General features: G+C 40.3%; 4 protein-coding genes across 7 annotated transcripts; 2 read left to right on the forward strand and 2 right to left on the reverse strand.

The window, feature by feature from the left end:
- The first annotated feature begins 13,348 nt into the window (after positions 1–13,348).
- BET1 (Bet1 golgi vesicular membrane trafficking protein) lies at positions 13,349–28,435 on the forward strand. Its single transcript, XM_051802206.1, has 4 exons — positions 13,349–13,587; positions 17,060–17,175; positions 27,683–27,739; positions 28,271–28,435. The coding sequence occupies exons 1-4, from the start codon at positions 13,569–13,571 to the stop codon at positions 28,424–28,426; spliced, it is 348 nt and encodes a 115-aa protein (XP_051658166.1). The 5' UTR covers positions 13,349–13,568; the 3' UTR covers positions 28,427–28,435.
- A 1,238-nt stretch (positions 28,436–29,673) lies between these two features.
- On the reverse strand, positions 29,674–105,973 carry LOC127477632 (probable acyl-CoA dehydrogenase 6). 2 transcript variants are annotated; one of them, XR_007906993.1, is made up of 10 exons: positions 105,749–105,973; positions 94,205–94,325; positions 58,873–59,002; positions 54,548–54,654; positions 48,782–48,949; positions 43,164–43,337; positions 37,091–37,252; positions 36,800–36,950; positions 30,317–30,470; positions 29,674–29,919 (listed from the first exon to the last, which is right to left on the reverse strand). XR_007906993.1 is itself a non-coding variant. In XM_051802187.1 (9 exons), the coding sequence occupies exons 1-9, from the start codon at positions 105,869–105,871 to the stop codon at positions 30,380–30,382; spliced, it is 1,227 nt and encodes a 408-aa protein (XP_051658147.1). In that variant the 5' UTR covers positions 105,872–105,973; the 3' UTR covers positions 30,159–30,379. The 2 variants fall into 2 exon arrangements, 1 of the variants encoding a protein (XP_051658147.1); XM_051802187.1 differs by lacking the exon at positions 29,674–29,919 and having other exon boundaries at positions 30,159–30,470.
- A 103-nt stretch (positions 105,974–106,076) lies between these two features.
- LOC127477641 (guanine nucleotide-binding protein G(I)/G(S)/G(O) subunit gamma-11) lies at positions 106,077–109,847 on the reverse strand. Of its 2 annotated transcripts, XM_051802208.1 has the most exons (3): positions 109,706–109,847; positions 109,466–109,569; positions 106,077–106,516 (listed from the first exon to the last, which is right to left on the reverse strand). In XM_051802208.1, the coding sequence occupies exons 2-3, from the start codon at positions 109,559–109,561 to the stop codon at positions 106,391–106,393; spliced, it is 222 nt and encodes a 73-aa protein (XP_051658168.1). In that variant the 5' UTR covers positions 109,562–109,569; positions 109,706–109,847; the 3' UTR covers positions 106,077–106,390. The 2 variants fall into 2 exon arrangements, with proteins under 2 accessions (XP_051658168.1, XP_051658167.1); XM_051802207.1 differs by lacking the exon at positions 109,706–109,847 and having other exon boundaries at positions 109,466–109,675.
- Positions 109,848–113,229: 3,382 nt separating this feature from the next.
- TFPI2 (tissue factor pathway inhibitor 2) lies at positions 113,230–119,187 on the forward strand. Of its 2 annotated transcripts, none has more exons than XM_051802200.1 (5): positions 113,230–113,396; positions 113,503–113,682; positions 114,159–114,338; positions 115,573–115,746; positions 118,109–119,187. In XM_051802200.1, exons 1-5 carry the CDS (start codon positions 113,315–113,317, stop codon positions 118,210–118,212), a joined length of 720 nt encoding a protein of 239 aa, XP_051658160.1. In that variant the 5' UTR covers positions 113,230–113,314; the 3' UTR covers positions 118,213–119,187. The 2 variants fall into 2 exon arrangements, with proteins under 2 accessions (XP_051658160.1, XP_051658161.1); XM_051802201.1 differs by having other exon boundaries at positions 118,112–119,187.
- Positions 119,188–144,179: the final 24,992 nt, after the last annotated feature.

The raw sequence follows: 144,179 nt of genomic DNA on the forward strand, positions 1-144,179 counted from the left end.
TCTAAAATAGCTATGCTTTGCTGTTTTCATTTAGCTTGACAGAAACTATAATTCATCCAAGAAATGGTTATCAGCTTTTTTAAATCAATAATTTAAAAGAATCAGTAAATCTCTCAAAAAAGCATCTAGGACAGGATCACTATTCCTTACAGTAGAAAAATACGGCTGTTGAGGAAGTTGAGGAAGGTGTATCTTTTATCTGTACTATTGTATATGTACCAGCTAACACTTGGCACCTGAATCTGTTTCACATTAGACAGCTTTCTGGTTGTCATAGTTTGAAATTGGCCCCCCTTGAGAGTTCGAGGGGCTCAGAGGTGATTGGGTGCCAGGACAGTGTTCCCTGGAGAGCCGATCACCACCCATGTTGTTCACTTCTGCTCAAAGTCATATATCACAGCCCCGGAAGCGGTTGGCAGTGCAGTCTTGGTTGTTTTGCTGTCGGTGTCTGCTGCGTGTAGGTGGACAAGGCCAGGGGGTGGCTGGGCTCCCTCTCTTCCCCTCCGGAGGGGAGAGGGGAGCCCTGCGACCCCCCAACTCAGCCTTTGGCTAGAATTAGAGTCAGCATTTGGAGTGTGTGCTGTGAAGGAAGGGATTCACAGCACCTGAGGTAAGAGAAGAGAGGCAGGCTTTGCAGCCAAGCCTTCTTCCCCCTCCTTTTCTGCAGTGAAGCTGTAGAGGGGGCTTTTCTTTCCCTCCACTGTGAGTGGAGAAGGGGCTCAGAGTTGGAGCTGAGCCAGGAGACTGGGCCGTGGAGGTAGGCCCGGTGCTCAGGAGGAGTCCCAGGTGAAATTGGAGACGAGCCAAGAGCTCGAGAGTTGCCTGCCGAAGCTGACAGGAGGCAGCTGAGAACTGATGGGGAGGAATGAAGATTCCGGGATGTGGACGCTTGATAAGCTACACTCCAGCAGCCTACGAACCAAGGTGGGACACCGAGAGGGAGAGATCACACAGCAGCAGGAGAGCAAAGACTCAAAGCTATCTTCTCGGACTTCATGAGGAGGAGAGACTACAACAAACAACTGCTGGAACTTGGTGAGGAGGGAGTGTTCAGGAGCCTGAAACACTCCCACAGCAAAAGACTATGTTACACATCAGCCTTAAAGGCTGCTCCTGGACTAAAGTTAAAGGAGGGGCTTGAAAGGACTGACTGATAGTAATGTAATGTAATATATATATATAGTTGCCTTTAGTTTGTACATTATTTATTTCTGTAAAAAAATGTATATACTTCCCCCTTCCCCTACAGAAGCCTCTGACCTGAAAGTCTCTCTCCGGTGTTAGGATAAATTGCTGAGAAGGGGTGGGGGAAGCCTAAAAATTGGATTTTAGATTTCTAATGTGGCTCAAACTGCCACACTGGTCCTCTTTCAGATCCTCTTTGAGCTATTCATTCTCATTTCAGGATTTAAATTCTGCTTTCTTTAAGGTCCATAATAATACTTCCCTTAATATTGCTTTGGTCAGAAATTCCACTGGAGTTGTATAAACACAGGCAAAATAAAAACTGTCCAAGGAGCAGCAATTGCAGATTTCACTGAGTTAAACCTACTGAAGGCATTGAGTAATAATGTCTCACATGCCAGTTTGTGAAACATTAACAGTCAATGACTAAAGCAAATTTAGAGCAGGTGCTCATGATAAGTCTTTAATATAATGGATAAAATACCAAATACTAGCAAATATTCAGGACTTGTAAAGGAAATTAATAGATTTATATTTCGTGTTGCCAGACTATCAGCTCTGAAATAATTCAAAGTGAATGGTTTCCAAGATTCTTATATTTCTTTCCAAACCTTTTTAAGAGCCAGTAAGAGTATGAAATATTAATGTCTTAATTTTAAATATATTTCCACTTGTAGTAGGGTTTTTCCAGGTCATCAGCATATATTTAAAATCATGCTTCTTTTTACATGAGAGAAAACACTCTGAGAATGAAAAAAACCCTTTTACAAGGAAAAGGGATGAGTAGGAGAGATGTCCTTCTCCTACTCTGGTACTCCTGAAAATGTTAGCTAGTTCTCCTTTCCTCCCTCTGGTGGAACACAGCTGAGTCTCCAAGTGGTTTTTTTCCATTCCGGTGGAGGCCAATGATGCTTCCCAACACAACTGAGTTATTTCTTGTACTTCCTATCTTACACACTGTGGTTTGGTTTAATTTGCATAAACCATTTCCATTTTCCAGACACATTTATAAAGTCATTTACATAGCTGACAACTGCATTTCAGTGAAAGATTCAGAGCGTAGCTTCTGATCTCCTGCTAATTGAGGTTAGAAAGGTATTACTGATGTAAAAATAGTATTGATATCCGGCAACTCAATACAAACCTGCTAATAATTCAGCTGTGGAAAGAAAATAATCTTTTCATATTCATTAAACGTCATTTAAAAGCCTCATTAGTATTCCATGAAATAAGATCTTAACTGTTAGTGCAATACAGTCTACCAGTAAGAGGTTTAATTGTTTTGCTGATGGTTCACATTGTATGTAAACACTTTTATTTGACTTCAAGTTAATATTCTCCAGAATTTTAGGAAAAATAAGCTCCTAAAAGATTGAAGGCAAAGAGCTGGACTATTTTAAAAGCCTCAGCTAGAATTTATTTCTATCAAAGTTCACATAGGATATTCCTGAAAACCAGTTTTGCACAACACAGTTCAATGAAGGACCTCAAGATATAACAACTTCAATGAACCTCTTGGCAAAAGTGACTCACAAAGGAACATAATCTTGTTTTCAGCTGCCTACAATATTCACATCCCTTGTGCCATATGTGAGTGTACAGCAAGAATTTTATGAGAAGTCTGCCAGGCAGGGACTGGCAGAACATCTCATCTCCCTTAAAACATCTCATACACAGTATATGGTTTTGTACTGACCATGCAGAAGGCTTCAAGTAATTTCTGGCTCTCCACATATTTTCTTCCAGCCTAAGGAGGTCTCTCTCCCTTCTTCCCCCCTACTTCTCCAGGAGAGGGGTCTTGCCCAGCTACTGGGAGGATATCTGTTTTCAGTCCCTGAATACATTTGAACACAAGCACTAGCTAATTGCTATCAAATTTGAAAAGGTTATGGCCCTAATAAGGTTAAATTCCCACAAGTATCCTGAAAATATCTGACTAGTAAAAAAACCCCTTATAACTCACCAGTGGAGGAAGAGCTGTTTTGCAAGTTCTTAAGCTTTTTAGGCTACAGAGAAAAACCAGGAGAGAAAGATAACATTGCCTTCATTGCTCACAGGAAAGCTTGAAGCTGACTACACCTCAGGCATCTGTCAAGGCCCCTCCCTTGTTCCTTCCTTCCCTCTCTCTTCCTCCTTGTTTCTCTCGGGATGAGCACCAAGGCTGCTGTCTGACTGCCAAAAGCGGGGGCAGCGGGTACACTCATCCCAGCACCTGTACCAGTAGGTGTATCAGGGTGCAGGGATCCTTCTGAATACTACTGGCTGCTTTCCTCCCCCCAGCAGTGCCCTAAGGGAGAGATAAATTTCCCCTTTGTGACAATCACTGGTTGAAGGGTGCAATGAAGTTCAGGAGAAAGCTTTGACAAAATCGATCGACAGTATACAATAGTGTATTGTATCTGTGTAGTGTAAGAATCTGCCTATTCTTAACTGCCTAAATTTTTAGAAGTTCTTATTATGAATCTGTTAAAGGGTGATAGGTATCAAATATTTCTTTATAATTCCTAAAATGGACTTTTACTCCATGAATTACGTGATTCCTAGATTAGATTCTCATTACCAACACTGTAAGTGCACACAGAGATTTTGTATTTAGTCCACAATAAAACATAACCTTGGACAGCCTCGTTTAAAAGCTCTTTGTGTATAGCTGTTTGGTGGTATGGGTGAACATGATTTTGTAAACTTATCTGCATATTCCATATTGTTTTAATAAAACTGGAAATTCCAGCGCAGCAGTATCAAGACATATAAGCTTCTTTTATCAAGGTATACATTATTTATAATAAAAAAATTTCTACTTTATTCTAAATTATGTATTATATTATATTAATGTATTTTTATTAAGTTTGTGCTCCTGTTTATTTTTCCTTCTAATGTCTTCCTCGTTGCTAAAATGTGGCATAAATGTAATGCTCACAGTAACATAATAGATACTACAGGAATCAGAAGAGTTATAAGGCATCTGGGAGAGGTGTCGTGCCTTTGTGTACAACTTACAAGATGGACCATGTCATCTGACTCTATTGTAATGCAAAAAATGATCATTCCTCTCCCACTGATTCTGAGGGAGGAGTCATGTCTCCTTATATAATCTATATGATGGATCAGGTCATTTGATTCTACTGTAATGCAAATAGTGGTCATTCTTCTTCCACTGACTTTGAATAATACTTTTCTTTCCTAAGCCACATTTCAAGGCATTAGAGCATATTAGTAAAAATGATTAAATAAGCCTCTTAAAATCCTTGGCAAGAAATTAACATTTTAGTGACAGGGAAAAAGAGGAACAGAGATGTTACAGATTTGGCTCCATTCTAGAATTTATTTTGAAATTTTAGAATCCAATCATGCTCCCTCCCCATCCTGCATGTCACTTTCTTGGCACACTTTCTGAGCTGGCATCTGCACTGTGTGCTGCAGGGGTGATGAGGAAATGCTGCTCTTTCTCCAGGCAGCATATGAGCCCATACTGAACCTCACTTCTCATGTGCCATGATGTTAGGAGGCACAAACTTGCTCTCCTGGGAGGTCACCAAGATTTTCCTTGGAGACTTGGCCCAGAATATTTTATGTTTCCTATGATTCATAAACACCACGAGTCATACCCCAGAGTGACAGATACAGTGCCACGTGCACAAGCATGTTGAACTTGCACACACATGGCACATGCTGGATATGTTCGACTCACATCAAATCAACTGCACACCAGCAGTGGCTCCAGTACCTCTCCTGCCTGAAATTTGGCACAGGATATGCCAAGTAAATGCCAGGCATGAGAGCCAGGTGCCTGAGACCTGCCTTGTTTGCTGTCTGGTTTTGCTATCCTTTCCAGACTTCTTTCCATTACTAATTTCTTAAGAACTGTAGTCTCTGGAAAAAGCCTGAAGCAATTTGTACAACGCGTTTGGACAATGTTTTCAGGCACATGGTGTGATTCTTGGGTCTGCCCTGTGCAGGGTGAGGAGCTGGATTTGATGATCCTTGTGGGACCCTTCCAACTCAGGATATTCTATGATTAATCAGTCACACTGTAGCTGGTCATGATTTGCCAAGATACAGAAAACTGCACTTTGTAAAACAGGATCATGTGGCCAGAATCATCCCTGTGGTCAGTGGTGATCTATGAAGGAGGAATGTGGTCTAAAGCTTATAACGCTGACACTGTTCAGCAGGAAGACAACAGAGGAACTTTAGAAACCAGATCCATGATCATGTATCCTGTCAGGAAATAGGGATGCTGACTAGGGCACTGGGAGAATGTTTAATTTAGTAATTACTAAAGCATAACTTTTACATACATATGGAATATGTAACTTAAAAGACAGTCAGATTGAATAGCAGTTTTAATTTTTAATAAATTAGGTTATCCTAATAACCTTGTTTAAAGAAAAATTATCTTCATAAATGAAGATCCATGGATATGAAATTCAGATATCTTGTCTACGTCTTCTTTTACATCAGTGGAGTATATGGACACTGAGCATTGCTGTAGTAAGCTAACACTTGCATTTTAATTTCATGAGTTCCCAACTGAAGTATAAGTAGTTAGCACATGGATTCAAGTCAGAAGCATCACTTTAAGTAGAGTTTATTTGTGTGTACTGTCCTCTCCATCCTTCCCGAACCATTCTGGGAAAAGTTACTGTCTAGAAACCACCAACCTGACCCTTTCCCCTCGTTCAGGATTTCAGAGAAGAGATTTGGATAAGAGGGTTCAGCTAAATATGTGTGTTTCCTGTATTTCCTATTTAAAATACCAACCCATCTTTACTTGGCTATGTAGAACTACAGGTGGTAATTACTGAAGAAGATGGTGGTCATCGAGCAGCAGGGATATAAAATGGTGTTGTCTAGGATGGATAAACTGAATAAGGCCTCTTTAGCAAAACATAAAAGGGAAGCAAAAAGTGTCACAAGTCAAAGAGCAGGGTATGGAGTTTCACTAGGCCAAGGCCAGCACTCAGAGATAAAAGACATAAAAGCTGTCTGGTGAGCTTTGAGCTGTAGGCCAGGACCCAATACACAACAAAGCAATAGCTGGTGGACCTTGAACCAAGGAGCAATCCACCACTGGATATGGGCTAGTGGTTCTCAAGCCATCCACAACAAGATGTGGGTTTGGTGCACTTGAACTGGGGTTAAATGGGGTAAAAACCTTTTATCTGTAGGCAGTTCTCCAGACCTTTTACCAAACATGTTCCCTAAAGGGACAGAGGATTGTGGTTATTGTCGAATTATGGGTTTCCAAGTAGAGTTTGTATCCATACAATAGATGGATTGTTGTGGTAGCATAAATGTGTAGACTGTAATTTAATTCTAACTCATATATAATGTATATTTTTGACATACAAGTGACAATGACTTTTCATGGTACTTTCAAGCAAAAGTTACCTCTGTTGGTGAATGGGCTGTGGGAGATGGAATCTTTTTACATGGTGTAGCATAAAACATACCCTTAGCTTGCTTTTAGCTACATTTATAGCAAACCATGAAGAGAACATGCGACTTCTTATTCTGAAACATAATGATCCTTTCTACTCTGTAATTACTTCAGTTTTCAATCCCATGCCATAAAAATTGATGTAATTTTGTTACGGACTTTATTAAAAGCTAGATAATGTGCTCAGGTTTTTAGTAAGTTGAAAGAGCATTTTCTTAGAAATGCATTAATGCATCTTTGTGAAGAACAATGTTACACTTTCTTCCCAGTTGCTGCACTGCATCTGGTAAATAATTCAAACACAGAAATGAAGTGTATTCTTATGGCACAGTGTAGTGCTATGCAGAAACACACAAGTAAACTCCGAATGAGCCACCACAGAACAGGAAGTCACATTGTCCCGTTAGCACTGTGCTCCATCCAGTACAGGTGATCAGCCTGGCTGCTGCAGTCTGTGCAACAGCCTAAGAAAACAATCTTTATTAATATGCTTTGGATGGGTAATTTGTTTATAATGGTCTTTCTGGAAGACAAGGGGCTTGCAAAAGCTTTTGCAGATTTATGTTCAAGCATTAGCTTCTCTAATTAGTCATCAAATAAATTGTTTTGTGCATGATTTGTTGACTCATGAGAAAACTAAAGAGAATTAAAGAAGTACATGATGGTTTGTTTTTATTTTTTTAAGTAATTCTTCAGTGGACAAGCACAAAGCTAGAATAAAGCTAGCTCCAACATCCAGAGATCTTGATTCACATTTTCGGTTTTGCTGGACAAAGAAAAAAGGATGATGTCTGTTCCACTTGTCTTGAGAAATACACTGTAGGAAAACACTCCATCTAGATACAAGTCTGTAAAATAGTGCTCCTCTCCCTGAAAGTCATGGCACTCAAAGTCCCTGTTTTTATTGAAATCTCTGCTTTGATTGACGAAAGCCTTTCCCATGTATCTGGAAGGTCAACATAAACAGAACATAAATCATGAAATTAGTATTTAATTGCATCTTATGAACCACTGGGACTGTATGCTTCATTCATCCCCTACATTTGTTCTACTAAAATGAAAAATTACTTTGACTTCCACTTTTTATTTTAAACGTATTAGTCCTCCTCTTTAGACATTACTGTTATTAATGCTCAGGCTGCTGCAATGGCTCTGAATTCTTATCATTCATTCAGCTGATATTACTACCCAGTCAAAGCTCACATCAGAAACGGTACCTTAATATTAGAGAAAGAAATCGTGACTGGAATTATTCATAGATTGCACAGCATACACTACTTGGAAGACAAAGAATCAGCAGAGGCGTTTTTTTAATAAGAATTTATAGCCTGATCCAAAGTCAATACAAAAATTCTCCATGACTTCGGTAAATTTTGATTTTAGCCCTTTGTAATGAAATTTAGGAGGGAGACCAGCAGTTGCGTCCATACCCTTTCTCCTCTATTTTGATATAATTTAGCAGTACTGACAAGAAATTTATAAAAATACAGCAGAGGTTTCTGTGTGTGTTCCCTGCAGAATTAAACAGGATACGGAGCAGCTTATGATACTGAAAAGTAACTAAAGGAAAGAATAAGCAGAATCACAGCATTTTTTCAATAATAATAAAGTAAATAATAACTATACTTACATTGCCCATGAGCTAATATAAAGCTCAATACTTCCCAAACATAATTTATATAAAAGTGAGAAGAAAGATGTTTTCACTGTTAACAAAATTTAAAAGTGTTGTAAAGGTGAAAGGGACTGTACTTTCTTTCTAGATATTTTCTACTGATGCAACTACAGATATTGTTTCTCTTTCCCTCAGCTGGTCCTTCACTGTTGATGTGTGTCTGACAAATCAAGCTTCCTGAGGTCTCCCTCAGGATAACCTCTACTATAACTGTAAACCAGAGATGATTCTGAAATCAAGAACAAGAAAATACAGTGGAATATGTTAAAGTCACAACTTTATATAAATACACCCTTTATATAAATGTACACTGGAAATTTTGCTCTTAGCATATTTACTGACTTTTAAAATCTTATTATGAGTTTACTTGATTTTTCAACCTGTAATCATACACAGATCCAAAGCTATGAGATAGGAAGTCTTTGTATCTACAAAGTGTTAATAATCCTTTGAACTGTGTATGGAAAGGCCTAGGATGACTAGGCAGGGATGAATATGATTACATATGTTCGAGGAAGCTCTGATTCCCAGCAACATGGTTTTATCAAAGATAACAGGAGCCCAGGTAAATATCTCCCTGCTTATCTTCTAAAAACAATAAAAGGCTATTTTGGCAGATATTTGGTAACAGTTTTATTAAAAGAACATTATATTAAAAAAAAAAGAAAGTAGTTGGAAAACACAATGAGACGAGATGACTCTGAACCTTATCCCAGGAAGAAGTTGTCATCTAGGATGGAAGTGCATTAAGATCGGAAACAGCTATGGTTCTCTGACAGTATTTAATAAAGTTTTGAATCATTGTGATGGGTGAAACTGGCAGTTCTGTCGGTACTTGCAGTGATTTACATATGGTGTCATCATTAGAGAACTTGAAAGACAATTGCACACAGTATTCCTCTGGTGACTTGAATGATCAGTTCTTTTCTTGACAGTCTGGGTGGCAATGAGCAGTGGCTGGGATCAGCCTCCTTCAGTCATTTAAGGTCTTACAGAAGGTGTAGTTTTACACAGCATCTGGTTTTCTTGACGACACTATTTGGAGAATACAACCAGGAAGAGCAAGACTGATAACATCCTGAGCCCACTATCAGTTTTGTCAGCTTAAGAATATGGGAGCAAACTCCTGAGTGATCTGAGTTTGTTGGAATAGGAGCATTTTGAGTGCTCTTATTTGCTAAATAGCATTAGAACAAAACAGGATGTTAAGTGACAAGGATACTGATGAAAGATGCTGGCATCACTCCTTTTTGAAGATACTGAATTCTAATTAAAAATAATCTGTTACCTAGCTCTGCTTCTGTGTGGTTAATGTTTTAGTTTTATTTAAAATGTCTTGTCAGCTGTTACTTAATTGCACAATGGATCAAGATTTAATTAGCAAGTGGGTTTTTCTTAATAACTGAAGCTTACTGCTTAACAAAACAGCAATTGAAACATTTGATACTAACATAATATCATGCAATATCAGCTTTTCAACTTGCTAATGATGCCTGTGACTAGATAGGCTGTTTTCATAATCTATAATTGTTGAAAGTAGCAAGTTAATAATGAAGACTGAAAACCTGTTTAGCAAACATGTAAGAATATTGACATTCTGGTTACTTATTTAATAATTTGATGAAAATCATGTCATTATTATTATCATCTTAATAAGATTCAAGGGCTTTCAGATATGTATTGGAAGACTATACAGGAACATTATACAGGACCTTTTCAGATGGCTTTCCTGCTTGGTTTTTTTTCCTTTTTATTCCTTTTGCAATAGAGTCATGGAGTAATCTGCTAATAAAATATATGGTCTGTTTGTTATGTAAATGTACTCATCTAATTTAATTAGAGTTAGTAATGACAATCAAAAAATGGTAGCAGTGGTAAGAGAGTTGGTAAGACATGTGGAACACCCCTTTTATAATAGACACCTTTTTTTTTAAACAAGGAGTTCATTAATAGTTTGGGAAAATGAGACTGACATAGAAATTGCCTCAGCACGGTGTCTGAAAATGACACACCTATAGTAGGCTGCTATTAAAAGATTATAAGAGCATCAACAGGATGGGTAAGCTGCAGTCTGCATACATCTTTGTTTATTTCTTTAACATGCTTTTTCTTCCTGTATGTTGTCACTGTTAAACAAAACATTGATGAGTCAGTCATTTTAAACCACTTGCTGACTACTCATTTAGGCTTCCTGGCAGGAAGAACCGAAGATAGTACGGAACAGCTGCAGCCACACTGGCTGACTGACTATGCACAGCTGGTTTGCAAACTTGGGGAGCTCAGGGCATGGCCTCCATGTGGGGGCTGCCAGGGAATGGGCCAGAAAGCCAACAGGAGTACAGTTAATCATCTCAACAGAAAAATTGTATTCATCTCACAGGCTCATACTGTGAAATTATTAATATGAATACAAACCAATCAATGGAAACATAACATAAACATAGTAAATATTAATCACAGAATCGCAAAGTCATAGAATATGCTGAGTTGGATGGGACCTCCAAGGATCATCGAGTCCAACCCTTAGCCCTGCACAGGGCCATCCCCAAGAGTCACACCATGTGCCTGAGAGTATCATCCAAAGTCTGTCAGTCTTGGTGCTGTGACCACTTCCCTGGGGAAACTGTGTGCTGGACATTTTGTCCAGAGGGATACTGTGAGAAACAGTATCAAAAGCTTTTTTGAAATCCAAAAAAGATTCCACCAAGTGGCTTCCCTTGATCAACTAGGTGGGTTACCTTGTCTTATCAGGAAATCAAGTTGGATAAGCAGGACTTTCCTCTCATGAAGCTGTGCTGGCTGTGACCAATGACTGCATTGCCATTCAGGTGCTTTTCAATACTTCCCAGAATAATCTTCTCCATAACTTTATCAGGCACTGAAGTGAGACCAACAGGCCTGTAGTTTTCAGGGTCTTGCCTCTTGACTTTCTTGAAAATTGGGATATGAGACCCAGTTATCTCTATGTCTAGATGGAATCACAAGTTCATTATTGCAGTACTATGAGATCTAAAAAATTAACTTTCCTATGAGATACTTTCAGTGTATGAAATAAACATAAATTCAATATGATTAAAATGGATTTGAAACATTAATCATGTCAGTATCATTTCCACACTTTGCTGTAAGAAGCTGTAGAATTCAATGTGCTATTTATAAATTGCATATTGACTCAAGATGTTATTTCACAACATCATAAGGAAATTATATGTCTAAACACTCTGAGTTGTGAACACCTTACATGTGGTTAATTGGGATATTATTTTATAGAAAATGTAAGTAAAAATGAAAAATAAGCCCTTAATGATGACTTATAACTACAGTCTTAGTGGGGAGATGTACATTTTACCTTGTTATGTATAAATCCATATTTACTGAAAAATGGAAGATGAGTCACATGGAAAAAAAAAGAAAGGTGACAAAGAATATGCAAATACTGTAAAGACAAATCTTCATATAGCAGTGCCACCAAATGCAATAATTTTTTGGATGGTGTATCAAGACAAAAATGTAAATAAAATTTTACCTAACAATGAGAGACTCAGACCAGCTGTTACTAAAAGACATTTTCCTACTGCTTCCTTGAGCCTCACTTTTACTCTCTGGTTATTTAATTATTACACAGACTGTCACACTAGTCCTTCTTGAAAAATTGTGATGATGAGGATATTGGTCCTAACTTCAAATCTGAAGCAGTCAGGAGGGAGGATTTCTCAAAATTCATTAGTTTTCTGTAGATTTTGCAACATCTAAATTTTGCTGTCCTAAGCATATAATCCTTTAAGAAATCTCTTTACCCTGGTAAGGTGAGAAATGGGCCCATCTGTGAACTTCAGATGAATTTAGTGCAAAGAGTGTCTTTAATTTGATGATAGCACTTTCCCCTTCTTTGAAACAACTGCTGCATTTTCCTGAACTGATGTAACCAAGTCACAGGTTATCAGTGAGGGCAACTTGCAAACTCCTGTAAGAATTGCTGAGTTCCAGACAAAATCCCATGGAGATTAGCTCCACACTGAGCACTGGAGGTGTGAACAGCTCTGCAGCTCTGCAGAGCTCATTTCTTCTCTTTGGCCTTCTGTTTTGGATGTGTAACTAATACCATAGTTGAAATTTTGGATAAACTGCTTAAATTATCAAATATCAAAAAAACTAGAGGACCATTTTCTACAGTAACTAAATTTTCTTTTTGTAATGTTGTTTGAGACATAGGCATCCAGATGTGACTGAGAAGTAAATAACGAGTACCTTCTCAATATCTGTCCAAAAGTTGGGCAGACACAAGACTAATGACTCAATTGTACTTTGACAAGTGGAAAGAAAAGAAATGGTACATTTATTTATTGTTTTGTGCACTGCAAAGAAGATACATGCAATTAAACAGGATGTCAGCAGGAGGCCATAGGCCTTCTCATTGACCAGAGTTATTGTATCCTTCCTTCTGCAACTCTACTGTCTAGATGAATACTTCTGGCATACTGCAAGCTCATTGAAGTAGGAGCTTTGGTCCATATTTATATACCTTGTACAAATACCAGTGCATCTTGGTCCAATACCGAGTGTCCCAGTTCCTGCCACAACACAAATATGAAAGCAATTAATGATATGGCAACACGTTGTAACTGAAAGACAGTGCAGCTTCTTTAGACCAGTGGACACCACAGTTGAAATAGGAAACTCTGAATGGGCTCTGTGATGTTGTTTGCTTTTCACTGGAGTACTGATTAATCCTTGTGGTATCACCCTGGGAAATAAATTCAATCCACTGCCATATGTAGTGATCCACATCTTTAGTGAAAGCAAGTGAAACACATTTATGCTAAAGCAGCTCAAGGGGTTAAAGAATGAAGGGGAAATGATCTTTGCAAGTCAGATTTAAATCAGCTGAAGATCCAATAATAATAAAATCTTCAAGTTTCCAGTTCGAGTTGCTGCATGCTGCAGCAACGTGATCGTTACTTCTAAATACACTGGGGGGGCGAGGGTGGAAGGTGGAAAAGCTCCACTGAATTTTCGTGGTTTTGTCTGTCACAGCCCTCTGTGCGGGACTACAGCCCCCAGCAGCCCCCGCGCGGCCCGGCGGCCCGTTCGCGCTCCCAGCGTGCCGCGCGCGGGGCGCTGTCGTGGCGCTCGTGGGTGAATGAGGCGCGGCCGCGCCGCCGAGCCCCGCTGCGGCCCCGCCGAAGTTTCGGCCGCCTCCTCCTCATCCTCCTCCTCTTCGGCTGCCCCCTTCTCCTCCTCCCCTGGCAGGCTCTGGGCAGAACCATGAGGCGCGCGGGGCTGGGTAAGCGCGGCGGCAGGGCCGGGCTGAGCTGGGCTGCCTCACGGGCAGGGCCCGGCCCCGGGGAGGGTCTGGGGCAGGTGGGGCTGTGCCCGTGGGCGCAGGGCTGCAACGGAGCTCGGAAGCTTTTTGGGGGAAACGCCGTCACCCCTGCTTCTGCCTCTTTCTAGCTGAGCTGGATTTACGGAGCAATGCTGGGGTTTGTATTTATCATAGAATCATAGAATGATTTAGTCTGGTGGACCTTAAAGATCATCTAGTTCCAATCCCCCTGCCATGGGCAGGGACCTTCAACTAGACGGGTTACTCAGAGCCCCGTCCAACCTGTCCTTGAACACCTCCAGCGATGGGGCGTCCCCAGCTTCCCTGGGCAACCTATTCCAGTGCCGCACCACCCTCACAGTAAAGAATTTTTTCTTAATATCCAATCTAAACCTACTGTCTTTCAATTTGAAACCATTCCCCCTTCTCCTGTCACTGCATGCTCTTGTAAACAGTCTTGGCTCATTTAGCTCTGATCATGACGTTCCAACGTGGTGTTAATTTGAGCCGTGTTCCCATGGATGGACAGATTTGTCACTCTTCAGTCAAGTCCTTTCCAATTTGGAGGTTTTTTTTTTTTATTTTAGTACTTCCATGTGTTTTCCTATTATGTTTGCGGGGGAAGGGGGGGAACAAAAACCCCCAACTATTATAAATTTGTTACAAATATAATCTGGTGCAAATGCAGAAATCTTTGCAGAGTTCCTGCTGAGTGTTTTGAGCAGCTTAGGCCTCATTTTTCAACCAGCAGTCATGTTGATGACTGTAAGGAAACTTTGAACTCCCACGTCGTGTTCTACAACCACGTGGGTGCTATGACAGCATTGTTAAGCTTAGGGGATGTTTATGCCCCAGAAGTTTATAACTTAGTTCTGGTGCTTCTTCCTAGAAAGTATTTAGAGGTGGTAAATGCCACATGGCTAAACCGAGTGTGTCTAACACCAGCTCATGTTTACTTCTACATTTTAGATTTGTGTCATGCAATGGTATTTTCATGACATAAAACAAGTCTTGGGAACACTTCTTAGTAGAGCAAGAGAGGTGTTGGGATATTTATCATAAAAAAGTGGGCATTTGATAGGGCTTAGATCTTCAGTCCTTTCCTTTGTCAGACTGACAGTTTGCTGTTGAGTATGAACTGAGAGGGATTGGACTGGAGGCCACCCAGTGCAGTGTGCTATTTCTGAAGAGGTGATGGATGTTGGTGCAAGGAGCGCTGAAGAAAGAGCATGCTTTCTTTTAGGTTGATTCTGGCAAACAATGCCTTAAGAATCATCCTGAAACTGCTTTTTAAAAAAGTCTGCTGGAAGGTCAAGCAGAAGACTTAAATGTCTGTTATCAGCTGCAGTAAAATTTTCTGCTTTACCTTGACATTTCAGCTGTCAGTTTAGAACTATTTTTTATGTAATAGTCTGGAAATAGAAGCTGGGCACCAGCACTTAGACTGTTGTCATCATCTACCTGGTACCTCTTTTTTAGCCTGCAGTTGTGTTATGGCCATGTCCTTATTACGTGTCAATGAGCAGTGTTGTGGGACTGTCCGTAGAACTGCCACGCTGGACTTTCTGCCCTTCCCATAAACAGCTGTAGCCAAATGTCTTCATTGTGCTTCCTATGACATTTAAAGAAGCAGCCATGCCTATTGAAAAGCTTTGGGGCAGTTGTTCATATCTGCATTGTCACAGTCCATATAAGAATCATAGTGTTTTGGCATGAAGCTGTGTGGTGTATTAACTTATAGACACACTCAAAATTGTGTCACAAAATACTGTAGTTAGATGCACTTGTAAAACAGACACAAGTGAGAACAACCTTAATTCTCTAAGTGATAGAATTTAAGTCAGATTTCTGTATATGACATTGGCACTTTTGATTTAAGTGGGGGGGAAAAGACTTCTTGACTCAATGTGGTGAAATGAAAACATATATTTCATTGCAGTCTCAACTCCCTTATGAGGAGAAGAGGAGGGGCCGGCACTGATCTCCTCTGATGACCAGTGACAGGACTGAGGGAATGGCCTGAGGCTGTGTTTAGAGGAGGTTTAGGCTGGATATTAGGAAAAGACTTTTCACCCAGAGGGTGACTGGACACTGGAACAGGCTCCCCAGGGAACTGGTCACAGCACCAAGCCTGACAGTTCTGGAAGTGTCTGGACAATGCTCTCAGGCACATGGTGTGATTCTTGGGGTTTTCCTCTGTAGACACAGGAGCTGCACTTCGATGACCCTTGTGTATCCCTTTCAATTGAGAATATTCTGTCATTCTGTGATTCAGTCTTGTTGAGGATCTGTCATTAGCTTAACTTGTAGAGTAACAATTTACAAGTACAAATTAAAAAATTGTCATACTTAGATTTAAGGAATGGCTTCATGGGTTCATAAAATGATATCTATTGTCAAAATAGCATTATAATTCTCTTTTAAAATATTAATATTATGTATGCCAAGCACACAATGAAATTATTTGAAATGGAGTTTTCTCTGTGATTGGAATTGGTGTCTGTCTTCTCACCCTTTTTCCTCAAAAAGAAAAAAAACCTCCACAAACACAAAAATCTTTACAGCGTATTTAAAGTGCAATCAAAGGCATTCAATTTTAGTGTGCCATTCTGGTTAGCTGTATAAGTATATATTAATGTTATAAATGGATTGTTAGTTGAATTAATCTAGTGGGATCTTTGTCATAAAGCTTACAATAGTTCTTTTCTGTTTACCTTTCTAAGTCTTGATCTCTCTTCATTTTTTTCAAATCTTAGATTTGAGGTCTAAGACTGACTGGACGTGGCTTTAATTCTCCAGTGCCTATGCTGCTGTCCAGCTGCTGTCTGTAGGAAATCTTTATTAGAGGTTGGAGGAAGTGAATGTGTGGAGCTGAGCAGCTTTCACTCCTTTCTGCCCTGCATACTCTGCTACCTCAGTTGTCTGGATGACAGTCCTGAATCTCCATCACCCAAAACGCCCAGGCAGGAGTAGGAATAGAACTGCAGAATGGTGACTGAAACAGAAATGCTCTGCTCAGAGGCCTGCCTTCTGCTCTCAGGTCTTGTTTGTAGAGAAACTCATGTAAGGATCAGAGTATGGTTTTTCCTTTAAATATGTAATCAAGTGATATTTGTCTTTGTTAGAGGATGGTCTCAACTCTCCTATTTTCAGTTTAGTTTCCCACATGTAGTGGCCTCAATGCTTCCTTCACATCTCTGTGTAATGCCTGGGTTGATTCCATAGAACTCATCTGAAAACACTGTCAGGAGAAAAATTTGATAGTGCTAAATTACAGCCATTCTCAGTTTTTCTTCTTTTATTTGCATATTGAAAGGTAACTTTCACATTTGGAAAAGGTAACTTACACATTTGAGTCTCTGTCTCAGGAGCATGCAAATCACTTGTTCCAATGGTGTTTTCTGTCTGTAACTGCAGACTGTTGTGTTTACAGGTGAGGGAGCACCTGCAGGTAACTATGGCTATACCAGCAGTGGATACAGTGTTTATGAAGAAGAGAATGACAGGTTAACAGAAAGTCTGCGTACGAAAGTCAGTGCCATTAAGTCGGTACGTATTTAATTACAGTGATATTGTCACATTTATTGAATTAAATTATATGAATCAGTGAAGCAGTAGACTTAGTTTAAAACATAAATTTAATACTGTGGTGAGTTAACCATGGCTGGATGCCAGGTGCCCACCAAAGCTGCTCTGTCACTCCTCTCCTCAGGTGGATGGGGACATAAAAATAAGACAAAAGACTCATGTGTTAAGATAAGGGCGGGGAGAGATCACTCACCAGTTACCATCATGGGCAAAACAGACTCGACTTGGGGAAATTAATTTAATTTATTGACAGTCAAATCAGTAGGGTCATGAGAAATAAAACCAAATCTTAAAATGCCTTCACCCTACCCCTCCCTTCTTCCTGGCCTCAACTTCCTCCCCCTCAGCAATGCAGAGGGACAGGGAATGAGAGTTGCAGTTTGTTCATCACACGTTGTCTCTGTCACTCCTTCCTCCTTGCACTCTTGCCCTGCTCCAGTGTGGGGTTGTCTCAGTCTGGAGAGACTAGACTGTTTGCTAAAGAGGGTGAGTTGTGAGGTAGACCAAACTCCTCTCTCTCTGCAATTGTAATGTCAAATTAAGGGGCTTTACTCGAGGAAAATGTGGAAAAACAGAAGAAATAACAACCCTTTATTAAGAAATATATGAATGTTGGCAAAAAAAAAAAAAAAAAAAGAAAAAAAAACAGTAACACCAAACAAAACAACACCAGCAACAACAACCACAACAACAAGTCTAAAAGAATACTCCTCTGTCCTTTAACACAGTCCTAATTGCGGTCTGCAGGGGGCGCTGTTGGGCCGCTGGAGCTGCATGGCCTGCAGTACCTGGTCACGGTCGGCAGGGGGCGCTGTAGGGCTGATGGAGCTGTAGGACCTGCAGTACCTGGTCACGGTCGGCAGGGGGCGCTGTAGGACTGATGGAGCTGTAGGACCTGCAGTACCTGGTCACGGTCGGCAGGGGGCGCTGTGGGCTCCGTCAGTCACCCGCGGGAAGAGGGGACCGGAGAGAGAGGTCCCGGACCACGAGGGGAAGCCGAGAAGGAGATGAGGGGGGGTCCTCGCCTCCGTGGGGGCGACAAGGAAGGCAGGCAGCACACTCCCACGGGAACTCACCGCTGTCTCAAGTGGCGAAGACTCACTGCAGTCTCAGGTGGTAGTGTCTCCAAAAACTCCTCCTCCTCTCCCGCGGGCAAGCAAAAACTCTCCGATGAAACACAGCGGCTCCGGCGGGCGGGACAGTCAGACAGGTTGAAGCCAGCAGGATGGGAGGGCGAGCCCCCCCAGGATTAACAGCCAAAACAAGCTAGACCTCCGGTCCCCCTCCCCAACGAAAATGCCTGTCTGCACCCCAGAGAGCCAGCCACACACCCACACTGCCTCTCCCCTCCCAGCCAGAGTCTCCACCAGCCCCGCCTCCGTGCCTCTTCCTTATCTTTCTCCAAGATCGGTCGTTAACCCAACCCGGCTACATCTTTGGTAATGCTAATAACCTCCCTCCCCCCACTCACTCCGTTTCTTCTCCCTTGGAGTGGGGCAGGGGGAAGGAAAATTCCCCTGATTTCCTAATCTATAACATTATCCACCCCTAATTTTTCTTCCCCATGCTGCCACACTTATTAGGTTAAATCTTTGATCCTCATACGTACATGCAGTATTCCAACTATATACTCATCCACTAGTAGGTAGATACACATACAGATACAGGTGCAGGGTTACATACAGATACAGTTACAGCCAGCTCACCCCAGAGTAAGGTTTCCCTGAGGTATGCACCGAGTTTCTCCATCTTCCTGCATCACCCACCAGGTGCAGCCGGGCCCTTGGGCAAAAACAATCCCACGAATGGGTTTGTCTTTGCTCGAGGTAGGGTCAACCCAAACCTTTTTTCCTAACACACCCCTCGCGTGAATCACGGGGACCTTATCTCCATCCACGGTGTGGAGGGACTCTGACTGGGCAGGGCCGGCTCGGTTGATGGAACCTCTGGTGTTAACTAGCCATGTAGCCTTTGCTAGATGCTGGTCCCAGTTCTTGTCTGTCCCTCCACCCAACGCCTTCAGGGTGGTTTTCAACAGTCCATTATGTCGTTCAACTTTCCCTGCGGCTGCTGCGTGGTATGGGATGTGGTACACCCACTTGATGCCATGCTCCCCTGCCCAGGTGGCAACTAAGCTGTTTTTAAAATGAGTTCCGTTATCTGATTCAATGCGCTCTGGGGTACCATGTCGCCACAGGACTTGCTTTTCAAGGCCCAGGATGGTATTTCGGGCAGTAGCGTGAGGCACCGGGTACGTCTCCAGCCATCCAGTGGTGGCTTCCACCATAGTAAGCACATAGCGCTTACCTTGGCGGGTTCGTGACAGTGTGATGTAATCGACTTGCCAGGCCTCCCCATACCTGTACTTACTCCAACGTCCACCATACCATAGGGGCTTGAGTCTCTTAGCCTGTTTAATGGCAGCACAGGTCTCACAGTCATGGATAACCTGGGAAATAATGTCCTTGGTTAAGTCCACCCCTCGGTCTCGTGCCCATATATGGGTGGCATCTCTGCCCTGATGGCCTGAGGCATCATGAGCCCACCGTGCTAGGAACAACTCTCCTTTGTGCTGCCAGTCCAAGTCCACCTGTGACACCTTGACTCGTGCGGCTCGGTCTGCCTGTTCATTGTTGCGATGCTCCTCATTGGCTCGGCCTTTGCGCACATGGGCATCTACGTGGCGGACCCTCACAGTGAGCTTCTCTGTTCGGGTAGCGATGTCTTGCCACGTATCAGCAGCCCAGATGTGTTTTCCCCCGCGTTTCCAATTGGCCTTCTTCCATCTGTCCAGCCATCCCCACAGAGCATTGGCTACCATCCACGAGTCAGTGTAGATGTACAGCTTTGGCCACTTCTCCCGTTCTGCAATGTCCAATGCCAGCTGGACTGCTTTGAGCTCTGCGAATTGACTCGATTCTCCTTCTCCTTCAGTAGCTTCTGAAACTTGTCGGGCGGGGCTCCATACAGCTGCTTTCCATTTGCGCTTCGTTCCTACAAGGCGACAGGAACCGTCAGTGAAGAGGGCGTAGCGTGCTTCTTCTTTCGGTAGTTTATCAAATTCTGGAGCTTCTTCAGCCCGTACCGCCTGCTCTTCTGCTTCCTCATCTGCTAGACCAAAACTCTCGCCTTCCGGCCAATTTGTGATGACTTCTAGGATCCCAGGGCGATTCAGATTTCCAATACGGGCACGCTGTGTGAGCAGAGCGATCCACTTACTCCATGTAGCATCAGTGGCATGATGTGTGGTGGGGGCCTTTCCTTTAAACATCCAGTTCAGCACTGGTAGTCGAGGTGCCAAGAGCAGCTGTTCTTCTGTGCCAATCACCTCAGAGGCAGCTTGTACTCCTTCATAAGCCGCTAGGATCTCCTTCTCTGTTGGGGTGTAATTGGCTTCAGATCCCCTGTAGCTTCGGCTCCAGAACCCAAGTGGGCGACCTCGAGTCTCACCAGACACCTTTTGCCAGAGGCTCCAGGAGAGACCTTTATTCCCAGCTGCAGAATAGAGTACATTTTTCACATCTGTCCCCATCCTGACTGGCCCAAGGGCTACAGCATGTGCAATCTCTCGTTTAATCTGTTCGAATGCCTGTTGCTGTTCAGGGCCCCACTGGAAATCATTCTTTTTTCGGGTAACCAGATAGAGAGGGCTTACGATTTGACTGTACTCCGGGATATGCATCCTCCAGAAACCTATGGCACCCAGAAAAGCTTGCGTTTCTTTCTTGCTGGTTGGTGGGGCCATGGCTGTGATCTTATCGATGACTTCCGTCGGGATCTGACGACGCCCATCTTGCCATTTCACCCCCAGGAACTGGATTTCTCGGGTAGGTCCCTTAACTTTACTCTTCTTTATGGCAAAACCAGCTCCCAGGAGGATCTGGATGATTTTCTTCCCTTTCTCGGAAACCTCCTCTGCTGTGTCCCCCCATATGATGATGTCGTCAATGTATTGCAGGTGTTCTGGAGCCTCACCCTTCTCTAATGTGGCTTGGATCAGCCCATGGCAGATGGTGGGGCTGTGTTTCCACCCCTGGGGCAGTCGGTTCCAAGTGTACTGCACGCCCCTCCAGGTGAAAGCGAACTGCGGCCTACACTCTGCTGCTAAGGGAATGGAGAAGAATGCGTTTGCGATGTCAATAGTAGCATACCACTTCGCTGTCTTGGACTCCAGTTCATACTGGAGTTCCAACATGTCTGGAACAGCAGCACTCAGCGGTGGGGTGACTTCATTCAGGCCACGGTAGTCCACAGTCAGTCTCCATTCTCCGTTAGACTTACGCACAGGCCAGATAGGACTGTTGAAAGGTGAATGGGTCTTGCTGATCACCCCTTGGCTCTCCAGCTCACGGATCATCTTATGGATGGGAATCACAGAGTCTCGGTTTGTCCGGTACTGCCGGCGATGCACTATTGTAGTGGCGATTGGCACTTGCTGTTCCTCGACTTTCAGCAACCCTACGGCCGAAGGGCTCTCCGAGAGGCCGGGCAGCGAGTTCAACTGTTTAGCCTCCTCGGTCTCCACAGCAGCTATTCCAAAAGCCCATCTATGTCCCTTGGGGTCCTTGAAGTACCCGTTCTTGAGATAGTCAATGCCCAGGATACATGGGGCATCTGGACCAGTCACAATGGGGTGTTTCTGCCAGTCTTTCCCGGTCAAGCTCACTTCAGCTTCAACTATGGTCAACTCTTGAGATCCTCCAGTCACCCCCGAAATGGAAATAGTCTCTGGTCCCACATGTCCTGAGGGCATTAACGTACATTGAGCGCCAGTATCAACCAAAGCCTGATATTTCTGTGGGTCTGACGTGCCAGGCCATCTGATCCACACAGTCCAATAGACACGGTTGTCCCGTGCCTCTACCTGGCTAGAGGCAGGGCCCCTCTAACACTCGTCTTCATTCTGCCAGTCATCGTTTTCCTCTTGTGAACGTCGACGGGAGGTGCCCTCTACCGAGTCAGATCCCTGCCCGCAGGATACTGGTACGGCACTCACTTTCGCAGACTTCCCCTTTTCTTTCTCTTTCAACTCTTGTACTCGGGCTGCTAGGGCCCGGGTAGGTTTCCTGTCCCATCGTCTCATGTCTTCTCCATGGTCACTTAGGAAGTACCACAACTCAGTTCGTGAAGTCTGTCTGTTCTCTCTAGCTGAGGGGCGTCTGGTTCTCACTGGGGCCGTATGGAGATTGTTTCTCTCAATCTTCTCTTTCAACCCTGTAGTTAATTCCTTGAGCTCATTAACTATTGTCTCTACAGAGGAGATACGGGCCTGTATCGGTCCTCCGATCATACTGTCGTACAACCGAAGTTTATTTATTACAGACATCACTGGCTCCCGCTTCTCCCCAGCCTCCAGTGATGTCAGGTAACCTTTATGTATGGACGGCCCCATACGTGTAAAGCTCCACCACATCTGTGGTGTACACTTAACCTTGTCAGGATCGTTGGTAGGTTGCCCATCCCCCCCAAACAGTACTTCTAGCAATGCCATTTCTCTCAGCCGTAGGATTCCTTCTTCGATGGTCTTCCAGCTCTTGGTGTAATGATCTGCCTGCAAGGAATCTCTGTAAATGAACCTCTCTCTCACACCATCCACGAGCCGTGCCCAGAGAGACAGGGGCTTCGATTCCCTCACAAACACCTCCTCAATACCCACATCTTGGGCAATGGACCTCAGGAACCTCGCTTCACCACCATCAAGGTTTACTGCATCACCTGTAGAGTCCCAAACTCGGATCATCCAGGCCAGAACGGGCTCACTCGGACGACGAGCAACATCTGCCCGTAGATTCCGGAGGTTATTATACGATAAAGACTCAGTGATGATTTCTGTCTCTGGAGCAGCTGCTTGTGAGGACCCTGCCTCTCCATCATCGTCAACTAGGCGAACTGATTTGGCTTTACATTTCTTCCTGTGGATAGTGGCAACCTCCGTTGGTTTAGTCTGCCCCTTAGTTTTTTCCTTATCCTGAGTCACCTTGATATTAGGCATCTTGTCCTCGTCTTTTCCTTTCCCCTGGGAATGCTGCACCATACCAAGCAACTTCCTGTAGGCAATGGCCAAGACCCCGCATGCAGCTGTCACCTGCTTCTCCATGGATCCATCACGACCCCTCTCCCTCACAGCTTTCATTATTTTTATAGGGTTCAGGAGTTGTTCAAGGGTAAGTTTCCATGTCATGGGAGCTGAGCAACTTTCTAGGAATTTACCCATGTCCTCCCATAACCCACGCCACTCGAGGTTTTCCACCCCTGGGTCAGGCTCCTGAACGCCTTCTCGGTAATTCTTGGCCTTGGCTTGGTATATCAGGTATGCTATAGTGGCACAATTTAGGATGAAAAGCCCAACAATTGAAATGTCTCGGACATCTAAAAATGATTTAAACTTCCCAGAGGCCATTGTATCGTATCCAAAAGGGAACTGAATAAAAGGTTGGGCGCGTGCATTCCCCTGTGTGTCTCCATAAGAATGGGTACTATTATCCTTAAAACCCCAGAGGAAACAGCTTAGGCTAGAGCAGTAGTGTATCCTTGAGGATATGTTCCGGATGAAAATCACAGGTGCTGAATTTGTCGTGTCATATACCCAATGCACAAACTCAAAAGTACTTATTGCAATGTAAGTACTAGTATGCGAACTGAAACACGTTGACAGGTGGGACAGGTATCTTGGCATGGTCATATGCCAGAGGAGAGCAACAACCCCTAACATCATGGTGCCTACAAATTCAAAAACGCGTGTCAATCACACAAAGGGTAGTTATTCTTTTTCCACCTTTCCTCTTTCGGGCCCCACGTTGGGCGCCAAAATGTCTCAGTCTGGAGAGACTAGACTGTTTGCTAAAGAGGGTGAGTTGTGAGGTAGACCAAACTCCTCTCTCTCTGCAATTGTAATGTCAAATTAAGGGGCTTTACTCGAGGAAAATGTGGAAAAACAGAAGAAATAACAACCCTTTATTAAGAAATATATGAATGTTGGCAAAAAAAAAAAAAAAAAAAGAAAAAAAAACAGTAACACCAAACAAAACAACACCAGCAACAACAACCACAACAACAAGTCTAAAAGAATACTCCTCTGTCCTTTAACACAGTCCTAATTGCGGTCTGCAGGGGGCGCTGTTGGGCCGCTGGAGCTGCATGGCCTGCAGTACCTGGTCACGGTCGGCAGGGGGCGCTGTAGGGCTGATGGAGCTGTAGGACCTGCAGTACCTGGTCACGGTCGGCAGGGGGCGCTGTAGGACTGATGGAGCTGTAGGACCTGCAGTACCTGGTCACGGTCGGCAGGGGGCGCTGTGGGCTCCGTCAGTCACCCGCGGGAAGAGGGGACCGGAGAGAGAGGTCCCGGACCACGAGGGGAAGCCGAGAAGGAGATGAGGGAGGGTCCTCGCCTCCGTGGGGGCGACAAGGAAGGCAGGCAGCACACTCCCACGGGAACTCACCGCTGTCTCAAGTGGCGAAGACTCACTGCAGTCTCAGGTGGTAGTGTCTCCAAAAACTCCTCCTCCTCTCCCGCGGGCAAGCAAAAACTCTCCGATGAAACACAGCGGCTCCGGCGGGCGGGACAGTCAGACAGGTTGAAGCCAGCAGGATGGGAGGGCGAGCCCCCCCAGGATTAACAGCCAAAACAAGCTAGACCTCCGGTCCCCCTCCCCAACGAAAATGCCTGTCTGCACCCCAGAGAGCCAGCCACACACCCACACTGCCTCTCCCCTCCCAGCCAGAGTCTCCACCAGCCCCGCCTCCGTGCCTCTTCCTTATCTTTCTCCAAGATCGGTCGTTAACCCAACCCGGCTACATCTTTGGTAATGCTAATAACCTCCCTCCCCCCACTCACTCCGTTTCTTCTCCCTTGGAGTGGGGCAGGGGGAAGGAAAATTCCCCTGATTTCCTAATCTATAACAGGGGTCCTCTCATGGGAGACAGTCCTCCATGAATTTCTCTAACATGGGTCCTTTCCATGGGCTTCAGTTCTGCACTGACTGTTCCAGCGTGGGTCCTTCACTAATTGTTCCAATGTGGGTCCCTTTCATGGGATGCAGTCCCTCAGGAACAGGCTGTTCCAAGGTGGGTCCCTCACGGGGTCACAACTCCTGACAGCACACCTGCTCCAGCTTGGGCTCCTCTCTCCTTGGAATCACAGGTCCTGCCAGGAGCCTGCTCCAGTGTGGCCTTCCCACAGGGTCACAGCCTCCTTTGGGCATCCACTTGCTCTGGCCTGGGGTCCTCCGTGGGCTGCAGGTGGATCTCTGCTCCACTGTGGACCTCCATGGGCTGCAAGTGGACAGCCTGCTTCACCATGATCTGCACCATGGTCTTCAGGGGAATCTTTGCTCTGGTGCCTAGAGCACCTCCTCCTGCTTCTTCTTCTCTGGCCTTGGTGTCTGCAGTGATCTTTCTCCTACATGTTCTCACTCCTCTCTATGCAATTGGTCTTGTGCAGTTTTTTTGCCCTTCTTAACTATGTTATCCCAGAGGTGGTACCAGTGTTTTTGATGGGCACTGCCCTGACCAGTCATGAGTCTGTCTTGGAGCAGCTGACATTGGCCCTTTTGGACACTGGGGAAGCTTCTGGCAGCTTCTCACAGAAGCCACCCCTGTAGTCCCCCCACCAGTACCAAAAGTTTTCAAAAGTTTCCAAACCCAATACAAATACAAGAAATAATTAATGTCAGCCAGGATGCACAATTATTCATGTGTAAAACTGATTCTTTCTTTAATTAGTTTTTTAAGCTAGAGGTGTCCTTTTTTGTCTACCTTGAGCACACCTGTGGTTTAACTTCTGGCTTACTGTCCTACAGAATGAATTACTATCCCTGCAGAATCTAAAATCTTTGAGTTTAGGTCAGTAACCCTGTTTCATTTAAAAAAATGGACTACTACTTTTTGCTCTTATCGCTACAGCTCACTGCTTTCTGCTGTATCTGCTTATAAATGTGTAATGTGAAAACTGCTCTTAGAAACAGCATGCTAATATCCTCTGAAGAAGTTGTTCTAATGATTCTGATTCCTTCTAGAGACTGAGGACTTCTTTCAAACAAGTCTAACTGAAAGACAACTCTGTGATTAAAATTATGTCAGTTTCTTGTTCTTAAAAACTACAAATTTTATAGGTACTGTTTCTACATGTAGAGTACAAGCTAATGAATTCTTTCCATTGAAATTCTGAACTCATTCAGAGTCCTATTGCTAATACTGCTGCTTAAATGTAATTTGTTTAGTCTCAACTAGAAACTAAAACAGATTTAGAATAAGAATTTAGAATAAGTTAAGAGGGTAAAAAGAAAAGTTTTGACCTTTGTTAGCAAATTTTATTTCTTGTCTTCTTCTTGGTATGTTACATTTCAAAATTGATGTATGTCAACAGTGCAGTTGGCAGTGCCCCAAGGAGCAGCACATGTGCTCTTTCTGCAGTTGCATCTTTTAGTGCAACATAATAATCTTGGCATATGGAGTAACCTTCAGATAATTTTCCCAAAAGCCTCATGTAAAATCAGTTTTGCTCTTGCTTTACTATAGATTGCACTGAAATGCAGCAGTAAGAAATAATGAGATTCAGGCTGTGACACATAAAACCAAACGTGTTCAGTCTAATCCAAAGCATGGGGGCCTGGGGCACATTTCTCTCCATTCTAGGAGTTGAGCTGGTTGTTCAAGGCCTATGTGCTGCTAAGAACTGTGGCAGAGGAAAAGCTGCTAAAAATTAGGATCAGTGTCAATTCTCCCTTTTATGATTCCAGAGCTGCTTTTAAGCCAAGGCTCTTCTGGCTGGCTCCTGTCTTTGAGATGTTGCAGCTGTGTTGCAGCTCCATCTGTGCCTGGTCTCATATCTCCCTGATTCCAACCCTAACCCAGGTTCACTTTGTGGCTTGACCTTGGACTGTCTCGGGCTGCTCACCAGGCTGTTGCTGGCCCTGGTCACGATCTCAGGACTGACTCTCCCTGGCCTGTGCAGCTTTCCTCTTGGTCCTGTGGCTCCCTTGCTGTGAGGAGGGCTAGGCAAGTTCACTAAAGAAAATCCCATTTATAGCATAACAGGACTTTGTCAAAAGAGATGCTTTAGCAGGTTACATGTGTCAGCTCGGGCTACACTGAGTCAAATGGGTGCTCATGGTCCTTTGTGCTGTGTGCCAGCAGTTTTAACAGTTGTTCCAGGAAATGGGCAATTGCTACTTCAGACTTGACTAGATATTGAATTTTTGAAAGTCCATGCAATAATTCTAATAAGACATTATCTGGAAGAGGACCACTGAGCACCTTCTGTGACTCTTTAGACTCACCTGATGAAAAATCTTTTCTTATGAGTTATTGATAGAATACTATGCATGTTATTTTGGTTTTGAAAATATCAGGTACTGTTTTCACATTTTTCCTGGGGAAATGCTAGTCATGTTATGTATTTTAGACTGGGTTCTCTAATCTATGTATAACTGATTACTCATGCTTCATACTTTTTGGTGTTTTTTAACAGCTTTCCATTGAAATTGGAACAGAAGTTAAAAACCAAAATAAAATGTTATCAGAAATGGTAAGTATGTGGTAACTAAATTTCTTTAAATACAGGGCAGGATTGAGAAGTTAGTAATGTAAAGCATCCTGGTTTTTAGTATGAACATTTTTATTAAAATGTTGACAGCTTATTGACTGTAACATGTGACTGATTTGGTAACAGTATTTCTGTTCAAAAAGATAAGATGTGCAAATATGTTACTTTCAAGGCACAACCAAGGCCTTTTTACTTCAGATATGACTATTGATTTTCAATTAGAAAATGTATAGTACTATTAAAGAGGCAGTTCTATATTTAATTGTATTCAAGAATAGAAGAAGGAAGCAAAAAAATTAGAAAGTCAGAAATGCCTTTTTTTCTTGCACTTTGCTTTGGCTTGGGGAAAAAACAAGTTTTTCGTGGTTAATTTTTGCCTCTAAAATAATTTTAGTTTTGGAAATTCTGAAAAAACAAGGAAAACTACACTTAGCGAGCTGTAAGGGTATTTCTTTTCTCAGAGTAACCTGTTTTTTATTGCTTTGTTTGCTTGTTTTTTTTTTTTAAATGTAGGAGAATGATTTCGACTCTACAGGTGGACTTTTAGGTGCAACTATGGGCAGACTGAGAACACTCTCCAGAGGAAGCCAGACAAAGCTATTATGTTATATGATGCTCTTTTCATTGTTTGTTTTTTTTGTAATATACTGGATTATTAAACTGAGGTGATGCACGGTACCTCTGGTTTACATTGTGTAATTTCAACTACAGTCTTAATTAATGAAGACATTGATCTAAAGTGGTATATTCTGTTGATAAAAAATGGTGAAATTGTTCTAAATTGCATTAACTATTAATGCAATGGTATGTATAGTTTTCTTAATATGTCAGAATTTTTCCCATCATCCCCTGTTTTGGGGGATGGATTGTAAGTACACAGAAAGTGCATAGTAGGTGGCTTTTTTTAAGGGAAAATAGTTTTTAGAATTGATTTTAAAAATACAGAAAACAAGGGTTTTTCGAATATGAAGTAATTGCAGAATTACAAGGCTTTCTCTTTCATTCTGCTTTTCATTCTGCACCATGCTCTAAATTAGAGCTCCAGTTTCAGGCATGTAGTAATTTCTAGATTGCAAAAGCAATTGGTTTTATCTGTGGATTTTTAAAAGGCTGGCCTGAAGCTAACAAATGTAAAAGTGGTACCACCAAAAATTACTTTTGTGGCTAGATCTGATAGTGTTTAAGTAGCTTAAACTGTGTGCTTAAATGGTATTTTGGGGAGAAGTTACTTAAAACTGGATTTTATTTTTTAATTCAAATGTGACAAATCATGCTTACACATCTCTTTTAAGCAAATGCCTTTGATCATTGGGATCAATCAGTATGGACACAGTACAAATGTTTTCTTTATATTTAAAGTATCAGAACTTAATGATTCCATTGAATCACAAACTTTTATCATTAGGATGTTTACTTTTCAATTTGTGATGGTCCCTAGATTTACACTGCATGATGCCTGAAATACAAGGGCAGATATTTTGAATTTTATATTAAAGTAAGTTATGATGCACCTGTTGGAGGTGCAGTCACAGTAAGGTTTTTTTTATTTTGAAGACTTAGCTTTGGCTCACCAAATAGTTTCTAATCGTTGAAGCTATTATATTAGTGAGTTTAACGTACAAAAAAATTAAGTTTCCTAGATATTCAAGTTGTATCTACAATTTTTGAAAGACTTTTCTAGAAATACTGTATAATGTGTTGCCATTAATAATTATGAAGTGTCAAATAAAGTGTCTTGTAGTATTATTCTAGTTAGTGTTGTTCATATACATTCTTCTCTATTGTAGAATACCAGTATAATTTTTGGAAATGGTGCTGCATTTAAGGGGCAATTTTTTTTTTTAAAATCCATAATACAGGCTGTCTCTTCTGGCTTAAATGACTGTTTTAGGAAGAGTTTAAGTAATTACACGCAATTTTCATATTAACACGTTTAATATTTTTCTTTAAGAATTACGCACAAAACATGGTACTTTGCTGCTGAAGTTCAGGCCTCCAAAATCTTCAGATACAATTGAAGAGTTGATTATGGAATTCTGCAAATAAAAATCAACCACTACTCTCATCACCAAACATCCATGACAGAGTTGATGTGAACTTGGCAAAGATGACACAGCTCATTGTCATGATTGCTTGCTAGAAGTGAAAGATAGGGAAGGTACCTGTAATTGAGAGCAAAGGCACTGTTGTAGTATTTGGACATGGCAGAGAATCATTTGTGCCTTAATTACGGGTCTTAAAAGCAAAGCTACGCTGAAATTAGATTAAACTACTAATGAAATTGTAGCCGTATCCATATAGAAGTTCTGTTTCTTAATTGGTGGCGTAGATGCTCTAAAATGTAGATAAAGCTTGATTAAAGAACACATTTTTTCTGTGTGCTTAGCATGGATCCTGGAAAAATACCTTGCAGGAGGCTACAGTCTCTCAGGCTGCTCTATATCACCAGAATTTTGACATTGGAGAACACATGGAATGGTAATGCTGAAAGACCTGGATGTGCATTTTGATGACAAAATTACCGTTAAGTTTTCTACTCAAAATGCACTGGCTGTTTACCTTCAGTGTGCAGCACAAGCCATGCTCTTGCTGTCCTAATTTTCCAGAAAGAGTGGAGCTGTTTCACTTGCTTGGAAGTATTTCCATGTATTTGCATATGATGGAAAGCATGGTTTCATCTGTCCCACCTCCTATTGACATCAATCTCAAGTCTCTGTAGAAACATAAAGAGTAGATTTAAACATGTGCATGCTGTTCTGATGGTTTTCTGCTGGGAAACCCGATGAGATTACCTACATGTGTCATACTAATTCCAGATGCCTGCAGAACACCTCATCCACTGCCTCCTCCTGGGGAGGTGTCTGTGATACTTCCCTCAATATCCCTGCTGGTCCTCTCTCAAAGCGGTAGGTGCCTAAGCCTGCAGTTGAACTTTAAGAGGGGAGGGAGTTTTTCCAGGGCCAGCAGCAAAAAGTGTTGCAGCCCTTAACTTTGATGAACTGTGTGGTAAATAAGAGTCAATCAGTACACGAGAATCGTACAGAGAGGGTACAATTTTCATTCAGGTTTTTTAACCAGTAAGCATCCTGGTCTCCCTAATGGCTAATGTGAGACCTAGCAGAACACATATGTATTATATAGTGGTATAGTGTTGTATAGTATTCTAGTATAGTTTTATATAGTCTGTAAAGCTGCTGTGCTTTAAAAAGGAATAGCTGCTCCAAGAATATTTACTTTCAGTTTGATATATCTAATCACAGTCATTTAAAACCTGCCATTAACATCACTGAGTCATCTCTAACAGTATTGCCTAAGTTTCCTGTGCTAGCCAGATTGCAAAATACTGCAACCTCAAGCAACTTTACTCACAAATTTCTTTTCTCCTTTGGGGAGAATTAAAACCCACCATCGTCAACAAAAAAACCTACCAAAACAGTTCTAAACTACCTCTACTTAATAATCTGAAGATTCCCCACCTTCCTACAGGCCTTGTTGAAGGCTGCAGAGCTGGAACAGTGGTAGGTTACTTGTTCTTAGTGCTGCAGTGTTGTCTGCTTTGTCAAGCTGCAGAAAGCCCCTGCCCATGCTCAGCATTTTGCATCTTCACTGTAGCACCAGCAAGTAACTAATTCTTAGGACTCCTCTGTGATGCCAGTAAGAATCCTCCATTTGCAGCAGGAGTCCTGGACACGTGGCTTGTCTATAAGATGTTAGAAATGGGCACTGGGTTTGGTGGTGTGTGTGACAGACAAGTCAGGTTGTCATGTATAAAGACACGTTTTAAAAAAATAAAACACCTTTCACATATGTTTTGTGCATGTGTGTGTCTTTACAAAGTTCCTAGTAATTATGTTTTTGTAGGAGTGAGATAAGGAGTATTTCTTATATAATCTACAGAGAAGTGACTAATGGTGATCTCTCTCCTGGGGAGACAGGGTGGAAGGTTTCTCCTAATTTAACCAGATCAAGATGACAAAAGACTCAAATGATTTTAATCTTCTGGGAAAGAGGCTTTCAGAATAAGAAAACAAAATCATAGGACCAGCTATCCTGCCAGGAACTGCAAGGAAGCTGGGAAAGAAGACATAGTAAAGTAAGCTTTTATATCAGCTATTTACTGTATGCTTTTGGTTTGATAGTTTATATTATATCAATAATGCATAGTTAATATGGCACATAAATATTTTAATACCTATAAATATTAGAACTTAATTGCTTTACTTAAGCTACCTCTAGAATCTTTTCATCTGGCACAGTGACACTTTGCTTTCTGATTTCTCCATCGCCTTGTTACTGCCTCATGACAGAGCAGCAAGTCCTGCTCTACCACAGCCCCACTGAGGTGAGCACCAACCTGTCATGGCTTCACCCTGACCAGGGACAGTTAGGAACCAGCCTGCAATACACCATGCAGTTTTGTGAAGGTGTCATTCTGAGGGACCAAACCTCTAGCTGCTTGTTGAATGCTGAGAGAGTGGGAGTTAGCCTGAGGAAAGAGAGAAATCCAGCTATTGTGTTCTATCCCTCTAAAACACTCCCTGCAAAGAGTTTCTTCTCATTCGGGAAATGCTATGCATCTGATACACTCACTACAGATTATAAGACTTATCCTACTCAACCAAATCAAGAGATGTACATGTTAAAAAAGTAATCCAAATTTTTGACAAAGAAAAAATTCTTAAAAGCCGAGTTAAAAAACTACACTTATAAGGGAGCATAAGGAGCCATTCCCACTCAATCCAGGTTATCAATAATTTCTAGTTATGTAGCAAAAGGAACAAAGAGAACCCTCTGTGTTGTCAAATCATGTTTCCCATCTCCATAGGTAATGTCATATAGCCTTCAGAAATGTGTCAAGCACTGCTTTGAGGAGAAAAAACAAGCTCCCTTTAATCTTGGACTATCCTAATTTGAAGGCTGTCAGATAACAAAGTTATTCTAATTATTAGGAACCCTCTAATTTACAGCCTGAATGTGTTTCTGAGCAGTATAATCCAATATAGTCCGCAGTTTAACATTCCTCTGTTGGCTGATGTTGACCCCTTTGCGTTCTGAGGGCCATTCAGCCTTTGCTTCGCACAAGCTAAGCCATGTCCATTACACTGCCTGTAAAGCAGGCAGCAAGTTTTGGTGACTCGAGCCCTGATTTTCCCTAGTAGCCTGGCTTCATGGCAGTAGTCCCTCAGGAGTGGTGCTCTCTGCTTCCCTGGTTAGGAGGCCATTGGTAAATCCATACCAAGGTTTATGTGGCTTAGAGTAGCACTGCTTCCCAGAAGGACATTTTTTACACTGCTTCTTTTCAGCACAAATTGCACTTGATTACAAAATGTTTACCCTTTTTTTCTCAACAATTACTATTTTTAGGTTGCATTACTGGCAAGATTTTTCTCCACAAAATATACTGATGCACCCTCAAGCTTAATATTTTGTGATTTCTTCAATTTTCAGACTCAGCTAGTTTGCCTTTAGGCTGTCCAAATCAAGCAAAATCTAAAGGAGACTGATCCACAGAGAGAAGTTTGAGCTGATGCCACCCAGTACAGTAGGTCTCTGGCCAGGCAGCCACAGCCCACACACCCGAGGCTGTGCCTGCTAGTTCCCATGGCCCTGCTCTTTCCATTTAGGGACATTCTGAAGACCTAGCTGAAGAAATGGGCATCACCTTGGCCTGCTCTGGAGTGTAGCTCTGCTGTAAAGTCATCACTGTACAGTTGCTTGCTTTGATTTGCCATCTTAGAGCTAGGTGTCATGTGCTTTATCTCCTAAATTCCCTGTCAAGATACTCATAAAAGTTAAAGTGGTAGACAGGCATCTGTCTGTCTCAAAGCCTCTGCAAAAAAAGGCTGAAACTACAGATTTTGTTTCACAGATGACAGAAATTGATATTAAGCCTTATCTCAGCAATTAGCTACAGACTTCAAAGCAAATTGGTTTTGTCAGCAGAAATGGATGGATAGGTTTCATTTTGTTTGGTATAACCATAAATGGTTATAATGACAAAAACTGATTAAAAAAAACAATTGTCTAGACTCACTCAAGTTTAGAGATTCTTTGTAAAGAAAGACTATAAACAAAAAAATAAACTGAATATTTCAAATTACTTTTTAAATATGTGAAAGATACAAAAACAGAAGGAAATGCATTACTTATAAAAAAATCCACTTAAAACTGTACAGAAGTTTGTTTTTTTAACTATCCTCAGTTACAGGTAGAACTTCATATTGCAATAACAGGGGAAAATTGTAATCTATGTTTGTTCTGCAGCTGTGTGCATTTGCAATGCTACTTACACTTCTATTTCACATGAATAGTCAATATTTTTCACTGCTGCTTTCTTGATTCTTTCACAATGCAGCAAGTAAAGAAATGATAGCATTCTTCCCCTCACAGCCCACAAGAGTAAAACTTGTAAGAACTGGCAGCAGTTAGACATGGTGATTAGTAACATTAGTCACTATCTTAATTTAAAAAAAAATCAACTTTTTTAAGAAGGCCACACAAGTTCTTCCTATAACAATTGAAGTGTACATAATTAGTATTATAATCACTATTAGATCATTACCTGAAATTTTTAAAAACTCTTTAAATCTGAAAAATTGCAATAAACTTGCTACTAGTAGGTTTCTTCCCTCTGATCTCTCATAAACTGGAGTTTTCATTAGATGATGGGTTTGTTCAGTAATTGATTTTTCCCAAGTCATGATGTCTTTGAGGCCTTTCAGACAAGGGAGAGAAAAATAAACAATCATGACTCCAGGCTAGTGCTCTCCTTCTCTAGAATCCTGCTAGTAGGGTATATGCTGGAAAGTCCATTCTTTATGGTTTTTATATTGGCTTTTATATTGGCTTTTATTTTTCTATGAAACCCTTTGATATTTGGGCTCTAAACTTTTTTTAAAAACCCATTCTCCTTATCAGAATTCGTACAACTGAAAATAAACATTTACATATATAAAATCAGCCCAGTATAGGCACCTACATGGTGAAGCAGCTCTCTTTATGCCTTCTAGAGAATACTGCACTTAAGAAATGTCAGTTGTTCCACAAGGTTTAAAATACTCATGATTAAAATGACAGAAATGAATAAAGTAATCTGGCAAACAGTTTTGTTCCATTTCTGTTAATTCTCTCTGACCGACAGTAATAACTAAAATTCAAAGACTTCATGCACTAACCATGCATTGTGCTGTGTGTTCTTTTGAGAAGTCTTTGAGCCCAACATGTCAAAGACTATCCAACATTTCCTTGGAAACTTTGTGAGGATTATGCTACAAAAATATTTGTGCATTAGGGCTAGATGTCATGCTGTGCAGTTATACTGCTGCTACTTAAGAAATATCACAGTGACGTGAATGGTTACTCAAACTGCTGTACTGAAAAGAACAGATTTGGGAAAGTTGCTGCATTGCTTATCGTTACAGATTAACAAGATTCTCACTTGAACTTGTAATTGTTTATTTAGGTAATACTCTACTTGTCCCTTCCTGGACCTTTGGTTACTCAATGATGGAATTTTACTGATTCACAGAACAGTTTAGAGTATAAATATCTTACCACCTTCAGCCTCATTTATAAAGGTGTTTGTGTTAGAGGCAGAAAGATATGTTTCTTTAGCCAGCTGATCACGTATACCAATAGGAAACACTCTGGATTTCTCCTCAAGAAAAATGTGACTGTGCTGGTCTACTTGGAAACCACTCTGGAATCCACAGAAAAAACCTCTGCTCACAGCTAGCAATGCTATGCTGGGCTAGGAAATCTTAAGACAAAACAAAGCTATATATAGCACATACACATTAATCTGTACAGACTACAACATTTACAGTAAGTGCTTCAAGACAGAGATTCATTTTATTCAGAGTGCCTACTGCAGTAGCTTTTAACACCTCCATCACCAGGGACCATTAGCTGTTAATAGAGGCTATGAATAACATAACTAAGAAAAACCATCATAATGAAAGCTGGCTTAAAACCACCACCATAAAACAGTCTGTACCTTCACTAGGAAATTTCAGGAATCCACAAGTCAAAAAATGTTGAGGTTCTCTCTGATTTACTACAATGGCATTCTTATTCATAAAATGCTATTAAAATAGAAAAAGTAACTCAACCTTCTAAGAAGAAACAAGGTTTTTGCAGATTTTTTTGAGTGTTCTGCTCTCACTTTACACAGATACATTTACCAAAACTTTCAACTAGCTAAACCACTTATTTTGCTAACCTTTGATTAGGTATTTTGCATGTAAGGGCTGAGGGCAAACCTGTTACTGCAAGAAAATTCAAGTTGCATTTTGGTCCATCTACAGAACATAAGACACTGGAGCCAGAACTTTCCTGAAGCTACCAAGAAAGCTGTTTGCTTAGAGAGAATTATGCTCTAAGTAGATATAGAGTAAAATTTGAAGGGACTTCAATTAATTTGCAAAAAGGCCTCTGTACCATTTTAATGGTCTAACAACTTGCTGGAAGCAACTACCTGTCTCATAGGTCTCACACAGTACTTGGTGTGACTAACCAGGTGGAGACTGCTATCAGAAAAGACAACTGCAGAAGCCAAGTGGGGAACTCAAGTTTCACACACATGAGGGGAAAAAGATAAAGCTGATTTTCATTCATTTTGGAAGAAAGCTTCTGGTTTATTTCTGTCCTTATAATCAAGACTACAAGCAAACAAAAAGCAATGAGAAAAGAAAAAATCACTTGCTGCTAGCCCTTTTTTCCTTTGTTCTACTGTCTGGCAGATACCAGAGGACCATCAGGGAAAATATTGAGTTTATTTGACATCTAAGCCAACCTGTGGATAGTTCAGACTTCACAATTGTAATGCAAAACCAAGATTTGGCAAAGGAATAGTCAGCCTGTGTCGTGACACACATCACCCCAAAATCAATTGCACTGTGTGTCCTTGCATCCACAACACACATCAGTGACGTTCCATTCCGTAGAACAACACCGTTCACACTGGCTGGGAGCTGGTGCCCTTTTCAAGTAGGTTATCTTTTAGCAGGACGTTTAAGAGGCCAAATTTCACCACTTGCTTACCTGTAAAACCTGCTCACCAGAACTTCACTGGTGAATCCCATTCCTCCCCAAAACTGGAGACAGCTGTCAGTCACTTCACGGGCCAGACGTCCTGCCTTTAGCTTAGCCATGGAAGCATATTTTGTCACGTCATTTCCTTCTACGTACAGAGCTAATAAAAAAAAGAGGATAAAAAAGGAGTCACTGGCCACAGCCTGCCTCTCTGGAAAGCACCTCCCTGTGTTGCTTTAGCCTGATGAGGTTCTTTGCATGAAGAGAAGCACATCTGGGGAGGCAGATGTGGGAGCTCACCAACAGCACGGTGCAGCAGCGAGCGAAGGAGCTCCACTTCGGTTGCCAGCTCGGCCAGGCGGAAGTGCACGGTTTGGTTGTGCAGGACAGACTGGTCAAACACCTTCCGCTGGCGGGTGTAGTCAACAGTTTCTTGTATTATAGTTTCCAGTGGTGTCAGGACTTGAAGAAGCAAAGCATAGAACAAGACACGGTTTTAGCCAGATCTGTTGTTTAGCTTCTTGTTGAAAAAGATGTTTTTCTCACATTGTATAACCAATACATAAGGTTTTCTAAAGCAAGTTGTTCTACACACTTAGTTGGGGTACAACTTCAATTCTGAAAAAAGCCCTCCTTGTACCTTAAAGACATCTATCTCACCTGAGCCCCAAACTGCCAAAACTTGGAGGAGAATCAAGAGAGGTGGATAGAAGGGAAGGAAAGTCATAGAAAGCAGTACATCATGATGAGTATGTAAACTTTATCCTTAATGCCTCATTTGGGGCCTTAGCAAAAGCCTGTGGTAACTCCTACTTTCCATTCTGCCCGTGTCCTGAGGGTTTGTTACAATCCCTGAAAAAATCTGAAGGCAGACAGTGTAGTGTGCTCAGTGAGGGATGCTGTAGAAATGTAAATTGCAGGAAGCTTTCAGGGAGAAGGCAGAAACCTATTCCAAGATCAAGGAACACAAATTTACTGCTTATTATATCTGCATTCTGTAATTGGATTCCAGCATAGAAATGAAGGGAAAAGATTCACAGCCACTTTTAATAAATGTTAAATAGTTCTTCTAATGGGAACAGAATCAAAATAGGATACTGCTGGAAAACAGGTTAGAGAGATGGCAGACGCTGCTTTAAAGCAAGAGAACTAGTTTGCTGCTTCTCTTTGCACAAACTGAAAGACACCCCATTTTAAACAAGAAGAAAAGGGAGAAGTTTCTTTTCCAAGGCCAGCCTTGAAGTGAAGGACTAGGCTATCAGTCTCTTGCAGCTTAGCTAGGATAAGAGCAGGTGCTGAATATGTGGAGAAATTTGTTTGGCAAATGTGGGCCTATGTCCCTATGGCAAGGGGCAGTGACAGTTCACAAATCCATCAGTGTAAGAAGGGTCATATTTTCTCTTTTCAAAATATGCATATCCACCTCAATTTACATTTAGAGTCTAAACCACAAAACTCTGAATCTGAAATGCAAAATAGAACCGAGCCCTGGACTACTACAAAATCCCTTTTCCTACCTGTCAGTTACTCACATGAGAGTCCCTTACAGGAGCCTGATGTGGCTGATATTCCTTTTTGCATTGCTTTCAAGATCACCTCTATTTAAATTTCATCTCTGTTCTGCTCTCATATGCAGACTCCACATCCCACCAATTTCCTCGTGCCATGATCATTTACCAGCTCTTCCACAGAGCACCATTTTTCACGTGATGTCCCCACACTCCATAATCATCAGCTTTTGTCATTTCCTAAGTATTTTCCCTTTCTTTCTCATACAACTAGCTTCAATGCTTATTTTTCAAAAGAGCATATACAGTAATGTCCTCATTTCTTCTGTGTTATTACACTATGCTGCCACACTAATGCTGCTTTTCTGGACAGGAAACTAAATTTCTGTTTTCAGGAACATCTCTTGAACAGAAATATTGTTATTCCAAAGGATTATGTCACACAACACTGTGGTATGTATAATACCAACAGCTTTTTCACTTGTATTTCTATGGTCTCCAGCTTGAGAGATGCTAAAGAAACAGGAAGGGGTGTCCAGGTACCCCTTGTCCCCTGCCCCCAGACCAAAACCTGGGAAGCATACAGCTGAGTCTGAGCTGCTGGGAGGGAAACTAAACTGTACGTGCCAGTGCTAGGAGAGCAGAAGGAAGGCGGTAGGGATAAGGACAATCTTTAGTTGATCTGTCAGAGCAAGGTGCTCTAGCACAGCTTGTGTGGTTCCCAGCATCCAGCACCAGGGAAAGAGGAGATGGGAAACAATAAAGAGGAGGAAGGAGCAGGACCAGATGGGAGGGAACAGAACAACAACTGTTTAGGTCCTGCTTGCAAAAGGTCTGAAGATCATGAAGGGGCTTTGGCCCATCTCTGCTCAGGCTGTCACCATGCATCATGGCTCAGAGCAGGGTCCTGAGAAGACTGCTCCCATAGTGTCCATCTCTCCACTTCACTGCCTCCTTCCTGCCCCTTTTGATCCAACCTCCTATTTCCTTAGCTGCCCTTCTGCTTTTTCCAGGAACTACCATTTGCACACAGAAATAAACAGAGAAAATCTTCTTAGGACTGCCCTGGGTTGCATCAAAAGCAGCATGGCCACCAGGTCAAGGGAGGTGATTCTCCTCCTCTACTCCATTCTTCTGAGACCCCACCTGCATCCAGAGCTGGAGCCCACAGTACAAAGCAGACACTAAGCAGGTCCAAAGGAGGATCCTGAAGAAGATTAAAGGGATGGAGCATTTCTCCCATGAGAACAGGCTGAGAGAGTACGGGTTGTTCAGCCTGGAGCAGTGAAGGCTCTGGGGAGACCTTATTGCAGCCTTTCCATATATAAAGGGAGCTTGCAAGAAAGATTGTGACTTTTTACCAGAAGTAGTGATAGAATAAGGGGCACTGGTTTTAAAATGAAAGAGAGTAAATTTAGACTGAACATAGGAAGAATGGTACTGGGGTAGGAACTAGATGATCTTTAAGGTCCCTTCCAACCCAAGCCATTCTATCATTCTATGAGTCTAAGAAATCCTTATGATGAAAGTGGTGAACAGGTTGCCCAGAGAAATTGTGGATGTCCCATCTCATCAAGGAGGTTGGATGAGGCTCTGAGTAACCTGGTCTAGTGCAAGATGTTAGACTTGATGGTCTTTAAAGGTCCCTTCCAACACAAACTATTCTGTGATGATATGACTACAGGTATTTAGAGCTATGAACATAGCTCTAACATGGCAAGGTCTAGCTGTGCAGCAAACAGCAATGAAATGCAGCAGGTCATGAATACCATGATGGCCAACAGCCTTGTGCAACATAACAGCACACAATACTTTGCCGGTCATACCAGTACAGAGAAATGCCATTCACAACACTGAAACCCATTTTCCCTAAGAATTTTTTCCCCCATACATTTTTTCTATTTTTCATCATAAAGTGTTCTCTACATCATCAGACAAATGTAGCCCCATGGGTTTCACCTGACAGCATATGCAGGAAATCTCACTCTAGGGCAGCCTAAGGAATGTAGGATCTACCACACAGCTGAGAATTGTGAAAGCACTTGGAAGTTGCCAAATGCAAAATAATCTTTTCCTCATACCTCCATCCAACTTATATTTTTCCACTTGAAACTTCTTCTCAATGTAAAGATGCTTTGCTTTGCTATGTTTCCTCTCAAAAGAAAAGGAAATAGATATATTTTTCTTAGGTTGTGGCTGTAGTGAAACGTCCAGTGAGCTCTTAAGTTGAGCAATCTGTCTCTTAAGGACATGTGTTGCCCATGCAAAAGGACCTGTCATCCTGGTTACTGGCCATGACTCAATGGTGCTCGTAAAATTGAGATTGCAGGAGCAGATAGAAGTAATTAGAAAAGTGCCATTCTGCTCTTTCACGGACACTGAGACACCCTCTTTGTCTCCAAGTTAAGCAATTCACAGAACAACTGTTTGCTTTCTTGTCATAGCAACATTCTTTTCCTGTGATCAGTGCAACAGGTCCTCAAATGGACAGTATTTACTGAGTGTCACAACATGGCAGACACATGTGGCAGCTCTTCTCTTTCCATGAGGCAAGAAACGCAGCGACTTTGACCAATGTCTTTGATAATGTGTCACTCAGAAGGAAAGACCACACCTAGAACCAAATTTTGCGATTCCAGGAAGTTAGTTTTCCATCTGTATTTTAAATCTATTCGACCAAAAATACATTTTAAAAGAAAAAAATCAGTGAAGAAGGAAACTGGCCACAAAGAATATAATTAATAAAAAGAAGGCTGGGGCACATGGTACTTGAAACTAAAAATACATAAAAAACAACCAACCAAACCAAAAAACCCCACCCACAACAACAAAGAAAAACCAAACACAACAAAACTACACCCAAAAACGAAAGGTAGACAAGAATGGTGATCAACTGCCTTCTCCAAGTTTTAGGAAGCAGTGAAAGTGAGGATGCCAGGACTGATCTGGAAAGTGTTTAAAAGCAGACTGACAATTTTCAGTGTTTCATGAATAGCCATGAACTGGGAAGGAATGGAAACATCATTCTGAGGGGAAGAAGCGACAATGAGGATTAAACATGTAGACCTAATCACAAAATTACTGAAGGCACGTACATTGTTCTGCACATCTGAGAGCCTTCAGCAAAACACTCATGGTTGGACATAGGTAAAACTATTTGCAGGAGTGGAAGTTAACAGCTAGATGTTGTGGTGTAACAAATCTCACTGATCAAATATTGGGCTCCCTTCTAAACAAGGGTTTCTAGTTTACCACAAATGGTTGCCCCCAAAGTTTGGAACTCTGCCTAAACCATAGGTCTTGTCCCTGCTCCCAGTGCTTTCATGCATTTTATATCAGAGAGTGGATAAAAGCAAAAGCAGGGGGCTCAGCAAGGTATAACACAGTAGCCAGCACACTGCAGGAGGCAGATCCCTCTCTCTTGGTGAGCTCCAGGGCTCTTCCTCCCTGATGGCCTCTCCCTGGCCTTCCCAGGCTGCTCATCCAAGGTAAGGGTTCACTTGCTTCCACTGGGTTGTTCTAGGGAAAAAGAAGAATTGAAATCTTGTGTCCCATTTCCTGGCAGAGCACGGTGACTGCCAGGCAGTTGTGCAAGGCTGGACAGTACCAAGCTGTCAGTGTTTTTAACAGGAGTGATCTAACCTGCCAGGCTTTGTATGTCAACGCTGTTAGTGTGCATCACTTTTGCCTGGGGCATGACTAATGCTGCGAGCTACTCTGCTGCCTGGGGAGACTCACTGCAACTCAGAGCTTCTGATGGTTTGTTTAATTTAGACTTCAAACCAAGCATAAAAATGCACAATGCACATCCTCGCAGCCTGCGTACTCCTTGATTAAAACAGGACCAGTGGTAGGATCACATCTCTGGCTTGCCTGAGCCTGCAGTGACATCCCTTACAAGTGTAACCTCCAGTCCTTTGCTAAAACTACTCTCAGGCTTCCTATTTATCTCAGGCTCTCAAACCAAAGATTTTTGTTTTAAAGCATTTGAACTCCAAAATATTTGGTCTGGGATCAACTCAAAACAGAGAGTCATTTTTTATTTGCTCACTGAATCAAAACACCACTTCTTAGTATTCCAAATTCCCCAGCCACACACAGACAGTAGAGACAGGGAATGCGTAAGAGCACAAATACAGTGACATGATTAAGACAACCCCGAAATTTAAAGAGGGACAATTTTCTTACCGTGAACCACATTATATTTAACTTCAAGAAGCAAACACTGGTGGATAGGGGGAAAGTTTGGAGGTTGAAAATGGACCATCCGCACTTGGATCTGGTTTTCTGGAATATCCACAAGCCATACAGCTCAAGTACATGGATTTGAGTACTGCCTGAGTTCTGAGTAACAGAAACTCTGAAAACATAATTTCAGGGAAAGGAATTTGGTGCTGTACCAATTTGGTGCTGTACAGAGGTAAAACAGATCTGCAAAAACAAAGCTCTGGCATCCTGTAAGAGACACTTCTTTACACAGCCAGTAAGTTAAATTTCTAAAATCCAGGATAAATATCATAATTTACTGTACTACAGGAGAAGTCAACGTCCTTCTATTTCATGCCAGTATTTTGTTAGCCTTTGCACTATATTTGTAGCAAACATAACAGGATGCCATATTTTCTTATCAGCAGAGAAGCACCAAGAGAAGGAAACAAAACAGCCTCTGTGATGCCTCACAAAATGCTTTCTATTTCAGGTTTTTCTAGAGAAATTGAAGGTTGTCTGTATCTAGGCTATGACAGATTTCAAAAACAGGTCGTAAAATATCATTGCAGCTTACAAGAAAAGGAAAGTGCTGTTAGTCATGCTAAGAGTGACCCTTGTGTCCCTACCCAGCCGCAGAAGCGCAAATGATGACTTACCAGTGGCTACTCCCCACAGCCGCTCTTCTTGGAATTGCAACATCTGATATGTAAAACCCTTTCCTTCCTCACCGATGAGGTTTTTGCTGGGGACCTTTACATTTTCAAAAAAGATCTGAGCTGTATCCGATGATCTCATGCCCAGTTTGTCTATCTTTTTAGCAACGTGAATGCCTAAAGAAAAAGGGGTATTAGAAAGGCCTCAAAAAATGAAAGCACTATGAACAAGTACAGCGTTTTCAGAAAGAAAAGTCTGCAGATGTGAAGGTACGTTCCAAGACTACAGTGAAACCTACCTTTAGGAAAAACCCAACAGTATTCTGGAGTAAAATGGTCCAAATCCCCTTTCGAAGACTTTTTCCATTTTATTTAACCAGCAAATCAAAAACTTGAATTGTAAAGGTCCCACTTTTCATTATGTCCCCAAATAATAAATGTTTACTAGTCATAATAATCTCACTTCAGGCACATATCCAAACAATGCATTATTTATTTGCTTATGTTTGATTTTTATCTAGCATTGTAATATAGTGCTGGAATTCAATCTGGCAGTATTTGCTGAGTGCCTGCACTGCTGTGAAACAGTAGAGAAATATTCAATAATGACAAAAATAGAGCTATGTTTTAAGGTGCAACTAGAGAATTTCTCCCTCTGGAAATCCTCTTCCTTCCCTCTCTTCCTCATTTGTTCTCCCCTTTCTATCCCACCCTGATTTTTTCTGGAACAGTGATCATTATTCATTCCTCTGATTTTTCATGTGGACGTGTTTGTGGAGGGGTTTGCTTCCACAGAGACCTCCCTACACTGCACTGATTCTGACCCCACATGCAATGGTCTGTTGAAGATGAACCCATTTCCTTCAGGTCTGTCTATGTAAGAGTTCAGCTATCCCATCACACCAGGCAGAACTCCTTCCTGTTGTTTGTTTTTTCATAGCTTCAAGCTCTTTCTTCCTATTGTTCAGACGTCAGCATGGCTTATACCACTGTGCCATGAGAGTTTAACAGGCATCTACTGTTTTCTTGTGGCAATTCCATTGCCTTCAGGTTTTACCTTCCTGTTTCTCTGAGGCTAATGCAATTATTCAGGATGAAAGCCAAGAATGGTTCAAAGGTAAAAGAAGGACAGCAACCAGGCACGAAATATCAAGCAAAACCTGCTAATTTACAACTGCCAAGTCAATACGTAGAAAAACTGTCTTCCAAATCAACATGTGTATCTTTGCAGAAAACCAAGCCTTTTTGGTATCCACATACATAGTATTCTAATTAGTTTTGTGATGAGGAGGTATTCTGTTAATATTTTTCTCTTTATTCTATCTTTTTCAATCCTCTACTACTCTCTAACATGGCTCAGTAGGAGCTGGTCACCACACAGATTGTTGTGGTCCCTCTGTACTGGTTTGTACCTTGCTATCCTTCCTGGATTTCAGAGAACATCTATTTTGAACTAATGTAGACATCTCAACTTCTACTCATAAGAGGCTTTCAGCCGTGTGAAAATCACTTTGGTTTTGCAGGCAGAAGAAGTTGGCAGTCATTTCCTTCAAATTCACTCTCTGGCTGCACTGAATAAGGTTGTGGAAAGTTTCATCTCTTCACAGAGATGAAATACTGACAGTATTTCCAAATGCCAAGACTGCTCTCAGAATAAGGTCCACATAGACATCCACAATTTTCACTCAAGATTTTCCCCTGCCAACCAATCTGTAAACAGATTATGAGTTAGGAATACTTGCTTTGATATGTGTTCAATGTGGGAAGAAAATCAGGACAGCTGTAAAAAAATTCTTGACTCTTGAATTGAAAATTATCCAGCAATTTGCACCCAGTCAGCCAAAAAAGCATTTATGGTTTGTTTCTGTATTAAAATCAGAGCTAAACAACCACATACTGAGCCATTTACAGGCCCAAATGATTTCTGGAACATTGTTTCCCATTGGAATATTACTACTTGGTTTCTTTGAGAGTCTCAAAGATCATGTCTTTGGTCTAAAGCCAGCTGGTTTTATGTAATCACTGTTCCTCACTCGTACGAACATGCACTTACTGCTCTTGTTAGTGGGTGGTTTACTGAGGTCTCTTCTGGAAAAAGCACAACTGCTGCCAGTTCTTATATTACTAAATCAATCCTGTTGTTTTCTTCCCAGATCCACATACAACAACAACTGTTGAGGAGAGCTCTAACAGGTTTGGTTGAACTAGCTAAATGTGCTAATAATTTCTATTTGTAATTCTTCCAGATTGGGTTGTGTGTTCAAGTTTCATGAATCCAGCAGTATCTTCCTTTGTCATACCCCACCAGTTTCACTTGCTCTTAGATTAATTCATGTTTCTCTCACAGAAGGAGGCCAAACTGCATCAGCCTCCTATAATACTCCTTCTGTTGCTAGCACAGGCTTTACATTTTGGAAGACAGTGATACATAATTATCTCTTTGGCCAACATATGGACATAAAAATCTTCCTTTACTTCATTTAATTATCTTCCTTCTCTTCATAAGGGGTACTATAAATGAAAAATTACCAGCAGCAGTACATGCCCAGATAACTCCTGGAATTTGTCTGTATTAAATAAATCACATACAATAACAAAAAAATCTTTATTTATTAAGGCCAAGTGCTTGACTTACTAAAAGCATTCTAACAGAGCTATTTATGTTTCTTGCACCAGTATCACTGAGATGGATTGCTCTATTTCTTCCTGGGAAGTTCTTCCCAGACATCTTTGATTTTTCATTTTCTCCCACTCCTCAAGCCACCTGACAATCTCTTTTATTTCCTATATTCTATCTCACGAGAAAGGCAGTTGCTCTCTCCTAACACCATTTAGTGCCATTACAAATGGAAACAGACATGTCTGAAATTGCAACCTGAGAAACGTGCTCTTTTCCTTCTCCTGGATGCTTTTCTCTTTATTAACTCCTCCTTGCAACCTACTCTAGTGCTATCTGAGGGCTCAGAGGACAAATACTTACCAGATTAGAGCTACAAGCCATTTGTCTATATACCTTACACACAGACATTTTACAACTTGTTAGATTATTTTTCCTCCTATGAAAAATTCAGCTTTTTTTTTTAAAGAAACTGTAAGTATGAGGACTATTCACCTAATTTGGATATCTACTGGGCATCCACACTGCTGCTACTGAAATTCCCTTTATGAGAAATGTATTCAGCAGTCTCTGTCAAACTAGACCATGATTTGCTTCACCTCAGAATAGACAGTGTATACATCTAAAATTAGACAAAGCAAACCCTACTTCATATCTCCAATGAACTATCAATTGCTGAAATTAATAATTTGCTTTCAGACTTGAAACTTTTTTCTCTTTTGTTCCCCCACCACATCATAGAAGTATGAAATTATTTAGATTTTCATGAAAAATGATGGATCATTCATTACCCAGACATATAGGCTGGTGACTGCAGCAGTGAGTCAGACATTTGCCCTCCATTGCAGCTGTTCTGGAGCTTTGACACACATACATCCACAGACGTTTGAAAGTGCATCATTCGGTGATATCCTCCAGACACTTCCTGTAAGTCTTGGTCTGCTGCCCTCCACAGAGTACAATCTTTGGCCAACAGACATCCTTAGGATGTATCAAAACAGATGGAGCTTCCTGAAAAACCTCACTGATACGACTCACCACTGAGCACAATCAGCTGTCTCAATACTTCATTTCAAAAGATCATCAATCTTGGTAGAGTGACCCTTTTGTAGAAAAATGTCTATATCACACATTAGAATTAAAATATACACTTTGAGGAGTGCAATTTTTGTTTCTAGGAAGATTTCTACGCTTCCTGCAGATCAGCTTCAATCAGGCAATCTTTCTACTCTAAATCTATTTAATGCAGGTAAAGAAGGTCTGCTTTGTGGCTGTGAGATCTAAAAACTTCCCCTTCCTAAAGTTAGAACAATTCATGTGTCTTTTTGGAATAGGTAAAGTAGCTGAAAACCTGTAAATCAATTTCTGCATATTTGATTTGCCACTGACAGTGGGTCAGCTGCTTTGCTGTTTTAGGGAGACTGATCTGAGAGTAGTAGTATTGCATCTGCATTCTGACCCTTTCATGAAAAATCACAAGAAGGACTTCATTCACTTAGCAGCAGCCAAATCTGATAAGTGAATTTACCTGGAAATTCAGGGAGATTCTGGCTCTGAGTTATATGTTCACTGATCATTTATCGGTAAGGACAGTCTACAACTAGTGAAGCAGTTCAGGTCCGTCTCCTGTGAGCTCCCATTCAAAGCCTGTCCCAAATGAGCAGAGGTTGTAGAAACACAACCCACTCAGAACTTGATTAATTCCCAGGGCAACTCACTTGCTCGACTTACTCCATACTGAAATTCACTTAAAAGACATTCCCTTAGGAAGCTCTCATCATTCTCTTTTGCAACACTGGAGACCTGGGTTTTGTTCTCAGTCGAATCTGAACATATCACATTCACATCACTGCCGTGGTGGTGTTCCTACATGTGAAATACCCGTAATGCCAATAATGACATATATTTTGTATGTAAAATACTCTGAACTGAATTAACAAAAATGCCATAAGCTTAAATATTTTCTATGTAAAATAATATACATTATTCAATATTAAAACAACATTAAATTTTAAATTATGTATTAAATATATTGTATATTACATAAATTAATACATTGCATATTTTAAATATTAAAATGAATGACTACCAAAAAGATTTTAAAACTTTTGAACAGGTGTCAAACTGCAAAAGATCCCCACTACTACAACCTTAAGTGCATCCTCTGAATAATGTCCTTCATGCATACAGCATATTATGTCTGCAAGGTCTGCAGACTACTCAGGAACAGACACTGTGGAGTGTACCACTGAAAAGTGTACCCATGGATCAGGATGTGTTTCTTCCACATCTTCACCCAAATTATTAGTCTTCTTCAAAACAGAAACCCTACTTCCAAGATATTTGAATCTTTTGCTCCAGCCCACATTTAACTCACAGGCTGTTTTTGTAATTTAGACTGATAGTGCCCTGGCAAAAAGATCCCTTTGCACAGCACAGCCATGAAGCACTCAGTATGCCTGCACTTCTTTTCAGCAAGCCCATCAGGCTGGGTGGTGGAGGATGGTTATCGGAGGAAGATCAGGACCACCCACATAGCACAGCATTGCATCCTTCTAGCATTTAATCCGACTGGTCAGTAAACCCACCCCAACAGCATCAGATCTGCTAATGGGTTCCTGGGAGGAAGGTAATGGCGTATGGGATTAGAACTATTTTGAGAGGTATTTCCCAAGTTTGAAATCTTTAAATTCTTTATCCTTCTATTTTCATATGGTTATTAAGTATTCCCATGCAAACATATCTTAAAAGCATCTATAAATTCATTGGTGGTGAAAAGGGTTCTCCATGTAAAATTATTTGGGAGTCACAAGCTGAAGTCTGCAAAATATTTAAATTTCTTCCCCTTTCTATTTTTTCATAGAAGTGTGCAAATACAATTCAGTATCAAATTTGTATGACACCTAACATTTATGGGTGCAGTCAAACACCTGTCAAACACCTTTCCTTCTTGTATTAGGTATATAAAAAAACACCAATAAAATCAAATTAGATGTGTTATTACCAGGTAGATTCATTGGCAGACATATGAGAGATTTGTTTCGATGAGGAGGTCCTTCACTGGTGTTTGCCAGCAGGCACATCCAGTCTGCTTGGCTCCCAGACGTAATCCACATCTTACCGCCATTTATGACATATTCATCACCTTTTCTCACAGCTGTTGTCTTGATATCTATTTCAAAACATAGGAAATGAAGGGTTATTCCTGTGAAGGGAAGATAAGTTGGTCCCTATACAACTGGCAGAGTCACTCTCTTGCTCTGACAGACAACTAATATTTGGTTCTCCCTCGTACCTCCCAAGTCCTCTAACCATTCCAGGCACAAGGTAAACCAGTATGGACAACTCTTAGAAGATAATCCAGGGAAACAGGACCACTACTCTTACCCTCCTTTAGGTGGAGTCTTCATCCCAGTGGATGAAAGCAGAAAACTCCCTAAGTAAATGTGGTGGTCAAAAACTTGGGACAGAAACATTCCACTCTGAGGTGATCTATTAGTGGTTCTGTGCACATTAGTCACTGAGGAGGCCTTTAATTTCAGAGACCTGACTTAAACATGTCTCAACACCCGTGTATGAATAAAGATATATCTACATGCACTTCCTGCATGTTCTTGGTCAGAATGGTGCAATAAGTTCAAAGCTGGTTAACTATCAAAAGGCTAAGTCTAAATGCTATGAATGGCTGTACGTGATGGAGTTCTAAACACCTATTATTTATAGCCACTGGCAAAAAATTATTTTCTTCCGTGTGTTTGCACAGCCCTGGCTGCAACAGACAGCCAGAGTGAATCATTAGTTATTATTTACACTTCAGCAGAATTTCCAAAGAACTGGCTTTTTTCCCCTGCAATTGAACTTCTTCAACTAGAACCCCATCTGAGGAAGACTCTCCAATATATCCAGCTATAAATTGGGGATGTATAAGAGAACCCCACCATACCCCTAATAGCATCTGTAAATCTAACGAGACTATAAAGTCTGTAAGAGCCCACCTACTGAGGGGGACTGTAGATTTGGAGAGTGGGAGTCAGAGAGCAAAGTGGAAGCGCATTTGAGTCATCTGGTTATACTTTCATACACACTCAATCTGCACATGAATGTTCTTCCAAAGGCTCTAAATACAAACCAAAAGCAAAACCAAGTATCCGATCTTCATTTACAAGACAAACTAGGACTGAGGTAAGCATAGCTGAAAAATAGTCTTGTTAATGAAGGAACAGGGGAAAAATGATGGGAAAAAATTGTATAAGGTATAAAACAAAGGAGTATGGGATATAGCTACAGCTAAAGGAATGTACAAGCAGATAATGATGAACAGCAAAGAGATAGTACTAATGTGAATAAAAACAGCAGCCATAGAGCTATTCAGTCTGTGAAAGGACTATGCCAAATCTGTCCAAGGGACTTGATATGAAATCTGTATAATAATGAAGTCCAAGAAAGTGAAGGAATCTAAAGTACTGACGCTCATAATACATGGACACAGACACTGGACAATCATATACATGGAGACTAAATAACAAGCGAAGGACATAAAGAGCTGGAAAAAAAAATACAACTATACTGAAATAGTGTTACAGGGATGGCAGCATACACAGCAATTTGCATCACACACGTCTTTGTTGTGGAACAGCTACTGAAGAGATTAGATAGAGGTTCCATGGAAGGTCTGCAGAGGAATAATGAGCACTGTGATGTTACCACAAATGTAAATAGTTCTTGCAAGCATGGCGTCACAGGCTGCTAGTCACCCAAATACAGATTAAAGAACAAATGCCTTACTAATGAGAATGTTCAAGTACTCTCAGATTCAATGGTTGACATTTTACTTCAAACACTTGAGAAACAACTATTAAAAATGAACATATGAAGAGTTGATTCTTTTTAATTAGAGGAAAGATGATCAAGTCAATATTTTTTATGTTTAAAATACAGCAGGCTTTGAAAACCTACTTAACAACTTACTAAAATCAAATGGACTCAGTCTCAGGGATATGGTTATGAAGATAATTTGGAATGTTTGACTAACTATTCTCCCTGATAGAGCATAGCTCTGGGAAAAGCCTACTTCAGTGAATAATTCATTTTTGCAAGCCCACGCCACTGACTTTCTAGATTTTCTAACTCAACAACTTACAGAGCATGCTGTAAGAACCCCTTCTATGAAAGAGCACAAGGCATTACTGAAAGGCATATGATACAGTTAGTGCCATATAAGCAATCAGGGCTGGTCACTTCACTACTCAAATCACATATACTCGAGCCTCAATTTTCTTTTCCACTGTTCTCTTGAGTCCAGCCATGCTCTAAATAGATTTGACTACAGGCAAGGTTGGCTCCAACTTTTAAGGTTAATGTTACTATCAAAGATAAGCAACATATATTCTCAAAGTAAAATACGAAGGACACATATCTGGAATTTGCATCATTAGCAAAGGAAAAAAAATCCAAACTTTAAAGAAATACCTTCAAGTCTAACTGAATGAATAATCACTTCAAAAAAAACATGAGATGCCTGCAGGAAAGGAACAATTAATCATCAAAGTAAGCTACAGTTTGGAGGTCAGAAATAAGAACCGTGACAAGTCAAACAAAGTTAAATCTTTTAGATGAGAACTAACAAAATCAAAGAAGATTGAGGTGGCAAACAAAACTCTTTTAGCCACAGAAATAAAAAGTGAAGGGGAAAAAAAATGAGGCATATAGAAGACACCTCAAAAAGTAAATATTCCACAGGAAATTACAGAGAGATTCACGATATAGATGACAAACTAAAACAGCTACAGGAAGGACTGTACAGAAATTGAAATTAGTGTAAAGAGAGGTTGTTGGTTTTGGCAATCTGTGCAGCCTCAGAATACATTTGTAAAGAAAAGATAATTCAATTCTTCTGTGATATCTTGCTTAAACTCACCTGATTTATTATGAAAAGGGATTTTCTACAGAAGAGCAGAACATGAAAAATCCTGTTAGACCACTTAAGCTAAAATTGACACTTCTAGGTAACTATGAATTAAAATTTGAAAAGAATTAGGAAAAAAGTGGAAATGTGTGTAAGGACCTAGTCAAAAGAGGAAAGTGCATCAGATTACATTAAAAGAGGAAGTGCTGATGTGCAGGGAGGGCACTGTTTGAGGTCCTCATTGAATATGAGCCTTTGGACAAAACTTATTGAATATTTCCATTAATGATCTTTAAAAGGATAGGAATACACTAAAGAAATTTGCAGGTGACACAAACCTGGGAAACATCATCAACACAGACAACTGAGATATTGCCTAGCAAGAAAGGAAAGATCTTTTTTCAAATTCAACATGGTAAGTACAAGTACCTTGACCCAGAAAAACAGAAGGACTGGATTCCACTGAGACAAAATGGGGCAAGATATCTATGTTAAAGAGGTAGATATGAACAGCCTTATTAGGTACAGTTGCCTGGAAGACAGAACTTGAAGAAAGAGGAAGTGTCTTCCATGCTGTGTTCTTACATATCCCCCACAGATAATCCACAAAACATTCTATAAATTGTGGAATAGTAGTGAGATAGAATGAGACAAAATCATTAAAACTAACACAAATGTGTATAATATGTGGTACCAAGAATCCTGAAATTAAAGACATATTCCATACCAACTGTACTGTACCGTTCTTCTTCTCAAGCCAAATCTGTACCAGATTTGTTGCACATAGTCATTGTACTGTGTATATTGTATTATGTACAATATACAGCAACTAAATTTGAAAGCAGACAGGTGTTTCTTCAAATTGACATGAATTTTGTATTAGACTAATGGTCACAGTACTTTTTGTTCTGATGAATTTTGGATAAATTAGTTTAAGGCACATTTCAGTTCTCATGTAGATAAACACTTCCTTTTTCTTCCGTGTTCATATCACCTTCATATCACTGGCAGCAGAAAATGCTAGAGATACCTTCCTCTGTGTCATTATTAAGTATAAAATATACCAGCTCACAGAGCAGAAGCATGTCCCCCACTCACTGTGTCCCTCCACTTATCTGAGGGAGACAAACATCCTAAGAGCATAAGGAACCAAAGCAAGTACCACGAGCAGCTTCACACAGCTCGGTCTGCTTTAGAGCTGGACCACCTGAAGATGGTATATTCTCTACCTTGTGCAAAACAGTGCTACTCAGAACACAAGCTAGTGCTGCTCATTACTAAGTTGTCCATTAAATTATTCTTTGGAAGCACCGTAAGTTGTTTCTGAATTTATACCAGTAATCGGATCTTCCATGACAGGTTAGAAAGCATTGTCATTTCACCCTGCAGTCTGCCTTCAAGCTGCAGCATAGGTTCATCAGATAATCCTAGTTGATTCCAAATTTGTTTGTAATTGCATTAATTCAGGTATATCATACCAATTAAACTAGATGATAAACAACAAAAATATTTATGTTACTTATTATCTGGAACACTGCATCAAACAAATTACATTCATAGTTAGAAATTTCTGATAATCACCTAATTAAACTAGAGAGGCATTCATTAAAATAAATGATGTTGTATTTCCTACATTAGTAAAATTCAAATTTCTGATTGTTTTAATGAAAAACAAGTCTATAAAAATTATGGAATTTTTCTTATGAACAAATTCAATTAACTAGAAAGGAAAACAGCAGTGATCATTTAGTCCCATTATTTCATTATCCCCATTAACTCTCTTGAAATCTACCTGCTGCACCACTGCTCGAGCACTGGAAAATTATCTATTTGTCTTGAGACAACGACATGAGTTGGCTCAAGGAGATAGACACAGGACTCCTCTGATCAAGAAACTTCTGTCAAACTCAGCAAGTTTGTCTACAGGAAGACATTGTCTCAGGAATTTTTAAGAGCACAATATGTTCAAATTAGCCATGCTCTGTTCAATAAGTAAGCCTCTAAAAGTGGTTTCTTATCAATCCCTTTTCCTTGAAGCCCATGATTCATTTTCAGAAGAGACATCTTTCACGTCTTCTACAACGTGTTTTAATTTAATTCTTCAAATTTTCTACTGCCTCAGGCACTTCACAATAAAAGTTTCATTTGTCCATATTTTTAAACATATTCTTGCACTAAAACAAGAAAAAAAGATGCATGTGAAGTAACTAAGTCACAAAGCTAATAGATCTGACATGCCAAATTCTTCATTAGCTCTAAATAAAATAATCACCAATTCAGAGATATTTTTGCTTCTCAGGAATGACAGAAGGGGCTGTTGTGAATTAAGGATGAGCGAGAGGAACCCATTGTGAAAGTGATGCCATCACTTTCAGAACAGAGTGGCTCCACAGTTTGCCCACATTTAATGGAGAGGTCTGTTTTAAGGCAGTGCAAGTTTTAGTACAGTTGAACAGCTCATGTTACCTGTCATGTACATGTGCAAATTTGCATGCCTGGCAGTGGCTGTGCAACTAACACGGTGCTGGAGCGCTCTGGCCAGGGGTGTGCTCGGACAGACCAGGGGAGGCAGCAGCAGGACAACACTAGGAGAAAACTGGGGCCAGCACAACAGCTGCATTTAGCCTAGCCAAGGTTATAGCTATTGATTCACCTGACAAATACATTAAATTTAATTGATTTTGGATGCATCAGAAGCATGTGTTACCGCTCCTGGAATATTACTTTTTGCCCTCACCACACCAGACTTTCTATCCTTTGTGTTTCTTACAAATGACAGTGGCAAACAGAAGGATCAGGTAAACACGACTTTTTCTATTAAAATAACAGGCTGTCTAAAGTTGTCAGTTTGCTAGGTTAACTTACTTGCAACATCAGATCCAGCTCCAGGTTCACTGATTCCCAAGCAAGCCACAAAATCACCAGCTATAGTTGGTGCAAGGAACTGTTTTTTCAACTCATCAGAACCAAACCTGCAATAATATAATGAAAAAGATAGGATCTTAAAAGCTTTTGAAGGTGAATTTTATTTAGAAGTTAGTTACAAATTTTTCTCTACCCATACAATGATCAATTTTCCTATTACTAGGTAAAAGCTGTCCCAGAGCTAAAAGAGAGAATTGATACCCTCTAAAGGGTGATTCTATGACTCTATGATTCAGAGTTTTCACCAGAAACGCAGTCACAATCATTTCAAACAAGTTTTAATGAGTATTCAGGCATCTTACTCCCACAGAAATGTGTGGTCTAGATGCCCAAAATCTATCTTTATGACTGTTGTTTTGAAAGCTACCAGAACTAAATAAACATAACCCCTGGGGTCTCCCCTCAATGCTCCTGCACCAGTCTACAGTCAGCCAGGATGGAGGACCTGCTCTCTGTACATCTTTTGACTTTTGCACACGCCAGCTCTTTGCCAGGATTTAGTGGTGACTGAAAAGTTATGACGTGTGATGGACACCTTCTGAAAATATCAGTATTTAAGTTATTAGTATTTCACATCTGCATTTAAATCATACAGTGAAATCCATTAGTCCTTCTTCTCAGCTGTCCTTCTAGTCCCCACAAAAATAAAAAAGGAAACAGCAAAGTGTTGATGGCATTTTAACACAAAAAATTCACTTGACCATGTTTTAATCCCGTTAAGGGACACATGCTATTTTCCCTTGCTTGCATCCATTCAAAATTTAGCTGCTTGCATCCATTCAAAATATTTCATGGTTGATTCTGTCCTAATTAACATTCACTGATTTTGTCTTGCAGTGTGAATTGTGAGTTTGTGGTCTAGTTCTCGAACCTCTCTTGTGCAACTGAAAAATTCCTCAGGTCATGTAATGAGTTTTCTGTGTGCAGAAATCCATAAAAGTCAAGTTCTTCCTCAGCCTCGTCTTTGGTATGAGGCTTCTCAGGTCATTATTGCCACTCATCTCCTTGGGTTCACTGGCTGCCTAAGAAAACTGCAGTTACCTGGGTTTTCCTTCTAAAATATTGTCCCAGTACTTCAAAAAAGTGATGCCATTCTAGCTAGGACTAAGCTGTCCCTTCCAGTGCAACCCTGTCACAAAGGACATAGGACAGCCAAGGAACAGTCTGGGAGCTGGCAGACACTTTCACTTAGTTCACAGAGGGAGCTCAATTCCTATTTCTGTCTCTGCTGATAATCACTGCAGGAATCCCAAATAAATACAATAAGCAAGTCTCCAGCATACTTGAACAAAGTCCTCATGGCTGTTATGCAGTGTAGTGCCTTTTTTTTTTTTTAATTTTCCTTGGGACATGATCAAGTATGGCCAGCTGAACATTTATTAGACAGGGAAAAAAAAAAATCCCAACCAACAACATGGAAAATCAAATTATGAAAGTAGCTAGTGGGGATTTTTGGCAATGCTTTCTGACGCTTGAAACTTTGCCAGCCTTTAGTATTTCAAGTGAGGATTTTCACAGCAAGAACTTTTCTCAGAATAATGTTTTTGGTTTGATATCTTTGTTTGTATTAAGTTCCAGAAAACGGTTCAGTTATTTCCAAAAATGAGGTTACAGAAGAAGTTATTTTGCAATTAAAGAAGTCTGGCAACACTATTTTCATACAATCATGGGTCTCTTTGCCTTGCAGGAAGCAATGCAGCTCAGCAAGAAGCTAGCTATTGTGTTAGAAATATGTAATTTCTGTAAAATTCTACCCATCTTATATGCATCCCAGAAAAATCTCAGTTTTGCACAAATGTAATACCCACTTCTTCCTAGTTTAACAGCTCCAGAATTAGAAAACTGTTTGCAATGAGATCATGCTCTGGCTTAACACAGACATGCTTTCTGGGCTGGGGCCACATCCCTGAGCAGTTTCCCATGTGATTAACTGTGCAGACTTAGCATCACTCTAAAATACATTTCTCTGCATGTGTGTATGCATACACACACGAGTGTACAGTCAGTAAACCTTGCTGATGCTGAGTAACCCAGAAGTCCCAAGTGTGAGATTCTGACACAGGGCATTGCACAAAAGTGATCCATCCTTTCTTGCTCCACATTTTATAAGTAACATTGGTGTGATGTCATGAAAACAAAGACAAAAATGCCAGTGGTATACAATCTTGTAAACAGAGGGTAAAAGGAAAATAAAACCATGGCAAAATACAGAGGTAAGAACACTTCCATGATCCACGCAGTTACCTTTATATGTTTGGATTGTCAGCTGCTGCTTCTCTCCTTTACAGCAGACATGAAATCAGATAGTAAAACTAACTTTTTGGATATTAATTCCCAGGTATGCTGCTGTCTAGGGTGGAGAAAGAATCAGTGACAGGTAAGCTGATGAAATAGAAAAGCACTCTCTTCCCACTAAATAGTCATCATTATCCTTACTGTTTTCCCATAAATGATAGGAAAAAAAAAAAAAAAGGAGAGTTCACTGCCTACTGCTGAGATAAAGCAGCTCTACATTGATCTGATATCACTCTGGATTTGACACCCTACGGGTTTGTTTATAAGGTCTGACAAATGTGTATCCTTCACTTTCTCAGCTAAGAGTTGCTTTCTTCACTCTACTTGTAAGCAAGCAACTGAAGTATTAGATCTGAATGCATTTGGAAGACCTGACAGAAAGTTATGTTCTGAACCAGGTCCATTTGTGAATTATCTCTTTGAGCTTGTCTAGAATTGCCACAGTACACAGATATCTTTATAGAAACCATCCCTAGGCAAAATTTCCTGTAGCAACCAGCTTTCTCTTTTCATTACCAAGTTTCACTTTTACATGTGAAGAGTGGGACACTTTACTGTATAAATAGACAGTGGAATTGACTTAACAGTGGGTGGAAAATTCACTAATACAGACACAAATTCAGTTAACAGATTTCATCAACTTAACAATATTTTCACACTTATTTTCCAAGAACATCCCCTCTAGGATTTCACTAGCACAAATGTGCATAGCTTCCCTGCTTTACTACAGAAGACCAAAAAAACTGCAGTGAAACAAAATCACGTCTACTTTTACCTACAGATTTTCTTTAAACCCCTGGAAATAAAAAGCTGCCATGAGGGCAAGGTACTATTCTCTGAAGTCTTTTAAAATACAATTTTTATTATCGGTTGGATTATAACTAAGTTGTTTTTTCAACAGACATAGTGAACTCCATGCTTGCAGCAAGCTTTTGGTGTATTACACAAAGGAGAAGAAAACTTTAGGAAAAATTTGCCATAGATGAGACCTCCAAAGTCACACATACTGAGCAGAAGGATAAGTGGATGTCAAGGGAATAGAGCTTACATTCCAGACTACAGTAGATGCAGAGGCGTTTTCATTCGGAGGGGAGGGAATAAAGCTGAAAAAACCACCAACAAATAACCCAACCCTAAAATGCTCTTCAGAGCAAAATTTCCCCTCTTGTATATCTGTTTTGTGCAGAGAAATTCCCAATTTCATGATAATCATTTGAATTTCATTCCTACCCCCACCTTCCAAAATTTTAGGCATATCCATATTCCAGGGTCAAACGGCTGGACCAACCTGTTGCCTCCCTCTAGTTTTGCAAACTGATGTTATGATGTAGAATGACTGTGAAACTACTACCTGAAGAATTTGGTAATTGTCACTTCTACTGAGGGAGGAAAAAAAGAACAACAAAAGGGGTTCAGAAAGTACAGGAGCCTGAACGACAGCAAGTGCTAAAAAAAAGGAACGCTGACATAGCAGTTAAGAAAAAGTAAAATTATTAATTGCATGGAATGGGCATATTTAGGAAGCATGATACATCTGCTACAACTTAGCATGAGACATAGAATGACTCCTTGCAAAGCTGGAAAAGAGGAAGTAAACTATAAACCAGAATTAGACTGATCCTAATCATTACAACTAAATGCATCCTTAGTATGACTGCACTGGGAATATCTGCCTAAGAAAAAAGACAAATATGAACAGAGGGATTCTGGAATTAAAAATTTTCTATTGGCTGTGACACCAAGGTTTTGTGTTTGTAAACATATCATCTACTACTAAACAAGGCTTATGTTTAAATATGTAATAATCTAACATTAAAAAATTTTCTTCCCTAAACCAAACTGTCTGAGAGAAGTATTACTGAAGAGCGACTGCACAGTATTGTTTTTTCCTACTCTTATACAGACTGGGTTTAAGGCCTAAACCTAAAACAATTTGGGTTTTAGGCTAAACTAAATTTTCTGAAAATTACCTTGTAAGAGCAGGAGTAGCCATGCCAGCTTGCACTCCAATAGCCATAGGAATACCTCCACAGCGGATATTTCCCAGCTCTTCTGCCACTGCAATATTATAGGAGAAGTCCAAGCCCATGCCACCATATTCTGAGGAAAAAACAAATCTATGATTCTCATGTTCTAGACTGGCATAAGCAATAAGAAAAAAAATAGTATTGCTACTGCACGGACTTGCCAACTGCAATCTCACTATTAATTTTTAAGTATTTGACAATTACCATCTTTCCTTTCACAAAAGCGATACCGCACTATTCTAAATTGAGAATTACACCTGCTCCAATTACCTGTGTGCACATCAGGTCACCTCTAAATATCCTAAGTAGCCTCATTACTTTTACTGGAAATGGCAGGAAGAAGTGACATGCTGCTGAAAACAACATTGGAAGGCAAAATTATTCTTTCTAACAGTAAGGTCATATGAACAAATAACTCCACAAGGCAATAAGTGCTTTTATTTCTCCATGATAATGCCTGACACTGGCTCTCACCCCGCAATGCAATCATTTTTCTCAGACACAACACTCAAGTCAGCACAGAGCAAGACCACAGGCAGGTCGTGTTTGTATGCTGAGTTACTGTCATAGCTCAAAGTCCAGGATTAGACACAACTACAGTACAATGAACATGTGCATTTCATATCCTGGCCCTTGGTCTGGGCAGTCATTAAAGCATTCTTCGTTAGCAGGAGGCTGACGACCTGGGGTGCTGGTCAGGTCCCAGCACAGGCCAGTGCTCCCCCCCACACACACATTCCAATCTGAAAATTCAGTTAAAGAGGAAATTATTCTTCACCTTATTTCCATGCCCACTGATGATAAACCCACCATGTAGTGAAGCACAGAAAAGGGCTACGTTGCTATGATGGATGAGGTAGTTTCTAGTTGTATTAAATAGCTCCTAGTCCAAAGGAAATATGGTGAGAAAGTGAAGGTTACTGCTTGACGTCGTTGGCTGACTGAGAAGCTTTGATTAGATAACATTTCCTCTTTTTTTTTTTTTTAACTTATTTGAAGACTGACGAAGAAAATGTCAAATAAATAGATATAACCCCCACCCCTCACACACACAATACAGGGCAAACAACCCTTTCTCTTTTCGCTCGCTGACATCAAACACTGAGCTCACCCCTCTACTGACCTGCTCTGAAGTTTTCAAAAAGCACCATTAAATAAAAGTCAAAACACCACAACGTGTATAAACACAGGGCTTTGCATGCTATCATCTGTTTTGTAAACCCACAGAAACTATCTTTGTGCATCCTTTTTCTGCTGAAAGAAATGAAAACATAGATGGAAAAGGCTAAGCATAAGTTCAGTTTTCAAACAGCATTTCTTCTTGGGTCATTCTGAATAGTCTGGATTGTCAGCATTAAAAATTGGCTACTTTTCCAGACTTCTGTCTGAAAGGAATGTTTCTTAGAAATATACACAGAATTCAAGTTCCTACTGGGAGCTTAAGCAGTGAAAGGAAAAAACCAGCACTAGGGGAATGTGTTTAATATAATAGATAATCCAATTCTCCTGCCTTTACAGAGCCCCCATCAATAAATACATGCTCTGAGGAGCAGTAAGGAATGTATGTGCATGTAAAGGCAGGAGTATTTAAAGATATCTGGCATGAGACAGTTTTCGCTAATTTTATATGAATCCATAGCAGAGTTATAATACCTAACCTCAGTTTTGGCACCACGCATATGCTTTTCAATTCATTTTTATTTTTTTTAAATCTGTTGTTATTTTTATTGCCAAACTTCAGTTATTACTGATTTTATCTTTTCTTTCATCTACCAGGTAGTTATATTCCTGTCTTTCACTTAAATGTCACAAATCACAACCTTAGTTTTTTTGATTTGCATGCACAAAACTGACCCAAAGAAGGACCACTTTATCCAGTACACGGCTTACAGGCGTTCTTTGTCCATACCACAGTTCATTACATATTACCATGTAACAACCTGCCTTGCTCTTATTTGAGATTAGTTACTAAGCAGCACATTTTAAAAACAAAATGCTGCAAAAGGCCAGCTCTCAAAGGGAGAAGGAATTTCCTACCAAAGGGAGTAGAGGAGCAGAATGAAGCTTTGGGAGCCAGAGGTGGAGGGGGAAGCCCTTCCAGGCAAAGAGATGATAAAATCCGAAGATTTTATAATCTGGAAATAGATAACACAAGAGACATCCACAGATGCAGGCAGGCAGGAAGGGCAGAAGCAAATGGTAAAAACATTAATCAGACCACACCTAAGCTTTCATTAGGTCTGTTCCAGGAGCCAAGGAGATAGAAATTCAGGGAGAAATGTGAGTGGTTGGATGGACAATTATAGGGAATGCCTCTGTTGAACCGAAAGTACTTGATCAAGATAGAGATTCACTTATCAGTGCAGTGTGTGCCGCTATATCCCCAGCAGTTTGGGTAACATGCCATGGCTGAGCACAGTTGTGTCCCATCTCTTTGGAGAATTGGACCTCTGCTCCAAGACAGGCTGCCAGCGATATCACACACAGCAACAGCATGCAGTGCTGGCTCCCAGTACTGAAGGAACTTTCTTTCTTCCCCAGCACATGGGTGGCAGCCTGGTTCTTGCAGCCTTGCTGCTGGGCACTCCAGCTGGCTATTTTGGGGCCAGTCTGAGCACACTGCCTTGTGTGTCACGGGACTCAGCTCTTAAACTGAGAAAAAAACCACAGGCTGTTCTTATTTCCACCTGCTGCAGTGATGCTGGTGAATGTTTAATGGAATAAATGTTTAGGTTTTTTATGGAATGAGACTTACTCTTTTTGGAATAACTCTTACTTGCAAAAAGAGAATATACTGTTGTTAGGAGGGTCATGTTTGCCAGTCTCATCAACAAACACCACCTCCTGGAAGTATCTGTAACATGATGCAATGCTAATAGGCCAATTAAATTTTCATTCAGAAAAGTGAACATCATGCCTAACATAATTTTTGGTGAAACGTTCATAAGGAAGGGAACCAAATCAAGTCCAGATTGGATTGCCCCAAAAAAAGAAAGGAATAAAAAGCTATATATAAATATTCACTCTCAAAACATTTCTAGGGTAAATATTTCATCTAAATTTAAAATAAGATGAGGGACCTTTAAAGAATTCTTTGGCTACGTTACTGTTTTCAATTTACAAGAAACTTAAAAGAACAGACCAAAGACAAGCTAGGCAGAAAGTCTAATGCACTAATGCTTTTATAATCCAATACAGGTAGAAAAAGGCAACTGCTATTTTTGAAGTGTTTTTGATGACAATAGAACAACTTCCAGCTGTTAAATGGCTTAATTTGATATCACATCCATTGTTTGATTTCAGGTTAAATTACAAAACCCTAAGTGAGAACGCAGGAACATAAAAATAAATAAAAATACAAATAAATAAAAAATCTGCACTACAAACTACAGGCAGGACCCACATTGGAGGAGGTAAAAAGTGTGAGAAGCAAAGTGTAGCAGTGAGAAAATGCTGTGGACTGACTGCAATCTCCTGTCCCCAAGCCCCTGTGCCGTTTGGGGTGTGGAGGGAGGTAGATGACTCAGGAATGAAGAACTGAAACTGAGCTTAGAGGCAAGGGTGGGGGAACATGTTGTTTTAATTTGCCTTTGTTCCTCACTACATAAATCTATTTTAATTGGCAGGAAATTGTCTGCTTTGGCCATGATGGTAACTGCTGACCAGTATCACTGACTTTTTCAAGACAGCCAAGCCTGGCCATTGTATTTTCTCCTCTGTCCTGTTGAGGAGGAGGAGTGAGAGGCTGGCCAAGGCAGGCCACCAGACCACAGTCAGTATATTAACCTATTCTTTTAAATTTGCTCTGTGCTTTTCTACTAATCACAATCATCACCACATTATTTTAAAACTCCCAGCCCCCAAGAGCTCCTTACTTCATACAGACCAGCAAATTTCTAATGTTAAGTTTGTGACACTAGCAGTGGAGTCCAAGAGAACACAGTGAGTTTTAAAAAACATTGTTTTTAAAAGATGCAGACATACATTCTACTAAATCTGATAGTTAAGGATATCAGGACTTTTATGCATGAATATAGGCACAGAGCATAGATGATGCCCAAAACTACAAACAGAAGTACAAGACTACCTCATCTTCAGCTGCAACATGTCAAAACAGAAGCACTGCTGGAAGATCAGTTGGGAAAACAAAAGAAAGGACTGTCTATGAAAAAGGACTCATAAAGGCAAATGAGAAGCTAAAGTCTTTCATATAATCATTTCATTTTTATGAAGATCAAGGCATTTCTTGTCACTTGTTCAGTCTCCCTATTCAAACATGACTCTGCACAATGGTGAGAGAGGCTCAAAGTCTCTAGTCCAAATTTTGTAAAAGTTTAGAAGTGTCCCTATTTCAAATTTGCTTCTGATCACCCTCTAGTAACTGCCAGTGGGAGTGACACTATCTGTGGTGAAAAGCGTCTGTAAGTGAGCTGAGACAAGGTGAAACAGGGGGCCTTCAGAGTGTTTTAAGAATGTAAGTGAACCTTGAAAAACTTTCCAAACTTTGCAAAAGTGTATCTACACCAAAGAAAATCACACAGTATTATTTCCACCATCAGCACCTACCTCAGTGCAAGAACAAATAAATGTGTGCTTTCTATTTCTAGGGACTAGAAAGGCAAATAATACATGAACAAAGTCCAGTTTTGAAGATAGGCCTGAGAGACTCCTACATCTGATACTAGGATGACAGAGCTAATTGCCAGTTTTAATCACAGCCCACAATTTAAAATCAACAGAAGCAAAATTTAAGTGCTCAAACCTTACTTACCTGCCATAAATATAGTTCAAGAATTTTAACTCCAAGGAACTACAAAGAGCCCTGAATTAACACAACTGCAAATGTCATCAGGTAGGACAGTACAGAAATCCTACCATAATTCCTTTCCTCTTCTTTATATAAAAGGAACTTAAAGAATTACCAGAGGTGTACTCTCTGTGTTATACAATTTCCCATAAACCAAATCTGAAAAGCTGAAGCTGAAGAAGCTCAAAAAACACCTCCTGCCTTCTTGGTTATTTGCTCTGGCTGGTGTAGAGGAAAAAACCTCTCATTTTGTGTAACAGAAACACCGTGATTCCACTTTAGTCTTGTTAAAATTAAGACATATGTATTTTTTGGCTACTTCCACGGAATCATTTCATGAAAAAGAAAACAAAACAACACAACAAACCATAAAAACACAACCAAACAAAAAACCTACCCACATAAATGAAACCCTTGTGCCAGATGCAAAGTTCCTTTTAACAGACTAGCTTAGCCAGATAGACCAAACTCCCTCAGTGTGACTGAAAGTTTGTCCCAAACCAGAAAAAATAATGCTTTATGATTTTGTTTGCTTGATCCTAGAAAGATCACAGCCACATGCAGTAGTTTATCTCTCATGGATATTCACTAGTTTATCCAAAAAATCCAAGGCAGATAAGGACTTATTCTGCTAACCAAAATTTTACTGGTAATACCAGTCTTGTGATCCACTAGCCCTTGGAAAAAGAAAATTATGGATTGGTTGCTCATTACTTTTCAAACACCCACGGTTATCAGCACAAGTAAAATCCCTGAGCAATTAACAATGCAAATTATGCATTTCTGTAATACTTCTGTATTCTATATGCTGCTCCTTCTTGCTATAGAAGTCACAGTTGCCCCCATAGAAACTAAATTTACTGAGATGAGTAAGGTGATCAGGTCTGTATGTTTTAGATTAAGACAGAGCTACACTGGAAAATACAGTGTAAGGATAAAAACTCCCCACCCCCCCCCCCAGTGTAAGGATAAAACAAGAACACAAAATGCCAGAGAGGAACTTAGCAGTGCCTGCCACTGAGCAGATAAATGCACGATAAATGTGCCACACTGACCTTGCCATAGCTAGTGACAGCATGGACATGTTCAAATAGGACACTGCTTTAGAAAGCCAGAACAGTATATTCTAAATCACTACTTGTCAACAGCTGTACTTGCTGCCCTCTGATTTCCAGAACTTCCCTCCCAACTTTGTAAGTTTTCTTAATTTTCTAAGGGGTTATGCAGTGTCACCCAGCGCCATCTGAGTCAGCAATCACATCTTCATAAAACTTCAAACTCAGATGGATGTCAGAGCTCTTAAAAAAAAATACATACAAACCCCCCAACTTGTGTATGAACAATGTTATAGGGAAAGAAAAGCTAAGTTGCACAACACCATAGAATAAAATGCCCCCAAAGGGAACACAAGAAACACTAACAATCAAAAAGATGCAGTAGCCAAAAGAAAATGAGAAAGAAACAGAAAACCCAAGACTGCACACAGCCCCAAACACCAGCTGTTGTGTCAGCTCCAACTCAGAGAGTAACTTTAAGCAATCACTGCTCACAGACTCCTCAGGCATCTTCTCTATGCTTTTAAATTGAGTTTATTTTTCCCCCTCAGCTCTGACCCAACATCAATTCCACAGAAACTGGAATTTAATCGAAATAGTTAAACCACCCTAGAAGTTTTTTCTTTAAGGTTAAAGAGTACAGATCTCAATTACTGTATGTTTGAAAATGTCAGTGAAACTAAATGCCACAGCATAAAGAAAACAAAAAAAAAACCCACACAGAAAAATGAAGTCAAGAAGTGTATAGGCTGAATATCACACCTCCTGAGCTTCAGTGGAAAAGCCTGCTACTTCTCATGGGGTTTTTTTTTGGACAAGCTCATAAACAGACAGTAGAACAGATTTCAAGAATATCAACTCTGCAACCTACCCGCTGTTTGAGGTCAATCGAACAGTAGCAATTGCTGACCTCCTTATGTACATCAAACACACACATTCCTACAAGCTGTTGCACATTCCCCTGGTTTAATCTTTGCTTGTGGACACTCAGGTTTATTCTCTGAGTTAGGCTTATCCAGCAGTGAATACTGCTTCTCTCCAGCTTGAAGGCTGACACCCTTCTGATGAACAGGTAAACACCATATCAACATACTCAAACACCGTGCATGTCCACTGCAGTCCTACTGACACCACTGTGAGTCAACCCTCAGAGGCACCGATATCTGCTGTCAGGCTGGGTGAGACATCTGTAAACATGTAAAATGTGCTCTTCCTCCCAAGAAAATGTCTGCACAGCTGCTAAGCTATCTTCTTTTAAACATATTTACTCATTTTGAACCGGTAATAAAACAATCAATCTCCCACCCGTACAAGAATGAAGCAGGTACGTCATCTTTACGTGCTGCTGGTGCTCCTATTCAAGATTCTTGCTTTCACTTGAACTAGCTACAAAAAGTTCATGTTACTCTGCATCTGGCAAATTTTCTTCCAGCAGCATCTGACATGTGAACGCACAAATAGATATTATAAGGAATCTGTGGTAGTGTACAACAATGCAGAGGTCAAAAGGGAAAGAAAATGGGAATTGACTTATCAATAGGCAACAGACAGAGATATCCAAAAGAACCTTCCCCTTTTTAAGCACAATAGAGAGAAAAGATTAGTAACAGGACTGAATATGTACATCGGTAAGGATTTTTTAAAAGCTGGATGAAAAGGGGTCACTGTACTTCGTTTTGTAGCGAATTCTATAGCCAAAAGCATATTTACTGCTTTCATTTCTTTAAGGGATTGAATTACTTTCATTTCTTTAAGGCTTCAGGATATAGAGTTGATATTAAAAAAATCCGGAGTTAATTATGTCTCTTCTGAATTCCAAATAAATAAATAATTAAACCAAGAAGCAATACTAAGTGATTCAAGGATTACAGATTTATTAAATTTGCTACTTCTTAAAATTTCTATGCTAAGGTTTAATACAAAGGTTGACTATTTATCAGCTGAAAGCTGTGTTTAATTTTCTTCCCTACAAGATCTTTTATTCCAGTCTAAGTTGATAAATAGCTTGTTGGAAATCCATATTTGCCTTACATGAAGAACTTTAGCCACTTAGCTCAACATGTCACACCCAAAGACATAAATTTTACCGCATCGCATGTACCAAAACTTGCAATCTTCAAATGGAATAATAAACTGAGAATTGAAACTGTGGGTATGTGAGGAGAACCCTGAAAAATGCTGATTTTGAATAAATTAGGAAAAGAAGAATTTCATCATGGGTGCAGTAAATAATGAAATGAACTTCAGACATGCTCTGGAGCTAGCACAGGGGTTTTAGTTCAGTAGCACCAAACTTGGAACAGAAGTGCACTGCAGGGAGTTTCCACAGGAATTTCTGATCTGCACAGGCTTAAGGGGCCAAATGGCTTTCCAGTGGTTGAGTTTTTAAGTCCTTGAGAATCTGGACTAGATGCTGAGAAAAACATGCCATGCCATCCTAGAATACCTGCCACGTTGCAGATCAACATATTCCTAGCACAGTCGCAGTGAAGACATTAAAGAGACGTTTATTAACCAGTGCCACACCTAGAAGCACATTCCTCTCTCACTAGGAAATTCATTGTTTATAAGCATTCACTGGCAAATTTCTCTTCAGCTGGTAACATCTCCACCTGCCCGTGATGCAGCCTTCAGCATGGGTAGGGCTGGGACTGCCAGTTCCACAGCTCCTCGTCTCTGTCAGCTCCCAAATCCTCACCCTGTGGGACAGCCCACTGTACTGCTGGAGCATCTCCAGAGGTTTCTGTTCCCAAGTAGAGTAGAGACCAAAGGAGAGAATCTTCTGTATTTTGTGATTTTTTGTGAAATCTGATTGGTTTTGGAACTGCTTTGAGTTAGCAGAAGCAAAGCAATAAAAGAGCATTCCTAGTTCTGAGCACTGGAGTGTGGTAAGCTCTTTAAGAAAAAATTCAAATTGCAATTTTCTGGGAATGCCAGTGGGTTTGATCTCAAACTGGGAACAAAAGTCAAATAAAAATGCAAAAATCTGAATATTTTTATAACATTAAATTGTATTATTTTTTCAGGGGTTTTTTTGTTAGTTTGTTTTTTCCCCAAAAGACACACAAAGGAAATTTCACAATAAAAACCACTTCTAGGATAAAAATGAAAGATTTTTTGCAATGTCAGAACAATGCATTTCCCCTTCTTTTTCTCCAACAAAAGGGACATTTCAGAAAAACTTATATGTTCCCATGCTTGCTCCATTCTTGATAAATTTAATGGAGAAAACATTCCATTAACAACTTTTTAAGGAGGCTAAGGTTTTTAAGGTTTAAGGAGCATGGACAAACACTTTATGCCCTATTCTAGGGCTGAAAATATCTGATTTAGTTATCATTTTTGCCTATCATACTGTGTGCATCCTTGTCCTTCAGATTTGTCAGCCAGGCCATATCATGAGGTGGATTGTCCTTCCCTGTTTGTTAAAGAGCTAACAGAGTAAGGATTATAATATGAACTGCAATCTCCAATGTGAAGTAAACTACACTGCTATTTCATTTATGTTGACATTGGAGGGTATGCCCTGTATGTGATACTGGACACAAATGAAAGGATTTTCAGTATAGTGGAAAACATGCTGGAAATCAAATTCCCTATTCAAGATTGTTTTCTTCAAAAAACTTTCTACTCAAAGTATTATATTATTTCCATAAACATTTCATCATCCTATGTACTATGCTCCAAGAAATTATTATTGATCAGGATTACCTGTTTCTTCTTATTGATTTGGTTCTAAAATCAGGAACAAATCAGCCCTCAAACCAATGAGAAGCAATTTATTCCAAGGGGGAATGCCAGTAACCTTCTGCAGAGCAGAAAAAATTATAATATAATTTACTATTAAAATCACATCAAACTGCCTAATACACAATTATTTGTGTCACACAACATATCTAGAGAATAACTCTCACTCTATGTTTAAAATAGTTGAGGAAAGGGCGAAAACATTGTTCATTGAATACTGAATGCTCAAAATTAGTAATAAGGTTTAAGACCATGCTACATGACATTGAAACAATGAAAAGTTACAAATGTAACTCAAATGTAAAGCTGAAATTCTCTTTCCACTAAAAAACAAAAAAGAGAGGGGGCAAGTGAGATAAGTTTTTCTGTCTGGAAAAGATCATAGCATCTTCTGAGCTACAGCCTCACCGCTTCAAGTTGGGAGATATAAAACAAATCAAACATAAATGAATGTGTATCTTCCTCCTCCAAAAAAACGCAACCCAGAAACAAAGGAAAAAATGAGCTTATTTATTTTGTTCCCATTTATGCAAACATGGTAACTGTAATGACTGAGCTACAGATCTTCTGTTTTTCTTACAACAGCAAGTGTCAATAAAGAGTTTTTTCTTGTTTGAAGTACTTCTCACATTGTGACTGTGACTAATGCTGTTTTCTAAATTTTGGAGTAGCACTGATAAAGTATGGACTGAGAACAATTAAAGCAACACATGAAAAATTCAGCAAATACAAACTCACCTAAATAGCATGCTAAAACACAGACCTCAACAATTACACTTCCAAACCAAACCTTGCCACCATTCTTTGCATTTTAAGGAGGTTTACACAAAAGAATAGATACATTTCTCTATTGTACAGATTTTTCTTATGTGTAAGAAATATTGCCATGGAAAGAGAAAAAAAAAGAAACACGAAAGAAACACCAAACTTTTACCATTTTAGGGAAATTTCTATGTTTGGGAGTGCTGCTGCTGTAGACTGAGGTTACCCTGGTTAATGTTTTACCACTGGAAAATATCTCCCACTTGCAATTTAATTGCAATTCACTCTGCGAGATTTGGCTTGCTCCTGATTTTGTGTCAGAGTGGTTAGTGCTGTTGGAGTTCTGTTTAATCTAGCCCTGCAGTTGAAAACGTGTGCAGACAGTCAACTTCCAGAAAACTTTGGGCTAAATAAGCAAAATAGAAGAAAAACTACCAAACTTTACTATATTGGAATGAAGAACATAAAGAAACTGGTTGCTCTTATTTGAAGACGAGTACAACACATCTTGATATAATTTTTGTTTGTTTTCCAGTTGTTTTCCATCTCTCAGAGTCTCCTTCTGTGCTGACTTTCCAGAGCTAGGATGTGTCTTCAGACAAATCCTGTCCTCTGGTTGATTCTTTTCCACCCTAACTTGGGGTGAAACTGCTCCCTAATCTCTTCCTCACTGGAAGGTCCTCATCAGTGCAAACCTGGCTTTGGGTGCTGTGCATCACTCAGTCCAGCTCCTTATGCTAATGAAGATTTATATTCTTTTTTGCCACATTCTGGATGCTTTTAGAATATCTTATCAAAATGAATGGAAATTGCCAATTTGATTATTTGGTTGATTACAAACACAGAAAAGATGGAAAAATTCAAAACAAATTCATACAGATTTTACACTGGATCAGGAGACCTCTCTGTACAGCCTGCCAGCAATGGAGAATGTACTACAGCAAGGTTATATAAAAACTAATAATATTGGAATTTAATTATCCCTAATGTTTCCCTATTCACTCATTTGACTTTTTTTTTTTTTGATCTGACATCTTGCTAAGTTTCTTAACTGCTGTCAACAGCAGCCACAGTGCTGTGCTCTACCAACTGCTGAGCAAAAGGTCCTCACCTTCCCACACTGCTGTGCTGCCATCCCCATTTCTTGATGGTAAGATTTCATTTTAGAGTTACAAGGTACTACCTGCTATAAGGTCTTTCCTGCTGAGAAAATGTCATAAGGAAAAGAGGGGCCAAACACTCGTCTACCTTCATTTTCTTGTCTCCTTGCATAAGCACAGAAGCATTTTTTTATGTCTTTAAAATAAATGGCCAGTGAGGCAATAAAGCCTTGGTATTATACTATGGCCTTTCTTTTAAAATGCTTTACTACTTAGTGAAAACATTAAATATTTTTTCCCCTTAATGATGACAGCAGGATTTACAAAACTGGTAAAAGGCATGGAAGAGGATAGCATGGAAGGACAAATTAATTTAGAAAAAGTGCATTGCCTGAAATTTAATATTGTGTTTTTTATGGTCTCTGTGGCAAAGTAGATGCTGTGAGATACCTAACAGAAGTATAACAAACAAGTCTCTTGATACAGGACTACAAATTACAGGACTTTGCCACAATCTCAAAGAAGTCAAAGGAGAAAAAAAAAAGCCTGAAGCTAGAAATAGTATAATTAATTAAGGAACACAATAGGGGAGCAATTTCAGGGAAGTGCACAGGGAAGTAAGGCAGACAGCTGGGGAGAATGATGCTCTGCATAGCATAAAACAAAGGAGAAGGAAGTTTAAGAATAAAAGTATTTTTAAACCTAATTCAGTGAAACAGAGGGTGGAAGGCAGCACGAATCCTCACAACCAACTTGTTACGTGCTTTAACTTGAGATTCCTCCTGGGAAAAGCAAACAGTAAGAGAAAGCTGCTTCAGAGAGAGAAGAACTCTGAGCGCAGACTCTCGAGAAGCACAACCCAGCACCACTTCTCAGAGTAACTCAGCTTTAACAGACTCAGCTTTTTTTACTGCCATCCCATAACCTTGTCTGGTATAAGAGTGGCCTCTGTGGAAATGGGCAGATACAGGACAAACCTAACCTTGGGGTGCCATGCAGAGACTGCCACCCCAAACACATTTGGGACTTCTACCAGCTGGGACTGTCATTTTCTTCATCCCACTGTGAAGACTGGTTTGAAGATAACAGATTATCCCTAAGTAAGTATGAACCACTGCCTCTTCTGCAAGCAGAAGTCAGCAGGAGGAAAATTTTTGACTCCTGGAGCTGTGATGAATGTCACACTATCCTGCTGTCAGCAGCTCTGCTGTTATTCCAGCCTAAGCAAAATTTGCCTCTGCCTGTTTGTTTCCCCATTCCTCAGCCACACAATCAGAACTGCCTGATGCAACAGAGTTATGAAATAACTGGTGCTAAAAAGTGGTAGATTGGTTTAAATTATACTACAGTATACTTCAGTGGTTATGCTGTCTCTCTACACAACGCAGTGGGCCCCTACTTTTAATTCTTAGAAAGATATTTCTTTTTTCCTGAAGTTGTAAAATTTTTATCAGCTTTTGAAGAACCTTTGTGGCAAGAAAGTATGTTTCTACTTTAAAACTCCCTTTTTGTTATGCTAATGCCCATGCTACACGCTCTTTAATGACAAAAAGACCATTTGAATAATGCAAAATCAAACTAGATATATACGAAAAACCTCCTGACCCATATCTAAACTCTATATGGAAGTTTCAGATTTATCTGTTTAGTATCCTTCTTGGGTCTTTTAGATGACAGAATAGCAGAAAAAAAAATGGATAAAATCACACCAATTTTGGTGGTTTGTTCCACAAAACTTACTTTAAAAGTCTTTCCATCACATACACTAACTTCAGTGTGACTGAAAAAGATGTCTAGAGGGACTAACATGAAGACTGATGTTTTTCTTTTTTATATTATTCTGTTTACCACTGAGATTAGTTTCTCATCAGTTTCACGAGAAATGACTTCAAATTTTTCACTACTTTAAATGATGTCATGAGCGGTTTTTTTTTTTTTTTTTTACACAGAAACAGAGCAAGACCTTTTTTCTTAAATAATTATATGTGATAGAAATGTGCATTGCAAATAATTGGCAGTCAGAAGTGGTCTTTCTGCCTGTTTGCTAAAAGTCAGCAAACTTAAAAATGTGTTTGAAATTGCTTAATAAACACTTTTTCTGAAAAAAATTATGAAGACTCTGAACACAAACTGCCCATTGGCAATAACAACCTGATTCCCTTTTCATTATTCGTACTCTGACACTGTTCACTGAAAAGAGACTTATTTATATCTCTCTTATCTATAAAGATGCTCTTAAAGATGATTGAAAAATGAAGACCTGAGGACATGAAAAAGAAAGCGAAGAACGTCTACCGATGCAATAATTGTAAAAGTAGCCAGCATATAAATTAAAGAATATTCATTTATGGAATTCCTACTTATAAACTTCAGATATAAGTATTAATATTGCCCATAGCACCTACTCTGTTTTTATCTTGGCTTACTGCCATTCCTACACTAAGTTATGAAAACTAGATTTGAAATTACTCATTGCATTGCTATTGCATTGTTATTTAAAGGAAAACCTTTAAAGCATTTCCTGAGTTTAATGGAAAAAAAAATTTGTGATCCTCATAACTTTTTTTATTCATCTTCGAAATGATCTAAAGAGATCCATAAACCACAGGCTGAAATTAGTTCCCTAATTTATCCACAAGTACTGAATTTGGTCAGTTGATTACTACATGGAACTTAATTACCCATATTAAAACTGAAGTCAGATGACATGCTCTGACAAGCAGTCCCTTGCTTGCCACTAAATCTGAATAAAAAATCCCAAGAAATTAAAGAATTCCATGAGTCTCAAAAGACTGAATCCCAGCTACATATCTTCTCCTGCCCATTTAATGCAACTGGTATGTCTCTAGCAGTAAGGTTTCCAGCTTTTGATGAGAAGTAATAATCTCCCCATTTGCTGGCAGTTTTTCAGGCTGTATTTCTCCTTTTCTTCGACTGTCCTTATCAGCTCCTCTTTTCCTTGCTTATACTTGACACATACGTTGTAATCACATGCCTCTAATCACTCCCTAGCTCAACTACAGAGCTCTTTAATTGTTCCTACAAATCAATCCTTTGAGCTTTCTTTGCTTCTTACCTGACCTCATTAGTTTGCCAAAAACTTTCAGGCCAAGACATGCCCAGCTAAAAGCTTCCATTCCAAATCTGTCCTCAGTGTTAGTAAAATATGCAGTTAATTTGGTGTTTGTCCAAAGAGTTGTAGAAGAAAATTCCCCGAAACACAGAAAAGATAGATTCCCTCTTTTTTGAGATTTCACTAGTAATTACAGTGATGACCTCTGCAACGTGTGGTAAACAGATGCAGAAAGCAGCCTTGTAGCAAAGAGAAAAAGAAAACAACTTTTCAAAATAAAGAAGGAATCAAAATCTGCTCACGCTTACATAAAGGATAACTGCAAACTTCTGACAGTAGAACAAGGTTCAGTGCTACTTACTGAACTTAGATCTTCTACTGGCAGAAGCAGTCCAGCATCACAGCAAAGTTATTCCAACAGTCAAACATGAAGAGCTTTCAAAAATGTCTCTGTAGTTGATGGAAAGATAGCTTACAAAAAATTAATTTTAAATCAAAATCACAGACCAAATAAGACTAGATAAAATATAATACCTGTCTTTAGCAGCATGTAAAAAATGGTCTTTATTCAGTATTTTTTATTTTGGAAAAATAAAAGAACCGTAAGAAATTAAGCTGAGTTAAGAAAACCCCTAAAAACAGATCTAAGATTTTTTTTTATTGCCACTAGACATGGCACATGCCAGGAAAAGGGTTCTGTTTTTTCTACCCTCTTAAACAAATTAACCACAGCTTTCCTCGTCAATAATGTGTACTGCATTAATTATAGATAATAGACTAAAAGACACCTCACTTAAGAATATCCTCAATTGCTACTTGGGATTTGAAGCAGCCAATTAATGGAGATTCAATACTAATCTTACTGCAAGTAAGTTACCTTACTGTCATCTAAATATGAAGGGTGACAGAAACTGCAGTCACCCTTCCTACCACAGACTCAAGTCATTCAGCCTCCAGCTCCTCATGAATATCCTCATGAAAATAGCTACACTTCATCTCCTATGTATTTCAGGAGACAGCACGGGAGGTTGGGAGACAAGTGTGAAAGCAGCCACAGTCTTTATGTCAGTGTGAAGAACAAACCCTCACACTGCATCACTGCAATTTACAGCAGCTGAGAATCTCTGAAACTGCAGGGCACCTGCAGCATTTTGTTTGGAAATACCTATTGCCACCACATCAGGCACAATTGTAAACACACAGAAATAAATCTTGCTAATATTTTCTCATCACAGTAATTTTTGCAGTGATCCTAATCAGGTAGAAGTTGGGTTCATGCTGCCATTTGAACAAAATGATGGACAGAGAAGTCTAATCTCCATATTTCTGCATGTCCAGACCCCACAGCAGCAGAGTGGTTTCTCAGACAGCAGGCTCTCTGCTCTGCCATCCACACCCTTTGCTACCTGGCAGGGTTGCAGGTCTGTGGGAGAACAGCTAGCTGGGCAGGATTTGCACAGCATACCACAGCAGTGCTTCCATGCCCATAAGTCCACTGCTAACAAGTCACATCCAACCATTCAGCAAGATATAAGACTGAAGTCTCAGGTGAGAACCAAGCTGCCAGCAGGAAAAATGGACATCTTTGTTTTGGAAAATATAAAAAAAAAATTAGTATAATTTTACTTTTTATTCTTCTAATAGTGAAATCTGAGTCTGTATTTTTTCTGAAGTAACAAGGAAGTTCAGGTGTATGTTCCTCATGACACTTTGAGATTGCTTAAGAAATGTTTACACAAAACTGCAAGAGTTACAAAGCATGAACAAACTTCCTCACTTCAATCAAACTGGCACATTTTCAAATTTCAGTATGACACATTTATTGCAAGTTTACAGTAATGTCCATCTGCCCAGAATTGAGAATGCAAAGCCTAAGAGGTTGTAATGCTTCACTGGAATTTCACCTGATGATTAACAGATCAGCATTTCCAACTAACAGAAGTATGTCTACGAGCCAAAAGAAAAAAAAAAACAAACACGTTGAAACTCTAAGAAATAAAGCCTCCTGCACAGATACCCATACCTGTAAATCCAGTCAGGAAAGGGCCTAAGAAGAAAAGATGATGTTCCACAAGCAGTGCAATTATTTTGCCCTTTAAAATTCATGGCAAAATAAAAATTGTTCATTAATGCTTCTTTAAAGCCTGTAATAGTTACATGTTTAGATGATGCTCTTAGTCACACAATTTAGTTTTAGGTAGTCTGGAGAGGGGCAGAGAGCTGGACCCTATGATTCTCCTGGGTCCCTTTGAACTCGAGGTAGTCTATGATTGTATGATGTGCTGTAAGATACATATGCACACACATTTGTATATATGTAATAAAAGACACACGTGTATACAGAGGGTATACAACGTGTCTTGCCATTAATGGCAAAGCCATTAAAGTGACAAGTTTCTCCTTGTAGGACAAACTCCAAGCACAGCATCAAGCCTGTTATGCCACTCATCTCTTTCCTCTTTGCAAATGACAAAAGGTTATAGACAAAGCTGGAGAGATTTCATTAAGTCTGTTCAGCCACGGCTGAGCTTCATCTTTGATGTAAAACTGAATCCACTGTCTTCATGTGGACCAATTTCTACATCTGCAAATCTGGGTAATTAATAGTCAGTGAATTAGTCCAATTAGTTTCAAATTAAATCTTTTAAAAACTGATGGAGAATTACAGTGACTAAGCCATCTTAATTAAATATTGAAGGAATAAGTGGAAATAAGCATCAGGAGAGGTGTTTCTGTGCTCCACTCCCAGTGCACAAAGGTTTTAAGGGCATTTACTGGAACTCATTAATTGGATCTGTGAGCTTCTGCTTGACCCCTGATTTTTCTTTAACACATTAGGGCTGTGTAAAATATTTATAAATGCATAAATATGTAAAGCACAGCTACTGAAAGTGGATTTATAAAGATTTCCTTCAAAAAACCAAACCAGTGAAGCCTTTGCTAAAATATCCTAAAGAAAAAAAAAAAACACTCAACAATAGTAACTTACTATCTCAAAGCAGTACAGAAACACTCTATTGCCTGTGTGAAAAATATATAGTAAAAAAAGCACTCCTGCAAAAATAGCACAATCATTTCTCTCACAATATGTGCAACATTACAGTAGCCCAAAGTGTAGAGTGGTGAAAAATGAATCAAATGAGTAACCTGACAATAAGCAGAGAAACAGTGAGGATGAAAAATTCTCAGTGAAAGTGGAAGATGGGATGGAATTTTTTTCTATAAATATTCATGGCATCAGTGATGATCATTACTCTACTTGGTGAAGAGCAAACAAAAAAGAATTAGATTGTGGTATCTTTTGCCACCATGCCAAGGGAAATCCTATCTCATTGTTCTCTGCTCAGGGCTCTGCATCACCAGCTCCTCCCCTCCAGGCCCTCAGGCTGCAGCCAGGAAGGAAGCAGTGCATGGGATAAGTGGTTCCAAATGCAGCTGCCCCAGCTCATACCAAGGGAGCAGCTAAGACAGGTGTTGGGCCAAGAGAGTGAACAACTTCAACTCACACCACTATGTTTCTTTTCTTGGTGGTATGCATTATTGTCTTGCTCCTCTCACCCATTAATGACTTTCTCGGACACACAGAAACTGGTTATCTTTGGGACCTTGAATTAATCTGACTAATATCCAAAAGTATTAAAGGAAAATGAGCACTTAATAATGCAAGAGATTTATAAAAATACCTTTCAGTGCTCCCCCTTGCTTTGAAAGACCACTGATGCATACCAGGTAGCATTGGTATTTTTTCATCACAGCTATCTCTTTGCCCAAAGTTTAAAACTGTTCTGTTCTGGACAAGGAAGGGGGTGTGGTGACATCTGCTCATCCCCTGGGTGACATATCCACCGGGGGCTCAGGAAGCTTCCTTTGGTTACAGAAGTTGCATTAGATGTCTCCTGCCCTTTAATCCAGGATTTAATAAAGTCAGTGAGGATGCTGCCTTTAAATCCACCATGAACAGTACTTGCCACCTATCTCATCGTTTCCTTTCTCTGCATTGCACCAGCATAATCATTCTGAGATACAGGAGAAGTCTACAGCAATGAAACACTTTGGACAGACTGACTGATCTGGTTACATGGTTCAAGGCAACTTGAAGGCTTTATCAGAAACCAATGAGGAAAGATATCCTAAAGAAGTAAACAAAGAAGAAAAATATTTATGACATCATTTCTTTCCTCTCATTACAATCTCAATTTTCAAAAAACAAAAATTGTAAATATATGCCCAATTCTCACTGATGCTCAATAGCATTCAGGCCTTATATTGCACAGAGGTTATTTAAAGAAAGGTAATTTTTGCCTCATAGTAGCTAAAGAGGCACAGGCAAGCAATAGTGACACTATATTCCATTATCCAAGTCTCAGCCAACAGCCTGAGTATTTCAAGTACTCTTGCAAGAACAAGATACACCTTCACAGAGTATCATCTTGAAAAAAAGTTTAACTATAATCCCTTGAGTTTCATCTTTTGAGACTAGATTAAAACACACATCTCACAAAAAAGAACAATGCGTTGATTCTGCTTTTTATTTACCATCTTCACAAACATGATGAATTCAAAGCCTATGCTGAAGATGGATATTTTCATCTGGCCCTGTGCTTTAGAATGACTTCATATTGTTGAGCTATTTTTCATCCAAAATGATGCCCAGATCGGTTGCAATTTATTGCTTATGAGTAAAATTGCAGCTGACCATTAAAGGGTCAGCTGAAATAAAATCACCTCTGCCAAGTGATTTCACAGCCTGATGTTTGAGCAGCAGGAATGTTTTCTAATGTGTTCTAAAAACATTCCTCTTGTTTCTGAAATTAACCACTCTCACAACAAAAAAAAACAACCTTGACTGCAAAACATCACAGACCACCATGGCAAGGATGATGGGGAACTGAACAGGGATGTTGGGAGATGCTGGAGATAAGCACTTTTCTGCAAGGTTCATCTGCTGCAGTCTTTCAAGTCTTGGACTATAGTAACTCCCTCAAGATTTTCTGAGATCAAACAAAAACCATCCTGATCAGGAATCTCCTGTCTCCCACATTCATCGCAGCTATCCAGACTCCTAAATTTAGGGCTCAGTTTCTGGCTCTGCTCCAGATTTTGCTATCTCTGCATTTCAGCTCCCAGTTGTGAAGCCTCCTGACTGCAGGTGGGCAGCTACAAACAACCCAGCATCACAGGCCTGCTTACACTGGTGGCCTCTAGACAAATTTTTAAAAAGTATGACCATGTGAAGGTTTTCATCCCACTTTAATAACCCTGTAAGTGTAGTTCTTGGGCTGTTGTTTGGGTTTTTTTTTTTTTGTTAGTTGATTGGTTTTTTTGTTGTTATTGTTGGGGGTTTTTGTTTGGGTTTGTTGGTGTGGTTTTTTTGTTTTGTTTTGGGGGTTTTTTTGTTGTTTTGGTTTGGCTTTGGGGAGGTTTTTTTGGTTTTTGTTTGTTTGTTTGTTTGTTTTTCTGTTTTTCTTTTAAAATAAGACAATATTACTCTGGCATAAATAGAGATAAAAAGGTGACATTCAAGGGCTTGTGTAGCTCCAAAACCAGGGATAATTGCAAAACACAAGTCTTACCTCATCACTGTCTACTGCACATTTTTCAACATTAGCCACAGACAAATTGGTGTTTATGTTATGTTTTGATTTTTCCTCTTATATGCTGTCTAATTTTCCTATTTCTCTTTAAAAAATACATCAATTAAATGCCAATCCTTTTCTTTGCAAACTTTTGTTTACATTTGCATGTCCATGACATTAACTTCTTAGAATTATAGAATGGTTTGGGTTGACCTTTAAAAGTCATCTAGTCCAACCCCTCCTGCACAGAGCAGAGACATCTTCAGCTAGATCAGAGCTCTGTCCAACCTGACCTTTAATGTTTCCAGGGATGGGACATCTACCACCTCTCTGAGCAACCCATTCCAGGATTTTACCAACCTCCTCGATTATAAAAAATGTTTATCTTGCATTTAATCTGAATCAACCCTCTTTTAATTTAAAACCATTCCCCCCTGTCCTATCACTACAGGTTCTACTAAGACCTTGTCTCCATCTTTCTTACAAGCCCCCTTCAGGTACTGAAAGGCTGCAATGAGGTCTCCCTGGAGCTTTCTCTTCTCCAGGCTGAACAACACCATTCCTCTCAGCCTTTCCTCATGGGAGAGGTGCTCCATCCCTCTGATCATCTTTGTGACTCCTCCTCTGGATCCACTCCAACTGGTCCATGTCTTTCCTGTACTGGGAACCCCAGGGCTGGATGCAGCACTCCAGGTGGGGTCTCACCAGAGCAGAGTAGATGGGCAGAATCGCCTCCAATGACCTGCTGGCCACACTGCTTTTGATGCAGCCCAGGATTCAGCTGGCTTTCCAGGTTGTGAGCACACATTTGCCAGGCCATGTCCAGTATCTCATTCACCAGCACTCCCAACTGCAGAGCTGTTCTCAGCAAGGCTGCTCTCATAGTTCACAGCTAGCAGATATTTGGGACTCTGAGTTTGGGTATTTTTTGGATATTGTTCCATTTCACCTTTTCTCACCAAGCTCTGTTAAGACCAGAAATTACTGAATTCAATTAAGCTCTTCTTTATTATTATTCAGTAGAACTTTACTCGTCTTTCCCCCAAAACTGTTGACATGCTTCTATAACTACTTTTAAGGATACTTCCTTACAAGAAATTAAACTGCAAAGCCTTTTGATTATTTCTAAGTGTTGTCAGATTAAACTTAATATTAAATTAAAAGCTGTTTCATAATGTCAAAAGGAATGCTCTGGATAATAATTTGCCTTCTGATGATAATTTTGTATAATCAATGCCACCTTTTCATGCAATCTTTTGTGTTCTGAACTTTATTCTGTACTCCTATGTGGAAAATTGGATGTGGAGGCACAGAACACAGCTCACAAATACATTGAATAAATAAAATAGTGAAATGAAGGGAAAATTATTTTAAAATATCAACTATTTTTTAATTTTAAGCACTATCAGTGTCTTCATTCAAATTACAAGGAAGGAAATGATGGTAGCCAATGTTACAGATTACCACCCTTCACATCATCACTTCATCTCCAGATCAGGACATCAAAATTTTCTGCTGGATGTTTGCTCCATCCTTCATTACAGACAAGCTAGTTACAGCCCTCACTGAAGTGGCAGGTGAGGGGGCAGGTTCAGCCACAAAGTCTACTGGTCATATTAACATACCCACAGTCTTTCCAGTTTCTCCTGACTAAATCCAGCAGTGGAAGATGATGCACACCACACCAGGGGACAAACAGATCCACCCAAATGCAGGCAGAACATTTTAAAACCATGCAGGGCAGCCACATCCACTCAGCATGAGTCCCAGACAGCTTGAAACTAGCACAAAAGACCTGATAATGTCTCCTGACTCCCCATCATGCAGGCACAAGGTACAACACAGCATGTGTCTCCCCCTACATCCTCCCTCTCCACTTTGGTTCACACTTTTCCTTGCAGAAACCACACTAAGCTATAGGTCTAGATAATAGTTGCTGCAGTAGTAAAAATCTCCTATGTAATAATCTCATCATTTTAGCTTTGGAATCTTAGATTGTTTCAAAGTCCTTTGCCTGAAACCTGGGGGCAATTAGAGCTTCAGCCAGATCAGAAGTGGAAGATGTTCATAATCCTCCATATTTACATGTTTTATGTTTCAGACACATAGCTAAACTGCTCAAAAAATACCCTTTGAGAAAGTCCAATTCATTTTGTTCCACTTTTTTACCTCTTTCCTAAGAGAAAACTGGTGTTTTCCCTCCCTTCCCTAGTTTAGCAGGCAGCACCATAGAATCTGTGCAACAGCCAGATTCTGATCCATCTCAGACAGGTGCAACTCTGAAATCCCAGGAGGTGCTTAGGGATTACACAAAGCTGTGATTCTATAGGACAGGTCAGTTCTTGTATGATCAGTCTGCAGAAACATATTCAGTGGGCCCCTCCAAAATTTAGGGTTCCTTTGGTTTTAAACATACTACCCAGGAGAACCCCTAACACCTTTCATGTACATTAAAGATCTGCTGCTGACTCAAAGTTGATGAATACATAAAGTTTGGAAAGATCAAAACACACATCTCTTCTATGACAGAAGAAACCAGAGTAGCAGGAAGTAAATGCAAAACTGGTATAAAATGAAATTTGTTTCTTGAAAAGTTACAAAGTTCTGCCGGAAGGAGCAGAACATTTCCTGTTGAAATGATTCCTCTGTAAAGAATTTTCCTCCTGGTATTTGTTTCCTCTTGCATTCTCCTCTTTCCACATCCTCCTATGGGATATGGGACCTGATGACATCCAGTTACAGCCTGTACAGAGACAGAGGATGGGATTCCCAACACTGTGTTGTAGGGACATAAGGCGAAAATATAGGAAACTGCTTTTATTCTTGAGAGAATCTGGTTTATCTGGGCATCTCTTTAGTGTGGTGCCTGGAAGTCCAAGAGAGGCCTGTCCAAAGGTAGCAAATGAATAACCATTTCCTTTATAGGTCCACCAGGCCACAGGTTTTACAAGCACAACCAAGACATATGGTTTACACAACTTCTCCCATGCAGAGGCATGTAAAGAGAATAATACAAAGAGGCCAGAGCATTTATCGTGATCAGCTGAAATCCCCCCCCACATCTGAAATGCAGCATTGCTACAACTATCAGCTGCCATAACTACCTTTTTAGCAATGTAGAACCTGACGTGTAGAATATGAATTAGTCTATTACTCCAAGGAAGACAGCATACAGGTGACATGGAGAAGAAAGACAAGGAAGGCTTTTAAAGGGGGAAAAAAAAATTAAATTTTACGTGGTTCTTTTTCATTCTTCCAAACAACCCCAAGTACAGTGTCACTGTCCAAACAGCAAGACAGACTGTCTTCCCTCCATGGTGCCAAAGGACATGGCTAAAAGCAAAATAAAAAGCAGTCTCAAGATTTTTTTTTCTTTTTTTTTTAATCACGTGCCAAGTATGACACCAGCCTTGTGCACAGGAAGCATCTGGACACACACTGGAAAGAATTTCCTGACTTGCTGCAAATGACAAGCTCAACTAACAGCTACTTTACACCAGCTACAGAAGAGCAAATTGCTCCCATACTACTTCTCTTAGGAAAAAAGGGGGGGGGGGGGAAATACCTCAGTACTCTACCTAAAAAACACCAAACAAACAAAGCCCAAAAAGCTAGTAAGATGGTTTCAGAGGCTTTTTGGTTTGTTTTGTAAACATGAACTTCCATAATACCAGGATTTAGCCTGAACTGCTCTGCTATGAGGAGAGAAACTTGGAAAGCAAAACCTAAAAGAATGTCGAAGGAGTAAGATAATCTATTTATCTTCCAAAACATAACTCCGAAAAGGTTATTGAGCAAAAACAAACAAAAGACCAGGTAAAGGAAGCACAGCATGTTACTAGCTTGAGGCGAAAACCATGCAATTTAATCTTTAATAAGCTTTCCCTACAATGCAAAATCTATTTGTCTAAATTTCTCTTAAATTACACTGGCTTTGAAGAATAAATCCACAGCAAGCAGATGATTAAAAAGGCCTCAATATTCTCAGTCTTCAGGATCTTAACTTCTTCAGGAATATCAACAATATCTGACTATAAAAGATTATTTCCCCTCCCCCCTTATGCCCAGGTTTTCATTAGTTTTTCACAAAATATTTTTATTACCCTCAGTCCTTCCAAGGTAAGTTGAAATAGAAGAAGTAGCAAACAGCAGCTCTTAGAGCAGTTACACAAGGGCCTATCTGAATCTTCTTAAGAGGGGAAAAAAGCAAGAAGGAGATGAGAGGCTCGGTGAGAAACACAAGTAAACAGAGGTGCCTGAAAACAACTGGCAAGATTTAGAAAATAAATATGGGTAGTAATGATCTGTAAAAAATGGGATCATAACCATTTCAACATACAAAGAAGGAGGGAAGTGCAAAAATTAGCTTTACAGTGCTGGGTTAAGGGTTGTACTCGATGATCCTAGAGATCTTTTCCAAACTTAAAGATTCTATAATTCTAATTAAAGGCTTCCTTTCTTGGGCTGGGAAAGGATTCTGTAAAAATTGAAATATATATTGTGGTTGTTTTTGCCAGGCTTAGGCCCCAGCACACAGAGTAAGTGCTATTCAGTGGGGAATTAGTGAGCCAATAGAGGCCACAGAGTAGAAGATGCTGTGAAATGGTGTATTCATTTACTAAGTGAGTAGCTGATGATCAGAAATACAATTACTCTCCCTGATGTAACTGTGGATGGTGCCACCATCTATACCTTTATGTAATAGCTTCTAGATTCCTATTAAACTTTGCTCCTTGTGATTTCTGCAGAATGAGTTTCACAGGTTATACATAATGTAAAAAAAAGGAAAAAAATAATTCCTTTCAGCAGGTTTATTAATCACTGACCTTCCACTCTGCTGAGAGACCCCCATTCTTGAACAAAAAAGCAAGGGTGAGCACAACAGTCTCATTCATTTCCTCTGACACACAGTATAGGAAACAGAATAAATGTTGACTAATGTCACCTTCAGAGAATTTTAAACCATTTAATGATGCCATGAAAAGCTCAAATATGCACCCCTGTGATACTCATTCAAGGAAAATCTCCATTAATTCCCTCTTTGTTTCCCTATTCGGCTGTACAAGCCAAGCTGATTTGTGAATGGTTGAAGTTCTGAGCAAGTACACATTTTCTGCCCATCTCACAGGCTCAAGGAAAGTGCACGTGCACAGGTCATGGTGTTTCAAAGGTCCTACACAAAAAGTCCCTGCCCTTCTTCAGAGCTGTCCCATGTTCCTGACTCCTGCTACCCAACACTGAAGAGATCTCCCAGAGCAGACAAGACCACAGAGCGGGTTTGTGGTCTTACGGGAAACAACAGCAATTGCAATAGAGATGACGGAGAAACCAGCTCTTCTAGGCCACCCAGGAAAGGCACAAAGAGAACAAACAGGGATGTTCTTCAGGAAATACCACTGTCCTGTAAGAAGTGCTTTGTTCATCACAAACGGCCTCCCATGCCTCTGCTTGAGAAACAAAACAAAGAAAAAAAACACACACAAGAAAAAACCCCTGACACTGAAGTCTGACTTCAAAACTTACTCTGTAAAACTGAAAAAATATATTAAATTTCAATGTATGTACAATTGTGGTGATCGGAAGAACACTTTCCTTATTGCTCTGTTTTTCACAATTGATCTACACTTCACTACTCAAACAGATACCTTTTAACGAATCTCTGCATTTGAAAAAGGCTCCAACCTCTTTATATTACTGAAAAAGACCCTAAAAGGTTAAGATATTTAAAGGGTTTCTTGAGCGAACTGAAGGAAAATAATTTTAAGAAAATAAAATTTTACTTCAGCTTCTTTTTCACTTTTTTTTTTTTTTTTACTGACACACACTTTTCATATGTTTAAATTTCCTCTCTGCAAACAGGGTGAAGCTGTGTTTTCTCCAGGTGATCATGTCTTTCAAGTGACAGCACAAACCCAAACATACCTGGAATAAAAATGTTAAAAAATCTCTACCCTATCTTGCAGCTTCGTCCCCATTTTCTCCCAAACCCCATATCTGCTCCGCAACATCTGCCCTAATAAGCTTCCGATATATCTCCTCCCAATGTTTCTGTCAACAAGCTCAGCTGCAAAATAACTAAACCAGCTGCTCAAATTTCACTGGCACCACACTGCAGAGACAAGACTGCCACAAACTGCCTAGCACATCCAATTCACCAGCCCTGCTCAGTGCACCTTCTGCCCTCAAAGACTGATATTGTTCCACAGAGCCTTATGGTTCTGATATTTTCCCGTCCTTCATTTTACATTGCACTGTTCACCCATTCCCTGTGGAGATCGATCCAGTTTCCCCTGAATGCTGTCTGTGTTTCCACTTAGAAGATGCTCTCTGCACCATTCTTTTAAAACATCAGAAAAACAAAAGATCAGAAAAACAAAACCCATTAAGACTACTACACTGACCTTCCAGCATGTTGATGATAGTCTGCAGAGAAAACACCTTATCTAAGCAGGACTAGGATTTACCTGGCTGAGGAACGGCTCTGTGGAAAGAGACCTGGGGGTCCTAGTGGACAACAGGCTCAGTATGAGTGAACTGCAGCAAAGAAAGTCAACAGGATGCTGGGCTGCATCAACAAGGGCAACACCAGCAGAGATAATGAAGTCATTTTCCCACTCTAGTCAGTGCTTGTCAAGCCATGCCTGGAATATTATGTTCAGTTTTGGTTCCTGCTACACAAAACAGATTTAGACAGGCTGGAGAAGGTTCAGAGAAAAGCCACAAAAATGATCAAATATGGAGACTCTCTTTTCACAAGAAATCACAGGGAAAAGACAAGGGATAATGAGTACCAGGTACTCCTGGGGAGATTTTGATTAGACACAAAAGGAGAAGTTTTCACAATGAGACCATCAGCTATTAGAATAATCTCCCCAGAGGAGTGGTGAGTTCCCCAATGTTGGACACTTTTGACAATTTAAATAAACAACGTGCTGGGCCATCTTATCCAGCCCATGCTTTTGCCAAGAAATATGTGAACAGATGATCCTTGACATTCCTTCCAACTGGCATTCTAAGATTTAATGATTTAAAAGAACAAAAACCATCAAAAAATCCTTCCATCTCTCTATAAATATATATATATTTATTGCAGAATTTACTGCAATATATGTAAAAATTTATGATGTATATACAATAAGGCTTATCACTATAAAGTACTATGCAGGACAGAATATTACTTTTCCATATGGGGTACATATTGCATTCTGGAAAGAGCAGTTGCACACACCTAAGCTTCTGGTTCAGGGAATCTGAATTTTCATAATCAGAGAATTTTCATAATCCTCAGAGGTTTCAAAGCACACAGTAAATAGCACAATTCAAGTTATGATGGTGCCAAATACCTATTTGCCTTGCCACAAATGAGCCAAGCAGTTGTCTTGCACTGGTGAGATTGTCCCATCAAAGGAAGAAGTTTCGAAGTTTTAAAGCATTCTTCACTCCTGTCTCCAAAGTAACCTTCACTTCAAAAACAATTCACATGTTTTTACTAATCAACTGACAAACTGAGGGTACACAGATGATTTTTTGGACTGATACCAAATCTACTATACAGTACATTATTCAGATAATGCATATATTATAGCTTCATTATTCAGATGAAGCTATGAAAGACTTTCAACGTGATTGTACCAACAAAAAAGAGTGTAGACTCCAAATATTTCTCAGACCAATTTAATAGACTTTAAAAGTATTTTGCAATAAAACCCATCTTCTCACTTCCTACTTCACTTAGTATAAGATACCATGCAGTCTCTGATGTGCATATCAGTATTACATGAGAGTAAACAATGAAATCAAAGTAGGTCTAAAAGCAGCATAAATGTAAGACCCATATCAAATAATAAGTTACAGATAACTTCCGGGTTTGTTGTTAAATGATGATACCTATTCCCCACAATGCAGCATGATTAAAACTACATTTCAGTTCTCTTCATCTCTACCTCCAAACTCACTTGTTCCAGTCTATAAATGGCCAGCTCTAACCCTATTTAAGTATTAAGCCTGAAGGAACTAAATTCCTTATATTACTATCCCTCCTTTACACCTTTTTATTACTGTGTAGCATATGAATCTGTTTAGTGTTGCGTGCACTACTTATCCTATAAACAAGTCGCCTGTCACATGCAGACTCACAAATACTGGGTCCATGCCTTTGCCTGTCCTCTTTTCTGGGATAAAACAGAATCATAGAATAGTTTGGGTTGGAACGGACCATAAAGGTCACCTCGTTCCAAACCCGTTGCCATGAGCAGGTACATGACCTGTTTTTCAGCTGCATGAGAAGGCACTTTACTGTTATGGGAACCTCTGAACTTCCTCTCAGATGCTAATCTAATCTCCAGGGATTAGATTATTAATGATGCTTATGATTTTGCATGAACTGGGTCACTAGGGATTAAAAATGTTAGAACAGAATAGGAGAACTAAAACTAAACACCTTTCTTGTCTAGTTTTTCCTCGTTCATTTCTTCTTATTCAGCTAAACATGTTCAGGTTTGCACAACCTGGACACTAGCTTCTTATCATGCTCAAATGCTGGGGATAGAAACACTTAACTAGGAACAACACACTTTTACTGCAATCTTGTTAATCCTCTCTTCAAGCCAGATATCATTCAAAGTTTTTAATTTGGTTATTGACCCATGGGATCTGCAAGTGTTGACAAGTCAACATCTTTTTAGAGATTTTCTATGTCATCCTCAGAATGACTGTTTCACAATATTTTTCCCCATTTCAGCCCCATGACAGAAATCAACCTTCACTTCCAGCAGTTCATAATGCAAAAATGAGTGGGTAAAACAGAATTAGGCCTACACTTCACAAAGATAATTTTCCCATGCTCACAACACTCAGTGTACTGACATGTCTCAAAGAGTAGTAGGTGCACTCATACCTTTCAGAAAGATTTTTGATTATGCCATCCAGGCATATGACAGGATGTCAAGAATCTTGATGGGAAAAGACAGCTATGTGTAAATTAGAGAGACTTGTAATACCAATTTTATTTTAGTATAAGCTAATTCATTGGCCAGGCTTTATCAAGAGGCAGTCTTGCCATTCGATCCACAAAAGTAAAGAATAAACATTATTCTTCTAGTGCAAACTTCCCAAACAGTATGTCTTATCAAATAAGGTCTCAATTCCTATATTCTTTTCAGGTGTTATATGATTTCATATTTCTTTAATATATTCACCTGCTCTCTTTAGTGTGCATTCCTCTCTTATTCACAATTATAAAATCAAGACCATCAGATTTTTAGCAGATTTACCTCTGTGAAAAATCCCCAAACTGAACAATTTCCTACAAAACTGAGGGAACGTCAAGTACAAGAGAGGACAGACTCTCCTGCACAACCCAGAGCAGAACAGGTACAGAACAGGAACAGAACAGCTGCTTGTAACTACCTCTTCTCTACAAATGTAGTCTAAGTGCTCCCAGTCAGCTTCAAGACACTATAGAGGTCTGACAGTTTGTGCAAAGCCTGTGATACGCAGAAGGGAATTTGGCATGGCAGGTATGACGTGAGAGAATGGTGCGTCAAGAGCTCAAGGATTTCATTGCACATACATAGGGGAGCATTTGCTTCCAGTTAAATACTTCTCACTTCCTCCAAGAAAGAGGCATTTTAAATTTCTTTCTCAATATCATTTTGACGTAATCTGTAACTGCCAGTGGTACAAGTACCAGATTTCAGAAACTCCTAAGTCTGCCCCTGAGGTACTGGTATAAGCATACCTGAACCACGAGGTACTGCTGTGTTGTGCATTACAAGTCAGAACTGTGAGGATTTGCCTTATCTCAAGTACAAAAACAGAATCCCAGGAACTAATCTGATCCCTCTATCAACAAAACCTTTAAAGGAAGATTATCTCTTCCACAGAGACTGGCTGTCCTTCAGTAAGTCTGTTCTCTGCTGGGTGTTTCTACAAAACTGCTGTTGGTAGCTGAACAAGCTATTCCCAGAGGTACTGCTGCACTTCCCAACCAGCCATGAAGAATGAAGCACTCCCATTTCCAAGTCATGTGCACAGCTGAGAAAAAATACAAAGATGAATTCAAGTTCTCATTTCCTTGTCTGATCAGAAATATCTGATGATCTGTGAAATGCAGCAAACTGTCCCCTCCCTACTATTTTCAATTGAATTTCATCCTGCACTTGCAAGATGCTAGATGGGACTTGAATTGTCAGCATTTCACAACAGCAGAGGAGGGGAAAAAAAGTCTTAACCACACGTGAACTTATATGTGCACTTACAAAAACCTGTTTTCCTGAGATTTCAATGCAATCCACCAAATTAACAAGGTCAGATAAGCACCTGAAATTTCTTATACTTATCTGATCAAGGTCTCCAAACTCCTACCACCCATCACTAATTTTGTCATCAAACTGATTCAAATAAAGCAGTGACTTATTTGATCTCTTGGTTTTTCAGAAGCCTATCAAAGTTATTTCTTGATTGCAAAACAGGTATACATGATAGCTGATAAACATTTCAGAGTGCTGATTTACTGCTTCATTGCTGTCTGAAAACATGGCTTCTCTCACAAACTTTTGGAGAGCAACTATTATTTATGAACTACTATTGCACTCCTTTGTAAGTGAAAAAGAGATAAGCAATTAGTTCAGCTGACTATGCTTAAATCTAAACCAAGCACAAGCATTGGAGCCAGTCCATTGTAGCCATACAGAAATGGTTTGGGGCAAATGAATTCACTTCTGACAAATATATCCCTTTTCGCTTTTATCCACAGATGTACCAGAAAAACTGTCAGTTACTCTATTAAATACAATCACTGTTTCACCTGAACTACTAAATCCCTTTCTAGTGACAGAATTCACTGCTCCTCCCAGATCCTTCCTTTGCTCATTCCATATAATAAAAAGGCTTAGTATTATGGAAAGGGGAAAAAAAATAACCTCACATATTCTTTCCAAGTGATTCTCATAAGGTCCCACTATACCAGAGAAATGTACACATGTGAAGAAAACAAAATTAACCTTAGAGGGTAGTCTAGATCTATATTCCCACATTCACACACAGACACTTAGACAGGCTTTCTTAAGGAAAGATATTGCATCATTTTCCAATTGCAGTACAATCAGTCATTTGAAACATTTGTTTCATCAGATGCTTATCTGTCTCAAATGACAAGAACATGGTGCTTATTACTTTCTCCAAGTAATATATCCCAGCAGTAGGGAATGAGATATGTAGTGCAGAATTATACTTTCCCATCCATGTACAAGACTTACCACAGTTTCCTGACTTTCCTGATATATTTAAGAACCTATTTTCTAAGTTCACTGCTAAGTGTGTTTGACAGGAATGAATGAAGGTTATTATTTGGACAAATCTGTCATAATTATTTCTAGCTGCTAATGCATTCTTCTAAATATTCCTATAGTACTGCCAGTGAAAACACTAATGAAATACCCAGAGTGGGCATCGTTAACACTCATGTTTCACAGTGATGCTATGTGAGTATGCAGGAGAGCAGACACCGCCCTCTTACAGATCTTCCTCCCCCATCCTTTATGGGATTCCTGTACTTACGCATCAGCTGATAAAATCAACTTTTAATCATCTGCATTGGCCTACACAGGCACAGAACAGTACATCTTGAGCCTGTGTATTTGGCAACACATCCTAAAATTTAGCAACAGCCAAGGCTTTGATTCATAAACCATAAGATCACAAATGACCACATAGAGCTTTTCAGCTTTTACTCCAATATCTCATCTCATGTTTAATGTGCACACTAAATAATTGAAAGAATATGTCTTGCCCACTTCCCTTAGAAAAGCAGACAATGGCCAACAACCAAGACAACTTAAAATATTGTTGCTGCATACGCTAGTATTTTCAGCCCTTACTTTTGGGATTGTCAGTACCTCCATAATCCAGAATTTTATAATTTACGGATAAGTACTCAGTAAATATAAATGAAGAACAGTAAGTACATAGAGATGCTGGTTTTTTTCCCCTCAAACGAAATACTTCAGGCTGGACTGAGTGATTCTGTAATAGAGTAAAAAGACACTTTCTATGCATAAATGATTTCACTTTTCTGATTGTATTTTACTAACAGGAAGAATCTCCCTATATAACAGAACACAGACTTTTTCCTAAGGAAAACCAGCATATGCACTATTTTTGAGTCATGTAAAAAATAACAGAGCAGACAAATGGTTCAACAAGAAGACACTTTCTCTGGTAGAGAATGGACCAGACAGTGTAATAAATTAAATCTGCTTACCATCTTAAGAATTCTCCAATTATGGGTGCATGTTTGGGCCTTGCCCACAGTGTTTACACAACCCCTCCAACTAACATCCTGAACCACAGCCAATATTCACTAGAAGCATAAACAACTGTGAAAAATATATAGGAAAACTCTGTTAAATTTGTAGCCCACAACTGACTACAGTGGGAGTTGATGGAACCTTTGCAATAAAAATAGTGCCCCAAATCAGTTCTCCACATGGAGAAAGTTTCCAATGATAAGGGACACATGTAAGGCACATTCTTTTAAAAACCTGCTCAAAAGCAGCTCATTGTTCATAAAGGGAATGGTGTTTACACAGGAAAAAGTCCACTTTCAACAAATCTGAAATCCAACAGATGTTTCCTTCTATCTAAGCAAAACAAGTTTGTGACCCTTTTCTGCCCAACCAAAAATCTTCAAAATTAATTCTGCAGGAAAAAAAAACTTCCATACTTGAGAGAATGATCTTGAAAAATGAATTCAGAAAAATTTGTATTTCATAATTGCAGCTGCTACTGAAGTGAGTTAACTAAAAAAAATGTGCTCTTTAAAGAGAATATTTTATGATCTGGATTTGAAGAGATGCAATATGATAATTATAATTTGGTTTGTGCTGAAAAGAGAAAGTAGGGCAGGCTGTTACTCACACTGCTCTATATTGCAATTGTTCTCCCCAAATCAGTTTAAGCTCTCTTCTCCAGACCTCCCACAACATCCCTCAAAAACTCCCAGCTGCTCTTGGCTTCCACAAATCTCTTAAGACCTCTCTTCCTCTGCACACAACACTTAAATAACAGAAGCATCTGAGCAGAGCATAAAAGGCATATCTCTTAATTTTATTTTAATACTACTACCAGTACCTGCTAATCACACATCAAGTATAAGTAATTTGTAGAAGCGTAAAAGAGAAAGAATTTCAGGCTTTGCCTAAGTCATGCTGTTGAGATTGTGCCACACCTGAAACAGTCCCACACCTGACTGTTTCACTTACCATCATGAGAAAGTTTCAGGACTTTCAGGTTCTACCTGATGTCATTACACCAGCAAAGCTGGATCTGGTGACATTCTGTTGCACAACTGAATGCTGCAAAGACAGCATCTTCCAAGGGGTTGGTGCATTTTCTGTACCCACCAATACCTTGCTCTGGAAGATGAATTGAGATGGACCACAGGTTTCTGAGAATTTTATCCTTTTTTTATATCTTTTATAAAATGCAGCTGCAGAGGCCAAATAAATTAGATTAACAGCTAGAAACAAGCATCAAGGCCAAAGTTAAAACCGTCTTAAATATGGGTATGACAAGTATAGTCAGTACATGCAACTTTCTGTGCCCAACTTTACCTCCACAAGTCCCTTCTTCACTAGATGTAACTCCAGTTATTTCTTGTCCTACCTATTTGGTGAGCATTATGCAAAGTTCCCATCTCTACAATGTTTTATGTGCAGCACGCTCAGCAATGAGGTTCCTTACCCCAGCTGAAGTCCCTGCATGTTCCAAGATGAATATAACAAGACAGGATTGCAATCTGCCAGCAATATAATGCACCACTATTACAACCAACATGAATTTTAGCAGTGTGAAGGAGACACACTGAGATGCAATTCAAATCTGCCTATGAAACAATTATAGCAGAAGGCAGAGATGGTTTTCTCCCTCCCCCAATAATCCTATTTGTCCTTTAAATAGATCTGAAGTATAATCTCAAACTGTCAGCATTTCTGTAAAGAAATACCAGCTCAGACCTAATTGGATTTGTCAGACAATCATAGCTAAACAGTTCTCTGAGCTCCAACAGCTGAACAACTAGGGAAAAACCTTCCACATTGTAATGTGTAAGAATATGAAAGTTTATTTCAAGAGGAAAAATTTCCTCTGAAAGTAGGTGGTAGAAAGGTATAATTTGTTCCACAGAACCCTATCCCTTAGCAACATAATGATGTGGTGTGGCATACCTAAGGTTGTGTGACTTGCTCCATATAGGCAATTATCTAGAGTTACCTGTTCATACATTGTCCCTTCGGGCTGCTCTGAATTCACCCCAGTTGCTAAAAGTTTGCTTGTGTAAACCTGCCTTTGTTTTAGACTTTTTGACCATGAATAAGAAAACGGGGGGAAAAGAAGAGGGAATTTTGACATGAACATGTAACAGTAGCATTCAAGAAGAAAACAAGTATACATATATATTGCATGTAAACAAAAAAACTAGTGGAATATGTATTGTAATCTGAAGAGCAGAAATACTTCTTATTCCTCTGGACTTCCTGACTTTTTGCATCACCTATATATATCTACATATATCTATATATATAGATATACGTACACATGAAACTTGCTCTGTCATTATTGTATGTTAGGCTGTTCTGTTCAGGCTATTGTGAGCTGGAATAGTGCATTTTAAAGACAGTCTAGGGCATAATGGCCTAAAACCCACACTAACCTCATTCTTTGAGCAGTGAGACAGAATACATTACAGTGATGTACAGGTTGCAAGTTCAGGAAGTGTATAGGCCAAATCTTAAAACACTTTCAATGTCTTCAAACTGTGGTTTCATCAATGAAAATTTAGATTATTCCATATGTGTCCAGATCCAGAAGAAAAGTTATTATACAGATTTTATGTTGAAAATTGAAATGATGTCCATTTCACTGACTTTAAAATAAGTTTTAACATTTTTACGTTTTGAGAATAACAACTTGAGCATTCAGCAATGTTATTTTCTGTATTTGCAGAGCTGGTAACCAGCACATATGCGACTGAGGAATAAAAGTAAACTTTGCATAAATTCCAACCCATGTTTTGATCTGGGTCAAGAGGAAATTCAGATAATGTATTTAGTCTATCACCATCAGCATCAATACTCGGGAGTTATACACTCTCTTACCTGTTGGCTTATCCACACCAAGGAATCCAGCCTGTCCCAGGGTTTTAAACACTTTATGTGCTGGGAACTGTCCTTCTTCTTCCCACTTGTCCACAAAGGGATTAATCTCCTTATCGATAATCTAGATTTGAAAAATAAATTTTAGATGTTAATAACACAAACATTTGTACACAAACAAGTTTGATTAATTTTTCCTAAAAATTGTAATCTAGGAAGAAAAGAGAAAGGTACAGGAAAAATTTTGAAAGCCCAATAATTTTCTTATTTCCTGTTGGATATCCTTATTCTCCACCCATCCACAATTATTACAAAAGTCTTAATGAAGCATATATTAATAATTCTTTTAGCAATTACAACTACTAAAACAGTAAGCCACCAGGGATGGTTTAAGCCTGTCCAAGTCCTATGAAAATGGTAGTTTCCCCTCACCATTTGTTACCTTTTTGGGTACAGATCCTAGAAAGTGACAGGAAGGGAAATCTGGATTATCCTCAAAGGAATGTTGCCAAAAAAGGTTGATGAGTTGTTCACAATGACCACACACAGTACCAAGACAGGCAAGTGGGAGAGACTTCATTTCCTCTCCCTTTACCTGAAATGCTCCCAAGGAAGTCAATGCTGTTCAGGGCAGTTATGTTCAGTCTGTGTTTAGACTTTCCTACAGTCTGACAGAACAAATACTGGAAAAATATAGTCTCCTTCCAGAATTTGTAATATTCCCAAGTCTAGTCCCTGGGCAACTCTTGACTATTCTACTGCTGCACACCTACTAAAAGTCAATGTCCCACACTGCCTGGCTATTGTTCTTGCTCTATTCAGGCTGCTGTCTTCTCATCCAGCTGTTGCGAGCAAAACACATCTGGGACACAGCCCCTACATTCAGTAACACTTTCAGGTTTAAGAGCACAGGGGTCAGACGTTTCACTCCACAAAATTCCACATTTCCTTGCCCATGGGCAGGAAGCAAAATGGGCGGGTGCATTTTTGCTGCCTACCAGCCAGTGTGAGGTAGATGCAGTTTCAACAGCTCTCAAAAGGAGTCAGATGTATCCTGACCGCCTCTCCTACATCCACCAGCCAAACCAGGAGTTGGCACAGGCTGCTTCTACCATGTGGCCAAGTCTACCATGCACCTGTGTCAGCCAGCACAAGGGGGGCCAAATGGAAACAAACCCTACCAAAACAAACACCAGTTGCCAATAAAAAGCTAATGTTTTTAACCTGTAACCATGATTTTACTGCTACACTGTTTCATGAAGAATTTACTTTTTCAAGAACTTACTCATCTTAGTCTTCTCTCCACACTAAATAAACAAGCCCTGTGGTGCTAACTATTTCTTGAGCTGGAAATAGAATCCTCTCCCTCCCGAACTGCTGTGTTCTTGAGACCCTGAGGAACTTTCTTCCAAACTATCTATTTATTGAACATTCTTTGGAGAACTCCAGCCCATATATGGCTGGTTTCTGCCTTCCAGCTGGCCACAGAAATAAGCATACTTCATTGCTCATAACAGAAAAATCACTTTTTCAATTCTCTCATCTCTCTTCCTCTCTTATATTGATTAACGTAGGCCTCATGATTCAATAGTAACAAAATACCAGAGCCCTATCTAGGAGAGCTCACCTTTCACTTCTATATTGCAATATTCTAGATGCTCAGATCCTAAGATGCTGACCCTCAATGTTGAGTTGCAGGTGGTGAAATACCTTTTTGACTGTAGTAACATCTGACAATACTCATCAGGTAATGTCCAGGGAAATGCCTGAAAGAGGTTATGAAACACATAAAGTTTTCCCAGTGTTTTGATGGATCTTGGCAAAAATATGAAGTAAATGTACTAACAACTTTATGTTTGTTATGGCTGGTGCGGGGCCAAGCGTTTCACAGCCTTCATACAAAGCTACCTTTGAAGTTAAACAAAGTCAGAAAAATGACTGAGGCATGATTTCTTCAGATTATAACCTGCTTGCTCCTGTGCCTTTGAGGAAAACTCAAATCATTTAACAAAGCTGAATTATTACCAGGTAAAGTTTGCCATGCTGAGTAAAAGAAGATCTGTTTTGCATGACACAACAAAAAAAACCAGAGATAACCTCACTGCACAAACCACAAATGGTTTATGCCCCTAAACTCAAAAAAAGATAATTAGCACAGTCCAGATGCCAATAGCCACAGTTTTTTCTTAGCTGCTGAACGCGATTGGACTGTATTTTTACAAAGAATTAAACAGGTCCTGCCAGAAGTTTTTACACTTCAGTCACAAACTTCTTCAAAAAGTCACACGTTATTTTATAATCATAAGGGGTTCAGGGGCACCCTTATGATTATAAGGTGTGCCTTGTACTAACACATACAAACACAAGCCATATTGCTGGAGAATTGCAGTACTGCTCAGCTGGTTGATTCTTCAGCACTGATTATTGGACATTATCATCCCTTCCTAGAAAAGACAAACGGAAACAGGGAGAAGTATTTTCAAAAGGTCAAGTCAGCAATGAGTGAAGGAACACAAGTAATTACTAAACATGTGCTTAAAACATTGCTGAAGATGGGTCAAACAGTGCTGTACTCCTAACCACTAGATTTGTCCCTTTCCTTGGCTTTAACAACTTCCTCACATTTGTACCCTCAGAGAAATATTTCGCACTTGAACTGCGAAAATTAGGCACCTTAACTTAAACCATAATGTATACATGCAGTGTTTGGAGAATATAGAGAAGTGAGCTTTAGGCAGCATGCAGCAACTGTTCTGCTGATTTATATATGCTTTATCATCCCATGGAAATCATGGGTGTCAGCATCTAAACTTGCATCACTAGGATACCAACTATAACAATATGTCAAACTTCTATCAGTAGAAATATTTAGCACTGCATACTACTGATGCTATCTGACAGATATTCCCAGCCACAAAGGAAATCCTTCCACCTGGTCTAGCTAGTCAAATCTCAATGGCATTTGGGATGTAAAGATGATTTAGGAGCCATATAACTTTCCCACCTGCTGATAAATTTCCAGTAAATCACAACAGAAACTCTGTTATTTTCCTGACAGCGAGGGTACAGTAAGTCTCATGTGTGGGACTGGTGTGTTTCTCAGGCTGCTTCATCTGAACAGTGATGATGCAAACCGAAAGGACTAGGTTCTGGAGGCAGCCTTAGTTTAGCCTGCATCCCCACGAGAATTCAGGCTACTCTCTGGGGAGCCTCCCAAAGAATGGCCTCAGGGCTGGTATCAGCTGTGAATTATCTTGAAAAACACTGGTGGATATTTGCCCAGTCGGAAACTGATAGAGCCAACAAACTCGTTTTTTGTTGAATGATGGTAAGAAAAATAAAAGTGTTTTCATTAAAAATAGTTTTGACAAAATTTCGTGAAAACAGCACCTGCAGCTTCCTGCCCAGGAATGGGGAAATGCAATGGCAGGGTTATAGAGGGGACAGACACGGAAATACAAATTTTTAAAAAGTAGATTATTCTAGTTTCTCTTTAAAACAAATCAATTAAAATATCCCTCCAAATGATTGCCAAAGAGTTGCATGTTTTGACTATATTCTATTGGAATTTATTGTACTATTTAAATGAGAAAAGTAACAAAAATTCACAGTTGGGGGTTTTCCTTCACATAATGCTCAATATTCTGTGCTGATATTGTACCTACAGGTACTGAGAAACATTAGCAATTGCCATTTAATTCTCTCTGCATTCTAAAATAAATGCATTCTACAGCAGTAGAAACTGTAATTGAATTAATTTGGGTACTGAGAGCATGTACAGATGTTCTTTACATCAATTAAATTTCTTTTCATTATTCACCAGCAAGTTTACCTTCCATCATGCAGTTCAAACCAGAAATTAAAGGCCATACCACTTCTACACACAATACCTCTTATATCCACAGCTTATAATACTGTACAGTGGTAGTATATTTCAGCACACTATTAACAAAATGATGAATCTTGAAAATAATACACTGAATTCTTAAAAAAATTACACAAACTTTTACTAAAGCTGAGTTATATCTCAGTGGAGATTAGACTAACTTACTAGAAAAGCAAGAGAAAATGTCCAAGCAAAAGCTATTTCATATTAAGATTAAATGGATTCTGAGGGGGCAGAATTAGATTAGATGTTAGGAAGAAATTCTTTACTCAGAGGATGATGAAGCACTGTAGCAGGCTGCCTACAAAGGTTGTGGATGATCCATCCCTGGAAATGTTCAAGGCCAGGTTAGATGGGGGCCTGAGCAACATAATCTAGTGGCTGGCATCACTGCCCATGGCAGGAGGTTGGAAATAGATGATCTTTAAGGTCCCTTCCAACCCAAACCATTCTATGATTCCATGACATAACTGTACAATATTATGTTAGGAGCAGCATTTTTTTCCCCTTTAAATCAAGTTACAGTAATCAAACTTAGCTCTATTAATATAATAACTGAAGATGATGCAATTAATAGGATCTTTAATGTAAAAAGTAAATAAATAAGCAACAAACTTCTGTGCTTCCAGTCCCCATGACACATGCTAGGAGACCCTAGCAGAAGTCAGGAGCTGCCTGAGTGCCTGAGTCACCCCACATGGTAGTGGCAAGCCCGGACCTGACACAGGCAGTGCCCCAGCAGGAGAGCCAATCGTTCAGTCTCTGATGACATAGGGTGCAGAAATAGAGGCAGTATGTGACTTAAAAAACCACAAGTTAAAAAAAAAACACATTAAACAAATGTGATTTAACCACACAGCAGCCAGAAAATGCTCCCTGCAGCACTAACCCTGTCTGCTCATATGAAGTTATTTAGTGCACTTTCTTCTGGCCACCAAAATCCAGTATTATGAGCTTGTCTGAATTCTACCATGACCTAGAGAGCAAAGTTGCAGCCTACTGCTTCCTCTTTCAGGATGTATCACCACCACTGGGCAAAGGTCTCCAGGAAGTTTTGCAGGACCGTTTTCTGGTGATTGTTTTCTTTGGGGTTTTTTGTTTGTTTTTTGTTTAGTTTGTTTGGTTGGGTTTTTTGGTTGGTTTTGGTTTTTTGTTGCTGTTGTGTTGATTTGGGCATTTTTAATACTAACTGAAGAAAGGGGGATAGCCCTCAATTCTTCTCTTATAAAACATACATTATTATTAGTTACGACTTACCTAGGAGATCTATGTAAAATATGACTCACTGCTATGCAAGGGGTCCTGCCAAGGTAGCAAATGTCCTAGATGCTGCCAAAACACTTCTCCCCTTTACAGAAGGAAGGCAGGTCTCCCTCTTGCCCACAATGGAGAAGATTTGGCATTTGGATACACTCTGCACCTCATTCTATATTCATACTTGACTACCCAGCCAAACATATGATGTGACCACCTGGGCAAATGACTGTCTACAAGAGTTGTCAATGAAGAATTTGTCCTACTGCAGTATGGGATTTGGGACTAGGCCTCAGTGATGATACAGAAACTTCTGTACTCTGAGCTATCATTGGACTGTTGCTGGAAAACAAGCCAAGAAAGTGTTTTCCACAATGATATGGGGTTGACTGAAAAAGTTCAATTTAAGAGCAGACATCTGTTTCATGACCCTGTGAAAAACATGTGGCAGGAAAAAAAGTCCTAGAAGCAGAATATGCAGACAATTAAAATAAAGAACAAAAATGAAGTAATTTTGACTTGAGCTTTTTAAGCTTTTTTTTTTTTTTTTTTAATTCCCTACCTAAAAAACCTTTAACAGAAAACAAAATAATGGTTCCACCTGCCCCATTTAAACACATTGCCAGTCCCCTTGCTTTGGTGGGATTACAGAAAGATAAAGTTAGGACCACACTGAAGTACCTGGCTGAGCGTGGTCTCCATGGCAGACACTTAGTCTCACCATGCTCCTTTTCCATGGACTGCATTGCTGATCTTTTATTTTGTTTGTAAATGTACTAAGTACTTGACAAAACAAACAAAAAGACATATCAACTACGTCAGGTTACAAATAACCCCTCCTCAATCTACTCTGTGCATCTGTGCACATTTACTTGTAAATACACAGATATTTCTGATCGTTTCCCCTTTTCCCTTTCACTATGGGTGTTACATGAGCTTGAGACATTCAGGAAAAAAGTAATTCCAGCTTAGCACTATAAAGCCAGTTCAAAGGGGCAGATAACACATCATCTAGTGCTTCTGGTATCTTTAGGATACTTCTACTTCTTTGTTCATTGCTGCAAAGTGAGGGTGAACAGGCCTGGCTCACATCTGGGTTTCTCCACTGCCATTGCACATAGCTGTGGCCAGAGCTGAGTTTCCAGAGATGCTTCCAGTGGATTTTAAACCAATATTCACTAGTCTTATATAAGGGGGAAAAAAAACAGAAATTTTTCCTAATAGCTGAAAAATATAAGTCTGAAACGGAAAGCTGTATTTAAAACTGTTTAATTAGAGCACCACAATTCTTTTGTACCTTCAATAAAGTTGTGCCACAGGCAACAAAGTAATCATGAAATCTGCTACAGCACTGGGTACCAAAGACTGCAGTGGTCAGCAGATACAGGAACAAACTGTTACTAAATTAAGTTTTCCATTTCTCAGAGGAAAAAAAAAATAGTGGAATGAAAACCTCTATAACATAGAAGTTGGCAGCTTCTCATTGTATAATACAATATACCTGTCCTCATCTGATTTTATAAAATCTAATTTTTTCATGGAAAAAAGCATGCACTTTATTCTGTAATTTTGCCTGGTCTATTCACTTGGCAGTAACTGGACATACTTCTGTTTTAATCATTGTGTTTCTTCCCTTTCTCTGTAACACAGTTCCTTGCAGCATACCTAATACATAAAGCATAAACTGGTTCAAAAAATCGAATATGGATTATCTTTTGATCCCATACATCTGGCTACAGATTTTACTTCAGGAAACCAGAAAATCCAAACCCTGAATCAACCACAAAGTTTTTGCCAACACTTACTGAAAGCTTAAAATCCTACAGGTCTGCCAGGAGTGCAGAAGCATGCACTGCCCTCCACCCTGTGCGTATTTGTTGGCACAGATCTGGGAGCTGGCACGTCCGGGAGCCCCATTGAAGAAGGAGAGGGCATACATCATCATCATCACCATCATCATCATACTAAGAAAATGAAAGACCAGTCTAGGCACTGATGTTGGTTGGACAAGCCTTTTGGATGACTGGGAGCTCTGGCTACTCGTATAGTATAGTATACTATGATATACTATACAAATATGCTACACAAATACAGTATCCAGGCTACTTGTATCAAGTTGTGAAAGCTGTACAAAACTGAGCTAGTGATGGGTTTTTTTGCTCCTGCAACTCATACTTTTCAACACACAGATACTGAGTTGAGGTACAGTGTAATGTCTACCAGATGCTGGGATGCTGGGATTTGGGTCCTCCTGGCTCTGGATTACCTCCCTGTAGGAACAAAAGTTTTCTCACTATGGCTCACACCATTACATCTGAACTGTCATAGCAAAACCTGTTTAAGCCCAGATGTTTGCTCGGTCATAAACTGCTTATTAAGACAAAACTTTAGTTGTTGGAAGAATTGCCTAATCTAATCAGATGTGGCAATGATAAAGCAATATAACAACTAGACCTGAGGCACAAAAATATCCCTTAGGCACACAAAGTCTAACTCAATGCAGTGGAAATCTGTTCTAACATTAATAGGGGGTAGGAAAAAAATCCAGTGTTTGGACACAACAACTGCAATCTCAGATGTATGCAATACTCTGACACCAAGTAACAAATAGGAGCATTGCTTACAAAATTGTCTTTACTGCATTTTTGCTACACAATGAAGCATTCGTACATTAACTAACATTTGTCCAACTATTAGAAAAAGCTTTTTACAGATCTTGCTTGAATATGTTGAAGCTCTTTTTTTTTTCCCTCTTACTCCTCTACACTGATTTAAAAGCAACTCTTGGTAGGGCACTTGTGGATGTACTGGATGGTCCCTCTTATTACAGTGGTATATCCCAGCTACCTCTTCCAATAACAACAAAATTCAATTATACAGACTTCCTCTCTGTTAAATTGACACCAAAATTCTTGGCACCAGCAAGACAATTGGCCTCTAAATGTTTGTATGATCTTTCTATCAGTCACAAGATGACAAAGGCTATTTCAAATACCCCAGAATCTGGGAATACATTTGCTTCCCTTAGACAGAAGGGACAGAAGGGCACTCAGTACAGACTCTGTGAGCCTTATCAATGTCACATTTTCCTGTTTTCTTCCTGAAACTTTTACCTCAGGTACATGATAAATTAGGTTTTAAAATTACAGGTGCCAGTATTTTTCAGATTCAATTGTCTATTTTCTCCCCCCCAACTCAGTGAGACACTAACTTTTAACTGATTTATTTGTAATACCAGCAACTTATTACTTTGCTGTTCTGTGACAGGGGTTTATAATTTGTTACAAAGATAAATAAACCAACTCCATCCAAGGTGCTCCAGTGGTAATAGTGGTCACCGTTCAGTATTTTGCAGGTGGCCAAAAACAGCCATATTATTTTGACAGAGAATTTACAGTAATTTTACCAGAAAGCTAAAGTAAATGTTAATATTTAATTTGGATCATTCATGCACTAATATGAAAGGACATTAATTCTTGTAAAAATACATATATGAATAAACAGAAACTCATGACATAAAAGCCAAGACTGCAAATAAGGTATAGATGTCCTTCGGTGGAGTTTCATTGTCAAGGGGGAAATCCTCATCCTACAGACACACTACACAGTGTAACTAGAACCAGTCACCACTAGGCATAAAATGAAATGTCATTCATATTACATGGCACTCCAGAAAAATATGTATCAAATTTACCAATTTCTCAATATCACTAATGCCAGAGAAAAACAAAAATGGATAGCGTGTATACATCCTGTATGTATAGGAATATTGTTACGCATACATATCCAGAGTAGGTTAAACCTTTTTCCTTCAAACCAGTTATACTATAATTTAATTATTGCAACAAGTCGTGGGATACCAGAACACTGCAAGCATTGTCCAACAAGTTAAGGAAAAGTCACATTTTCGATTTCCAAGAGGAAGGGTGGTGACCTATAAAGTTGTAAAGGAAACCACTCACAGGGTCATTTCAATACCCTTGCTAAAAACAGCCCCCTGGAATTATAAGAGTCTCTTCCTCATCCTGCTCAGAACAATTGGAAAATTATAGATAATTTAAAATACGTTAACTTAATATACTAAAAAACAAAATAAATGGAGACAAAAAAAATAACAATTCTCACTCGTGGAATTGCATTGCTAATTTCTCAGATTTCTCTGATAGTGGCATTAGGATTTAGCTAGTGGAAAACTGCCCCAGATTGCATAACAGGTATATTTAAAATGTGGTGCAGATCCTGAGTGGTCTTTGTATCCCAAAGACTTTACTTTTTAGTTTATCCTGAAGTCATCAGGGACAGGTTTAACTTAAACCAGAACAAATACTGATTGCTAGAAGCTTTAGGTGAACAACATCAGACTGGATTTGACATGAACTAGTGATTTTTCTTTTTTTCCTATATGATCAGATCAAATCTAAAATAAATGCTACATAAATAATTTTAAAAATAGAGGACAATGAAAAAAAATCAGGTTTATGTTGCCTGCTGTGATTTCTTCTACAATATATTCATCACAAAGTTTTATGCAATACATATACCACTACGTTCCTTCTTAGCCCATGATGCAATTACAGGCACTGAACCCAGCAAGGTAGAGCATGTTGTTAGCAGCACTTCAACAGGTGTGGGGGTCATAGAAACAAGGGAGGGGAAAGTTTTTATAAAAAAAACCCACATTGTGTCCCACAGCAGAACAGCAAACACTGCACCAGCAGACACTGTAGAGCTACTTCCCCCTGCACTTCATCTCATCTCTGAGTAAACAAACAGCTGTGAACACCTGAAATACAATATAATTTGTGCCTTAACCTATCCATGACAAAGATCAGGACTTTTAAAATCTTCCCAATCATTGTCTTCACAATGTCTGGCTTTGTCCTCTGTGTTTCAGGACACTGACTTTTCATCAATGCACTTGTAGTGCCCGGGCAGGTGATAGGGAGCGGTGTGCATGGAACAAGGTCATTGGGCAAAAAGCTCTGCAGAGATATGCAGATACACAGATACATGAAGGCTCCTTCCAGATGGGATCAGTAGAAATTTGACACGATGATATTAGCTACAAAATCCTGCATTCTCAATCCAGGTGAGAGAGGAGGATTCATTTCCAGCTTCTTCTAGTGATTCTTTCTCTGGCATCTTATTTCTGCTTTGCAAAGGGCCCAGGAATTTAGACTAATGAAACTAACTTACTAAGAAACTGACTGGTCATGGATCCCTTTCTCTTATTCCTCAGGTTTCTTTCGTCTTTTTTTTTAACACAGAAAATGAACTCATAGGTCCTAAAGGTCAGTGAAAACAGGCCTCAGTGACAGAAAACACAATTATTTAAATTGCTTTTGGGATATTTTAACACTGGAAGTGTGAAAGTTAATGCCTGAAGCAACACAAACCTGAGGTAAACATCACGTGACTTAGAGGTAACTCCACTATCTTTTGTCCACAGTGAACTGGGGAAGAGGTGAAATTGGGAAAAAGTTAAATTTATCCATAGAAATATAAGATTCTTCAAGTAATTTTTAAAAGCATCTATTAAAGACAGAACAGCACAGCTCCAAACCCACATAAAAAAGAGTCAATATCTGGCAATTCAGAGCATACTGTTCTTAAAAAAACTACAGCAGAGCACTGCACTACCAGATAGAACTTGCAAGCTTACCTACAGGTAAGGGTTAGGGTTGCAAGTCTGGGACAAGTCCTTACACTCCTAACGCCTTCCTCTGAACTCACATACTGTTTGGTCCTATGTGGTTGCCACAAAAATGCTGTTTACTCATTGCAGCAGTTACTGAACTTCTGCACTTTTCTCACTGGTTCATAGTTCAAAGGTGGATGTCTCTGACAAACTGCTGCCCCGGCCTCGCAGCGTGCACCACACCAGGGCTCCCTGCCGCCACAGCGGCTGATTCTCTGGCTTTGGCAGGTGCTCTTAATCCTACCACGGTGTTCTACAGGTGACACTGACCTCGCTGATGGGAATGCACAGAGTTCACCAGCACTACCGTTAGTTGCGGATTGCCATTTGACACTCAATTTGCACATTACCTTACCAGAAGTGCCTCCCTTCTTCTGGACTTATGATCTAGTTTCGCAGGAGCCTTCCATCACTCCCGTCTAGAGCTGGCTCAGTGACCGGCGGCATCCGGGGCCGGCCGGCACGGCTCGCCCCGCTGGACCGGGGCAGCACACGCCGGGAAGGGCTGTGCCACCCTGCGGGTCACAGGCAGGGGACCAGGGGACACGCTGCTCCGTTTCTGGCACTGGCAGCGACAGGTTACTTATCTAAGCACACCCCGGGCCGTCCTGGGCCACTCACTGCCCTTGCCCTGGCTCTCTCTCCCCGCGCAGGGTGGCACGGACGGGTGTCCCCCGGGCCCGCCGCTACCCGAATGTCCCCCCCGTACCTTTCTGAGGGCCGCCCGCAGGTCGCGGTGCTGCGGGGTGTCACCGCCGTCCCTTGGCCCCGAGCTGCGGCCGCGCAGGGCCGAGCCCAAGCGCGCCCAGCGCCCGCCGCCCCGCAGCGCCATGGCCGCCGCGCCCGGTCCCGCTCCAAAGGCAAGGCCGAGGGCCGCCAAAGCCTGTCCCGCTCCAAGAGCCAAGGGCGAGAGCAGCCGCCGTGCCCGACCAGCTGGCCCGGGTCACCCCGGCAGCCCCTGCCCCGCCCCGCGCCGTCCCGTCCCCTCCCTCCTCCCGCTCCTCTCTTCCCCGCAGCAAGCCACGGTAGCTCTCGGGTTACGGGCAGGTTTTCTTTAATGCCAACGAACAGCCATGAAGCGACCGACAAGCGGGTGGCGAAAGGGCCCCGCGCAGCGACAGGAGCCGGCCCCGCCGGGGAGCAGGGCACAGTCGGCCCTGCTGAGCGGCCTGTGCGGGTCTCGGCAGCTTTCGGGTGGGTTTCTGTATTTTTGTAAGGAGAAATAGAAAATAACAAGAAATCCGCTCCTGTGCTCGTTCAACACGGACCAGTGGCGGTAGGGACACGCTAGTGACTCCGTAGGGGTATAGGAGCAATGTCTGCTCCGGGGGCAGGCGCAGGGGCCGTTCTTCTAGGCGATGACACAGCCTCCCTTCTCCTTGAAGGGATTCTTGTCCTCGGGAACCCCCTTCACCAGCGGGTCTTCGCCCGACCGCTCCTCGATGTAGTTCTTGATCTCTTCGGAGCACTTGGACACCTCGAGGGAAAGGACAGAGAAGAAGCTGCGTTATGACCGGAGCTAATGAACATCAGAGGAGGAAACCCGTGAATTCACACCTTTCTCATTTACCTTCCCGCCAAGCATAAAACATCTGACCACAGTGACCACAGTGCTTTTTAGCAAGCACTAAGCAGATGCAGACTCAGCTTCTTTCCTCTTTTTTCATAGCCTGATATTCACAGAACATGTGAGTATCTCTGGGAATGTATATGCCACTTGTAACAGCAGCTGCTGTGTACTTAAACTTGCATTTAAGTTTACATAAACTTAGTTATCCAAAGTAGTTTTATTAAGCTGCAGATCACACTCTTCCTAAGCATTGGCATAACTTACGGTCAATGGTTTCAGGGTCAGTAACTTTCAATTCAGCTTTAAAGTATTCATGTCTTTACGTGTTTTTCCCAAACAAAACATTCAGCAGTGATTTTTCAGTGGTAATACAAATTCTTACTTTGTGGTTCTGCTAGAGCAACGATGCATCTGGAGTGACAGTAAAGACCTGACTGGGAAAGACAATATACTTACAGGTTACCCGGGGTTATTTTGAACAATAGTTAATAGAATAGTCTATTTTGTTATAAGAGAACATAATACACATAACACTATGCATGGCATTCATAGCAAACTAGCACTGATGTAGGTAAGCCTGCACAGAACCTGCCTGTGGAGAAGAAACGTGTTCAGTTTTTGTTCACTGAGACAAGAGAACATGCAGTGACAGTCTCTGGGGAGCATGAGAGTGCACAAGCGAATCTCACGAGCTCCAGAGGTTCCTTATCCACAAACTCCTCTTGCTTCCTTTCCCTGTGTCAGCAGAAACTGTCCTTAGATGCTCGAATACCTGACATGCCTGAGGACACACTCTTGCTCTGTCCCCACCTCCTCCCTTCCTACCCACAGTCCCTGCAGTGGCACAGCTGTGCAGCGTCAGCAGCAGGAACCAGCTGTTGGCCAGGCCACTAGATGATTAGTATTTCTAATTTAAGGCCTTTTGCCTTCTTTGTTAATTACATTTTACTTCATAGGTAGAACTATAACAAGAGAACCAATGAATTTGCTTGCTCTATCACAGACAACAGAGCACGACCTGTGCAAAATTAAGTTTTAAGCCATTAGAAAGAATAGACTTAATTCCCAGTTAAACAGTGTATAAAATAAAATCTAGCTGCCTTTGGACCTACAAATCCCATTGTATGTCTTACTCTTCTCTACCTTGCAAACCCTGTTCATTCAAATTGGGGCACCTTATCCTGTAGTAAAGTTGTGCTCCAAAGTCTATGCAGGACCAAGGTTTGTTTTACTTCAGTCAGCATTACCAGGATCATTCTCATTTATAAGAAAAAAAAGCCTGCTTAAATACACGTTCAAACATTTTTATTCATTCAAAAAATTATTCAAAAGGACACTTCCTTTTTGTACTGTAAAGGTATAGGAAGGAGTCAAGAAAACTTTGGCTAAAGTTTTTACTTTTGGTAACAACAGAAGTGTGGCTTCTGCATTTCCCTGTCCCTGTACCAACCATACACGTACCAGGGGACTGTGGTGACTATAACACAGATTTCATTCTCACAGTGAAACTTCTGTTACAATGCACTGGTAAAACTGAGCATACTGTCTGTGCTTTACTTCAGGTGAATCTAAAATATCTGTTTCCCTAAAGTGGTCAGGCTTTTGGTTTACTTCGAAAATGTAGACAAGTATTATTATTATTATTAATATTATTATTATTATTATTAATAATAAATAATAATAATAATATGAAACATTTAGCTCCTGCACAGTAAATTTCAGTTGCTTGGGAACTCTCTGAGGGATGATATTGCTATCTATAGTAGTTCGATATCAAGTCCTCAACACTCCTGGAGCTTTAGACTATACCATAACACCTACAATCACCGATACCTGACTCACAGCTAAAATGTAACTCTGGCGTTCTTATTTTCTGGGCTAAACACCTAGACAGGTGATTAGTAACTAGTGTGACTAATGCCACTGATTCCCACATATAAATGTATTTTTAGTCCTAACTAGAAGTGTTTATTTAGGTGTAGTTTGCTTCTGCTGGCATGCAGAATAAGAAAAAAAAAGAATATTAGCTTCACAGCAAGATCAGTTCTACACGTCTTTCATTTATAGAAAATGTAGAAAACCACAAACATTTAACTGGAAAGTACTTCACCTGTGGAAAGGAACAATCAGAGTAAATGTCTAAAAGCACAACTTTTCTATGGGACAAAGCTTGGCGGGTCACGGCTCCACACCGGCAGCCTTTTGGCTCCTGCCCTCCGCCCGGGAACTGCATAGCGCAGGAAGAGGGAAGCTGGGGCAGAGAGCGGTGCCGCGGCCGGGCTTCCCGCCGCCCAGCACCCATCTCCTGGCACCGACAGGTCCCAGCGCGTTCTGTCTAAAGAGGAGAGGAACACAGCGCGACGTGCTCCTCCCTCGCCTGGCAGGGCTGCCTTGTGCCGGCCTTGAGCTCCAGGGTCTGGCGGGGAGGGGAAGCCAAGGGGTGCCAAATGCACCGGGAACAGCCGCGGCCGGCGCGCCCATGCCAGCCCCTCGCGGCGCCTTCTCCCGCGGTGGTGCGCTCCTTTCCCCCCGCTCCACAGTCACCCCTGGGAAGGACCTACGCGGTGTTAGCGGTGCCGTGCCGACAACGCTGTCCCCGACCCCTGACCCAAAGCGGGTGGCAGGAGCCGTCGGTGCAAACCGCAGCCGTCCCAAAACATCCAGGGCTCTCCGGAGGAGCGGCTCTCACAGCCTCGCCGCCCCCGGCCCCGCCGCCCTCCCAGCGTGCCCCTGGCCGCCTCATGAGCCCCCGCATCTCCGTCCGGGCACGAACGGGCTGCTCCCCGCCCCAGCCCCGGCCCTGGCGTCCGCCCCGGCGGCAGGGCAGCTTCGAGTCCTTTCTCCGCGCCCGCTCACCGGCTGCCTCTCCAGCTTCACTTCTTTCCGGAGCTGCTCCACTTCCATTTTCAGTTTGTCCTTCTCGCTCAGGTCCTCGATGTTGATGGCTGGCATCGTCTACACTGTCAAAGCGCGCAGGGAGGGAGAGATGGACAACAAAAGGTTACGTCTGGGCAGCGAGGGCGCCGGGGCCGGAGCCCCCGGGCGGTGGCGGAGCGGTGGGACGGCCGCCCCCGGCCCGCCCCCGGGCTCACTCACACGCTGCCGTCCGAGTTGCCCCGCTGGTCGGCGGCGACCGCTTCCTCTCCGGCGCGCCCGCACCCCTTCTCCGTGCCGCTCCGGCCTTTAAACCTCCACGCTAATCCCCCCTAACCGGATTAGAGCCCGCCGTCCGGGCCGACTCCGCTGCCGGGGCGTTGACATGGGCCCTGCCTGCACAGGGAGGTCCGGCCGTCCCGGAGCGGCCCCCGGGCAGTGCGTTCGGTCCCGCCGCCGCACCGGCGGCAGGAGCTGGGAGCTGGAGGACCCTGATGTGCTGATCTCTCCGGCCTCTCCCTCTTCACCACTGCTGCGGAGAAAACGCAGCGAGGTCGGCTGGGGGGTTTGGCCCAGCTGTGAAATCTTTCTCCCTGACACCTCCTTCTCCTCTTCCACTTTCTGACCATCGCAATGTCTCATGCTTCTCCATGCCACCAGCATCCTTTGGCTCTGTGTTACTCTGCCCAGCAGCTAGGATAGAAGCAGGCGGTTTGCATGGGCACATTCCTTGATACTTGTGCATTACCATCACGAAGGGACTGGACTGAAAAGGTAGAGAGGGGAAGGAACCAACTCTGATGTTAACTGCCCCAGCAGGCAGCCAGCCCATCAATGCCAGACACAGCAACTTTTGTTGGTAGATGTGTCTGCAAAGCAGAATTGCAGCTCTGCATGAGACAGTTATTGTGCCTGGCTTGCATCAAGGGTCTCTGGAATCATGGAGGTAGGAGAAGTGCTGAGAGTGGAGTACTCCACATAAGAGAAGTGAGGGTTTCAGAAGACACAAGAAGGAGCTAGGAAACTCTTCACCTGTGGTTGCATACAGCTTTGAGGTCTAGATACCAAATAGGGCACTATGCTCTTTAGGACAGGGCGGTCCCTCCCTGCCTATTTGTACAGCCCCTAGCATCTCTCATCCTAGCAGCTGCTTTCCTACAATACCACTGGAGGCAGAACTCAGGACCCTTCGGACAGAACATAGCTGCAGGCCATTAAAATGGGCTTGTAGGCCTTCTGTTATCTAGCAATTCAAAGGTCCATATAGGCAATCACCCTTCTCTCTTTCCAACTGTTTTTTTCCTATTAAATACACTCATTTCTCCTCCTCTCCCCACTCACCAGATGTAAGCAGCTGTCTGCAGTATGTAAGATTTACATCTTTCTTCTCCAGTGCTCTTCCTATAGTGCTCTTGGGGTCCGTATTCCTTTTATTTTAGCCAGTTCACTAAAATCAGTTTTTCTCCCTCTGTCTATTATCTCCCCATTCCCAGCTGTTGATATGCAACTTCTACACCCACATAATCTACACTGACAGCTGCATCTCCAAACTCCACCAGCTGCTGGTCCTGGGCCAGTCAAAACAGAAGGAAGGAACTGGCCAGCCAGAGTCTTAGAGAGGCCAGGGCTGTTGCAGGATCAGAAGCACTGTGGTGTGGAGAGGCAGAGAGCATGTGATGTGGTGGTGGTGGGCAAAGGTGCGGGAGTGAGCTGAAGGTGGGTTCTGGTACACCATTGACCTAGTTAGGGTGGGAAGAACTTGGTATCCATAGCTCTGTAATGGAAAGCCTCCAGAGAGCTGTTTGCTGACATGACTAGCTCTGTTGATGGAGTCAGTAGTCAGTAATGGACTTTCTACCACTTGCTGTGTTAACTTTTACTGTATTTCATGTATTTTTACAGATATTTACCTAATCTGAGTTATAGCAAAGGAGAAGGTAAAAAGCAGCATTGATGGATAGGTGGCTTTAGCTCACACTTTGACTGGTATGTGTGTGCGCACAGAGGAAATGAAAAATATGGAAAATGGTGTTTGCATTATAGCATTCACTTTGCTGCTATTATTTTAAGTGGTATTTCAATTACTTTGTTTGCAACTCAAAAAATTATGATGAAAACCAAAGCACATCAGTCTAGGACATCATATTAAAGACCATCATATTAAAATCACTTGAGAGTTTCCAGTATTAGAAGGATGACTTTTTGCTTTCTTCTGGAAATAGAAAATGTACATTTTTTTTATTTGTTTGTTCTTTCCTGCCAGAGGGACATAAACTTTAATATAATTGCTCTGCCTAATAAGATGAACAAATTCCCTAAAAATTAGGACACCTGTTAGTAACAGTTGTAGCTATAAAATACTAAAGGATGGCAGATGTGTCCCACAGTGATGACTCAAACTGTACCAGGGTTTATTTTCTTGTCACTAAAGCACCCACTTATCCTTTGGCAACTGGAGATTCTAAAAAAAAAAGGAACAGTGCTAAAAAAGGAGAGGAAGAGGTGCCATTCATATCCTTTCAGAAGACATGTAGGTGGGGCAGGGATTAAATTTACTCCTTTCTTGCCTTTAAGAAAATTAAAATTATGTCAGAAAACTAGGTTGTAATCCTTCATGATATAAGAAAAGCAGAGAAATCATGGAGAGAAAGTCAGCTCCTGAAATAATCAGGGTGCTATTAAGTTCCCCCTCCTTACAGCCCCTACGGACTCTGCTGCTTTCCTGCAGGCCACAGATTTCCAGGGCCCTGTATCTCAACCCCATCGGCAGCAGCGCCGGCCTGCAGGGCTTTGGCCAACGCCATTGCTGTAAAGGGAGCAGAGAAGAACAATAGGAGATCAGATTATCTTGTTGTTATCTATGGAGAGCACGCCTAATTTGCAGCCACTCTTATCTCTCTTACTGAATTCTATCTGGAGTAAACACTAATTAATGTAATGTCTCTAATAGATTAGAGAGGGAAAAGTATGCTGTTCGCTGCTCATCCCTTTCTTCCCCTGATCACAACCCATTACCTAGTGGGATTAAAATCGGCAGAATAAACCAAGTCATGATATTTCCTGAAATCCATCTCTCTTCGCACTGGCCAGAGGTGTCATCGATTCATCTCCGTGGGTTTTCCCAGAATCCAAGCCCTTTGACGATGCTTCGGTTTTCTCAAATTCATCAGCGTTTTACACGACAGTATTAAACTAATTACGCGCGTTTGCTTCAGTGGCACTCGCTAGGCAGCCTGTACTTGATCCAGCTGTATCAGGACCGGCAGCAGGCTGAGCCTTTGATTTTCGGCGTCCCACCGCCCTCTACCCGGAGCCTCCGAATAGAGAGCGGCCTCAGGGGGGCGACGGCGACGGGGCGGGTAGAGAAGACTTTCGCTAAGTGACCCGTCACGCATTTCACCGTGATTAACAGGAAATGCTCTTTGAGCATCATCCCGTAATGTGAGGAGGGCGGGGGACGGGACCGCCGGGGACCCCAGCCAGCTCCCCGTAGCCACGCAGCGGGAGCTCCTCCGCCATGGGCGGTGCAGTCCGGCGTGGAGCCAGCCCCGGCGGTGCCCCCCGCCTGATCTCGCTGCTCCCCCCGACGGCGGCGGGGCAGGGGGGGCTGCCCGCGCCCCCCGGGCACACGCAGGCGCGCAGCTGCCGCGCCCAGGTGGCGGCCGGGTCAGCGGGGACCTCCTGCCCCGCTGAATCAGACCTTCCCCTCCCACCACATGCGCAAGGAGGGAGGTGGCCCGGGGCAGCCGCCTCGCTGCATATAAAGCGCTGCCGTCGGGCCGTCCGGAGCCGCTCGCTCTCAGGCCCCTGCTGCCGCCCGCCCATCGCGACATGGACACGGGCCGCCGCCTGCCGCTGCCCGCGCTGCTGCTGCCGCTGGCCTGCGCCGCCCTGGCGCAGCGCTCCCTCACAGGTAGGAGCGGGCGCTCGGCGGGACCCCGCGGGGGACACGTGGGGGGCTGCGCGGGGCTGGGGCCGCCTGTGCCGGCGGTGGCCTGAGCCGCTGGTATCTCCCGCAGAGAAGCAGCGCGCCTGCCTGCTGCCCCCCGACGACGGCCCCTGCCGCGCCCTGGTGCCGCGCTGGTACTACGACCGGCACACGCAGAGCTGCCAGGAGTTCACCTACGGGGGCTGCTACGGCAACGCCAACAACTTCCTCACCTTCGACGACTGCGAGAAAAACTGCTGGACCATCAAGAGTGAGTCCAGGGACCGGCAGCGCCCCAGAGCGCCCCGGGGTGGCAGGGGGCTGGAGGGGATCTGCGGGGACACCGGGGAGGCTGCGCAGCTTGCGGGATGCTTTGAACCCACCCGGTGTGTCATAGAGTCATCGAATTGTTAATGTTAGAAAAGACCTTTAAGATCATCGAGTCCAAGTGATGTCCCTCCTGCTTGTTGCTGCTTCTTGCTGATGTCAATTTTAGGCAGAGAAACCAGAATGAGTTGTCTCAGAGATGACATGTGGAATTTATCTATTGCCGGAATTTAATATTGCACCTACTGGCTAATCAATGCATCAGATCCTCCTGTAAATCTTATCCCACTTTATTAAAGAATGCAGGTGGGACAAGCTGGGACTTGCTTACAGCTGAAGTAATAATGCTTTGCCTACACTACCATGTTGTTCTCTCTGTGAAGAATGATTTTACAGAGGATGAAATTATTTCTATTGCAGAAGTGCCCAAATTATGCCGGTTGGAGGCTGATGGAGGACCTTGCAGGAGTTATCTAAGAAGATATGCCTTTAACTTGAGCTCAATGAGGTGTGAGGAATTCATCTACGGTGGCTGTTATGGAAATGGCAACAACTTCAGAGATTTGCAGTCTTGTGTGGACCACTGTCTGCCAGAAAGAAGTAATGGTTGTTCCAAATTTTTAATAAAATAGATGATTTAAAAGTGATATGAAGATGATACTTTATTTGATATTTTCCTCTGGATACCCATGCAGTGGTAATTTTGAAGACTTCTGTGAAGCAGAAGTTTATATTGTCCACATTAATTTTAATGTGTTACTTGTCTCAGCTGTTACTGAAAGAGCAAAAATGCTGTGGCCTAAATACTTCCACAGCTACATGCAACTGATTTCTTGACTTCTAGAGTCAAGGTACAGGTGTAGCTGAAGGGAAATAACAGGGTTGGAGTTCTGTGTTGAGCCAGATGTGTATATAGATGTATATACAGATGTATATAAAGCAGAAGTGCCTTTCTAAAATTCAGGCCTGAGAGATGGTGTTAGGAGGCTTGGGTTTTTGGCACTCAACAGCTCAGATTCTGATAGAAGTTTTACCTGATGTGATTCTTCACTGTCTCTCCATACAAACTTTAAATAAGAAAGGTTGTAACTATGAGCAGGTGACTATAGCTAAGCATTGTCATGACCACCAGGTTAATGTCCAGTGCAAGATAGGATCTTTGAAGAAGAGAGATCTACCAGAATGTATCAAAGCTATCACTGCTTAACCTTTATTAGTGCTTGATGACAGTTATTTGCGACTGATGACAGACTGTCAGCATTTTCTTAGGTGAATGGTGAATTATTTTTAATTTCTCTGTTACACATCCAGTGAGCTGATAAAAGGTTTACAGCAGGAAAAATAAAATTTTGTTGAGGCAAAATGAAACGTGATTCTTTTGAGAAAAGCGGTGGAATTTGGTTTTTTTTTGCTGAAAGCATACAGAATTTGCTGGCAAAATCATAGCAAAATAATGCCTTTATTTTCTCTACAGAGGTTGTTCCACTGAAATTATTGTTATATTTCTATATACAAGGAATAAGACTATGTAAATATCTCAACCATCATATGCATGGCACCACAAATGGGCAGAGCTGATGAATTTCAGTTGTGGGACAATAATCCTGTTTTCTGGGCTGATCTGTTGCTTTCTCAAATTCACAACTCACAGGAATTAGATGCAGTAAGTCTCTGAAATCTTCAGTAATAGTCATGTCAATTCACTGGGGAAAAAAAGCAGTTTAGACACAAAATTTATTGCAGGGTAAATTTTAAGAAGCCATGCACAGAGATTATATTTATATAATTTTTCTTCCTCTCTCTTTTGTTTTTCTTTGTCTTTTTTTTTCCCAAGCTGGTCCCTTGCTATGCTATAGCCCTAAGGATGAAGGATTGTGTTCCTCTTCTGTGCCTCGCTATTACTATGATGCCAAGACTAAATCATGTAAGGAGTTCAAATACACTGGCTGTGGTGGAAATGCCAATAACTTTGTTACTGAAACGGATTGCTACAATGTCTGTAGAAAAGGTAAGATTTTTTTGTATTTTGTCAATCATAAGCAGATAAAGCAATCCACATACAGCAACCAGTATTCGCAGTGTTCTCTTACTTGCCTTGGCTTGCTACAGGGGTATGCTTTTTGCATTTTGGACTTGATGTTTTCACATTCAGGGAAAATTGAAAAGCAATGCTAAATCCTTCTGGCAAAATCAGTGCAATGGAGGTGGTTACACCATATATTAATGAAGTGTAGAGAAGGCCACACAAAAAGACTGAGCGCACTTACTTACTGGAGCCCACAAGGAATCAAACTTTAAACTGCTCAGTACCTGCATGAACACTAATTAATATATCCTTTTATTCTGCATATTTTTAAAATAAGATTAAAGTGAGTTGTGAAATCAATTTACCTTTTCCCTTAGTATTTTCAGAAGTTACCATCCTACCTCAATTCCCTGCTGTTAACTCCCATTTCCTATTCCCATTACTAAAGATTTCTGCCTCATTAATTGTGCTGAGTAAACTGTTTCTGTGACCTTGGGGGGAAGGCTTGGAATGATAATAGATTTTTCCTAATGGTTTTATTTAAACCAGCTACTGGCTGTGCTTGTAAATCAAAACCATTATGCTTTTACTTGCAGTCATATGTTCATACCAGCTATTGAAAGTTTTAATACTCTAGTTTAACTCATTTAATACGAAAATAAGTGAGAGAGAGAAAAGCATAATTGTGTGTTGTTCCCTGGAAGATTCAGGAAGCAGACACAGCACAGTATTTTAAAAATTGATACTAATGGGAAAAGAATTTAAGACTGTATCTAACATGTACATTGCCTTTGGAAGAAAGGAAAAAAGAAAAACTTTAAAAGTAGCTTTGTTTTAAACACAAAATGCATGAGAGTGGAGTACTTCAGTATTGAAGATGTGTAATCTGAAGTCGTAAGTTGGAGGACAATTCTTCGGGAAATCAAGAGCTGGGGCAAGGATTGCACCCCAAGCACTGTCCTCAGAAATAAAATATTGCTTGCCAGTTAGTCATGACATTAATATTTCTGTAGATGACAAGTCTGAGTGTGTCTCTGCCATTGTAGTATTATAAGAGAGTCTTTAATAGCATGCTAAGTTTATCTGAGATGCTTGTGATTATCTAATTTGCATCTATTAGTACCTGTGAAGTGGTAGGGCCAGGCTCCAGTCTGGAGTGTGCAGGGAGAGAGGAGGAAGGAAACTGCCTCTTCAGCGTCTGACCTCCATGCTCTATCCCTGCCCATGCCCAGCCAGATCCACCTGCGTGTTCTTTCTTCCTCACTTTTTTTTTTTGTGGAAGAAAGAAGTAGGGAAATGCTGTCTGTCTGGTAACTGGAGCACCAGGATAGCCAAACATCAAGTATCAGTTATAAGCTTTTTCACCAACTTCTGAATTTCACAATTCAGTAAGGCTTGGTACAGCCAAAGACCAAAGTTAAGGGCATAATTACTGCTAATTAATGTACTGCTGTACATATTCATTTCTATAGCTTGGGAGTGCATGGCAATATTAAGCAAATAATTCAGGCAACTTAAGCCACTCCTGTCCTACTCCCAGAATTTCCTCCTCAGCATCTTTCTTGTTACCTTCTGGAGTCTCAAGTTGAATTCAGTTGACCTTCCCTGTGCAAATATCCCTGCTCACTAAATTCACCTATAGTGTTTTAAGTGAAAAGGTCTGTGGTTAATTTAATTTCAAAAAAGTTTATATTGGAAAAGAAAAATGCATTGGGGTGACAGCAAAATGATTGAGAACTGCTGGTAGTATATAAGTAGCAAAAAGACAAAGATTTTCTATCAAAAGTGTTTTCTGAACTGCACTCAAACATTTCATGCAGCCTTTGCAAGCATTTCTGGAATTTACTCTGTCTGTCTTAGGCCACTCTGCAGCTTCTCTGAGTTTTGTGCAGAAACCACATTTCATCTCTTGATCTCCCATAAGCACCGGTTATATTTTAGCCTTTTCCCCACTGTTCAGAGAAATGTAATGATAATTTGAGGTTTTTTTACTTGTGTATGGTTTTTGGTTTGGTTGTTGGGTTTTTATTTTTTTTTTTTTTTTAGGGAGAGCAGTGTATTTAATTTCATTCTGCTTAACTGGATAAGGACAGCTAGATAAGACTTTGATGAGTGCTCAGGAAAAGAGCAGCAAAGTAGGATTCCAGTACCAAAGGTGAACACATTGGAGATCTTACAGTGTGTGAGAATAAGGTGTGCAAAACACATTTTACAGTTTCTGATTTGTTTGTTATTATTGGACAACTGTTAGAACAGCATAACATGAAAAAAACCCCTGCAAACAATAAAGAGTAGTAACAGTTTTGTCATGCTGTTTCCTTAAATCCCTCCTTTGTTTTGTTAGCAGGGACTCAGAAACCGAGAATCAACAAGCCAATGAGTGTATCTCGCAGAAAAATAATGAGAAAACTGATAAAAAAACCTCAGATGTATAACCAGAAGTCTTAAAGCTGATGTGCACTTGGATGTTTGAAACACCTTCTGTTGATTCCACTTTATTCTTTTGTAAGGTAGTTTCCACACAGTTTTATACTGACATGGTTCTGTCTTTCAGAACTCATTTTTATCCAACTTACTGTTTTATAAAGAACTGCATTTAATAGAGGAATGAACCTAAGTTTGGTTCTTCTGCTCTCTTGTCTTTGCAATAATACTTTGGCAAAGACAGGTGTTTAGATTTCCATGTTTTTATGGGGGAATATTACTACCGCCTTAGGAGAATATTTCAACTGTCAATTGTCTCTTAGAATAACTAAGAAGAGAACAACAGTTAAAGTCTACCACGGATTTTTTTTTTGGCATTCTCTACTTGCTAAAGAAAAGGAACATTTCAAAAGTATGTTCAGAGATTTATTGCCCTGGCATTTTACACACTTTGGCACTATCATTTGAATAGACTGTCTTTTACAGTTAACATTCATAGTCAAAGCTTTCAGAAGTCTTCATAACAGTACAAGTAGCATAAACTTGAATCCAGTTCATCGCACAAGAGAGAATTGGGAGTAGGGATACATTAATAAACACTCTGACAAAGGCAATGAATAAGCTAGTTGAGTATTAAAATAACAATGTAGCCATTACCTTTCATGACATTTGAAATTTCTGTTAAATTACACTCCAGATTCTTGTATGACATAAATCAGCATATTTGTACTGATTTTATGCTGATTACATCTGCAGAGGATCTTGATATTTGTGTTAAGGCAGTGGCTGTTAGAGCAGAACAGCAGAAGCTTCTGCAAAAGTGTAATCCCTCTTTTGAAGGCACTGTTTTATTTCTTATGGTAGATTATGCCTATGGTGATATTGCACATTCTTGTATGTTTTGTATTTCAGTAATGTCTGAATTTCAATTTATTTCACCTAAATATTTTCTAAATATAAATTTGTAAGTAATGTTAATAAAATGTTTTTTGAGAAAAAGAGAGCTTGGTCTGTCATTATATGAGTTATATACACCAGTATGTGTAATGGAACCTATTATTTGCTAATTATGACTCTAGTAGAGTTTAGTTGACTCTTGAATCGTTTCCTTATACAGAGGTCTTCATTTGAAGAAAGCCAATAAATTGCATAGATGTCAGCAGTTTTTGTGGCCCAGCTGGCTCTCTAAAGAGCTGCTCTCAAAGGGGTGTTTAGTTAAGCTGATTGTTTGCTGCTGGGTCTCCAGTTGAATGTTGCACTATCTGGGTAACATGTTGTTTGCTTGCTTGAAACTACATGGCTCTCAGATAGAAAAATTCAGATGTGTACTTTATACCCATTTCAGAGAGGCAACATAATGGGCAAACTAGTCAAGATTTGTTTTCTTACAGATGTTTCGTTGCTGGATTTTTAATTAAAGCAGTTGTCTGTGCTTGCCACAGTTTTTTAGTTCTTGGTCTCAGAAAACTTTCTTATTTCAATTAATCTATTGCTTATTGCAGATGAATGAGGAAACTGTGATAGAAAATTGCAGGTAACTAGTGACAGTTTTAAGTGTTTGTCCCATGCCAAACCTCTTCTTTGGTAACCAGCCTTCAAACAGAAAGGGGCTAGTCTAAACTCCCTGAAGGAGCCACAGCACTGCCTGTATCACTTCCTCTGCGTTGTGAATTTTGGCCATGCTGTTTAGAGCAGCAGCTCAGAGTGTCCTCTGAATATTTTTTCATATCTAACACTAGTCTTTGGGACACCGTAGCTGCATTTGTTGCAGATTTCTGACCATGGCTTATAGAAACACAAGCCTGTTTCAGAAGTTAAAGTTCAACTTAGACACTGTTTTTAACTGTCGGGGATGACTGTCTTTTAACAACATCCCCAGAGTATAGTCTCTGGTAACATGTTTGAGAAATTAGTATTATTCCTTATCTCTCTGGATCTTTGACTTTTACAGAAGTATCTTTGGATGAGATGCAAAAATGGAAGTGGACCTGAGATTTAAAGAGAGCAGCTCCAGCTTACTGGAGACTTTTTGGTCTTGTAATTTGGTACCTTGTCCCACATCATGACATGTCCTGAGCAATGCAATACCCAGCTAGTGTCCTGGAAAGGATCCAAGAGTTTATTCTTTTGCTCATGCCCCATCAGGGGCTCAGTGAGAGCTGTCTTGATGGCCTGGGCTGCACCCAGGATGCTGCAGTGGCCACTGCAGCCCTTTGTAATGCGGCTGCTCCGTCGGTGTTTTCTTTCCTTGAATAAAAACATAATTTAAATTCTAAGGAAAAACATAATTTACAGTCTGAGGGCTTACTGCCAGTGTAATTTCAGAAGCTTGGGGTTTAATCCCTTATCTACCTCATATCACGCAGAAATTTAATGTAAGCAATCCATAATTTTTACAAGGTTTCCTAGTGAGCAGACTCTAGAGTATTCTGGAGGAGGATGAGGGGGCAGGGGAAGAGGAATGAGGGAGGCCACAGAAGTTTTTTCAGTTCCTTATTGAAGCTATTCCATAAATTGTACCATATTCTCAGGTAAATGCCTTATTCTCTTCTTTCTTCTTCTTTTTTTTAAGCTACAAAGAATTTCAGCTGTCACTGTGCTGCTTTACTTCACATTCTTAGGTTACTCTAATATCCCTTCAGATGGCTGTGACTTTGACTAATCTAAATAATTATCATCTACAGCCTTCTGTATGACTCATGATTTAATTCCCTTTTCAGTTTACTGATGAAACAACACCAGCCCAAGCTTGGGCCAGCTGTTAGTGTTTTGCCACGTTGAAAATTAACGCAACCCATACCATCCTGCAAATTAGCTTTTATTATAGTAGCCAGTGTCCAGCAGCTGGTGTTGTGTGTCACAGTGCAAATTTCTACTGCAGAGGATGGAAGCAGGGATTATAATCACTTGGGTTCATCTTGTCTTGCATAGGCAAACTGCCACTGAAACTCATGACTAGTGATTTGCATGGGGCAGTCATACCTGCCACTGAAAAGTAGTTGCTGGAATAAGCAGTTTTTAATAAACTGCATTGCAACATCGCTGCTCTTTAGCTTTCATTATGACCCATAATTTCAGTTCATTTCTTAGTGATAATTTGCTAAGAACTACATAAAAAGCTCCATAAAAATGAAAAACTGCACTGATTTTTCATCACAGATCTGTGACAAGAAATTGCTTTGTAAAGTATTTCCAGAGTAGGAGAGTAGCTTCATCTTTTTATTTCAGTGGAATTTTAAGTGTCAAGAAGAGAAAAGGAAAAAAATCCATGGGGAATATTGTGGAATCCCTGTGGTAATATTTTTATTGATAAACTAAATGATGGTAAGCAGAATTCAGCCCATCTCATTTTAACAGTGATTTAGCCCAATAAATGGCTTTCTTGCAGTTCCATACTTTAGGAGCAAACTGGCGATGAGTTCAGCTTGTATCCCTGGAGTCAGATTTCTGATTGCCAGAAGCATCCCTGTTTCTTTGCCACTTCTCATCAGCTGAGGAGGTGAAAAACATAGAACTTTATTTTAGAAAATAATCATCTATTAAAAATAACGTGCCATGTAAAAAAAAAAAAAAGTTTAAAAAAATTCCTAAACTTGTGTTTCAGATCACAGATGAGAGGTTTTATCCCTAAGCTTGAAGTCAGCCATACTGCTGAGGGCAGCTGTTCTGATCCAGACAGGGATAATAAATCTGTTCTACTGGATGAATGCAGTCCAGCTATGACTATGTGAATCTGGAAGAACCACATTATGTATGTGCCAGAATTATTATGCATTTACATTAGCGTTATTGAAAGCAAAATCTGCCTCGTTATCTTTCTAGAAAGAAAGACTATCACTGGCAGTAATTAGCACAGAGATACTTGCTTCTCTCATTTTTCAGTATATGGTGGTCCTGTACAGTAATGTCTATCATCTGATAAATTACTTAATTGCTGAGGAGAAGGGTGTTAATCATAGTATATGCAGCCTAATGAACGGCAATGATATTTAAAAAGTAATCTATGTAAACAAGATGCATAAAAGCATGCTGTTTGATGTGTTAGCCTCTGATGTGACCATGAGTTATAAATTCCAAATTATTTGGAAATGAGCATTCCCAGCTCATACTGGGAACTGAACTATTTATAAAAGAGAGATAGTTCAGGCAAGTTAAAGACTAATTTACGAAATGTAAAACATTGTATCTATTACATGGGAATAAAACAAGTCACTTTTAATGAAGGTTCCCTTTGTACTGGCAGCGCTGACCATAATTTCAGATGAATATGGGCAAAACTGATGTCTTCCAGACAAATAGGATTAGGTGCCTAACTGCTTGTGTGTGGAGGCTTTTGAATGCAGTTTCAGCTCACAGCACATCACAGTCTGATTTGGTGGGGCTGAACTTCGAGCTGGTGAGCATACAGTATTATTGAGCCTTATTGTTTTCTCAGGCCAAATCCTTATTAAGCACCTTAATATGTTAACTATAAGTTAAATTCTTTAATATATCTACCATCTGAATTACAATGGTTTTGCTCAGTGAGCTTTCTTGGAGGGAGTGTAGTACTCAGGAAGTTTGCAGCATCTTTTCTAAGATGGCAATGCCTGTTTACATTTTTAAAAGCTTAGTGTGAAATGCAGTACTAAAACTCATAGTGTGTAATAAATGCTTATGAACACTATTGTCTATGGGATATTTTTTTTGTATGTGGGAAGCAAGATAAAGAGGATAGATTATACTAATAAAAGCTATTTAAAGAGGCAAGAGAGTAAAGGCATTTACTGGCATTACCAAAGCAGAAAAGAGCTTCCCATCATCACAGTAATTTTCAACAAGGAGGAATCTTGAGTTTTACTGATGTTAAAGAAGAATATTTTATAAAAATACCTCCAGTAGAAAACAGCATAACTAGCAAGGCTTTTTTCCTCTTTCTCCCTGAAAGGGGGAGGGAAGTCTCATGAGAAAAACAGGTATGACAAATGGTATTTACTCTCTCTCATGGATCCAGGCTGCTGCACTGGAGAACAAGGAACCTGTACAATCCCCCCTGTGCCAGCCAAAGGGATCCTACCACTATTTCAACAAGAGCTGGAGTGAGTCCAAAAACTTCAGTAACCTCTTTTAAGTGCAGAAACATGATCTGGCACAAAGCAGCATTCCCTTGCAGCAGCACGTGTATTTGCCTTACCCGAGCTCTGCTTTGCCAGTGCTCATCAGTGGGTGCAAGCAAATAAACAAAGGCTAAACAAAAAACTTTTGACCTTTATTTTAGTGCCCACAGAGTTGCTGGATATATGATGTGAAGGATTACATGCTCTAGTGGGGCAACTAACTCACTGCTTTACTCCAGTATGTCTTCAAATAGGATTAGAACTAAAACTGCTATGAAGCCTATTCTATAAAACACTGGAAAATATCTCTTTTAATATTAAAGGCATTTCCTTGATTAGGTTTTATCAGGGTTTGTTGCTTCCAATTCTGTCAAGAGTCTTCTTTTTAAATCTAAATCAATGTTCAGATAATTAGAGATCAGTTTATATTGAAGGAGGAAATTTAAAATCTCCCTAGTATGGTTTAATTTCATCAGATAGCTTGGATATTCTTCCTTCTGATATATTATACATTAGTAGACACCTAAGTGTAACTTTTGTACTGGCAATTAAAATGGGTTCCTTAACTGGTCTCATAATAGCTATTTTGCATTCTTCTAGTGTGAATTAACTTAAGCAGTACTAAAATAAAACAGTAAAGTATGAATCACATAGATTCTAATTATCATAAAACTTTTTAAAGCCAGAAAGACTAAAAAAATAAATGTGTCACTGAAGTAGATCTCACCTTATTCTCTTTTCTAATTTTATATTTTCTTCTTTAATCTGGGACTCAAAAAAGATTACAGACTCTGCAGTTATGCTGATGGAAAACTGTTCTTGATCTCCAGATATACAATAAAGAAGCTCTTTCCAAACCTATTGTGATAGAGCTGACAGAGAGTCATCCAACTCTTTACTACCTCATTTTTTGAAGAGACACCTGCAGTTTTTCTATCCCGAAGAGACATGAATGCCTTTGAATACAACAGTGAGCATTCAGTAGCATTTAATATTGAAGTTTTCTTTTTTTCTCAGTTTTGAGAAATCTGATTTCTCAAAAATTGCTTTCTGATTTCAGCCCATAAAGTGTTAGGGAGGAGTGTGCTGAGTCTCAGCTGCAGAGGGTGAGGCTCCAGACCTCAGAGCCTCAAAATGCCCTTGAACTATTTATTGCTGAAACCCTCAGCTCTGTGAAGAAGCCACTGAGAAACAGCTCAGATGGCTTTGTGGAGAGAAAAGAGATGGGTCATATCTTAAGCACTTGAGAAAGGTAAATCAGAGGAAAATAAGATAGTCTCAGCTCTTACACTCTCCCTCCTGATCACAAGAGCTATTTTTGCTAGTCGTGCAGCAATGTTCATTCCCTGGCTAAGGAATCCTAGGCTGGAAGGAGGAGGGGAGAGCATTCTTTGACTCATTGCACTTCCTCCTGCTTTGCCCACTTGAACAGCCTCTGCCTGCACCGTGTTCATGAAAAAACAAGGAACTGCCAGACCCGACCGTGTTCTCAGTGCTTATTAGCCAGGTGAACTCCAAACTCCTTTCAGCCCAAATTTTGCTATGAGTATGAATGACTGTCTTAGCTGAAGTAATGCTGAAAATGCAAATAAGTTTTCTGAGGACATCAGAAAAACTAAGGATACAAGAGAGTCCATCCTTCTGGGTACACAGGGCACTTCCCATTGCCATTGCCTGGGGAAATCCCTATTCCCAGTGCAAGTCACAGCCTGTGCTGGAAGCATTGCTTTGATTTGAGGAGGACATCTGTCTCAGTGTTGTGCAGAGCTACAGGCAGCTCACTGCAAGAGACATGGGCTGAGGGTACAGAGCAAGAGGAGCAGGGCCTGGGCAGGAACACAGGGCTGGGGGGTGTCACTCTGAATGGGGGTGGGGAAGTCGCTGTAGGGAGAGGGAGAGTAGGAGTGAGCAGAGGGGCTCCCACCACATGACCTGGCCTGCTGTGATGCTGAGGCCAGTGACAGAGCACTCCTTCCCTGTCCCTTTTAGCAAATCCATCCCACTGTCTATTCTGTACAGCATACTCTGTGATAAAAGCAGCATATTTTATTTCAAGGAACAATATTGATTTACATTCTTTGAGGACTACATGATAAACTTGTTGACCACATGGTCATATTACAGCACTATCATACGCGAACCAACGCACAAAAAGCAAAAGAAATAAAAAATTCAGCTATCTGGACTTTCATATGGGAGCATAGAATATTAATAGAACTTTGAAATGCATCACTCTACTGGTCAACAAGTCTAAAAGGTAGTGTTTTTCACCTTCAGACACCTGAAAACATAAAATAATAACAATTTTGTTTTCCAGTTGATGCAATAAATCTCAGCAGCACTGAATGCTCCATAAAGCCCACTAAAGCATGAGTGATATTTTTGCAACTGCTGAATGACTGTGACTGCTCTTTCCCTATGTTACTGCTTTCAAACTAAGTAAATGGGAAAAGAAATGGCAATAAATGCATACCTAGCAGTGGTATAGATTATTGGTAGCATTCATTCACTATGGTCAAACTTATTCCATGAGGAGTAGGTTTGATAAAATCTATTCCATTAGGAGTAGGTTTCATAATGTCTCTTTCAGATGCTTACATAGTCGTGGTCCAAAACATAACTAGGACTGTCTTACTGGGTGGTTTTTTTCTACTAAATTTCCATTTAAAAGTTAGTTAACGTTCAAGAAAAATGCTTATTTTCCTAATCAGCAGGTGTGAAACTGCCTTGACTCAGTGCACTGCCTTAATGCATATGTTTGGCCTGTACAATGTCCCCTTTACTAGTAATGGAGAGTTTGAAGTCTGTACTTTGGTCTCTGTTATTTCTTCAGCTTTAGTAATGAAGAAGAACCAAAAGGAGCTTGCTGGGTAAAGAACTGCCCAATACTGTATCTGTACAGAGAGTGTTTGTACAGCAAAGGTGAAAACAGAAGGGATCAAGAAACAAAGACTGCATTTACAAAGGTGTTTGATTTGTGGGATTTTAATAAGTGCCCAGCTGCCTAACTCCTATTGATAAAGTGGGAATTTCCCAGGAACTTTTAGAAAGTGTCTAGGGTGCCTTACCCCTGTTCTTGGACATTTCTATCTATCTTTATTTATTAAGGTAAATATCTTCGAAAATCTTCACCTCTCATTTTCAAAGCAGTTGAAGACCAGATGATTTACAGTTCATGCAAAATGTCCTGCTCAGAATCACACAATTTGGCATTGCCTAACATTAGGACTCTTTCCCTTCTTGTGTGCCGAGTGCCAGGATCTCACCATGCAGTGCTCAGCAGGTTGGGTCACCAAGAAAAGGATGTGAAGAATTCTGTCTATTAGGTGGGCAGCTGTCTACAGTGGGGAAGCTGAAAAAGAGGAAAATAAGCGAAAAATGCACATATAAATACCCAACTTGGAGAACTGGCCAGAAATGAGTGTCTCCATCTATGCAGAATCTAGCAGAGACTGAGCAGAGACTGGGTCAGATCCCATTCTCTGCTACCTTCTGCCTTTGAATCCGTAAATTTGGGGCAGAGAATTTTGTAACATTGGAGGTTGCCCAAAAATTAATTAATTTGAATAAAGAAAAAAAATAGTATAAATTCCATAAATGCTGCAGTATGAAAAAATATCAAGATGTGAACCACCCCTGTTTTCAGATTTGCAAACCAGAAACCTGTCTGGCATTTTGTGTAATCAAAACCACACCCTTTTCCATTCAGCTTTGATTTATTAACTAGAAAGCTTCCATATCATTCCCTCTTTCCATGGTTGCTTGTACTATCTACAGTTTTAGATAACATAAAAGAAAGCTTGCTGTGCCAAAGATGGTAGTGATTATAATTTCCATTTTTTAACATAGTTATCATTTTGACTTCTACTTTATGTGTTTTCCAGTTCTGAAATGAATCATACATGGAAAAAAATAAAACCCTTCATATTAAATCAGTCTCAGAATACCAAAAAAAACATCTACCGCACCCTGTGATTAATTCATTAATCCATCTTTCAAAACAAGCAATCTAATTAGCTTGCAAACAAGAATATGACGCACACGTGGCTCTTCAAACAGTGTTGACATACTGAATAGTTTGGATTCCTGCAATACACAGCCTTTCACTTGCTCCTTCCAGTTCCAGTAAGACTCAATACCAGAACATTTTTGATCTTGAAGGTTAGTTGATGGAATGAGCTCCTGGTCCAAGGCTGGGAAGCAAAGAGCAGATCTCTTTGAGGAAAGCTGGAATTTCAAGTGCCTCTAACTGTCAGCCCTGAACACAGTTGACTGAAAAATATGCAATTTTAAAAGATCTGAGTGCTGTCATTTGGCCTCTTCATGAGGACTAAAACACAATCAATGGCTCATACCATATATATTTATATACACGACAGAGAAGGAGAACTGATGGAAGCAAACTGCCTGGTGAAGATTGCAAGGACGGATAGGTCTGTCAGCTCAGTTAGGAGAGCTATACCAAAGAGACCACAAAGCCGTGTAAAGTAAGGGTGATAGTTTGCTGGGGGCGGGGGGGAAGAGGGTCTGGGACTGAAGCTGAATTTAATATACACCTATCATCCAGTTGAAAGGCAATCCAGAAAAAGTACCAAATAAAAACATTGCCATTCTCTTCATAATGATACAATTAACTTTAAATATTTCTGAAAAATCAACCAGGATAAACAGGCTGGGTTTAATCTCTTATTTAATAACTTTTGTCCTTGGGTGATGGTTGTTTTTATTCTCCCTGTTTATGTCCGACTTGCTGCCATGCCACAAAATCTCAGAAATGGGACTGAGATGAGCATGGGGTAACCCTCAAGGTCTCTGTCATGGCACCCACAGTCTCAGTCCTTTCAGCTAATGGAGATGCTGCTGCACTGAATTAGTCCTTGTCCAGCAGGGATGTATTCTGGTACTGACTTCTTGACTTTTTGCCTTTTTGCCAACATTTTTTGGCACAGACTACGATATAAGTGGATTTTTTTTCTTTTTTTTTTCTTTTTCTTTTTTTTTCTTTAAATTTCAACACAAAAATACTTAAGATGTTAGCTGTGTTGTTCATGACTTTGTTTATTTTTGAAATCTGTAAGGAACACAATCAGTTCTAAGACTTAAATTCTCCCATTGATTGCAGAAAAAAGAAGAAAGCTATAAATGTTACAGCAACAACAAGGAAGATGAATGGTCTATCTCATTTACCCATGTCTGACAAGATGTCTTCTGTCACACCTAATATCTGGTTAGTGGCTGGGATGGGTGGAGAGTAGCATGAGAAAATACATATACACCTTACATGTTGTGTAATGGTTCTTGCGTCGGTTCCCTGCGCATGAGCTGAATCAGAAAGCACTTACAGGGTGGCCTTGTAGCAGATTATGGGAAAGGCCAGAGATTTGGGTTCATGTGGATCCAGTCATGCTAATAAAACAACAGGGAGGTTCACAAATGCATTGATGGTTGAGAATGACCAACATAAGAGTAAACCACGAACTGATGGAATTCATCCTGTAGAAGCCACGCAGTAAGGAACTTATGGGAAGAAATCAGAGCACTCAGTACATGTGAAATGCAGGCCTGGTAAGCAGTGCTGCTTGTCATACCTCAAAATTTCTGTCCTTTGGTTAATCCCAAAGTCTCACAGGTGCATTGTTAGTTGTACTTACGCTGTCCTGGGAACAAGGGAGGTCCTTTCATGATCATTTTGCCAAGCAAGATAGAGAAGCCAAATAGTTTCTTCCACTGCTAAGCTGGAACAGAAATAAAAGCCTAAATATCATGATTTAATGACAGACTAGTGTTGTAAGACTGAATTGCCTTTCAAATGTATAATTTTTTGTAAAAAAGTACAAGAGTAATCAAGTCCAACCAAAAAGTCTGTAAAGTAAGGAAGCAAAATGCTTTGTTCCTTTCTTCCCTATGAAGTGTACAGAGAGTATGTTCTCACTAAACAGTCAGTCTCACTCAGACTGATATTTCTCAACACAGTTTGTTTCTTTTGTTATGCTTTGACAAAGCTTAGTCAGAGATTTCATGTATACCCTGTACATATATACTTTTCATATCAATGAAAAATATTGGAAACCTGACAGATGAAAAATTGGTATGTTTGTTTGACTGAGAAGTTACAAAGAAATACAGGCAAAAACCAGTGTTACATCATCTGAAGATCCACAAGGCCTAGGAGTCCTTTCAGTGTGCTTATATGTACACCATTAACACAGGTATTAGGGATGCTTCATCTACAGACAAGTGCCCTGTATCTGAGGTGTTGGGGCTAAAGTTGAGCAGATAAGTGAACATAAAGAAAGTGTTTCAGCTTCTGCAGATGCACAGATTCCTGCAGATCCATATTATCCATCTCTGTGTTGTAACCCCCAGGGCTTTCAGCCTGGAGGTACCAGCCCAGTCTCAGCCTTGCATGAAGGCACCAAGGCTGCTGCTGGCCTGAAGTGACTTTAAAAACATTGTGAAGCTGTATTTTCTTGACACTGCACATGAGCTAGGAAATCCCATCAACAGGAAAACTGGGGACATCTTGGTCCCCAGCACATGGCTGAGCCTCAAGTCACTATCTCACAGATGCACTGTTAGTTCTACTTAGGCTGTTCTGTGAACAAGGAAAGTCCTTTCATGATCACAACGCAAAGCAGGAAAGAGGAGCCATGTCCTGTAGTCCAGTTAGACATGTAGCTCTCACAGAGTTAGTGAAAGTTACTTGCAAGTTGAATCATAGAGGACCTAACTGATTTGACTAAAACAGAAGAGAAAGACTTTGATATCAGGCAAACTTCAGTTTGGGGAATTCTGGTACCAAATGCCAAGAAAACCAGCCTCTCAAATAGGGAGTTTTTAGCACTATTACAGTCATGTCCAACTGGACCTCAGCACAGCAAGGCAAAGTTGGTCCATCAGCAGAAAGAAAGATGGACATGCCCGTAGTTTATTTAACCAAGTGTTTCCTATGTCAGTGCAATTTTATTTTATATTTAGTCTTATTACATACTTTTTTTTTCTTCTCTGCATTAAATATTTGGATTCTTTGCCTATAAACACATAGATTTGGAGTCTAGTATAGTGAAAAGCAAAGATGCTGCAGCAATATTTGAAGGCAGACACCAGTGGAATTATTTTCACATATCATTGACCCATTCCCATACCTCAAATCTGCTTCAAAAAATAAAATCATCAATATTTTACAAGCTGCATAAATAGCCACACTATTTTTCCGAAGCTAAATCTGCTCAGCAGTTCCTCTTGTTGCACAGGACTGTCCTTTTTAACTTAGATGAACATCTTCTTTGATGTTTAGTAAAAGGCATGGTCTCTAAAGGTTTACATCTAAAAGATGGATGTATAGAACACAAATTATACCGAGAAATGTATAAGCGTATACATGAGCTCACTTGTATTCATTTTTTTTATTCACATAAAGTGGGTTTGGAAATCTTAATCTGGGTAATAGGCTATTCCTGCAAAGTCATAATCGTGGAACCAAACATCTATTTTTTCAAACTAAAGTTTATTAATACACTGTAATGTGAAAGGAGCCATTGTCTCCAGTTTAGTTTACTACATAAAATAATGCCTAGTTAGAGCTATTTGGAGGAAACATGGATGGTTCCTTCACTTCTGAAGTCATATTTTCCCCCAAAGTTAAAATAGAAAGATTCATTTATAAAGTGTTTGCAGTTAGCTTTTTTGATGGACTCCTGGTTTTATAATCCACTATTTTACGGTGTTCCATAAAACTAATCCAGAAGCATCCCACCATATCCATATTGTCAAAAGTCTAACCCTCCAGTCTTTTTCCAGGTAATATTCACTGAAAGTCTTGGGAATCCCATAGGATTTGGCTTTAAAACCTTCTTAGCTAATTTGATGTTTCCATTTGCTTCATCAGTTTTAATTTCAGGCATGCCCTACCACAGCCAAATATGACAATAGCATCTTTCAGAAAATCATGCTAGTTTTGCCCCATTAGTTTACGTCCCCTAAAATTTTGCTTTGCGCTCTTTTAGCCCATGTGAGTCAGCTCATACTTTACTGACTTTACTATTGATAGACACTGTTTAATAACTCTTCCCACACACTTGGTAAAAAAATGAAAACCAGTTAGCATTGCCAATTAAACCAGAAAAGGTTCTTAGAATGCAATAACCAGGAAAAATGCTGAAATAACTCATTTCTTATAATAAGGATTTCTTTCCAAGTTTAAAAGTTGTTTGAATTGTCCTGAGGGCTGTCCATTTTCTCTTTTTCTTTGAATTGTTATGACTCAAAAAGATATAATGTCCCCAAAAATACAACCATTCTGTCTATAAAATCATTCTTTTTCAGTAATGTTTTTGAGAAAGCATTTTCATGGCTTAGAAGGGGGGAAAATTCACTTTTGGAAATGGATGTCCATCAGATATCCCAGGTCCTGCTGTCACAGTGCCATGAAACTCAAACCCTTGTGGTACCATTTCTGTTTCGCTGGGGTTTGGCAACAGATTGGGCTGAGGAAGTGATCGTCTTATGTGTTATTAAAAACAAAGTTTGGAACATGCTGGGCTGGATTTGGACAGAGAAGTCATGTGGCACTGTGGCACTGTGGGACAACTATCTGAATTTCTGCTATGGAGCAGACATTACCCTGTCCCTGATACAATTCTTTCTTTAATCCATTTTGATTCCAGTGCCACACAGAACTGACATACTCCACAACTAAATGAGATACCATTTCACTGATTACTAGAAAAGAGAATAGGAAGTTATACTCATCAATCTTGACTAAGAAGTTTTTAAAAATACAAAATATAACTCAATTTGAAAATCATTAAAAAGAAGATTTATATCATTGCTCATTACAATTCATAAATGCTGAACTGCTTCAAAATAAAAATTCCCTCATCTTCCAGGATGGGGAGTGCAAAGCAGGGTTAGGATGGAGGACACATCAGCAGCTGGGGCCAGTGCTCACCATGCTTATTTGGGTGGGAAGCAGCATGTCTCACAGAGCTCCTGCTCTGGAAAGGACATGCTGCTTCCCCAAAACCTTCCCTACACACTCCACAGGCTCCCTACTTGCACAGTGGTGTACTATGCCACCAAAGCCCACATTCGCTGGGTCCTAAAGCACAACAGCTTCAAAATGGGATTCAAAGAGACAAGAGTCCAATTATACCAAGACAGAAATTTTTTCTCCTCTCCTTCCAGCCTGTTGGAAATACCAAGGAGTTTATCTTCAAAGCTCCCAGAGACTTTGAGGTTATTTTTGTACGGACAAATTAAATTCTTCTTTTAATGTGAGGGATATTTGTCTTATATGCAGTTAATCTGAAGAAATAAATATTTCATATCCATGAAAATTTACTATGAGCCTTGATCATGACCTGTTAACACCATATAGTGGGTGACTAATTTTGCCTATCATTTAGGGAGGTACAGCACTGTTAGGCTGTAATGAATGCACCCAACAAGGCCTAGTTGCTTAAACATGACAACTGTTCATGATGTTTGTGACATCTCACATGGACTGCTGTCACAGTATTGCTGTGAAAAGATCCTTACCAGCTACAAATTTGCACTGGTCAGCTGGATGGGTCACCGGAAAATCCATACCATATCCTTAAAAAAATAGTAGTACTGATCCATCTTTTAGAAAATTTTCTGACTTCATTGCCAATTTTTACACAGGAGCTGACTTCCTGTTGATGAGGAAATTAGTGACTCAATAGCTTAATAATTATAATAACGCAAGGAACTGTTTTGAACCATTTTGATTTCTTCTGAATTGGATGGATTAAATATTTGCAATATTACTTGAACTTCTGCCTGAATATTTCCCCAGGTATAAGCTACATTTTCCTTGTTTCATGAACTGTTGATTTTCTCATTAAGTGCATTGGGTATCTCAAGAAATCCCCTAGGGATGGATAAGTAACAGGATGTTTCCTCTCTTCCTCTTGCATGATTGCTTTGGATGAATTACAAAGAAAGGGAGAGAAATGCTTCAGTAGGGCAAATTAAAATTGTTCTTTTGTCTAATTTTATCTGCAAGTAGCCCACCTGAAGAAATTCTGCTGAGGGTGTGCCTGTACAGTGAAAAGTCTCTGCCTAGCTACAGTCACTAAGAAAGAGAATGAGAGGATAGGGAGAATATCAGTTTAGAAAGGACAGTGAATGATTCAGAAGACACGAGAGAAAAGACGCTCCTCTGGTTAATGCCATTTCACCCCGAGTCCCATGAACATGACATTTACTTAGAGGTATTAGCTGCATCTCTGTGCATGTTAGTTCAGTCTCCTTTTTATCTGTAGCATTTGACCCCAGATCTCATTGTTGTACTGAACAGATAAATAAACATTTAAAGGATATTCTACCTGAACTGGTAGAAAACATTATTTTAAGCTGTAAAAAGCCCACATAAAGGCTTAAGATAAACAAGCAAGAAATATTTCTTGCTGAAGGGCCCCATGCCAGGCTGACATACAGCATTCCATGGGAGGCTTGCCTTTCAGAGCCACCATCAGTTTTCTGCTCCCCAAAAAAAAGAACTTGAGAGCATTTAGAAGCTGATTTAGATAGTTTCTAGAGAGACAACACAAACATGTTACAATCAAGGGCCAAGCAAGTGTGGGAGCACTCTTGATTGTTGCCGTTGGGGGAGTTTGCATGTCCCAACCTCCTGATGGCAGCAAGGTGCCAATACCATGATGTGTGCTTGTCTCTGTGCCAGCAGAAGCTTTGAAGTGTGCAGGAAAAGTTCAGCTGTGTTCAAAATGTGCATTGTTACTTAAAGATGATTCACCAAGCAAAAGAAAAAATAAATTCAAGCATACTTAGTCAGACTCATCACAGCTGAAATGTGAAAATTCATGAACTCCAATGACATTCTTAAGGCCTCTAAACTGTACATGGAGAAGGTTAACTCCCAACAAGTAGTATCTATTATACTTGGCATTTAAGGTAACCAGTACAAAGCGGTCTGCAAATGGGCCAGGGGGACTCAAGTAAGTCTCAGAAGAGTACTACCCTATCATTCCAGTTTAGTCACCACCTTAAACTCTTCCTTGTAGGGAAGTCTGTACTAAATAACATCGCTCCTACTGTTTCATCCATCAGCTCAATAGTTACAGCCCTTAGGTAGATGTGAAGACCCACAGTCAGTTCTTTCCTCTGCCGAGACATTATGAACCACACATTCTTCTTAAACACTATAGTCTTACAATGTAGCCTGTTTGTAGCTGTTTCTTTCAATCTCTTTTGTGGAAATTATTCCATAATTCAGTATTCATTGAAAGACAAAGATATTACTAAACATAACCATATTCCAACAGAATATACCAAAAAGAGAGAGAACTGGACTACAGTAACCTGCATCAGGGAACATTTTATATGAAAAACTTGGGTATCTGCCATCTAAATCTCTGCTACTTCAGAAAAAAACTCATCTTTACAGTCAGATTCCAGCATCTGATTCATCTCCCATCTCCTATGGGCCCTGTGTGTGCAAGGCTTTTTCGTGTATGTGCTCTAAGAATGCCAGTGTCCAGCTGATTATGAGACATGAAAAACTGACAGCTTGGTAAATCTCACCAGGGTAGTTATGAATGAGATGTTGGTTTACTTCTGATCTTGTTTGAAAGATCTTTATTCACTTAAGATCTTTGGAAAAAAAAAAATGAGTATCTACAAAATTTGGAATCTCCAGTGTTAGCTGGAAATCTGAGGACCTAAATTTTGAACACAGACAGCTGTAGAGCAGCCGCTGACAAGTGCACAAAATTTCTTGTATGTGTCTTTTAATCTTGCTCTTCATAACTGTTTCCTGGAATGTTTCTCCTCTGTTACTTCTCTGGAGCTAGTGCTGTTACACCAGCATGTTCTGCTGGTGGGGTAAATCACAGCTGTTTCACTTGTGCTTCTGCACTGAACACCTTCAGCACCAGCATCTTTTGAATGTTTTCAGTTTTTTATTCTATATTGTTAGTCAAATAAAATAATCCCTAAAATTGCCTGTGAAACAAAGTGCAGTTACTGACCAATGACTAAGTTACAGAAATGAAATGTTTACTGTTCCAGATTAGTTACTTTGCCCTAAATATTTCACATGTATTTCTAAATAACTGCATGTTCCTTTCAGAGAACTGACTTCAGTTTTCAAATGCAATAAATCTTGTAGGTTAAATAACTGCAGCTGCTAAGCAATCCTATTTTATCTGTTCTAACCAAACATTGCACAATGCAGAGAAATAGCCAAGGAAGTTATCCAGCTAATGTGGTAAGGACACCTATGTTAACTCAAGGACTCCTCATCATGCTTTAAAGATCTATTTTTACAGCAATACATTTAGACCAGTTGCTAAATCAGTTTAAGTCCCATGGAAAGTAAGTGTCATCTTGTGTTGTGATTTTAATTACCTTACACTGTCACAGTGAACTCTCCCTTAGGCTGCACCTCTGTCAGAGAAGTGAGGGAGGTTTAAATTATTCAGTTTAGAAGGCTGGGTTAGATAAGTCTAGATCCCCTTATGGAATACTTAAGTGTTGAACACAATATCTTTGCAAAAAGATTCTTGATTTTGTGGGGTAAAATAATTGGATTGCAATTAAAATTCTACTTTCTCAGTGATTTCTTAAATTATACTTAGGTTTGATCTGTATTCCCTGAACAATTAGAGAAATTATTAAATACCTAAGAAAAGAATTCTGGCAAATTAAATACTGCCCTAAGTTCATTCCCAAGTAATTTTATAAAAATAGCACAAATATTCTCCTGGTTATTTTTTTTTCTCAAATTTGTTTTTAAATAAAGCTTAGTAAAATAATGAGTGTATTTATTGCTATAGAAATTAGGATGAAATGGTGTTTGTACTGAAATCAGTGGATGAATATAATCTACCCACACTGATTCCAATGTTTCATTTCACTTCTTCTAGAAAAGCTGACCACCTCACCTACCTAAGTAGGCTCCAGGTATCTTCTAAACTAAATCAATTTTCTGTTGAAATGATTAACTAACACATACGAATAAAATCCCCAGTGATGATTATCTACATTAAAGTACTGATAGATTCCTACATTTAGTTTCCAAAGTAGATGATGATGACTGCATGTAAAATGATTGAGAATTTGATAGACAAAAGGTGGTTCAGTGCTTATCTCAGAAGCTGAGGAATGTCAGAAATTGAAGCATCTTGTTAGTGGTTTTTTTGCACCTCCAAACCCTTCTCTGTTTTGCTCCATACCTTAAGCAAGACCAGTTGCCTGAAACAGTGTATGCAGGCTCTCAATAATACCCTGACATTGCTGTGTACATTATTATGGACTGACCTAGAGATGTGAAGGTAATAATCTTCTCTACCCTTTCCTTCTTGTTTCATACACATTTATGCTATCACATTTTTACTCCAGCTAGGTCATCTGTCAAAGGTTAAGGAGATAGAAATGGAAGAGGAAATGGCTTGCTAACTCTAGTTTTGTGTCTGCCAACTTGACAGGCTTAAGCATCTAATGAGAGTTAAGCTGTGGATGCAAACCATTTGTGAAGTTTGCTCCTTCAAGAAAACCTGCACTCAGCCACCAATTGACTTGTATGTGTGGAAAACCTATCTCAACTTTTCTTTTTCACAGAAAAAAAGCTGGTTAGAGTAGAGCATCCTCACTTATATAAAGAGGGCAGGAAAAAAAAAGAGGGAAAAAAGGCTAAGAAAGATTCTGTTTCCACCTAAAACTTCCTCTAAATCTAAATGAAGAGGAACTTCTCTTTTGCTGGACAAGAAAGTTCTTAGCACCCACTTAGAGCTTTGTAGCTCTGGGTCTCAAGGAAATAAGTGGCAACCCACACCAAACCAGACCAATCTGTTGAAATACTTTGCATTGTACCTCCCCTAGATCCCTTAACACTGTTTGCCAAATGTAAGTGGCATTTATTTCCCACCATTATTGCTGATGAATAGGTAGGAAACCACAGCCTCCAACAGTCATAACTGTGAGCCAGGGTAGCACATTTGTCCTGTAAGGAGTCTGGTCTCACGACTAAGCACAGCTATCTTTTGATGTCACTCTTATCTTTGTTTCCACAGCAATGCTGCCCTTCTATCCCACTTAACTCTCTTGCAGATTTCTTTTTAAATGTCATCTTGATGGGCATCACAAAAATGCAAACATAAATTGTTGGATTTCACAGTTGAGGCTGGACTATGAGGAGCCAGATATTTTGTCCAACGAGTTTGTGCCCAGTACTATGAGACACTGCCTTCATGGTGAAGGAAGGCAATCCCCTGTATCAGTTGACCTTTGACAATCAGAAACACCAAGGAGTGTTTTTACTCCAGAAATTATATCTGTGCAGATTGCAAGTGGTTTATTGTGTGACTTAGCTTTTGGGGTGTCTTTTTTCCCCTTTGCTTACACAGTGCCTCTCACAGCTCTGACAAGAGCTTCCAGGTTCTCTAGAGTCTTGGCAAACAAAACCAGTTATAGAAATGTTGAATATCAAACTAATTCCCATTTGGTAGCAAATGGCAATGCATCCCTGGGCAGTTCTTTCTAATACTTAATAGATCTGGAATCACTTTTCTATTTCAGTTTTATAGGTCTCCTGGAAAAATGCTTCTGGCAAATGTGTGGAGGAGGTTCATTGTGTTGTTTGATGATTTCTAAGAGTTTGAGGAATGAACAAGAGGAAAATAGTAATATGAAATTGAAGCACTTTGCAAAAGAGAAAGAGCAGGTGCAAATATCTGTTTATTTCTGTTATATAAAACCAAATAAAATTCATGTCCACTGTTGAAATAGCAGAGAATAACTTAACATTTTACACAGACTAGTTGGCTATTACAGAAACACAGATCATAGGAAAGAGAATGTAGAAAAGTGCTTTGGTACAAGCTTCATTGCTTTGCACATAGTTTTGCTCTGAAGAGCACTCAAAGAAGCCAGAAGAACAACATGGTTTGCTAAGATCAGCAAGAATTATTACTTGGAGAGTACATGCACTACCAGGAGCCGGTATTGGGGGAGTTAGGGGAGGGAATTACGTATTTACATGTGGGAAAGGCTAGCAGAGATAAGAAAAATGCCAGCTCTGTTATGGAATCCAAGAAAGAAAGGGAAACAGTTGGCAAAGGGGAAGAGAAAGAGTGGGAGTCACTACTGCAAAGCTGACCCAGAGAATACTGACATTTCATAGCAAGGTTAAAAGTGCAGATGATCAGATTTTATTGCATTTTGTCAGAGGAAATTTCAGAAGTTCACTTCTATTTTTTCCCTTTTATTCTGCAAATATCAACATGTTTTCTAATATTAAAACATACACTGAAATATAAATTTCAGTAATAATATTTCAGTATCATATTTACCTCATATGACCAAATAGTTAAGACTGAGTTATGTAGAATGTTTGAAAGTTTAAAATAAAAGGCTAGTTTATCTTTCAAAAATGACATTTTATCTTTCTCAAGGGCATTTCAGTGGAAACTCCCTTCAGGTTCCTTAAAAAGATTCAAACTGATACAAATTAAATAAAACCTGACCTGGAGATTTTATATGAAGATTAGGTAGTTGAGAGTCTATAACCACTGTCAGGTTAAAGAGACTGTGAACTGTGCTAAATAGAGATAAATGATTTTCAGCATTAAATGAGATTAAATGAGGCAAAAGTAAACCATCAAGCAACCTCTGAAAATTAGCAGGACACCTGCAGAGTTCAGAAAGAAGCTGTTGGTGTAGCTGCACCTGTCAGCACAGCCTTGGCAGCTAATTCTCCTCTGGGCACCACTTACCTTTCAGATCCATAATCCATTTCCATAACCCAGGAACAGGGAAAGCTAGTCCCCTCATTTAGCCCCTGAAAACTGGATAATTTTACCAGTGATGCAAGACAGAGGTGACAGAAGTCCACACTCAGCTTTCTCTTTTAAGGGAAAAAAAGAAATTAAAAAAACCCACCACTAAACCTTTCAACTTGCAGCAAATTGTCTCTGGTCCTGATCACTGTTTCATCCTTTTGGGACACTGATACAGTATCAATGCCATATGCTCTCTTTGTAGAGGAAGTTGTTGACCTACTAGATGCTTTACCACAAAACTGGAATCATTGGCCGATGGGGTTGAGCACCATGACTTTTGCCTCCTGGAGCAGAAGATGCTGCATTATGGACCTTGGAAAAGAGCAAGCTCCCATATGTGTGAGCAGCACCTGCAGCACTGCTCCTGAACTCATTTACAAGGGTTTGTTGGAGTGCAAGATAAGTGCTTTTTCCTTGGATTTGCAAGTAGAGGATTGTGAGCAAGCGCCAGTCGTGTAGACAAACAGGACCTATAGGGCAAGAACTGACAATGGAGCAACTTCAGATGTTAATCCCATTATAGAAAAGGGATGGTAACCTGGGAGGCAGACTTTCAGATGTACAGGAAGCATGAAAAAAGTATTACAAATGAAATTATAAGCAATGTAAGGAAAATCTGTGAAGAAACACACTTCAAGACTTACAAGTAAGAAAAAGTAGGACATTTTGAAAGCATTCAAATTTCTAGAAAGTTCTGAATTCCAACCCTTTTGGAAACCAAAGCTGTTTATCGTGCAGCATAATTTCAAAATCAGACAAAATAATTCTTTTACCTGAGCTTGTTTGGATGCTGCAGCAAACCGAGCAAAAGCAGAATTTATTAAGCAACTTCAGTTTTACTGCCCAGTTATGCGTGAAATACATATCTGCCCATCTCCCTTAATGTTTCATCAAGATAAAATGGGAACTATCAGTGATAATTTCCATTTGTTCTTGAAATGACACATTAGAGATTAAAATATTGTTTCCCATTGCATAAATGCAACTCTTAACAGCCTCCTGCTGTGAAATGCTGGGTCATCAATAGATTGAGAAGCCTAAGTAGTTTCAAAACAAATTTTAAAAAAGTTCATTAAGAGAGTGATAGGATGCAGTTGGGTATAATGCAGGCTGGAGTAGCTGGGATCCAGAACATGGATTATATCCTTCACTTGAGTTTTGACTATCGGATGTAATGGTGTTATCACTGCTCTCCTCATGGCTTCATTTTAGGTTTTCAGAAAAGGGATAAGAGTTAGAAAAGACTCATCATTTGAACCACTTGTGTGGCATTAAGTGGATGTCATCTTCCAGAATAAAATTCCAGTGTTGGACAGAAATACTGCTCATACAAAATGCAGCTGTCTTGGGAGCTGCGAGTGCTGAACTTGCTCCTTCTGAGTGGGAAAGCAGCCAGGAGAGAAAGAAATGGTATTGTCGTTACAATGACTCATTATTTCTGCAGCTCTGACCCCGCTCCAGGCATCTCCTGGTCATTCTTCTCCCTCCAGTGATTCTTCCCACAAAAAAACCCTTCTATAATATCATTTAAAAGGATTTATAGCCATGATACCAACACAACTTCTGTTTGGCAGCTACTAAGAGTCTTCTCTGTTAACTAGGGCCTGTAAGGAGCAACTGGTTCATATTAATTTAGAAGTGAGAGAACTAGATGGCATAAGCATTTTACATCAGCATTTTACAACATGAACTACATCATCAATTCCACCAGGTATTTAGGAAAGGTTCTTCTGGTGATCTAAGCTGTGCGGGTTTGTTTTGGCTGTTGAAGTTCTCTTATAGATAGAGAACAAAGCACTTGTGAGCAGAGAGTGACAGGTTCCCTGGTAAAAGCACTCTGAAAATAAAAACAACCTTTTGACCTTAAAGAAAATGTAAAGTTAGAGTAATTCTGTCATCTAACAAAAAGTCCATTACAAGGGGTGGCCAGGAAGTTTTATTCACCTCCTTAGTTGCAGTTAAACCTGCTAATGGTATTATAGATCTGTAGAAGGACAAACCTGGATGGTACAGAAGGTACACAGAAAAACATAATGCAATTCTTTTACATTATGGTGTAAGTGCATTAAAAATAAAAAAAAAATCTTTTGAGACAAAAAAAATTTTGTACCAAACCAATGGCATATCCTGGTATTTACTAGCTGTAGCAGGAGCTATCTTGGCTGAGCTTCTGTACCTCATGGTTAGTCAACACCCTGTGAGGGGCTGAAGCTGCCTGGAGGGATTTGGAAGAAGGGATCAACTTGTGCGTCAGGGGCCAATCATGAGTCTGATGGTTGGGAGGAAATACAGAACTAGCAATCTCACAGAGGTGTTTTAAACTCTGCTCCCTGTGCCTATGATGTTTATGTACTTAAGCTTAGCAGTTATTAGGCAGCACCTGAGAATGCATAAATAAAATGCCACCTGTTCTTCATCCTCACCTCAAAACTTAATATTTAATTCTTCACATAGCATTATCCAGGTACACAGGTTTATGGGGCTTTCTCTGTTTAGCAGATGACTGCCAGTTCATGCTTTTTCCTCTAAACATCTATCTTTCATGTAATTTCAGCTGTATAAAAGCCACTTTTTTCTACAAACATAGAAGACTGTACTATTAACTTGAAAGATTGTCCTGTATAGATTTTCATGTGTACAACATCTGTGATAAAATGTTTTCAAGAATCCAACCAAACCACAGCAGAAAGCCAGGTCCAAGTGTTGTCTAGAAGAAAATCACACATTTTATTTTAATTACAGCGATGTATGACTAATCTAGTCTACCTTTCAGATGAGAAAAGATCTCACTTCTCTGGCCTTCTTTCAGGCCATTATCATAAATTCATATAATAGTTTGGGTTGAAAGGGACAGGTCATCTTGTCCAACTCTCCTGCAATGATCAGGGACATCTTCAACTAGATCAAGTTGCTATTGACAACTTGATCAACCTGAGCTTGAACACTTCCAGGGATGAGGCATCCATCCACAACCTCTCTGGGCAACCTGTTTCAGTGTTTAACTAGTCTCATTGGAAAAGTCTTCTTCCTTATATCTAGTGTCTAAATCTACTCTATTTTAATTTAAAACCATTACTCCTTGTCTTATCACAACAGGCTCTGCTAAAAAGTCTGCCTCCATCTTTCTTATAAGCCCCCTTTTAAGTATTGAAAGGCTGCAGAAAGGTCTCCCCAGAGCCTTCTTTTCTCCAGGTTGAACAACTCTAATTCTCTCCATCTTTCCTCACAGAGGGAGGTGCTACAGCCCTCTGATCATCTTTGAGACCCTCCTCTCGACCCACTCGAACAGGTTCATGCCTTTACTGTGGTGAGGACTCCAGAGCTGGATGCAGCACTTCAGGTGGGGTTTCACCAGAGTGGAGGAGTAGAATCACCTCCCTTGACCTGTTGGTCATGCTTCTTTAGAAACAAGTCATTCTGTTTTGCCTTTCTGAGGCATTTGTGTGGGTCTTGCTGTTTACTGGTAACACTAATTGGATGTTATAAATGTAGCGTCACCACCTACTCAGTGATGCTGAACAGCTCTGGGACAAAGCCTGAAAATACTGCTATTCTTGGAACTGCAGTGCCAAATATGCAAATAGAGATCAAACAGTTAACCCAGTGTGCATTTGCATTTCACACTGCAACTGGCTAAAAGGAGCAGAATCTGAAAATATTAAAGCCACTCAAGCTGCTTTCTGTGCTGTCAGCAGTGTGAAGGTCTTTAGAAACAATCTATAGGTAAGAAGGTATTCTGTGTTAGACACGGAGACTCGCATTCAGTGCAGCATTAAGCCAATGCTGGCTATGTCCACAGTGCTGAGTCTGAGAGTGACCAAAGTGCATAGTGCACAAGAATATGCACTTTAGCAGCCCATTGACTGCAAAGCATACAGTTCCTGGTGGGAGGGGATGTCAGTCATGTTGAGGAAGAAACTTGACTCAGTTACCTTACAGAGTTTTAGCCCATACATCTTTATTTGTTAAAGGATGGAATTGTATTAAGTTTTCCTTCCCATCATGATCTGGTGTTTGTCCAGTGTCCAATCCCGTGGGCTAGAGTTCAGCTCAGACTATACTTGCATCCAAAAAAGGCAGCCCTGTGATGGAAATACACATAGGTTCTTGTGTTTACTCATCAAGTAGTTATTCACATATCTAAGTACTTCCTTGGAATATTACGGCACTTATCTCTGGGAGTTCATTCTTCAGCTGTCAGTCTACAAACTACATTTCACATGAAAGGTTTTGCTGATATTTTATCTCAGGGTTGTTGTCTTGGGGCATTATTGGATATTACTGTTAGTGGTGGATCTGGCAGTGCTGGGTTAACAGTTGGAATTAATGACCTTAAACGTCTTTTCCAGCCTGAATGACCCTATGATAATTGTTAGTCAACCCATTTTTCTCATCTGGCTTTTCAGCTTTCCAAAATGGTTATGCATATTCCCTGGTAGAATAAGTTCTGTATCAATGGACATGTATTATTTAATGAAAAAATGGTAAAAAAAAAAATCTATAATTTGTATTTTCTCAAAACAGATAATTTAAATTCAGTTTTATTCTCAAATTACTTAAGAATTATTGTATTCTCCTCTCATTCAGAAGTAACTGGAAGCACACAGAAAGGGTGAGAACAAGCAGTAAGGAAACAATTTGACTGACTTCCTGACTTTCTGTCCTGGACCTGGTGACTTGTAGCCCTGGTGTCCAGTCCCTGGAGGTAATCTGAATGAATGCTGCCCGTTGCCATAGTCATGCAGGTTCAGAGTGTGACACTTCTTGAATAATGGGTTGAGAAATGAAAGCTGGTTGCACAAGCCTTATTGTATTTCATGCAGACACCTGCCAGTCTCTGCACTGTTTGTGTAATTTGTGTTTTTTGTCATCTAGATAAGAAATCACCAAAAATAAATAGTTGAACAGAAAAAAAAAAAGTCATGGGTCTACAAAGCTTGTTGTATTATTTCTCTCTACAGATATTGTTGTGTTTTCTCTCTGCAAGGGTTGCTATACTTTTCTCTCCATCTATAAATATTATGTTATTCATTCCCAAAGCGACTAAAGGAAAAGGATAAAAACACAGGTT

This window comes from Manacus candei, unplaced genomic scaffold (genome assembly GCF_025592945.1).
Source record: "Manacus candei isolate 608988 ecotype Guabito, Panama unplaced genomic scaffold, ASM2559294v1 h1tg000056l, whole genome shotgun sequence".
NCBI lineage: Eukaryota > Metazoa > Chordata > Aves > Passeriformes > Pipridae > Manacus > Manacus candei.

Coding starts and splice junctions, on each gene's coding strand:
- BET1 (XM_051802206.1), top strand. Junction 17,176..27,682: donor AAGTCAGTGCCATTAAGTCG/GTACGTATTTAA, acceptor GTTTTTTAACAG/CTTTCCATTGAAATTGGAAC. Junction 27,740..28,270: donor ATAAAATGTTATCAGAAATG/GTAAGTATGTGG, acceptor TTTTAAATGTAG/GAGAATGATTTCGACTCTAC.
- LOC127477632 (XM_051802187.1), bottom strand. CDS start 105,871: ATGGCGCTGCGGGGCGGCGGGCGCTGGGCGCGCTTGGGCTCGGCCCTG. Junction 54,655..58,872: donor GCTACTCCTGCTCTTACAAG/GTAATTTTCAGA, acceptor ATATTATTGCAG/GTTTGGTTCTGATGAGTTGA. Junction 48,950..54,547: donor AGCTGGATCTGATGTTGCAA/GTAAGTTAACCT, acceptor GTTTTGAAATAG/ATATCAAGACAACAGCTGTG.
- LOC127477641 (XM_051802208.1), bottom strand. CDS start 109,561: ATGCCAGCCATCAACATCGAGGACCTGAGCGAGAAGGACAAACTGAAA. Junction 106,517..109,465: donor TGAAGCTGGAGAGGCAGCCG/GTGAGCGGGCGC, acceptor CTTTCCCTCGAG/GTGTCCAAGTGCTCCGAAGA.
- TFPI2 (XM_051802200.1), top strand. CDS start 113,315: ATGGACACGGGCCGCCGCCTGCCGCTGCCCGCGCTGCTGCTGCCGCTG. Junction 113,397..113,502: donor GGCGCAGCGCTCCCTCACAG/GTAGGAGCGGGC, acceptor TATCTCCCGCAG/AGAAGCAGCGCGCCTGCCTG. Junction 114,339..115,572: donor CCACTGTCTGCCAGAAAGAA/GTAATGGTTGTT, acceptor TTTTTTCCCAAG/CTGGTCCCTTGCTATGCTAT.